General features: G+C 35.0%; 15 protein-coding genes and 1 long non-coding RNA gene across 18 annotated transcripts; 6 read left to right on the top strand and 10 right to left on the bottom strand.

The window, feature by feature from the left end:
- Window positions 1–2,271: 2,271 nt before the first annotated feature.
- Window positions 2,272–7,415, bottom strand: LOC113732213 (uncharacterized). Its single transcript, XM_027257870.2, has 7 exons — window positions 6,966–7,415; window positions 4,994–5,167; window positions 4,826–4,918; window positions 4,682–4,750; window positions 3,490–3,696; window positions 2,952–3,077; window positions 2,272–2,819 (listed from the first exon to the last, which is right to left on the bottom strand). Exons 1-7 carry the CDS (start codon window positions 7,230–7,232, stop codon window positions 2,664–2,666), a joined length of 1,092 nt encoding a protein of 363 aa, XP_027113671.1. The 5' UTR covers window positions 7,233–7,415; the 3' UTR covers window positions 2,272–2,663.
- Window positions 7,416–21,468: 14,053 nt separating this feature from the next.
- LOC113732212 (clustered mitochondria protein) lies at window positions 21,469–38,709 on the top strand. 2 transcript variants are annotated; one of them, XM_027257868.2, is made up of 29 exons: window positions 21,469–21,731; window positions 23,222–23,531; window positions 23,882–23,943; window positions 24,164–24,353; window positions 24,541–24,681; window positions 24,814–24,970; window positions 25,089–25,282; window positions 25,388–25,489; window positions 26,504–26,639; window positions 26,811–26,939; window positions 27,573–27,969; window positions 28,747–28,851; window positions 29,820–29,938; window positions 30,378–30,486; window positions 30,571–30,708; window positions 31,920–32,048; window positions 32,144–32,314; window positions 32,480–32,566; window positions 32,671–32,796; window positions 33,075–33,230; window positions 33,333–33,401; window positions 34,318–34,476; window positions 34,988–35,044; window positions 35,128–35,168; window positions 35,618–35,737; window positions 36,600–36,909; window positions 37,000–37,107; window positions 37,197–37,268; window positions 37,907–38,709. In XM_027257868.2, the coding sequence occupies exons 2-29, from the start codon at window positions 23,246–23,248 to the stop codon at window positions 38,351–38,353; spliced, it is 4,317 nt and encodes a 1,438-aa protein (XP_027113669.2). In that variant the 5' UTR covers window positions 21,469–21,731; window positions 23,222–23,245; the 3' UTR covers window positions 38,354–38,709. The 2 variants fall into 2 exon arrangements, with proteins under 2 accessions (XP_027113669.2, XP_027113670.2); XM_027257869.2 differs by having other exon boundaries at window positions 21,591–21,727.
- A 6,855-nt stretch (window positions 38,710–45,564) lies between these two features.
- On the bottom strand, window positions 45,565–46,213 carry LOC140036180 (formin-like protein 1). Its single transcript, XM_072077484.1, has 2 exons — window positions 46,200–46,213; window positions 45,565–46,096 (listed from the first exon to the last, which is right to left on the bottom strand). The coding sequence occupies exons 1-2, from the start codon at window positions 46,211–46,213 to the stop codon at window positions 45,565–45,567; spliced, it is 546 nt and encodes a 181-aa protein (XP_071933585.1).
- A 614-nt stretch (window positions 46,214–46,827) lies between these two features.
- On the top strand, window positions 46,828–57,891 carry LOC113732210 (chaperone protein dnaJ GFA2, mitochondrial). The gene is made up of 18 exons (XM_027257867.2): window positions 46,828–47,102; window positions 47,199–47,292; window positions 47,458–47,535; window positions 48,678–48,760; window positions 48,876–48,959; window positions 49,061–49,099; window positions 50,082–50,189; window positions 51,083–51,124; window positions 51,208–51,295; window positions 52,645–52,709; window positions 52,816–52,890; window positions 53,566–53,638; window positions 54,893–54,984; window positions 55,077–55,148; window positions 56,303–56,359; window positions 56,494–56,542; window positions 57,134–57,200; window positions 57,462–57,891. The coding sequence occupies exons 1-18, from the start codon at window positions 47,016–47,018 to the stop codon at window positions 57,556–57,558; spliced, it is 1,350 nt and encodes a 449-aa protein (XP_027113668.1). The 5' UTR covers window positions 46,828–47,015; the 3' UTR covers window positions 57,559–57,891.
- Window positions 57,892–61,589: 3,698 nt separating this feature from the next.
- Window positions 61,590–64,973, top strand: LOC113732206 (FT-interacting protein 1-like). The gene has a single exon (XM_027257864.2). The coding sequence runs from the start codon at window positions 61,614–61,616 to the stop codon at window positions 64,776–64,778; it is 3,165 nt and encodes a 1,054-aa protein (XP_027113665.1). The 5' UTR covers window positions 61,590–61,613; the 3' UTR covers window positions 64,779–64,973.
- An 855-nt stretch (window positions 64,974–65,828) lies between these two features.
- LOC140036948 (histone H3.2) lies at window positions 65,829–66,569 on the bottom strand. The gene has a single exon (XM_072080204.1). It carries the CDS (start codon window positions 66,433–66,435, stop codon window positions 66,025–66,027), a length of 411 nt encoding a protein of 136 aa, XP_071936305.1. The 5' UTR covers window positions 66,436–66,569; the 3' UTR covers window positions 65,829–66,024.
- Window positions 66,570–71,791: 5,222 nt separating this feature from the next.
- Window positions 71,792–76,582, top strand: LOC140036947 (histone H3.2). Its single transcript, XM_072080203.1, has one exon. It carries the CDS (start codon window positions 75,981–75,983, stop codon window positions 76,389–76,391), a length of 411 nt encoding a protein of 136 aa, XP_071936304.1. The 5' UTR covers window positions 71,792–75,980; the 3' UTR covers window positions 76,392–76,582.
- Window positions 76,583–76,896: 314 nt separating this feature from the next.
- LOC140036946 (FT-interacting protein 3-like) lies at window positions 76,897–81,306 on the bottom strand. The gene is made up of 2 exons (XM_072080202.1): window positions 80,989–81,306; window positions 76,897–79,488 (listed from the first exon to the last, which is right to left on the bottom strand). The coding sequence occupies exon 2, from the start codon at window positions 79,481–79,483 to the stop codon at window positions 77,099–77,101; it is 2,385 nt and encodes a 794-aa protein (XP_071936303.1). The 5' UTR covers window positions 79,484–79,488; window positions 80,989–81,306; the 3' UTR covers window positions 76,897–77,098.
- A 3,691-nt stretch (window positions 81,307–84,997) lies between these two features.
- On the top strand, window positions 84,998–88,159 carry LOC113732203 (small ribosomal subunit protein cS22). The gene is made up of 4 exons (XM_027257860.2): window positions 84,998–85,470; window positions 86,560–86,661; window positions 86,793–87,092; window positions 87,806–88,159. The coding sequence occupies exons 1-4, from the start codon at window positions 85,120–85,122 to the stop codon at window positions 87,842–87,844; spliced, it is 792 nt and encodes a 263-aa protein (XP_027113661.1). The 5' UTR covers window positions 84,998–85,119; the 3' UTR covers window positions 87,845–88,159.
- Window positions 88,160–89,999: 1,840 nt separating this feature from the next.
- LOC113732202 (sister chromatid cohesion 1 protein 3) lies at window positions 90,000–96,534 on the top strand. Of its 2 annotated transcripts, none has more exons than XM_027257859.2 (14): window positions 90,000–90,220; window positions 91,225–91,492; window positions 91,571–91,617; window positions 91,705–91,754; window positions 91,854–91,921; window positions 92,002–92,372; window positions 92,462–92,579; window positions 92,658–92,794; window positions 92,874–93,343; window positions 93,687–93,726; window positions 93,879–93,963; window positions 94,038–94,173; window positions 94,541–94,672; window positions 96,206–96,534. In XM_027257859.2, the coding sequence occupies exons 1-13, from the start codon at window positions 90,097–90,099 to the stop codon at window positions 94,643–94,645; spliced, it is 2,019 nt and encodes a 672-aa protein (XP_027113660.1). In that variant the 5' UTR covers window positions 90,000–90,096; the 3' UTR covers window positions 94,646–94,672; window positions 96,206–96,534. The 2 variants fall into 2 exon arrangements, with proteins under 2 accessions (XP_027113660.1, XP_071936301.1); XM_072080200.1 differs by having other exon boundaries at window positions 90,120–90,220; window positions 91,245–91,492.
- Window positions 96,535–96,982: 448 nt separating this feature from the next.
- LOC140036945 (thioredoxin-like protein Clot) lies at window positions 96,983–99,274 on the bottom strand. The gene is made up of 2 exons (XM_072080201.1): window positions 99,024–99,274; window positions 96,983–97,406 (listed from the first exon to the last, which is right to left on the bottom strand). The coding sequence occupies exons 1-2, from the start codon at window positions 99,160–99,162 to the stop codon at window positions 97,153–97,155; spliced, it is 393 nt and encodes a 130-aa protein (XP_071936302.1). The 5' UTR covers window positions 99,163–99,274; the 3' UTR covers window positions 96,983–97,152.
- A 2,237-nt stretch (window positions 99,275–101,511) lies between these two features.
- On the bottom strand, window positions 101,512–102,524 carry LOC140036179 (uncharacterized). The gene is made up of 2 exons (XM_072077483.1): window positions 102,344–102,524; window positions 101,512–102,224 (listed from the first exon to the last, which is right to left on the bottom strand). Exons 1-2 carry the CDS (start codon window positions 102,522–102,524, stop codon window positions 101,512–101,514), a joined length of 894 nt encoding a protein of 297 aa, XP_071933584.1.
- A 5,701-nt stretch (window positions 102,525–108,225) lies between these two features.
- Window positions 108,226–109,799, bottom strand: LOC140036944 (uncharacterized). Its single transcript, XM_072080199.1, has 3 exons — window positions 109,203–109,799; window positions 108,930–109,082; window positions 108,226–108,783 (listed from the first exon to the last, which is right to left on the bottom strand). Exons 1-3 carry the CDS (start codon window positions 109,497–109,499, stop codon window positions 108,586–108,588), a joined length of 648 nt encoding a protein of 215 aa, XP_071936300.1. The 5' UTR covers window positions 109,500–109,799; the 3' UTR covers window positions 108,226–108,585.
- Window positions 109,800–115,682: 5,883 nt separating this feature from the next.
- Window positions 115,683–117,256, bottom strand: LOC140036943 (uncharacterized). Its single transcript, XM_072080198.1, has 3 exons — window positions 116,660–117,256; window positions 116,387–116,539; window positions 115,683–116,240 (listed from the first exon to the last, which is right to left on the bottom strand). Exons 1-3 carry the CDS (start codon window positions 116,954–116,956, stop codon window positions 116,043–116,045), a joined length of 648 nt encoding a protein of 215 aa, XP_071936299.1. The 5' UTR covers window positions 116,957–117,256; the 3' UTR covers window positions 115,683–116,042.
- Window positions 117,257–123,139: 5,883 nt separating this feature from the next.
- Window positions 123,140–124,713, bottom strand: LOC113732200 (uncharacterized). Its single transcript, XM_027257857.2, has 3 exons — window positions 124,117–124,713; window positions 123,844–123,996; window positions 123,140–123,697 (listed from the first exon to the last, which is right to left on the bottom strand). Exons 1-3 carry the CDS (start codon window positions 124,411–124,413, stop codon window positions 123,500–123,502), a joined length of 648 nt encoding a protein of 215 aa, XP_027113658.1. The 5' UTR covers window positions 124,414–124,713; the 3' UTR covers window positions 123,140–123,499.
- A 2,444-nt stretch (window positions 124,714–127,157) lies between these two features.
- Window positions 127,158–130,731, bottom strand: LOC113732199 (uncharacterized). The gene is made up of 5 exons (XR_003458697.2): window positions 130,560–130,731; window positions 130,136–130,210; window positions 129,265–129,319; window positions 128,333–128,388; window positions 127,158–127,350 (listed from the first exon to the last, which is right to left on the bottom strand). It is a non-coding gene; the product is annotated as an uncharacterized lncRNA (long non-coding RNA).
- Window positions 130,732–141,682: the final 10,951 nt, after the last annotated feature.

The following is a 141,682-nucleotide window of genomic DNA, read 5'->3' as shown; positions in this document are numbered from 1 at the left end:
AATTTTCAATCACTAGCACAAAATTTTAAGCCACAGAAAGTGCAGATAATTGGTTTAGGTGCACCACAAGACTATCTAGAGAAAGAAAATACTAGTGCTTCTTATTCATTTCCCAGAAATTGTTTTTCAGATGAGGATGGAACACGTTAAATCTTGATTTCACGTGCTCATGTTTGGGTCGAATGGTACGGTTTCGAAGCAGGACAATAAGGGAAAGAAATATACCTCCAACGTTGAAATTAAATTCTGCCAACTCCAAATGCTCGGGATTTTTTTTCAGAAAATGGTGTCCTATTCATGAAATGGATTAAAGAAACTTATCCTCAATGATTCTTGAATGCACATGTACCATTGGAACTTCAGCAAATTGCCAAAATCAACAGGACAGTGTCTAAAAACGTAATGTGCCCAAAACATGGAGTCAAGTTCTAATCTGTCTCTTGTAATTGAATTGATTAATTAACTGGAAAAATATAATATCAAGCAATCATAGTCTACTGAATTTTCTTTATTAAAGTCCAAATTCTTGGATTCCAAATCCGACTCGGCAGCACGCCAGCAACCTAAATCCACAAACAAAGGAAAATAATTGTTGTAACTTGTAAACCTATCAGTTCCCAAAGTTTTGACACTTGTGTTTTATTATAGTCCCAAACTTATACCAGCACTTAATCTGCAATGTTGTAGGTACTTCTGCATCCGGGGTTTGTAATGTCAATCATTACTCTTATTTAGCCGCCAGTCATCCATATCTATCTACCTATTATATAAGAAAGAAGTGAACTTTAGTACTTTGTCTCATTACTTGTCACATGGCTTCCTAATAACTTGACAAGTGACTTGCTAATATTTCTTGTACATTGCTATTCTTGCCATTGCACTTTTTTTTTTTTTGGCCTTTTATTCATGCAAAGTCAAACAAGTCTGGCCTTATATTTATGGATGTTCATCGATCGATAGTCGGAAATTTGATAAAAAGTTTTGATAATTTGGGAATTGATTTTTTAAGTCCAATATCCGATTACCGTCCAAATTTTAGTTTGATAAATTGGATTGGAAAATCAGTAGTGAGTTAAAATATTTTAATTTGCTCTAAAAAAATTGTCATAACAAAATAATATCCCATATGTTTTTCAACAAAATTAATCGACTTACTCAAACAAATATGAAATGCAAAAAAGAGGGAACTCATAATCTCAATTCTTAAACAATATTGAAATAAATAAGAATTTCAAAGTTAATTGTTAAGCTAAACTCCAATGTATCAACTTCCATTAAAATTTTATCTCCAACTATAGTTATAGTTAGTTTAGCTAATTACTAATTAATATTTAGTGATAGGATTAAGATTTACTCTTGTATTTAGTAATATACGTAAGTGGGCTTGTATTCTACTTTTGTCTTCTATTGATTTTATGCGATTTCCACTTAATTGTTCTTGAAATTTTAAGTGGGCATGGGCTGTGCTAAGCACAGCCTGAAGTCTTCTAGTATTAATACAGAAAAACATCCACTCTCAGAAATCGACATAAAAGTTTAGCTAACTCTAAATCTTTTTTTTTTACAACTCATTGGACATAAAAATCGACAAACAACCACATGCAAGGAGGAGCTCTGGTCAGGACAAACTATTTTATCAGGCCATTTTCTTGGCCTCTAATTGGTATCGACTCTCCTCTTCAGCATCCACTATCAGAAACTAATTTTTAGCCATTTAGTTATGTCCATGGCCTTGTTCTAAGTACTTTGAGGTAGAAGGAAATGTCTAAGGTGATGAAAGTTTAGGGCCTTGTTCTTGGCTTTTTTCACTAAACTTAATGTTTATGCCACTAAACATAATATCTAGACTGAGCTTAAAGAGATCCTCGTACAAATCTTGATCATTAGAAATCAGATTCCAAAATCATTCCTTCCCAGTATTAAAATATAAATAAAGTACCCTTCAAGAAACTGAAAATAAAGGAGATTTCCACGATGTAGGCTGGGTGAGGGTGCATCTTCAGGTCTGAACTTTAGTTCAGGTGTGACACCTCCACCAGTTTAACTAATTCATGTTTTCTTCCCGACCACAAAATACTTATCAGATTACGTCTGAATCAAGTGCATTGCCTTACTTCAAAAGGAACGTATGCAATTATTGCTCCACATCAATGTAAAGGTGAAAAATATATGAAGTTTTAAGCAACTCAGTTGGCCAACAGTCAACTGTCAAGATAACAGTAGAAAAGGAAAAAAACACTAAATGACTAAAATTCATCAAAAGCCCGAAAGTTGTGTTCTAATAAGCAGTTGATATTGCACCGATTACATGAATTAGACATGCACGTGCAGCAGTAAATATACTGATTAGTAATACAAGGGGCAATGCTCAAAGCTTGCCTATTTGTCCTAGGAACAACCAGAGCAAGAGAGCAGCCATAGACCTGATCTCATGTCGACGGATTATTAAATAACACTGGAGAACTTTTGATTCTCTAACTCAAATGGACAAACATCAATAAACAATTGAATAGCAACAGTTATGACCATTCAAGTCTCAGAGTTCCTGATCCAAACCCTAATCAATTGAGGTATTCAGAGTTAATTCATCCATTATTACCTCAATCTCAGAAGGCTAATGGAACGCAGCAAGGAAAACCAACACAACAACCCCCAACCAGTTCTCAAGGCTCTCCTTTCCTTCCTTTAAGGTTGATTACCGCAAGTTCTTTTTCTACAAATTCCCCAGCGCATATGGGTGGATAAATGCCACCATGAGGAGAGTCAGCAAAGTGGCCTAGAGGTTTCAACACTGCATCTGACGCAATATGTGCAAATAGCTGACGAAAGGTAAAAAAAGATTCAGAGTTAGCTAAGCTTTATAATTTAAATCAAGCATTCAGCAATTTTTACTAAAATGAGATATTAGGAAGAAGGGAAAGAAAGAAGAAAAAAATAGCAACTAAGATTACCGTGGATGAAACTCTCCAGAGGCTACGATTTTGCTTTATAGCTACTTTTATTGCATCAGTTGTCCTACTATTTACAACAACTTCATGCATGCCAGCTATACAGTCTCCTGCAGTCAACCACTCTATCTGCATGTTCAGTAAATCAAAAGCACGTGTCACCAGCCATTAGCACAAACCTATATTTTCATGTAAAGAAAATGCAGATAAAGATTCTGAAACTAAAGATTCACACTTACCAGTAACCAAATACAAAACAGATAAATTCCATAGCAATGGAATGCATTCTTTGTCAATTGTTTATTCATGCAAGTGTCCATTTCTTTGATGTTATTTGTCATCAAATGTACTCTATCCACTATTTATTCTGAAATCCTTTTGAGGTCAATGGCTAGAATGGTTAATAGTTCTTGCTTAAGAAACCAAAACTGAGCAGCTGCTTGCTCTATTTGTGTCAAGCTAGTCATGTCTAACACCAGCAGGTTCAAACAAATTGATGAGCTGATCTTGCCAAGTGCACAGTGAAATAGCATACTCTTACCTGTTTTCCCGTCTGAATGAGAAGGCATCCTACAGGAACCTTCACTCCCATTTTTTGGCCATTTCTCAGCCAAATATTTAGACCAGGGAATCTGCTTCTGCCATGAATTGTAAGGAAGTTGAGGTCATAGTGGTATCCTGCAAAGACAGTGCCCTCTTGGCCATGACGCCGAAGATCACTTCCCGTTGGTGCAAGTAGATGGGGTCCCTGGAATTTGAAAACACAAATAACCCTGTTGGAAATCAACACCGAATTAATTCAAGAGAAAAAAGGAATTAAATTAAGGTGAAGAGAACAGAGATTGGCCCCTGTATTAAAATGGTCCCTAAAAGTACAACTTTGAAGGAAAACGAAAATGATTAGGGATGATAGGGTCAAAACCATCATGCAAAACGGGCTCCAAAATTGGGACAGACCAAATTGACAAATTTGAACACATTGGCATTATACTCATCCAATTTTTTTTTTTCTAGCAGGGGAGGGTGGGATTTAAGAAGCAGGGAGGCGGAAGGGGGAATAGAATGCAGGACTTCTAAGTCCTGAGGTCTCAACCTTAGCCACTAGACCAAGGCCTACTGGGCTAATCATCCAATTTAATAAAGTCAAGAACCCAAAAAAACACATCAATGGTTAGGGACCACAACTGCATTTCTCAAATAGTTGGTTTCTATTCTGTCAAATGAAGCAAAAAATACATTCCAATTTCAACTTCAGACAATTAAACACCTGGATGGAGACTCAGAACTAAGAAAATACTGAGGAACTCTTGGCAGGATGCAATGTCATTCTCTGCATCACAGTAATTCAAGCAAAGGTCAAAGAGAGATGGATATTAACATGCATTCCTTATTTTGCAAAAAGACATGCTACATCACCCTTATAGAACCACCTTTTATGACAGTGCAACCAAGGACTGAAACCCATAAACCATATAATTATAAACATAGTATTAGTCATGAAGCATCGATTCATGCCTTAAAGTCAAAGGCAATGTATATGAAAATCTAATTTCACATGGCATCCTCACACAATCGTAGAGGGCTAAGCAGTCCACATAGTCCGCAATATGTATCACATAAATTTTCTGTAGGAAAAGAATTTACTCATCACTTATCTTTGTCTTCATGCTATCCGATTTAGCATGTGCATAGCCATATGTTGGGGTAGCTGGAATGACAAGAATAACTATTACCTGCTTCATGAGAGAAGTAAAAGCATCTTTCTGCAAGCCAAATCCAATTGCTGCCATTTCAGCCACAGCCTGAAAGATAAATTGCATGCATTGTATTTCAGCATACATAAATTAGAGAGAAGAGCAGCAATCTTGATGACCTACCTCAATCGCGGATATCATTTTATACCCCCATGAATCCATAGTGGCTTTCCATTCAGGGAATCCTTCAGGTATGACAGGCTCCGAATTTAGCTCCTAGAAGAAGGGACTGCTAGTCATGCAAAGAAGACTAATCATGTTAAAATTATCAAAAAAAGGTACCACTAATACCTTAAAGCGTGTGTTTGGTGGCCGGGGACCAACCCTCCACATGTAACGCCACTTACGGTCTGGCCCAGTAGGAGTGGCTGGTTGAAACTCTTTAGGCATTGCCCTTAACTTCTCTTGCATCTCCTCATCAACTAGACTACGAGGTACTTCAACTCCTTCTGGAGTCACCCCAACCTGTGAATTCAGCATTTCAGAGACTGTTGTAATTAAAAAAAAAAAAGGTAAGCAAAACAGAATACACGAGTGATAAAAGCATAAATGATGGTCGTGCAGTTAATGTCTCATTATAATTCATCTTTTTTTTCTCAGTTTCTCTTATTAGGTAAGCACTTCCACATGGTAACCATCTGACAATGACAGAATCTGCACAGCAGCTAACTGGTTCAGCTTACTTTCCTGGTTTCTGTATTCAAGAGAACAAGAAGGTGAAATTCAGCCCCTTGGCATATATTTTATTCCAAACATGGTAACATTGCTCAGTTCTCAACAAGTTACAACTTGTAAGACCTACGTTGCCTGTATTCCCCTGAAAGCAACAGCTAACTTCAGTAGCATCCAAAAAGATATACAAACAGCTAATAATAAGAAGAATGACAAATGCCACCAGTGTCTGTCCTTCAACCTCCATGAAAATCTTAACTATTATGCTAGGTATTCTTAAATGTAAATAGATCGACTCAACTTTCTTCATGAGAAACATCACATGCCTTCACATCTTTAAGCACTTCGGTTTCAACAAATCAGTCTTAAATGATCAACATGTCCACCAATACTTCGCAAGACCAACGGATTTAAGATTGCAAAGATACTGGCATCATTGCACATACTCTCAGACAGAATGTCCAAACCGAACGACATTCATCTTAAACTAGCTTTCCTTACCCAGTAGTTGACTCTCTCAAGCACAACCGTTATTGGAGTGCTTAAACACAAAAAAAAAAACCAATTTGCTCCTTGCACCTTAAACTTTCAGATCAGATTCTAGTTCATAGTGACATCAAACCAAGCAAAGATTACACTTAACCCTCCCTCACCACTACTCTCAATGAACTTGCCCTACATAATTTGAAAATTGGACAGAATCCATCCCACAAATGTAAACTCTTCCCATTAAATTTTAATGCTTTTAGATAATATGATATTCGACAAGTACTCGGCACATTGGTCAATTTTCATCATCTTCCATTTCATCCCACAGAACCTATAAATGCAATTTACACATTACTAACACCTATTTACTCCCAAATATATATTGAAAAAAGAAAAGCAGCTGAAAAGCATAACTTATCAACTATTTCCATACAATGTTAATACTGCCATGATTTCACACTAATTCAGTATACCTGAAACGTAAAAAATTAAAGCACAGACTGTCACATTAAAACTTTTAACAACTCATTTCAACATCAAAAGCAATTTTTTGACACAATAAAGAAAATTTTCCCAAATATAATAGAAAAACGTCAAATCTTTTCAAGTTCTACACTTAAAGAAAACAACACTAACACTTCATCCTCTAATTCAATGCGCTACAACTAAAACAATTAACGATACGAACTAACTTACTCGGACGAAATGCCAATGCATTTTCAGCTCACAATTCAGCTAAAATAAAAACAATTTAGTCTTTTAAACATATTTACTCCTTCAGAAAACTAATTATAATCGTCCAAATTATACATTGTTTCTTTTTAGTAACTGAGGTTCCGCAGTTTATAACAAAAACAAAAAGAAAAAAAAGTTATACTACAAATCATTTTCCTGTTCATATTATGATTATCTTTCCTTTCCCGTAATAATTCCTAAAAATGGAATCGAGTGAAACAAAAAAAATAAAAAAACAAAAACACTACCACAACATCTACCAAATGAAGAATATTAAAATTATATCAAAGTAAAACTCAAACACGAAAAATGATTAAAATGATTGACAAATTTTGAAAAAAAAAACACTGGTAAATAAAAAGATTACTTGGTAATGGAGGTGAGGCCGTCCTTGGAGGCGCTTGAATTCTTCAGGCTTTTCGAAATACTTTTCCATCATATCGAGGAATTTATCGTTGTCTTCTGCAGAGCATCTCGGGTCTTTCACCAGCAAAGCTCCGGTTTCTCTTAGGGTCCGACTGACTTCTTCGCAGAGGCTTTTCATTTCCGGATCCAGATTCGTGCAGTCGGATTCGGACCTCAACTTCGTCGAGGTTTCCAAATATGGAGCCAAATCGATCACCGGCAGCTCCATTTCCCGAAATTACTGAAACTCTTTTCTTCTTTTCGTTTTCAGCAGATGAAGGAAAGAATCAAAGAAATTCTTTTGCCTGAAAGTGGTGGGGAGAAGGGCAGTTCTGGAATTCGAGATTTTTCGAGGCTGGGGGCCGATGGCGGGAGAATATTTTTGCTTTTCTAGGTTCTATTTATAGTACCTCATTCAATATCACGCCAAACAGGGCATAAACCAGGGACTATTATTGGGGAAATCTGTGGACTCTTGCAAGTTGGAACTTGGAACTATAATAAAATATTTTTTGAAAATTTTCTTGAGACCTAGCTCAAATCTAAAAGAGTCTACAAAATTTTGTGTTAATTCTCATGTTTTTGGGGTTCGAATTTTATTGTAATATAATTTTTTTTTCATTGTTCATATTTTCTGGACAGTAATTATAGTCGAGAAAGAAATCACACAATTGAGCAAGTAAAAAAGAAATACTATATATTTGTCGTTGATGTTTACATTTTTGGGTTCAAACGTTATCGCAACAAAATTAATATTGCTTTTGTTGTTCGTGTTTTTTGGACGGTTCCTATAGTCGAGAAAGAAGTCACGCAATTGAGTAGAGAAATACAATATTTGTTGAAATTATTATTCCTAATTTGGGAGATTAAGTCATAAATGTTGGATGAAGGTTGTCATTTCGATCCGTTGAAGCGTTGTAACTTGGTGATTAAATTATCCCAAAGGATTATGAAAAAAGTAGTGAGGTAATGAGAGTTAGGCTCTTCCTAATTAAGGGTGTGTTTGATAAAATTAAAATTTGAATCCATTAAATTATTGAATTGTTAAGTATTAAATATAGTATATTTAAGTGCATATCACATTCCGTGATAAGTGAATAGTTTATCACTTAATTTTGAAAGCAAATTTTACCTAAAAAATTCGGTACCACTTAATTAATCAGATGTTCAATTTTTTGTTATCAAAACGCGCTGAATATGTTAAAATCTAAATCCATTAAATTGAAATACTGAATTGAGTTATCAAACAGAGTCTAAGCCAGCTATTCTACATTAAACGAAACAAAATCATGTTGCAATTTAGTCACTCATTTTATCATGATGTATATACATGTGTATCGAGAGTGCGCATCTTTTCGAAATTGTAGGATCATGAGAGTAGGACCCTGAGTTTAACGACTATGATAATTACGCATTCATCTACGCGTGGACCATGATTAAGCTGGCAATCATGTAGCTAGTAGTAAACTTGCAAAACTATATATATTTTTTTTATGAGTTTTTTTTTAAAAATTTTTAACAGGTGGCTTTTGTCTCAAATAATTCTCCATTTGGTACTGTATTGGGAAAATAACTAATGATGTAATGTTGATTATTGTCTTAAATGAAAAGAAATAACAAATGTGGCTCGGGAATCCTAACTTGTACGTAAAAAGCAAAACACCAGTACAAGGAACCCATGGGATGATTTTGCGGTGGGGTTTAAGGAAGAGAACAACGTACGGTAGTATAAATTTAGCAAAGAAAGTGGAGTAGTATTATGTAAACAATCAATTTACCATGTTGATCAACTATGGCACAGCTAGTATTTTTTTATTTTTTATTTTTTTTATTTTTAGTCAGGGCATAAATTGATAATAACAAATATTAATTTTCCATTCTTTTAAAGGTCAGTCTTAATAGGTATTTGTGGGACAAGTAATAACAATACATGCACCTACAAATATAAATAACATCAAAATCAAGTTCATTCTCGGTAAAGCGATTGGTGGAGTAATTTTTGCTTTCTGTAATAGATTTGGTGAAGGCCTTGTGTTGTTTGCTGAAGCGAGTGCACTCTACCTCGGATTACAACTCATGCTATTTTTTATCCCTAAACTTTGAGTCATAAACACGCTTCGTCTTCAAACTTTTTGGCATAACATTAATAGTGTTTAAATTATTATTTTTTAACCAATTTCATCCTCAATTGAAAAATGAATTAATTTGAACTGAAATTGGAGTTGGGAAGAAAGGTATTGGAGTTGAGAGAGTGAAGATAACCATTTTCTTTTGTTAATTTTAAATCGTGCAAGACTTTTTACCTAACGAGTTCATACTCATTGGATGCTCGATTTTTGTTCAAATTGATTAATTTCTCATTTGATGATGAAATTGGTCAAAAATTGATAATTTAGACACTAAATGTATTACGCCAAAAAGTTTGAAGATGAAATGTGTTCATGATACAAAGTTTAGGAATCAAAATTAGCATTTTATCCAAATTTATTAGTAGAGATAGAGTAGCACGTATTTATTAAACCCGGCTCGACAAGGATAATTTCACAAACCGGCAGGAACCACAACAGTGAACCCGTTTTCTGCATTCAATAGTTCCAACTATGCTAGGGCTTGATCATAGAAAATAGGGATAATTTCACAAACCTCCCCTGAGGTTTCTGACACTTGCACTGAGATCCCTCCAAGTATTAAAAATTTCACCTAGCTCCCTTGCTTTACAAATTTGGTAACAATTCAGTCCAATTAGGATTAAAATATTACTATCATGATAGAGATGATATTTATATTTCATGAATACCCTCTTCCTCCCTATATTAGTACAAGATTGCTTGTTAATAAAAAGGTAGAGATGATTATGAATATTTTATTCTGAATCATTTAATTTATGTTAAATACATAAATATTTGCAAATAAAATTCAAAAGCCGTTACACAAATATTTTTACGAAAGGAAAACTAGCATGTTTTGTATTTAATATAAATGAAGTATTTGAAAGTAAAAAAAAAAAAAAATTATCCATAACATACCAGTTCTTTACGAGTTTCTTCCATTATATGAATAAAGTACTAGTTATTTATGAGTATTTTATTTTGAATCATTTAATTTATATTAATATACATAAATATTTATAAGTGAAATTCAAAAAGTGTTACGCTAATATTGTTACGAAAGGGAAACTAGTAGGTTTTGTATTTAACATAAATTAAATACGTGAAAGTAAAAAAAGAAATTACCCACTTTTTACCTGCTCTTTACGGGTTTCTTTTATTATATGAATAAAGTACTAACTATTTATAGGCATTTTACTCTGAATCATATAATTTGTGTTAAATACATAAATGTTTGTAAGTAAAATTTAAAAAGTGATATACTAATATTTTTACGAAAGGAAAACTAGTAGGTTTCGTATTTAACATAAATTAAATACGTAAAAGTAAAAAAAAAAAAAGAAACTACTCATAACATATTAATTCTTTATGGGTTTCTTCTATTACACGAACAAAGTAATAGCTATTTATGAGCAAACAGAAATATCCCATAAAGTACCAACTCTTTATGGCATTTGTCTATTATATGAACCAAGTACCAGATTTTTATGGGTATTTTATTCTGAATCATTTAATTTATGTTAAATACATAAATATTTGCAAATAAAATTCAAAAGCCGTTACACAAATATTTTTACGAAAGGAAAACTAGTATGTTTTGTATTTAATATAAATGAAGTATTTGAAAGTAGAAAAAAAAATTGTTCATAACATACCAATTCTTTACGAGTTTCATCCATTATATGAATAAAGTACTAGTAATTTATGAGCATTTTACTTTGAATCATTTAATTTATATTAAATACATAAATGTTTATAAGTGAAATTCAAAAAGTGTTACACTAATATTATTACGAAAGGAAAACTAGTAGGTTTTTATTAACAAGCAATCTTGTACTAATATAAGGAGGAAGAGGGTATTCATGGAATATAAATGTTATCTCTATCATGATAGTAATATTTTAATCCTAATTGGACTGAATTGTTACCAAATTTGAAAAGCAAGGGAGCTAGGTGAAATTTTTAAAACCTAGAGGGGTCTCAGTGCAAGTGTCAGAAACCTCAAGGGAGGTTTGTGAAATTATCCCTAGAAAATAATTGCTACCACGTCTCAAATCATTGCCTGATGTGTCCCAGTGACGCCTTTTTTTTTTTTTGTTTGTACGTGCACAGATTTCAAAAAACAACCTTTCTTGTCGGGTCCTAATCCGCTAAGCATAAACTCATTGTGGAAATCATGTGCTGATACAGTAGATTTTTTGAGATAACCTTTTAAAAAGAGATAATTAAAGAAACCTCACTTGAAGTTTCTAATAATAGTAGACAGCTCCCATAAGGTTTTAAAAATTACAGCCACCTCCCGTCTTTTGATGGTTTATGTAAAAAAGTAGGCCCAATAGGCCAATTTTTCATTTCAATATCCTATAATGCCCTCTTTCAAATTTTAAAAAGTTTTTTTCATCTCTTTCTTTAACTTGCCTGTGTGTGTAGGGATGGCAATTCGGCAGGCGGGGGGTTAATGGGGAGGGGGTTGGGGCGGGGGGGGGGGGAAATTTCCCCCCCACTTAGAAACGGGGCGGGGGGTGGGGGAGTGTACCCCCACCCCGCCACCCGCTTTAAAAAAATAAATATATAAAATTATATATAATATATAATTTAATTAGTTACAAACTTATGATAATGATATTATTAGTTATATGTATTATACAATGTCTATTAGTATATATAATATAATTGATATTATTAATTATACTAATAATTATATATGTGTACTAATACAAATTATTAATTGATTATACTATATTTACTAATACATTTATACTAAATCCCTAATTCCACTTAATACAATAATATTTTTTTCTTAAAAAAAACACAAGCAGAATTTCTTAGTACAGCGCCCTTCAGTGCTTCTGAAGTGTTCACTCAATCCTGAATTTTCCAACTTTAATGGTGCTGTTATCGAATTTGTAATGTTGGCAAGAAAGCTTGAGCTGGAGTTCTCTAACTTACTGCTTGCCAATCAAAGAATTGCCAAGTCTTCCAGTAATCTATGGGAAGTAATTGATATGGCAAAAGTCCAGGGCCTTATAATTCAAGATTCCAGTTGAAAATTTGCAGTTCTAAAGGAGGCAAAGGAGAGGATACATATTTATAGTCAGGTGAGATACATACCATACAGATATTTTGACCTTCATCCTCCACTACTCGGAAAGGATGCCATCTAGGATCTAAAAGACGAGACTCCCAGTATGAGAGCAATTTCTCAGCCTTCAGCTGTGCTACATAATCTGAATACATTTTTCTCATCGCAACATGGAAAGATGTATTGTGCAGCTCTCCCAATTTCCTGACACCAATTATAGACGTGCTAAACTCCAAGGCCTACAAGGCAAAAAAAGTACACTCTTATGCATCACTTATTTCTAACAACTTAGGAAAGTATGGAAATAGACTATCATAATAAAATCATTGAAATTATCATCTTCATCTATACAGTTAGGTCAGAATGAACAGAAGAGATGGACAGAACAAGTATGTGTTAATTTTAGCTATTCATCAAATGTAGCATGAGTGCAGAGTAATCCTTTTTTGTACATCTAAGCATAGGTTTCAAGACTGAACTAATGTAATATCGATGTGTCGGGCTAACTATATATTTTATTTGCACGACATAAGATGAAGATGAATCACAAATTTTGGGAAAGAAACGGTCTAGTTGCAAAGGAATCGACAAGCCAAATGCTTACTTCTATCAACTTCGCCCGAGCTTCTTGCAACTCATCATAGGCTCCTTGGTTGAGAGAACCTGCTTCAATCTTTCTTCACTATCCAATTGTTCTTCCTTCTCTTTCAGTTCTTTTTTAATGTAATCCAACATTTCCTCAGCTTTCTTATCATCATCTCTGGTTTTTGCACTCAATTGTTGAGTCCATCTTAGCTGTGCGATTTCCAGTTCAAGATCATGAATTATTTTTTGAAGGTCATCTTTTTCCTTCTGCCACTGCACCATTAAATATTAAACATACTTGAATTCTATTCCTGTTTGATGAGTGATCTAAAAAAATTTAAGGGAAAGAGAGTACCTTTCGCTGTTTAAACAACTCTGAAATGTTGCTAACCTCCCCTGTTTGCTTCAATGTAACTCTCTGGTTCTACAGAGACAAAAAGAAAGCAATTATCTTTTGACCAGCAATAGCAAAAATAAATGCAGATGGAAACAACTTCTTTCTTTGCTTGCATGACTCATCTCTACAGCACCATTCTTGATTTGCATGATCGTCAACCCTAATGGTTTCTTCATCTCAGGTTCCAATTCTTGTTCCCTTACTTGCTTAATAAGCTGTCTCTTTTTTCCCTAGTAGAGTAAAACATTCAACAACAATTCAGAGATTCAAATACAGTGAAATTTATCTTCCAATAAGCCAATCTGAATAACCCATAAAAGAGTTACCAGCTAATCTTCAGCTAGCTTCAACATGATAGCTGCAGTTTCATTCTGCAGGATTACAAGTTTTTTTATGCATCTTGCTCTAGTTTTTCAACTTGATATAACAAGTTAATGATAAACTTCGAGCAACAATTTGCATCCATGTCTGTTTGCAAGTTTTAGAGCTACACAGCTACGAGATTCTGCAAATCAATTGAAAGATCATCATAACTTTCCCAAGAACACAAGAATTAGAATCTTGATTTCTTCCTGATTCCAAAAGCCATAGAGTAACACAAAGGACAACTTATTTGTCAATGCGCATAATCAGACGTGTGATTAAATTTTTTTATTACTCTGATCACTTCCAAATTTTAAAAACTGGAACAACTTACAAACCCGAAAAAGCACTAACATGCACAATATTTCATACCATTTCCTCCTCATCATTAAGCTTTCTTTTCTTATTTCCACCAGGAGATTGTTGTTGCGTTCTTTCCTCCCACTGCAACATAAGCCTTTGGCTTTGGTATTTTAGTTGAGAAAAACTGTCACACTGATCAACTGCTTTCTGTAGCTCCTTCATGTCTATCTGTAGAAAATGCAGACGCTATGGTACTTATCCGTCAAACAATTAGATCTATTAACATATATCCTTGTCTTCCCCTCCAAATAATTCATAAAACAAATATACAAAAGTCATATAACAGAATTAGAAACTAGAGAAGCATGAAGTCTAGACTTCAGGTCTTAAAAAAATTCATAAAAGAAACCACGACAGCAAATTCAGTTCACCAATGCAAACTTGCTCTAGACAAAAGATTGTCAAGAATTTGTTCTTACTAGAGGCAAAATCTAGCCCATTTAGAAACATAAAAGAATACAATTGCAACCAAGAATTCAAGCATCCATAGATTGAGAAAAGCACAATATTCGTTTTCCAACAGGGGATGGTCAATAATGTACCCTCGACTTGGAAGTTAGAACTATTCAAATGTAGTATGGTCAATAAAATTAGATCCAATGAAAATGCTATTCTTGCCTTTAGTTTTTGAGGACAGCAACGAATAATTTCCCAAGACATGGTAATGATTAGGTAACACCGCTTCTTTATTCCATATTATTAGTACAAAAAGAAGTTGTTCTATAAAATATGTTCTTCCACCAAACAGGCTCTTTTTAGTTACCATTACACTATCTAAAAGAGTAATTAACATAGAAATTGTACTTTTATTCTCAAACTAAAATGAATATTAATACTAAACATAAATAAGTCGATTTCTCTTTTTGTCTTGTCAAAGTTCCCTGCTACTTCTGCAAATTAATCTGCACTTTCCTTACAAAAGTTTCTCCACTCTTTCCTTCCCCCATTCAGGCCAGGCTGCCAGCCCCTCTGTTCTCCCCAACCCATGCCCATGTTGGTATTGGAGTTGCAACAGGTGCCGTTAGAGATAGTTCCATTTCTTGATGTCCAAGCTCCAATTTTTATTCACATCACATACCAAAACGTTTTATCCCAGAAGACCAGTAAACCTTCTATACTGAGAAAATGACAAGTAAAACAGAAAAATCAAATCTTTGAGTGAAAAAGGTTAAAGAAGAGGTCAACAGCATCAACAAAAAAAGTAAAAAACATAGTAGCATAGAATTTTTGTTATCGTTTTCAACTTTTTCAATCATGTAGAACAAAACCCATTACCATTTGATCAACGGGAAATACGGGAATCAGTCACTTCATTTGATTCCCATTCCCTACCCAACAAAAACCTCCAACCCCTATATAACATGCATTAATCTTAGAGCTTCCAACTTTTAAGGACAAAATGAAAAAAAAAAATTAAGAACATAAAATACAATAATGGAGAAACATGAAATCTTACTGGGTTGTGCTTTTTTGAGAGGATTCTTCAGCTACCATGTACTTGGCAAAATCTTGCTTAGATGCTTTGAAGAAGCCTTACCAATTGTCACAACGGGCATGCGTAGTAAATGAGTTTCGGGGACAAAGTGAAAACGGACAAACTTTTGGGACCTTTATTGGATTTAATTCCAATAAACCCCCTCAAAAAATTGCTTCTCCCTCACTTGCCCGCCTCAATTCTCAATTGAATCAATCTACCCCTGGGCTTGGTGTGCCAGGTACAATTAGGTTGGGCGGTGCAATTTCGGGCTAGATTTTGAATATCCAATGCATGAGGTACCGTGAATTGAACAAGTTACTTCCAAGTTCTTGTTACCAAATTTTTTAATTACTCGCTCTCGATGAAAAATTTTCTAAAACAATCTAATTATTCTTCATTGTTAAAAATTCTAATTTTGTGTAACTTTGGGTTTTTATTTTTAAATTTTGGTAAAAAATTACATTTTTAACTACGTTGTACTTAATATTTTATACGTTGAAAAGTTTTTACAATAAGTGTAATATTTACAGTTCATGTTGGCTTGTTTTATTAATCCAAAAGTTTGTTCAAAATTTTTTTTTCGTAAAATTTTATATAACATGTAAAGAGCCTTTGGCTCTCCATAGGATTCAGAAAAAACAAATTTGTATGGCATAAAGAGGGTAATTCGGTTGGTTCATGAATCCATGCACATTGAACATGCCAAATTCAGTCCAAAATTGGATTTTCCCAATCCAGAAGGAGAAATTTGTAATAACACAGGAGGTGAATTAATTTAACGAGGGGCAAAAAATCTCAGCGGCCATTAAACTATTATTCGTATCAATTTTTGACTATCAAACAATTTTTCGTCATAAATTGGCCTTAAACTAACTAATTAGTATAACCGTGGCCATTTCGTGAATTTTGACTCTTAATCTACAAAATAATCAAAACACTTAGGGGTATTTTTATCCACCACTAAGTGTTAATTATATTGGATGAATTATAGAGTTGGTGAAAATACCACACGCACTGATTTTGAAGAACTGCAAGAAATAAAATCTGATACAATTAGTATTGGAGCCGTTTTGCTGGAGCTTAATAGAACAAGGGTATAGGGTCAATTAGTGGTGGACGATAATACCCTGGATGTTTTGATTATTTTGTAGATTAAGTGCCAAAATTCATGAAATTGTCACGGTTGTACTTATTAGCTAATTTTGTAGTCAGTTTATGACGAAAAATTATTTGATAGTCAGAAGTCGACGCGAGCAATAGTTTAATGGCCAGTGCAGTGTTTTGCCTTTCAATTAGACATTCAATAAAGCAATGTGAGAAACAAGCATTTCTTAAGGGGATTTATTGGAATTTACCCACCTTTTATATACTTTTATTCTACTGACAACGTAGAAAACTTTTTTTTTCTAACTAACAGACATAATAATATGAAACATGATTTTGTGTTGGAAATCTCGTGGCATACATCTACATAAGTGTTAAAAATAATATTTAGTTAAAATTAGATGCTATTTGTATGTTGTTACACTAGTTCAAGTTTTTAAGTGCAGCTATGGATTGCCCAGCTATTTTTGGCCAAAGGTGCAGGTAAAAATTAAAATGTTCCAAAAGCCGCTAATAAGCATATTAATTAGTTGACCTTTAATAATTAATATCTTTACAAAAAGATGCAAGGGACAATTCCTTATCTTATGAATCTCTCCTATATATGAAAGCCACTTTTCAAATATACTTTGTGTTATTGTATTTCTTATTTTATTTCTGAATCTATAATACGTGATTTAATTGACTAGATGTTAAGAGTTTTTTTAATCATGTTAACAAGCACTGAGACTAACAATTTTTTTTTCGAGATAGCATAATAACTTTGTCATAAGGTCTACTATTAAGGTGGTTACCGTAATTTTGCCAAATGTTATAAAAAATAAAAGGATTAATCTTCTATGCATTTTTATCATTAGATACATGATACGTAATCCAAATTTGAATTTTAACACATAATCTAAATTTGAATCATGTATTTAACTCCGATAATGTGTACACTATCAGTATCTATAATCTTAACTCAAAATAAAACTATGACCATCTTTTATTATATAATGCACGAACAATGGGTTTGGTGTTAAGAAAATCTGTCATTATTTGTTATCTCGATTTTACCCTTGCACAATGGAATAATATACAACCACCTCATGTTTCATACTCTCATGTTCACATAATTGCTCCGACTATGCTTATCTACCGCTCATGCTCCATACTTCCACATTTACGTAACTCTTGGTACTATACTTATCTACTATTATCACCTATGTTTATATAACTATTGCTGCAATACTTATTTACTATTATTATATTTATCCCAAGTCTTCCTATGAATTTCAATAATAAAAAAAAATCCCACCACTCTGTACTTAAGTCCTTTACCACAAACAATTTGTTGTTCTATATTTTTTATTTTTTATTTTTATTTTTGCTTTAAAATATGCACACGCATAGAGCGTGCCTTGCCCACTAGCAATAAATAAAAACTATGTATGCAACATGCAAACCATTCCAACATGTCAAAAAATTGATGTATGCCAACATCAAGAAATATTTTTCACTTAAATTGTTATAAGTATTTTTCTAGAAATTAGAGGTTTTGGGTTCAAATCCCTCATCCCCCTTCCCGCTTTTTAAATCTCATCCCTCCCTTTTTAACAAAAAAAAATGTATTTAGTCAGATAATAATTCACAATTATATGTTCTTCTACCTTCGGTGTCACGAAATTGTATAAATTTTCAACCAACCAACCAACCAAAGAGTATCCTATTGCCCTAAACTTAATACTTTTTTATATAGAGCCGATAAGAGACTGAATCAATTTATACAAATGATCCAAGTGATGTCAATTAATCCAAGCAATATTTACTGCAAATGTTGCTTGGAAGGCCAATTAAGTCCATCTTTGATCAACTTGACCAATTTGCGATACTTAGACTTGAGCTTGAATAACTTTTCAGGAAACCAAGTGAATCAATTTAACCTTAAGTGTGCAAGTGATCTTGCAATGTCAAATAGCAACAAGTCATCTTATAATGTCGAATATCATATACAGTGTAAGACATGCTAGCAACGTATCATTTAGCCCTCACAGGGGTGGTCCAGCGGTAAATGGGCTCTTAAGGACCCTTGAGGTCCTGGATTCGAATCTTACCCTGGACTTAAACCTCTGTGACTCGCCCCGGGTCGCTGCGTGGGGTCGTGGCACACTCTTCCGGTTTGATGTGCCGGTTCGGATTCTAAGGGTTCGAATCGGGGCATGTTCTGAGTTATAAAAAAAAAGGTATCATTTCACACATAGTTATTAAACCTGGCCCAACCCGGCGGTTCGACCGGTCAATCCGGTGAACCGACCATTGAATCGGGCTGGTTCGCTAATTAGATCGTTTCTACAAGTGAACCGTTGACTTTTCAACAGACCGGCGGTTCAACCGATCAACCGATTGACCATCCAGATTTGTAGGAAACCCGATTTGTATGTAAAAAATGTTTGAAGATGCTGGAGTGATGCTGCCCGGCCCGGCGGTTCGACCGGTCAACCCGGTGAACTGGCCATTGAACAGGGCCGATTCGCTAATTAGATTGTTTCTACAAGTGAATCGTTGACTTTTCAACAGACCGGCGGTTCAACCGATCAACCAGTGAACCGTTCGGTTTTCGAACCAGCGACCTCTTGTATTTAAGGAAAAGCAGCAACCACCACACCAACAGCTCACTTGTTGATTATTCAGTCTTTTTTTATATTATATATTAGACTTTTATTCTTATTTTAATTTTCAAAAACAAAATTTCTTTGGAATCTTTTAATAAATTTTATTACTCCCCAAACTTTATAAATTATGAAATGAATTTAAAAAATAACATATCACACAATTCATTCTAAAGGCAAATATCGTTCCTAATAATCTTTTACATTTAAAATTCATAAATAAACTAGATAACTATACTTAGATAAAATTTTATACTTGAAATTTGATGGATTACTAATTGAATTTAGGTTTTGTTAATTCTTATAAGAATTAATGATTTTATAATAAATTAGATTAATTGAGCATTTACTATAACATAATTTATTATAGTTTTAACCATATCAAAAATTATGAAACATAATATTTAAATATATTTCGTGACCCACCGGTTGAACCATTCACCCACTGGTTGAACTAGTAATCCGTTCACCCATCTCTTTTGCCGAGTCCCCCTCCGGGTCAGGTTTAATAACTATGATTTCACAATTCTAATAAATAAATAATAAGTAATCACAAGATATGCAAGAGGAGGGACACGAATAACACGATTGCATTAATAGTTATATGATTTTATAATGGTTACGTAAGTATATACAGGAAAAGGTTACACTGAAGTAATAGTTATGTTTTGATGTAGTTGTGTCTAACTAAATGTTCTACTCTTTGGCAACATTTTGCTTACATTTATATGATTTGTTGTACAATATTTAGCGTACACAACAAAATTCACACTTTTGACGAGTAGATAAATAAATAAAAATCAAAATTCACTCCTACAATAATATAATGTACTGTGTAAGTACAGATCAAAGCTTGTAATTAATACAATAATCGTACCTAATTACACCAAACACATAATTTTTATTTATTGATTTCTTATGCGAATCCGTTGTAAAATCTCTTTTTTATGTCTATTTCTTTTGGTCTATGAAGGCACAATCCTATTACGTTCATCCTTCAAATTTCATCTCTTATATATACATTTTGAAGTTGACAAAGAAAAAACCCTAGTTTTTATGTCTCAAACTTGAATCCCTATGAATCTCAAAAGCCAATACCCTTCTCCAGCACACGCTGTTACGAAGAAAGCGATTGAGAGCTAAAAAACCTTTTATTATAGTTTCCTTTTTTCTTAGGAAAATAGTACTTTCTTAAATTGTTTACTAATTTGGTCCATACTGATTTTTAGAATCACATGGTAAACACGATCAACCATAAACTTCACAACAAATAATTGCCTTTGTGTTCATTATTGAACTTTGCCTTGTACATGTACCCAAGTTCCTTTGCAATTTAAATATAGTATTTTGCTTTGATCCATCAAAATGGCACTTCAACCAAAAGTGAAATACCACAATGACGGTACATCCACTACAAATGAAACATTAAAAATCTAAACACCATGTAACTTTACATCGCCGCAAAAATAATCATCTAAATCCAAGGAAAATCTCAGCAAATTTACCCTCTTAGCTTCAAAGAAAAGTTCAAAACTACATTTCCCTCACTAAAACTTTTAGTACCACATATCGATTCGTTTTACTTCTTCCTTTTTTCTCAATTCTGTTTGTGTAGAACTTAAATTCTCTTATTTGAATTTCTTATGCGTGGCCTATTTTATACATGGGTTCTTTTATTCTATACCTTAGGGCACATGATAAGAAGTGGTCCGGGTATTAGTTGTTGGAAAAAATTTAAAATTTCTTTGATAAAGTTTTCCAAATTTAGGAGAAGGAGATGGTAATGTTTAAAATTTAAAGTGGGTCTATCCCATATAATTTATATGCTTATCCTGTGCCCTAAGGATACAGAATAATAAAAAAAAAACCTTTATGATATTGAAACTACCTAAAACTTTTCTTATCAACAATTTCATCTTTGTCACGCTAATAACAAACCAAAGCATGCGCCAATAGTCTCATAAACAATGAGGCTCTTTAATTCTCTAGTAACTGCTAGTCGGATGAAATCGGACTGAGCCCATAATTGCATATTCATCAAATCAAAATTGCATATTCATCAAATCGAAAGACAGCTATCCTTCAATGTATGCTCATACTAGTCATTTTTTTTGCACTAGTATATTAATGTCACAGCTTTACAGAAAATAATTTCTTTGACTTAACAAAAGAGTTTATTAAAAAAACCAATGCAATAATTATTCTTTCTTTTTCAATCAGTCATTGAAACTGATAGAAATAGAAAGGGCCAATTTGCATTTTGCAAACAAATTGTCCCAAAAAAAAAATTGGCCTAATAGGTCATTTACATAATAGTCATTATAATACCGAAACACAGACACAGGGACGAGTCTATTATAGTCATTATAAAACATTTTCCCTCTGTATATAAAGTGCCAAAAGTCCGCCGTCTCTCAGCCACTTCTCTATGCCCCCTTCTTCCCTTCCCTTCCCTTCTCCCCTTCGTAAACCTCAGCCTCCTCCCCCCATTTAACTGCCCGCCATCAGTTGTCTTGCTATATATCAAAGTTTCTTGATAAAGCAAACTTAGTCAGTCTACTTATACTGTTTTGCCACTTGAGATTTCTAAGCACTTTGTAGGTACTGATCCTCTATAATTTGTTGTTCACTTCAATAATTCTGTCATATGCTCATCTGGGCTTTTCTTCTTTTCCGTTTTGGGTATTTCATTTGCTTCTTTATTCGTTTATTGACTGGTTGTGGTCATAGCCTTGCATTTGCCTTGAAAGTGATTGAAAGTTGGTTTGTTAATAGTGCTTTTTTTTTCTGTTTTCTTGACTTTTGTATTGAATTTTTTTTTTTCCAAATTTGAATCTTGATTAAGATTTTATTGGTTTTAGTTTTGTTTCTGCATTATATGTAAAGGGTCCGTCTTGTTTAGTACCACAACAGTGTAGAACATATGTTGCTTGAATAAAGTGGCATGAATGAAGTGGATTTGCAAAATGTTTCTCCATTGATGTTTTATTCTTGGTCAGTGCTTGGTTACCCTCTTATAAAAAATTGAAAGTTGATAGATTTTTTTTTGGTTCCAAAATAGAGTCTTGATTAATATCTTATTGGTGTTAGTTTTGTTTCTGCATTATATTTAAAGGGTCTGTCTCGTTTAGTACTACAATGATGTAGAACATATGTTACTTGAATAAAGTGGCATGAATGAAGTGGATTTGCACAGTGTTGTTTCATTTGTGTGCTTGGTTGCTCTTATAAAAATTTGAAAGTTGAATCGGGTTTCAGGAAAAAAGGGGAGGAATATAAATTTTTCTTCTAATTTTATTGTCTCGTGTAAAAGGTGGAGTTACTGTCTTTCTGTTGTCTGTTGTTTTGAAGAATGAGTACTTATTAAGATATCTGCACTGTTTGCCGAATTTGGTACCATTTGTCTAAAATGTCTGTGGCTCTTTCTATATGCCATATACATTTCTTGAATACAGGGGCATGAATGAACTGCAAATGCGTAGACTATCCTGCTTGTTGTCTTGTTGGGTATGTTTTAGTTGTCCTTTAGTGTGGTAGTGGTAAAGGTGACAAATTGTTTTTAGGGACTTTACATATCTTTCAGGGTTAGCGGTTGTATTTGGTTTTACAAAGAAGGGGGTTTATATGTTTTACTCTGATTCTTTTTTCCCGCAATAAGGTCAAGTTGGAGAAAAATAGTTCCGTGTGATTTATGTAAATGTTCCTTTTGCTTTTGTGATTGATTTTCTTTCTGTAAGTCTGTTGTTCTCTGTGCAAGATGAGGACTGATAAAGATTTTGGAAGTCGGTTTCTCAATTATGGGTCAGAGGATCTGTTGCATATACTATTACATGTTTCTTTGAATTGAATATAGTGGCATGAATGAGGTAGAAATGAATAGAGGGTCCTGCCTTTGTCTTTTTGGATGCTGTTTAGTTGCCCTTTGTCTTAAAGGCATTAAGGTGGCAAGTTTGTTGCTTTGAATGTGCTCTATATGCTTTTGCATGTTTTGCTGGTGCTTTGGGCAAGAAAGAGGAAATATATAATCTGTTGGTTTTGAATTTGATGTTTTTGTTGAACTTGACTATAACATTCTCTGTAATGTCCTATAGGTATTTGTAGATTAGGGGTTGTTAATGGCGGGGAAGTCAAACAGAGGGAAGAATCGGAAAGGGTCTCAAAATGCTGCCAACCAGTCAGAGCAGACAGCCTCGTCCAATCCTTCATTAAGCAATCATTCTGGCTCATCTGATGCTAATGGAAACCCAGCTGCAAGTGAACCCACGAGCAGCAACTATGAGAATAAGGATTTGGAAAACATTTCCACGGAGAACAAAGGACAAGGTGAAATGAGCATGACTGTGGACAACCAGACAAAGCAAGATGAAGTTAATGCAACAGCAGAGCACAAGGCTAAGCAAGGTGACTTGTTGTTTTAGCTTCTTATTATCTGTTTATACCCATGACTGATACGTTCTGCTGGATGTAGGTTAGAATCTCTTTATTTTGATTTTAATCCCAGAATTGGCTTTTCAATGTTTTAGTGGGACTTGAGTTAAACCAACAGCTTGGTGTATACATAGTGTGCTACTGAGCAAATCTATGTAGAATATAAACCAAGTGACTTGTGCTCCAATTTTTCTAATATGTTTTACTACTATATTGATGTTTTTACATTGTTTTATTTCTTTTTTACAATTTCTTATAAAGTTGCTATTTTTCTTTATTATTCCTGTCATGGCTGCATTCTAATGCTTCATCTTGTGCTGCAGGTGACATTCATCTCTATCCTGTTACTGTCAAATCACAAGGTGGTGAGAAGCTAGAGTTACAAGTAAGAACAGCATCCTGGTTTATCAACTTTTTCCCCCTCTCAGTTGATTTCATAATTTGTCTTTCCTTGCATAGCTCTAGAATTCTGTTTTCTTTTAGCTACTGGTACCATATATTGTTTAATAGTTTTTGGCTGCAATTCCTTTGTCATATGATATTTGCTCATGTCAGTACGTGGAGGGGCCATTTGTGGATTGTAAATTATTTGGTTTTCGTTACAGTTGAGCCCTGGAGATTCTGTCATGGATGTGAGGCAGTTTCTTCTTGATGCACCAGAGACATGCTTCTTTACTTGCTATGATTTGTTACTGCACGCTAAGGATGCTTCTGTTCATCACCTAGAAGATTATAATGAAATTTCTGAAGTTGCTGATATAACTGCGGGTGACTGCTATTTGGAGATGGTAGCAGGTAGCAAAATTCTCTTTATTTGGCTGATTTTGCATGCTTCTCATAAACATTGAAAGAATCACGTCATAGTTTACTTTGTGGATGCATAAATTCTCTATTTCCTAAAATAGTACCATCAATTTTTTTTTTTGCCAACTGGAAATGATTCTTTTGTTTATGGGCCCTGATTTAAGACTATATGTTGCAGCATTGTATGATGACCGATCTATCAGGGCTCAGGTTCACCGCACTCGAGAGTTGCTGTCACTTTCCACGTTGCATTCCTCTTTATCGACATCGCTTGCCTTACAGCACGAGATGGGCCAGAGTCCATCTGGAACTTCAGGAGGTTGGTCTTTCATAATGTAGTGTTTACATATTTCTAGCCTTTTATGCTTTTCTTTATTTTTCCTGTTATCTTTCTTGATCTTATGTTTGGCTCGGACTTATTGTATACTTCTTGAATGTTTAATGGGTTTAGATCCTGTGAAATCTGAAGTTGCAGACCTTGATAGTTTGGGCTTTATGGAGAATGTATCAGCATCACTGTCTAATTTGTTTTCACCTCCTTCCAAGGAGATCCAATGCGTGGAGAGTATTGTGTTTTCGTCCTTCAATCCTCCTCCTAGCTACAGAAGGTTGTCTTTTCTATTGCATAATCATTTTTTATATGCCTTGTCTTTTCTCCATGAACCCATGATGTCTGCTTCTTTTTTAGATGTTGTACTGTCTCAGTCTTCGACGTATTTTGTTCAGGCTTTCAGGAGACCTGATTTATTTGGACGTGGTCACTATGGAAGGAAATAAATTTTGTATAACAGGAACAACGAAAATCTTTTATGTCAATTCTAGTACGGGCAACATTCTTGATCCAAGGCCGACGAAATCAGCTTTTGAAGCCACAACCCTTGTTGGACTTCTGCAGAAGATTAGCTCCAAGTTCAAGAAAGGTAATTAACAAGACATTTGACCACTCAGCTTGAGTTCTTTTTTCTTCATTAAGATTCCAAAGCATTGTTTTCTAGGATACTGAATGTTATATCTTTTGCATGAAGCTTTTCGAGAAATACTGGAGCGGAAGGCCTCTGCACATCCTTTTGAAAATGTTCAATCTCTTTTGCCACCAAATTCGTGGCTTGGATTGTATCCTATTCCCGGTAAGGATGATACTATTGAAATTAGTATAGTCGAGACTCAAAAAGGTTAACTACTACATATTTTTTTTTGTCTGAATATGGATGCCAGTAGACCACATAAGCAGTAACAACCATTATGTGTAAGAAAGAATTAAGGATGGAGGTCTATTGTTTATACATCCTTTTTTTGCTTATTCTTGCTAGTTCATTTTCAGCTGGCAACTAGGCATCTCATTTCTGTAAGGCAGTCTGCTGTATGGCATCTCATATGATAATATGGATAATGCTAATAGATTCTGTGGTTTCTCCCTTTCTGGTGCTGCAAAGATGATAAACAATAGCAGAAAAAGCCTACCTTCAAATAAAACCTGTCAAGGAATAGCACAGACATTGTTTCCTATTTTGGATAGCTTCATATTGATCAATAGAAAATTTAATTATTCATTAAATGTTATTTGAATTTGTTGAACCAAAAACGTTGACAACATCTTCATAGTCAAGACTGTAAGCTAGCAAAAGTTGTTTTTGTTTTATTTTATGGTAATTTGTGCAAAATCATCTGGGGCAAAAGCTGATGTTCTTGAGTTTGTTGTTTTGAACTTTTGCGTATGAGAGGTTTTATTCTATCTTATCACAATCTAGGCTATAGGCCATGGGAACCTTTATTGCAGTTAATATGAGCATAGCTTTTTGATTTTACTTAATACTTATTGTTTGCTCATATAGATGATAAGTGTTTGTTGATTGAACTCTTTGGTTCTTTTAGCATTTAAAATACTCTTCTTTTCATTTTAATCACGCAGAGTTCCAAATATTATATGAGTACCATATATGCTTATCAGGACAAATGTAACTGAGATTGGGTAAAATCGATTTAACCTCAGTAATGTTACAGAGTTTCTTTTTATTGAACCTTGCAATAAGGAGTTTAAAGTAACCCTTTCGTTTTCAAGCTTTTTAACAATTTGCAGGTCTTTAATTTCTCAAGTTTTTGTACGATCTGATCTAATCTTGTCATGAACTTTTCTGTTTTAGATCACAAACGTGATGCAGCCAGAGCTGAGAATGCACTGACCCTTTCCTTCGGAAGCGAGCTGATAGGGATGCAGAGAGATTGGAATGAAGAACTGCAGTCTTGTCGAGAATTTCCCCACTCGACACCTCAGGAAAGGTGTATATTCGTTTCATTTATTCAGGATTCAATGTTTATCAATGCATTAAAAGAATTTCAAGTTGGTGGATTGATAAACTTTCAATCTAATAATTTTAAGCTTAAGAGTCCCCCTTAATTTCATTTGCTTTTGATGTTGCTATACTTCTTAACTGGAGTATCTTTTTGCAGGATATTGCGAGATAGGGCTCTTTATAAAGTTACATCTGATTTTGTTGATGCAGCAATCAATGGGGCCATTGGTGTTATCAGCAGATGTATCCCACCCATTAATCCAACTGACCCAGAATGCTTCCATATGTTAGTACTGACTTTTATGCCTAATGTTTTGTGATGATTCAGAAATGTTATAAATGGTTCTTATCTTTGCTTTTCAGAATGTACTGTGTTATTGTTTTGTGAGTTGTATTTGGCAGTAATTCCTTCCTTGGGCAATTTGACATTTCATGAAAATTGTTGTACATCTATCTGTACTATCAGTTGTTACTGCATAGTGTGATTTGTGGTCTGGAATTTATCCTGCTAATACTAAGGCCATAGAATTATTTATACTAGTTAGATACTCCCTTTTGCCTTCTTCGGAGCCATCTGACTATATAAAAATAGAAGTGATGAAATGTAAAAGTTGCAGGTATGAACTTTTTAGCAAGTGTTTTCCTTCTATTCCCAATATTACCCTCCTAATTTCTGGCTACCTTAAGCCACCAGAAAAGGGGAAAATGTGACTGCTTTCTAATTCTAAGGAATGTAATATTTTGTCTCTAGTGTCCATGGTATCATAATCCTGTTAAACCAGCAACAAAGGGTAGCTTCCTCTTGTATTTATGTTTTCCTGTCTTATGTTTGTATCTTGAATTGTTTCAGTGTCCACTGCCTTATTGTAAATATTCTGTTTCTTATTTCTTTTGACATCTACTCTGTTTTCTATTTCAGGTATGTTCACAATAACATATTTTTTAGTTTTGCTGTTGATGCGGATCTTGAACAACTCTCCAGGAAGCAGGCATCAGATGCTTATGCTTCAAATAGAATTGAGAGCTCAGGCATGCTGCAGAGTTCTTCTGAGAAGACAGCTAACCATTTGCCACATGGAGCCCAGAGGGTTCCTGACCAGTCTGACAGCTTGAATACAGAAATTCTTAATGGTGTCACTGATTTAACCTCTGATGTTCCTTCTGAGACTCAGTTGTCTGAAAGTGAACAAGCCACATATGCTAGTGCGAATAATGATTTGAAAGGCACAAAGGCATACCAGGAAGCTGATGTTCCTGGTTTATACAATCTTGCAATGGCCATTATTGATTACAGAGGTCATAGAGTAGTTGCACAGGTGGCATATCAGTCCCTTGTGAACCTAGTGCTAGAAAGCTTGATACTGCAATAATAATTTTGAGTCGCGCGTTTCAGCAAATGATGCCTTTTCTTCTTCTTTGTTAATGTCATCTGTATTAGTTTTCCTGCAAACTTTGTATGTACAGTGTATGCACGTACCTTTTTGATGCATGCCTGTGTGTGGTTTATTTTCTAATTGTCTTAAAGAAAAAAGTGGAACTGAACCATGTAACTTCAGCTTCATTCTGGTCCATGCCTACTATAGAATCACTAAATTGAGTCAATTTATCATGTAATGCTTATTATTTTTTGATTAACGCCCCCGGTTTCCCCCTATAAAGTGCTCTTCGTGCTGTTTTGTCTTAGTCGATTCCCTGAAGTTGACAAATTTGGTTAATTTAAGAACCAGCATATATGCACTAGTTTCTCATGTTAAGTTAGGTAAGAATAGACAATTCATCAAAATTGGCAGAATGTTGTTTCAACAGTATAGATACTATCATGTGCGAGGATGCTTCTCAGCTAGAGTTGCAGTCTTACCATGTTAAATATGCATGCCTTTGTGTATGTAGTGTATTTGCACTCTGTCTGATGTTTGTGTGGGTTAGAATGTGTAGAATGACACTTCTCTTCTATCATTTGCTGATCATTATATTTTATATGCATGTCTGTATCTGCGTTAATTTATTTGTATATTTTTTACGAGCTGAGCTAAGGAGAGTTTTTTTTGACTAATTTCCTCTAGTGTGATAATGATTTCACTTCTTACTGGCAGAGTGTTTTACCTGGCATCCTTCAAGGTGATAAATCAGACTCCCTTTTGTATGGTTCTGTTGACAATGGCAAGAAAATTTGCTGGAGTGAAGATTTTCATTCTAAGGTTCCAGTAATTTTAGTTTACGTGAATTATTCAGCTGTCAACTTATTCTTATTGCACTTTTACCTCCAGTAATTGCATTGAAAATCTCTTTTGTCACCTTTTGCCCTTGTGTCCCTGGCTCCTCTCTCAAGGTCATTTCAGGAATTATTACAATTTTATGTTTAAGTTGTCAAGGAATTTATATCTTAGAAGTGTGCCACAAATGTTTGTCTAGAAATGTGGGAAAAGTCTGAGAATAGAAAATTGAGGAAGGAAAAAAAATGAGTTTTGTCTGAAGCTCATAGGTATCTTCCAGTCTATATGGCTAGTCAAACTCGGATGTAACCTCGAATATGGTGCATTTTCAACATCTGATGTTTTCCAGTTGTGTATAAGTTTACTTGTGCAGGACGCCTACAGTTCACTCTTTTCGTTTTCTCTTTTACTGTTTGGGGTTTATTGATGTCTGGGAAACATTGTTGGAGCTGCAACAGAGGCTGCTCTTTTCATATTCCCTTTGGTGAAGAAGTTGGAATTAAATACGATAAGCTGGATTAATGGACAACTTATTTTTTGGTCCTCCCCATTAGTCTAATGGAGTTATTAGGGAGAATGAATTGGAAGTTTGGTTCTGTCAACTTACCTCTAATTGGCTTCTTCTTTGTTGTTCCTGCTGCCACATGGCATTGGAACTCTTAACACATAGTCTGAGACTCCCCCCCCCCCCCTTTTCTTCTTGTGTGGATAACTTATAGTTTTGTCTAATCTATATCATTTTTAACTTCCATTTTTTTTAAAATTGGTTTTCCCTATCTGCAATGCTAAATTCTTGTGAAGATTACTGCATATAATCCACAGTCAAGTGGATATCTAGAATTCTTTTCACAATACTTCTTTTTTTTTTTTGGGTGAAATGTTCTTCTCAGTGTTTAATGTTTTGCTTATCCTTATGGATATGATGTTTAATTGCATGCTGCATGCATCGATAGGTATCAGAAGCTGCCAATCGTCTCCGTTTGAAGGAACACCATGTCTTTGATAAATCTGGGAATGTTTTCAAATTGGCTGCACCAGTTGAATGCAAAGGCATTGTTGGTAGTGATGACAGGTACTGTTCAATGTTGTGTGGTGTTTGTTATGGTATTGTATAACAAGTTCTGATGCAAAAGCGTCTGAGTTGAATGTTTTGACTCTTTTTAATATCCCAGAATCATTCATCTTCTTACCTGTCTTGGTTCCTTATTAGCATAATAGTCAAAATTAAAACAAGTCAATGTCATTTTAATCATTTCCTTTGCAGAAAAGAGATTCCATCTCGCTAATGTCATTTTAATCATTTCCTTTGCAGAAAAGAGATCCCATCTCGCTAATGTCATTTTAATCATTTCAGTAATTTGTAATCATTTTTATCACTACAGATGTGCTCAATAGATACTATTTTCTTGTAATTTATAGTCATTAGTTGCAAAAACGCGGATGTAATCCATAGTTTTATCATCTTTCAATGCTTGTCTGTTTTATTTTTCACCTATTCTTTATTTATTCAGGCATTATCTCTTGGATCTGATGAGAGTGACTCCTCGTGATGCTAATTATACCGGACCTGGTTCCAGATTTTGTATACTTAGATCTGAACTGATTACTTCCTTTTGCCATGTAAGTTCTGCCTCAAGAATGTTTTGTTTTGCTTATAAATTTTCTTCACTGTATTCTGATATTGGAGATATATCATTTTGTAAGGCGGAAGCAGCAGAGAGGTCTAAATCTCAGGTTACATCTGAGATGGATGTTTCTGGAGGTACTGATTCTTTAGATGCCAATGCAGAACCAGTGCCGAGCATCCAGGAAAATCCTGTTTCTGCAGGATCAGAGATGCAGGTGAAAGTGGCATTAATGGAATGATTTTGTGATGTCTATTGCAGGAGTTTTCTTTTTGCACAAGTTATTGACATTACTGCAATAATGCTTTTTAAGTGCATATTGCATTTCTAATGTGCATAAGCATCTTATCTATCCTTGCATGCCTGACATTAATATCTAATCACTATTTGCGGCCAGTATTATGAAGTTGATAGTATTTTATACATTATGACTTTCCATTTTGTATGTGCAGTTGAGAGAAAGTAAAGAAGTGCTATAAAGTGTTTTCACAAAATCAAAGAGGTTATATGTTCTTGTCCAATTTGGAGTTTATAAGAAGGAAGAAAGTTGTTTCTTAGTTTTTCTTGTTTGCAGAAATGGTTGATGAAACCTCAAATAATCAGAAGTGTCTTGACGTTCTTTCATGTGTTCATGTAACAGTAAAGATTAACCTTTTGATGTTTCCATGTGGGCGCTTTTTGTTATAGAAAAATGGGAAACTATACCTCATCTTTTTCCTTCCCTGAATTTCTTTTTATTTTTAAATAAATGCGAAAGATATCCATTAAATTGTTTCCAACTTATCAGTCGGGGACTATTTTTGATTGCCAATTTTTCGTTATTCTATTCAAGATTTTCAATTATGCTTACAAGATTTCATTGCAATAATGTTATTCAAATTATTTGAGTCCTTCCCATTTTCTGGAATACTCAAAAAGAAAAAAAATAAGTATTTTACGGAGATTTAAATGGATAAATAGTAGGATTTAGTTTTTACATTCTACGGCTTGAAAATAAATGACTATCATTGTGAAGCATTCTTTCAAAAGACAAGCTTGATTACTTATTATCCGCAGAATACTTAAAACTTAGGGTTGTTCATATGCTACCCTCCCTCCTCCTCTGACACAGACACCTTTTATTTCATTCTCTTCATCACCTTTGCAATTCTGAGTATTTTATAGCATTCTGTGAATCTGTTTGATATTTGACCAATTTTGTCAAAGCATAGCTCTTTTTCTGTTTTTCTTTTGTTTTTTTTTGGGTTGTGGGATGCAGGCAGAGACAGTATGTCCTTTCATTTTCCCAGTTCATGTATGTTTTTGTTTTTTTTCTTGCTCATACTTCACGTGTTTGCTAGTTGGTTTGACATGTACATATGTGTCCGTATTAGAATGAAAGCCTAACCTGCTGTAAGTTACGTGTGACCTAGCTACTCTATTTTGCAGAGTAAAGAGAAGGTAGAAAAGGAAGTGGCTGAAGAATATGGTTGTCAGTCTGAAAGCAGACATATAAGCGAGGAAATACTTTTTAATCCTAATGTCTTCACTGAATTTAATTTAGCTGGGAGTCCTGAGGTGCTTTAAGTTACCTGTTCATATTGTTTCTTCCCACAATCTCATACTGGCCAACCATTTTTTTGTTAACCATCTGCTTTCCATTATATTCACAGGAGATTGCTGCTGATGAGGAAAATGTGAGGAAAGCAAGTCTCTATCTCAAAGATGTATTACTTCCGAAATTTATACAAGATCTCTGCACACTTGAAGTTTCACCCATGGATGGACACACATTAACTGAGGCACTTCATGCTAATGGAATCAATGTCCGCTACCTTGGCAAAGTAAGAATGTTTCCTGCTCTACCCTTTCCTAACTTTAATGTTGTTTAGAGACATCAATACTTTTTCAGGAGGAACTTGAGGCCTGAATTTTTGTTGGTTCAGCTAGCCTGCTTTTGTGGTATCTCTTTCTTGATTTACTTGTAAGTTGGACTGAATTGAATGCAGGTTGCTGAGGGTACCAGGCACATGCCTCATTTATGGGATCTTTGCTTGAATGAGATAGTTGTCAGATCTGCAAAGCACATCCTCAAGGTATTAGCTGCTACTTGCTCTTTTGGCATCTGTTAATATGGTATTTACCTTGTTATAATTTGGTAAGATGGTCATGTATTTACAAATAAGTTTTTTCCATGCAGGATGCCTTGAGAGACACGGAGGACCATGATCTTGGTGGTGCAATTGCTCATTTCTTCAATTGTTTGTTTGGAAATATTGCTAATAAAGGTGTCGTAAATAGTACAAACTTGAGAAGCCAAAAGAAGGTAATTAAATGTGTACCCTTTTGTTGGTTTATTGAACTTTCTGTAAGATATCATCTAGCTGGTCAACATCTTTTTCTACATGGATTATATTATTTTGTGCATCTCTGACTCAAAACTCAAGTACCTTGTCTAGTCAAAATTTCATGATGATAACATTGAAGATAAAAGTTGTTTGAACATATTTTTAGCTGAAGAGGATGTTTGCAGTTTTTCATATGTACACTTGCTTTGATATTGTAGTTTAGAAATTTCCTGAGTTGAGAATGTAAATATTACAGGACCATGTGGGCCATCAAGCTTCATCAAAATCCTTCAAGAGTCAGGCTAAGTCAAAAAATAGAGGATCAGCTAGGAAGAAGCAGTCCTCATTTTTGAATTTTAATTCTGATAGTCTCTGGTTTGACATTCAAGAATTTGCTAAACTAAAATACCAGGTAACATGAGCTTGAGAAAATTTTGTCCTGGTAGCTTGCCCAAGATTTTCTCATTCTATTAGTTTCCTAGTAGCTTTACCTGTCTCTTTTTCTATGGTGCAGTTTGAATTGCCAGAGGATGCAAGATTGCGTGCAAGGAAAATTCCAGTAATCCGCAACCTTTGCCATAAGGTAGCTTTGGTTTTAGACCATCAAAATGAATGTTTTACAAATATTATTGAAACTTTGTGTTGCGTCTTCTTATCATGAATATTAGAAATCTTGGGTATTAAGTTACTGTACCTTTTGTGTAAGAAAGAACCAAAAGAAAAAAAATAAAAATTATTGTTCTAAAAACCTTTGCTGCTATCCAGTATTTTAAGGAATTGTTTTACAATCCTGAGTACTTCTGGTGGAAAATTGCATTCACATGATTGTTTGAGATTGACATGTTCTTGGTTATTGCTTTGATGTGAGATTTCTTCCTGTTGCCAATTTTGAATGGCGTCAATATTTTACTTTTCCGATGCGCACTTTCTCTTATGAATCCTGGATGTAATCACTCCTAGACAACTTTTTCTCTGGAAATTTCCATAATTTTGGTTATCGATTTTTTTGGACTCGTCTTTTAACTTTGTAAAGGGGAAACTAATATTTTGCTCGACAACCACCACATCGTGGACATAATAGACTTGTTGAAAGTGTAGGAAAGAGAATTATAGAATAGACATAAGTAGGAGAGGAGCAAAAATTACATACAAATGATGCAAACGTGCCATGAGGTACTCAGACTATATGTTTCATAGTTAATCATGGTATGTTGAGATAGCTCACAGTGTGGAATTCATGAAAAATGAGGTTTTGGCACAGGAATGCCATGTGCGATTCTTTTTGTGGTTTTACGTATATGTAACTATCTTGTTTTAAAGTAGGAGATATCTTATTATAATCTAATTGGTCTTATTTATTTGCTTTCTGTTGAATCTGGTATTACGTGGTAATCTTTCACTTTGTGCATTCTTTCCTTCTGGAAAATAGCTGTTGGTGTCCTGGTTATTGTTACTATTTGGTGGTTACACTTAACACATAGAGCTGGTGGTCTTAATAGGTGGGTGTAACAGTTGCAACTCGGAGATATGATCTTGATGCAGTTGCACCTTTTCAAGCATCAGATATTTTGAATCTCCAACCTGTAGTAAAGCATGCTATTCCTGTTAGTTCGGAAGCCAAGGATCTTGTGGAAACAGGGAAGGTTCAATTAGCTGAGGTACGGATGATTTTTGCTTTCTATTTATCATGAAAATCCAAGGTCTTGCCATTCTGTTTCACTGTCTGCACATGATAAGAGTTGATGTTGGGAGTTGAACATGCCAAGATTGCAGAAAACAAGATTAAAATCATTCTTGTTCTAGCATTTTTTATGCTGGGAGTTTAATTTTATAATGTCGCAGAAAGAGAGAAGAAAGATTGGAATCATTGTCATCCTCCTATGGTGATTGACAAACTTTGGCCATGTGTTAAGTGTTGGAAATCAGGTCCCATCATGACCTGGAGGTCTGTAGAGTTAATTTCTCAATTAATCTTGAGTTGTGCAAAGAAAGTATGTTGATATATAATCTAAGCAATGACCAAACATGCTTGAGCAGTTCCCCTGCGGCCTTAAAGTATGAACATTGATCTACATATTCTTCAGATAGCTCTATTATTTTGAAATTTGAGTGGCTGTTTCATACTTTTACTAGCTTCAAAATTGGTTTGACCATTCTACCTGATTGCAGGGGATGCTCAGCGAGGCATATACATTATTTTCGGAGGCCTTCACTATACTTCAACAGGTATTATATTGAATTCTGGTGTTCCATTTGTTTTTATGACTTAATGAGCAAGCATCTCATAGCCATGTTCTGACAAAATGTAGGTCACTGGTCCAATGCACAGGGAGGTCGCTAATTGCTGTCGGTAAGGACTACTTATTTGATCAACTCTTTTATTGTTTTGGAAATATATTCTTCTATGGAACTGGTGGTGGTTCAGTTTGTTATCTCCCTCAGTGATTATGAGATTATTTGGGATAATTTTTTGAAAAATACTGTAGCACTTTTTGATGTGATATATGTGAGATAAAAAGGTGGTTGAAAAATGTGTTGATGATGCAAGCAAGTCAGTGTGTGCAAATAAGGTGTAAATAATGTGCAATCCAAACACACACTGTATTTCTCCACTTTAGCTTGTGTAAACATCTATTTTCTTGTTTCGTATAGCTTTCCTAGCACTTTAATAGGTGTTTTGACTGTTAACATTGTTCAGAAGTAATTTTCTCCTTGTTTCAAATTGTTTTAATGGTGATCCTTATTATTCTACAATGTTCTGATAATTAATTTATGCTGTTTTTCTCTTGTAACTTATAGCTACCTTGCCATGGTTTTGTACCATGCTGGCGACATGGCTGGAGCAATAATGCAACAACACAAGGAACTTATAATAAATGAACGCTGCCTTGGACTGGACCACCCTGACACTGCACACAGGTTCTAATCTGTCTTCTGAGCTTTACTATGTTGCCTTGCTCATTAAACGGTAATGCCAAGTGAAGCAAGCACAAATATCTTCTGGCCTGTAGCCTGATTTCGACGACTAAGTTAAAGTAGATTTTTGCATGCCAGACAACATATAGTAATCGAATATTATGGGATTTAGTTGTGCAAAGTGCTTGGTCTTGCTATTGGGTCAAACAACTATGTGAAGTAGGTAAGCCTCAGGAAATAGATAGAGCCGAGTAGATCTGTTGGCCAAGCTAGCTCAAGTAGCTCACTAGTAGTCCAATTGGTTTTACCTTCATGTTGCCCTGCTTAGACAATCCAATTTATCTGGTTACTGCATTTTTCCCTTTTGCTTTGAGATATATTAAGAAGTTTGTGGAACAAGTGCCCATCCATGATTAGTTCCTTGGACAAGTGCAGGAATACAACATTGTTAGAAGATACATCTTCTAGCTAAGAGTGAATAAGTTAACAAAAAAAAAAAAAAAAGAAACTTAGACACAGCTTATTTTATGATCTAATTATTAGATGACAGAATTACTTTTTTCTTGAAGAGTAACAGTTAACATGCCAAAAAATCTTACCCATGTTTCTTGGGAAATGTTATTTGCATTCCCATGTTTGTTAATCACACTTCTACTGTCATTTTAATCATATAGTTTTCATTTATTAGACCATATAATAAAACAAATGGTGGGTGTGCAAATAACAAAAAATGAAGTGCGAATAACATTTCCAGGACTTCTCTATCATCTTCTGTTTATATGATACATAGTCCACACATTCTGCTCTTTTGCATTTGAATTAAGATCTTTTTTAATCATCTTGTTCTCATGTTAACTTTCTGCAGTTATGGAAATATGGCCCTTTTCTACCATGGTCTTAACCAAACTGAACTTGCACTGCGACACATGTCTCGGGCTCTACTGCTGCTAAGTTTGTCTTCTGGCCCAGATCACCCTGATGTTGCTGCAACTTTTATAAATGTTGCAATGATGTATCAAGACATTGGAAAGATGAACACAGCTCTTCGTTATTTGCAAGAAGCCTTGAAGAAGAATGAAAGACTTTTAGGAGAAGAACACATTCAAACTGCTGTGTGCTACCATGCTTTGGCAATTGCATTCAACTGTATGGGTGCTTTCAAGCTCTCTCACCAGGCATGTGCTTAGCATTGTTAACTATGCTTCACTACTGATTGTGCAGTTTGTATTTATGAATTGATCAAATATTGCTTCCTGGTATGGCAGCATGAAAAGAAGACATACGATATACTTGTCAAGCAACTTGGAGAAGAAGATTCCAGGACTAGGGATTCTCAAAACTGGATGAAAACATTTAAAATGCGCGAGTTGCAGGTACTTTCACGTAAATTGTAAGTTTTCAATGTGGTCATCCTTTGTTCTTCTACATTGTGGCCAATTAATTTTAATCCTATTCTTATCAGATGAATGCTCAAAAGCAGAAAGGTCAAGCTTTGAATTCAGCTTCTGCCCAGAAAGCTATAGATATTTTGAAGGTACCCTTTTAATTAAAAACATTCCCCTCATTCAGCCGTTCTCCTCTTCTGAATTTTTTGGTTTGAGAAGTTTTAAGGAACAAGAAGGATAGAGTACATGAAGCTCTCGGGAGTAAGAATTCGGAACTTGTCATGGAACTTGTCGTACTCTAGGTTATCTAAATCATGGAAAGAATTCGGAAATGTAGAATGCTAGGTGTCTTGGGGTAGACATATTTCTGGTAGACTGGTACAAAAAGCGAAAATTGAGTTTTCATCACCTGGAATTCTTTGAGATCTTGTCAAAGAAGTAGGAGTCCTTTTATTTGTTAATTTGGAGAAACTCCTTAAATAAGAAAAAGTAGATAAATAAAGTGGCATCATGTTGTGTTTGTAAGCATTTTTCTGAAACAATAGTGATACATAACATCTGTATTTATTAGCCAATTTTGACCATGGAATCATGAGTAATAAGTTATCTCCGGGGATGGAAAAACTGCCAAGCCCTGGGCATCCCAATGGGACACAGGCATATTTCTCGGGGTATTGTTGACAGTTTCAGTTTCAGGCTTTAAAGTGTATAATTGGATGGACTTGTATGGGTTATTCCTTTCCTGGTTTGATGGTTTCATCCTGAAGCTGAAGATGACTCATTGCAGGCCCATCCTGATCTAATACATGCATTCCAAGCTGCTGCTGTTGGGGGAGGATCTGGGAGTTCTAGTGCTGCTACAAGTAAATCGCTGAATGCAGCCATAATGGGCGAGGCCCTTCCTCGAGCGAGGGGAGTTGATGAAAGGGCTGCCCGAGCTGCTGCAGAAGTTAGAAAGAAGGCTGCAGCAAGGGGCCTTTTAATACGGCCACATGGTGTTCCCGTCCAGGCTTTACCCCCGCTTACGCAGCTTCTTAATATTATCAATTCTGGGGTGACCCCTGAAGCAGAAATCAATGAGGAAAACGGGGTGAAGAAAGAAGTTAATGGTCATCCTCCAAGTGAAGCTGGGGGTGGCTCTATTGATGAATCCAAACCAGGTCCACAGGATCAGACCCCTGTTGGATTAGGCACAGGTTTGAAGCAGAAGGCCAAGGCAAAGGTTCCATCATGATTTTAAATGCAAAATCTGCAGTCAAGGACAATGCCCAGCGCCTTTTTTAGTTGCTGTCAAACCGCATTCTGTTTGGATTTGAAGGAGGTGATACTCGACCACTTTTGGAGTTAACACGAGCCATATGCATACTCTGTTCTCTCCGAAGCTCATGAGCTATAAGGCCTCTGGAAAATAACCCCATTTTTTGAATAATCAAGCTCAGGAAAGATACTAATTTCTGAAGAGATCTGAGTCAAAGCGTTCTTGATCTAGTGAGGTTCAAATTGTTTTAGGCAAAATTACAAGAGAAGGTGTTTATGAGCAAATGTAGAAGTAGAGACTATCTAATTCATCTTTAGAAGTTTCAAGAGCAATTATCTTGCTGTCTGTTTACATTTTTTTTTCTTATTTCTTTTCATTTCTTGGTTTTTGCCTTTTGTGGTTGTGCTTCAACTTTCAAGAGGGCAAAAAGGAAGAAATTAAAATATTAAAAAAACGAGTTGATGATAACTTTTGTCTTGGTCATATCATCTAAACGTACATTCCTACCATCTATTGTAGACCTGTGATAAATAAATGGCATAGGGTTTGGATCACAACTTTACTACAAAGAGGAGAAATTCCAAAGGAAAAGCACTATAAAGCCCTTTGCCACTCTTACAAACTTTCCCGGTTTACTATGGGAAAAAGGCCAATTCAGTGTGAAGTTCGTATATCTGTTTATCTAATAAGGCAAAACTGAAGCTCTGGCATGTCTCTATGCATTAAGGTCTGGGAACTATCGAATTCCTCCAAATTCTCAATGCTCTCTGCTTTTTTGTCAAAAAGCTTCTATGGTTAAAGAAAGTAGATAGCAACCAAATAGTTTTTTTTTTTTTTCCAAAAGTATAAGTGGGACGCCTCAAATACCCTTTTTCTTTTTCTTTTTTTTTTTGGTATGAAAGTGATCTTGGTTGGCTTAAAAAAGCAAAAAAAAAAAGAAAGAAGGAAGCTGTGGGACTAGTATATATGAGCAAAACTCGTTTAGTTGTCAGAATGGTATTCTATACACTATTACATTACTAACTGCACCTTTTCTATGTTGTCAGAATTATATTTGAATCCGCTTTAGAACTGCACCTTTTCAATAATAGTCTGATTCTCCTTTTCTATGTTATGTATTTTTCCCCCTGTTTAGCCTAAATCTACGAATTGAGAGGTTCATCTATGGAGGACAAGTATTGAATTGGTATAATTAAAGAAGTAATGCTATATATTACCGGTTTTTTCATCACCGGTGCATCACTTCCCACCTGAATGCTCACGTAAGAGAAATCATTTTCTATTGTTTGTTTGAAAGATGGACGAGAAATCTGAAGTTTGAATCTATTAAGTTATTAAATTGTTAAATATTAAATCAAATATATTTGAGCGTATATCACGTTTAGTAATAAGTGAATAACTTATCGTTTAATTTCGGAAGCAAGTTTTGCAGTGCCACTTAATTAATTCAGATGTTCAATCTTTTATTATCAAACGTTTCTGAACATATTAAGATCTAAATCTATTAAGTTTAAGTGATGAATTGGATTATCAAACAGGATCTAACTTAATTATGATTTGTAAGGATTGAGCAAGGACACGGGTAACAATCTAGGAAATAACTAATGTAGAGAGGTTTGTGGTCGTCCTCCATTTCCACTTATGATGTTGAGGATATATGTTTTTCAATCACCTTTTTACCTCAAATACATCAAATTATTATAATATATTGTTTTACAAAAACTTCAAAAAATAAGGGAAAATGACCTGTTTCATTCCTCACATTTCACAAAAATATTCTTTTCGTCCCTCACTTTTAAAATGAAGCAAATTCGTCCCTGACATTTAAAAATTAAAACTATTACATCCCTAAACCTAATTTTCAATCTGAATCAAACCATCCAATAACCCAGTAATAAATTTCGAAAATAGAATTGATAGATCATTAAGTCAATTTCATCATATTCACATGACATTTATTAAACCAAAAAAATAAAAATTATAACATAAAAAGGCCATTCTTTGTTTCGGAATAGTAGAGTTTTTTTTTTGGTAAATTTTTTCATGCACCGTTAGTATATCGGCTTGCGAATCTAGATGTGTATCATAAATATAAAATTTGGTGTTTAAATTAAAATTAAAATTATATGACGGTACATAAAACCGTCAGTGTATACAATGATAATGTAGAAAAGATTAATCTTTCTTTTTTATGTTATAATTTTTTATTTTTTTCTTTTAAGGTTCATTAAATTTCACATGAATATCAAGTTGAGTTAACCAAGTGATCTACCAATTACACACCCAAAATTTGTAATTAGGTTGATTGGTGGTTTGATTCAGATTGAAATTTGGATTCAGGGATGTAATGATTTCAGTTTTTAAATGTCAAGGACGAAATTGTTTCATTTTAAAAGTGAGGGACGAAAAGAATATTTTTGTGAAATGTGAAGGATGAAATCGATCATTTTCCCAAAAAATAACAATCGAAACTGGCACTGAGGTTTCGAAAATTGGTGGAGGTGTGTCTGTTGGAGGAGATGGTTTGGAGGGTTCTAAATTCTTCTAAAAGTTGAGATGTCAACATGTGAGTACCGCTGATAGAAGATTGATTGGGAAAATTCTTTAGATGAATTGTATTGACATTTTTTATTATTTAATGTATATGAGATAATAAAAAAAAGTAACTGTACAGATGAATAAATTTAGGGTGAATAAATTTAGGGTTAATTTCAGAAACCTCCCCTGTGGTTTCCCCTAATCACACCTAGCACCCCCCCCAATTTTCAGAAATCACCCTTACCACCCTTAGAATGACAACTTTCATCACATTGTCAGCCCTTTTGTGTAAGAATTGTATTTAAAAATTGTTTATAGGAGAGAGACTATTTTCTATTCCACTTTTGCCCTATTGGAGGATGAGTTTTGAAATTACAAGATGAAAATAAAAACAAAACTATGTTGTGATATTATTTTAGAAGCTAAAGGGGTGTAAGTGTAATAAGCACAAGAAGCTTCTTAACATTGATACTATAGAGGACCGTTGGGCAAAACCATTCCAACCTGGTGCTTAAGCTGAATTAAGCAGATTGGAAACAAGATAACAATATCATTCATCATTGATTTTCTTTGGGCAAACTGCAGCAACTGGTGCATCAATCTAACACTGATTGCTATCTACATTTTTATTCAGATTAGAAAATCAATTTGATGAAGTCCAAGTACAACATGCAATGCTGTAATTGATTACCAACTGTTTTAGCCTTCATAGTCACAGGCAATTCAAAGTAGAAAGCTTTTGTATGGTACTTGTGACAATCCAATTAGATGTGTACTTCCCACGGTCACATGTTTAGCTAAGTCTAAGCCAAACTAAGATTCCAAAAAATGTGCTACTATTCATATCTGTTCGTACAACTAATGCATCAACGTGTCTTTCCAAGCAACTAGTGCATCAATGCGTTGCTATATATTATAAGATTAGTATATGGCAATGCATATTCCACCAGATGAAATACAACAAAAGTACATAAGTCTTCTATCATACATTTTGATAATAAAGAGTACTTGTACCACTTCAAAAACCAAGAGTAAGGATTGCAGGGAGCCTTTAGCATCGTTAAAACTACTTGGAAATGCCCTGATACAGTGTGAAACAGCCACTGGCTTGAAACAATTAGTTTACACGGGGTGATATATGAGGTACAATCAGTTTACAAAAATGTACATTATGTTAGATGTTCGTTGCTTGATTGTGTATATCTATTAAAGGTAGTATAATGGTACGCATAAATTTGAAATGGTTATTTAGCCCTTTGATCAATTTGTGCATCTCCCTATAGTAGATGTGTAATTTTACTTGTATGAGTAGTCCTTGCTTGTCTGTGAGTACTTTACACAGTGTGATCTATGAGTACTTTACATAGGGTGATCTATGAGGTACAATCAGTTTATAAAAATGTATATCATGTTAGGTGTTAGTTACTTGACTATGTATGCATATAAAATGGACCAAATTTGTCCTGATAATCACGAAATATTAGCTAACTTGTGGGAGCTAGATAATTACATGCTCAATTTTGAAGTTGTTACATTGCAGGGTGCTCTAAGGAGAGGAAAGCCTGGTAGAGGCATAGCTAACACGGGATTGGCAGGAGCTGTGCTTTGGGCAACTAAGTTAAATCTCATCATCTGATCATGTACCAAAGTATATATGTTGCACGCATTATTAACTTGTTTATCATGTCTTCTGTGATCTAGGATCATGTACAAGGAAATGTGCTAGTGGTTGTTTCAAGTCAGGGAAGTATCCTGGAATTAATGATAGTGCGAAGTAGTTACTGTACACCTATTACTCCATTATATTGACTTTACAAGATAACAAAAATGGCGCTCAAATTTTGCGCAAAAAATGAGAGCAATGTTGTTCTTTCAATTTTCAATTAATATAGCCTCAATTTTTTAAATTTTTGTAGCATTTTCCTGCACAAGAATTACTTAATAATAAGGGGTAGCATCGTAATTTCTCCTCTACTGATTGGTATAGCATGTCACTTCATTCTGCCAAGGGTGGTAAGTGTGATTTCTGAAAGTTGGGGGGTGCTAGGTGTGATTAGGGGAAACCTCAGGGGAGGTTTCTGAAATTAACCCATAAATTTATATATATATATATATTTTGCAATTTCTCATTTCATGTCCCAAATGTTCAAAGGACAAATTGCCCCAAATGAATTATCCTACCAAAACAATCCTGTATTCTGTCGTATCAAACAAAGTCTTGTTTTGTTAGACATTTTAATTTGGATGAATGCACCCAGATGAATTAAACAAGATATGTATATAGATGATCAAGAAGCCTAATTCACATATAATGCCACAATTATGAATGTAGAGGTTTTGGGTTGTGATATAACAGTAGTGTATATTTTTCATTCTATTCGCCCAATTCCCCCCACAAAAAAATAGCCAAAAAAACCCCTCAAAATTCATAATTCGTAACTCAGATTACAATAGATGCAAGAAAAGATCCACCGACTATAAGTGCAGCAAAAACTACTAGCAAAATATTAGATGTCAACTTGTTTTTGTATGAATTGGATTTTCCTTGGCAATATTATGCTATTAAAGGATTTTTTTTTTCTTTAGTATAAGTGGAAGGTTTCGAACGCAGGACTAGGACTGCATACGAGTCGAGTTGCTTATGAGCCGATTGTGAGTAGTTCAAGTCAAAGTTGACCAAGCTCGAATTGGAACTCAAAAATACTTAACTTGTTAGCTCCCGATCCGACTTGATTGTATATATATATATATATATTAATAATGAAATTCTATATATATGTTCTTAATGTTTTATTATTTATTAAGAAAAAGTACTATTTTATTCATTTTTTAAAAAATAAAATAATTATTATTTTTTTTAAGTTCGAGCTCGAATTCGACTCTATTCGAATTTGAAGTCGAGTTCCAACTTGAGTTTTACATTAAACTTGATTCAGCTCATTTGCAGCCTTACCCAGGACCTGTCATTTACATTCTCTCCCCCCCATACCACCCAACTCATCACTCCCTCCTAGCTAAAAGATCATTAATCATGTTAGTTACAATAAAAAAAATAACCTTAAACATTTTATTTGATTTTTTTAAAATCTAGTAAAGCATACACTTTAAAGCTTACAAAAATTTACACTCCTAATCATTGTGCACATGCCCTAATTTCACTCATTGTCCAACGGTAGACAAAATTTGATCCTCAACAATATCCATAATATCCGATGATTATGACCAACCCTCCTCAAGGTCGTACGTTTAGATTTTATTACCTTACCATCCTCAATCCTATTATCGTCCACACTTGAGTTACCCTATTAGGTTTTGGGAAAAAACAAAGAGTCAATCTTGTATATATATATATTGATAGTATATGTATTAACATCCCTAGATGCATGTCACCTAATTTCAATTTAAATTTAAATTTAATTTTTTTTACATATGACATATATCCAAAAATGCTAGAATATGTGCTATCAATAATGTTTCTATCAAATAATGCACTACTCAAGCTCGACTTGAGTTAAACAAACTTGGACTCGATATCGAACTCGTCGAGCTCTTGAAAGTCAAGTTCGAACTTGAGCTCGATTTTATTTTGCATTACTCGAGTTCGAACTCGAACTCGTGCTTATCAAGCCCAAATTGAGCTTATTTCGAATTCAATCGATCTTAATCGAGCCTAATTGAACTTTAGAAATATAAGTTTATATTTTATATAATTTTAAACAAGGGATAAAATAGACATTTCATACTAATAAATAAAAATTTTAAAATATATATGTATATGTGTGTGTGTGCGCGCGCGCGCGTATTTGTGAAGGTCGATTGAGCTCGACGAACTTTAGACTTTCACATATTAAACTCAAGTTTGACTCGTCAAATAGTTCGATCTACTTGAACTCAGTCAATATGAATTCAAAGCCGAATTTGACTGAGTAAACCTGCGAGTTACTCAATTAAGCTTGTTGCACCTCTACTCCACTGTACTCAAAAAAGAAAACTGCATTTAATATTAATCCAAAAGAAAAAAGTTAAAATATTTGTATGCCTTGAGCTACCCATTGCATTGCCCTTAAAAGGGCAAAAAAAAAAAGTTTCAGCAGAAACTACCAGAAGGTCCAGAACATGACGATCACAAATGGCTTAGAGGCCCAAAGCAAACCAAGCCATGACTCCCTTTTTTTTAAAAAAAAAAAAACTTCAATAAAAAAAAAAGGGGCACTAACTTTACTTCAAGACCATTAATTTTTAGGGTAAAATACAAGGAACCCCCTTGTGATTTCGCGAAAAGACACCTTACCCCCTATCATTTAGAAACCTCCACATAAACACCCTAAACTTCATAACTAAAGTGGAAATTAACCTGTAACCGGGCGTGCGACCTAGTGACGATGGATATGCGAGATTTCTTTGAAAAGACATTGAGTTTTATTCCCAAGCTACCCTTCAATTGCTATATTTCATTCCCAAGCTACCCTTCACGAAGGCTTTGCGGGCTACAGCTGGAGCTATTGTGTTTGCTGCTGTCTTATGGTTCTTGTTAATTAGCATAGTAGCCAACAATGCCTCTGATAAGGCAGCAACAAGAATTTCATCGACCAGAAACCTTAGCATTTTGACGCTGATAGCAAGTAGAAGCCGTCATCTTCCTCGAAGAACTAAGGTGAAGAGCACTCATCATCTGAAGAACTATACCGCTGCCTTCCGGGAAAAGCACTAGAAATTGGCTGCAGATTAGGATTCACATTCACTGGAATTGGAAATTTGTGAGTGGAACTAACTATTGTTCGCTCATTTATCATTCCGACTTCCTTGCATACCCGATCAAGAATTGATAGAAAGTCTCTCACAACCATGAATATTCTGAAAGGATAAGCCTCTTCCTTCGCTGAGTTTCCGTGAAAGTATTCTGTGATATCCTTCACCAGCATCAGTGCAACACTTTCTTGAGCTTGAATTCTTATAAGCTCCTCCTCAACCATCTTCATGAAACCACTCATTGATTCAGAAAATTTCTGGCTGCTGCCCCCCGCTGACCCTGCTGCTTCAATTGATCGTACAACCTCAGCAATATTTCCAATTCCTTTCGACAGCTTCAAGACATCACTATTAAGCACTTCAGAATCCATAGCAGCAGCTTTCTTGACATTTACGAGTTCTGAACTAAGGCCCGAAACAACCTGAAGCCACCTTAACCAAGAAAAAATTGTCAGATGCTATTGATCAATGTTTCTCTAGTCGCAATCTTCAAGTCTTGGAGGTACACGGTCCACAGGCCAATTTCCCCAAGTACGAAGCCCAATACATGTATGCAAGCCTTCTTAAATTGAAACTAACCACAATGGGGATAGAGGAATATTCCATGGAAACTCCGGAAAGGCTTCCTAATCTCCGGTCACTTCACTTGCGAAATCTAAATATTCTCGGAAAAGAGATGAGGTACAAGGCAACAAGTTTTGGCCAACTTAGATTTCTTCGTTTTGAATGTCTACACAACTTAGAGAAGTGGAATATTGATGAAGGAGCCATGCCCAACCTTTCGGTATTGACAATTGTATATTGCCCAAAGCTGGAGATGGTTCCGAATGGATTGAGATTCGTTAAAACGCTGAGAGAGTTGAACATTGCATCGATGCCAAAGGAGTTCACAGATAAAAGAGATAGGATTTTGACAAAGTCAGCCGGTAACTCAGCCGGTTCAGAAGGTAATTTCCACTTTAGTTATGAAATTTAGAGTGTTTATGTGGAGGTTTTTAAACAATAAGGGGGTAAGGTGTCTTTTCGCGAAACCATAAGGGAGTTCCTTGTATTTTACCCTAATTTTTAAGACACAAAAAAATTTTATAAAAAAAAAAACCCTAGTGAACAAGTCGGAGAAGTACCACCTCTGCTTCATTACTTTTTTTTAAGACTCGGCTAGAAGCTTCGATTAATTACGACGCAAGCAACTCTTTTTTTTTCAGTGGATTTGCATTTCTTCTTCTTCCAGTTTTATTGGGTTGCCCACTGTCTCTCTCTTCTAGGGTTTAAGCGACTGGCTGGCTGGCGGGGCTGCCCTCTCAGCTAGGGTTTTTCTCTCCTTCCCCAATTCTCCAACCGGCCCCCACAAATGGTCCGCTCAAACGGCCTCAGACTCGTCCACCGCCTCGCTCTCCGCTCTCTCGCTTCTCATCTCCTCCACGGTTCTTCTTCTTCGGTATGCCCCACCACCCATTCCCCCCTCTCTTGCTCATTTGATGAGTAGTTACATATTTATCAATGTATTTTTTTTATTTCGTGGAATTTATGACAGCTAAATGAAGCGTTGCTGAGAGGCGGGTATAGGAGTTTCAGCACTGCATTTTGCAATCAAAATAGGGTCTTTAGATTTTCCAACTCGAGAAATGGTATGTTTTAAATTAGAGATATGTCTATTTTGCTAAAATTTGAATTTTTAGAGGTTTTTTTTAATTTGGAGAAAGGCAAAAATGCTTCCTGCAATTTGGGAGATCGGATTGAATTAACCTTTTTTGTTTTAAATCTTCTTCTTATTATTTTGTTAAAAATTGCAGTAAATGATGGAAGAGAACGGCTGAGACTAGGATCATTAGTAGCTAATTTGGGTGCGGCGCGATCAATTCATGCCACAGGTTACTTCTCTTTCTGTCTGTGTTCTTTTATATATAAAAATTGTACAAGTGTTTTACTCTGTGTTTTTTATGGGGAGTATGTATTATTATTGTGCTGCAGAATATGCTTGTAGTAATGCAATATGTTTAATGTGTTTTCAGTTGAATAATTAGTTGGTTACCAGGTTGATGCCTGCTGTTTTTCTTTAATTTCTTGTTGATTCTTGGGACTTCACTAGTTGTGAGTATTGCGTGCTAAAGTATATTCAGCATAAAATGGATTATCTTTCGTGTAATGCACAAATTTAGATTGTGCCTGTAGCAGGGACTTAGTTATGTAGGACTACAGAAGTTTTGTGTCCTTGGGTATTTGACTGAGAGGTTTACTGTTTTGCTTTTTCAAAATCAGAAAAGGAAAAGTTTATCTGACATTGTGGCGTTGAGTTGGATATACGATCATCATTTTTCTATCCTAATTCTTCTTCTTCTTCTTTTTTAAATAGATTGACATTTGAAGCATGATATTTGGATTCAATATACTATTTTGGTCTCAAAACTGACAAATTGCCTAAAACTTTTGACTTATAACTGATAGCAGATTACTTGCAGGACTAAATAATGCTCACAGAATTAAATTTTGTACAGAAATTGCAGTAATTTGGGATAAATATACCTAACTAATAGTGATGCTCCTTGTTGAATTGCATAATTAGAATAAAATGTAAAGAGTATGGTAATCATTCAGTTTGATAAGTTATTTACTTTATGAAAATCCTTCAACTAATTCTGTCACATATAAACATAACTGGATGCTGCTTTCATCTACCAATTTCAAAACATTGAGTTCATGATTAATATTGAGAAATAGTATTAAGTCTAGATGACTAGGTTACTTCAGCCTTATATTATTTTCTTGGTTAAAATTTATCTGTTGGCATAGAGCAAGAAGGGGTAAGTGGGAAATTCTACACTTGTTGGATGCGATTAAGTCTTGAAGAAGCTCATTGAGTGAAAGAGGAAATGTGAGGAATTGAAAGTGTTATGACTTCTTTTCCTGTCTTTGATTTCCGGTCTCTTAGAATTTATCGTTTGCGCCTTATAGAAGACTATACTGGGGTCTGTTTTCTTGGATAGGTCCACTGACTTGCCTTTTCCTTGATTAGCTACTACATCAGGGGATTACTATGATGTCCTTGGAGTAAGTAGGAATGCCACCCCATCAGAGATCAAGAAAGCTTATTATGGGGTAGGTCCCTTTCTTATGTACATCGTGAAGACTTGTATTTTTCCCTGTGTTAAGTTTCCTTTCTTCCGACACGGTCCCCTGTTTCATGATATGTAGTCATTTTGACTATCTGCAGCTTGCAAAAAACTTGCACCCTGATACCAATAAAAATGATCCTGGAGCCGCGGCAAAATTCCAAGAAGTTCAGGAGGCATATGAGGTATTTGGCAGTTAGGAACTAGATTTCTGCACCCTGAGTTGAAACTTCTTGTTGCTTTCCTATACTTTCTAATTGATTAACTTTCTGATATTTTTCTGTAGGTTCTGAAAGATGAGAAGAAACGCGCGGAGTATGATGAGGTTTCTAGTTTAAATTTTGTTTTCTTTTTATGGGAATTGCCACCTTGAGATGGCGGGGTTTGGCATCGACCCCTATATGTTAATTAATTGAAGAAGGGAAAGGAGAAGATAGGAGGGTTAGGGGAAAGCAAATAAAAAAAGAAATAGAGAGGAGGATATCTATGCCTTACCTCTTTACTACAGGAATGCAATTACAGATAGTGCATCCCTTCCACTTCAAATGCAAGGGTTAAAATGGGAAGTAAAAACAAAATAATTTCGGTATTTACGTTGAAGTTGTTACATGCATTATTTTGAATCGTTGAATTCAGAATTTTAGACTTAAAAGTACAATGATGTGGTTGTTTTTACTCCTTTGTTTTTTCATTGAAAGAGCTACTTGAACTGTTCCTGAAACCAAAATGGATGAGTTTTCTGTATAAGTATTGACCTATTTATCTATAAATTGCCTGTATATGTGTAGACCTACTTATCTATAAGTTGTCTGTACTAGTGTAGATCTATTTATCTGTGTATATATGTGTACTGGCTTAAGAAGGGGCACGCTACACCATTCCCATGCAAAAAAAAAAAGGTTACTGCATTTCTTTTTATCTTGATCAGCTTATTTTTTATATTTTACTTAGTAAATTTAAAGTATTTTTAAGAGCAGTATATTGTTTCTCTGCTTGCTTCTTACTTGATGGGCTATTTATCTTGATTTTTAGCTTTTTGGGTACTAATTAATTTTTGAGTCTTTCCACATATTTTTGTGGGAATAAGAAGTATTTCTATTAATGATTGTATCGCCTAATAATTACTTGATCCTGGGTCTTGCACCTCGTTCCATTTTGTTCAATACTTATGCAAAGATTTAGTGTTTTAGGTACACAGTTGGCATGTTTTTCATTTTTGCTGGTTCGTATTTGTTTATGATTGTTTGCTCATCTCTTTGTCTCCACCTGGATAATAATGCTTATTTGTGTCGTGACAATTGTTCTAGGTTGGCCATGATGCTTTTAAAATTAATAGACAGAATGGTGGTGCTGGGTACGACCCATTTCAAGAAGGCGGCTTTAACCCTTTTCAGGAATTCTTTCATGGTTTTGATGTATGTATTTCATAATAAGTTTACTTAGTTCAATTTTTTTCCATTTAATTTGCTTTGGTATGACTTATCACTTTTTGGCCTTTCCTTCTCTGCTAGCAAGATAGAATACTTATATTGGATACATTTTAGGGAATTGATGAGATTAATGTCCTGTCAGATAGAATACTTATATTGGATATATGTTAGGTAATTGATGAGATTAATGTCCTGTCGGATGTATCCTACCTCATGCCCCATAGAATCATAGACTACTAGGACATATTACAGCCAGTCTGTCTGAGCAAATCCATGGTAAAGAACCCACTTTGAGTAAATAGGTTTCCAGATCACTGATTTCGAATGCTTAATTTTTTGCCATATGAATTCTGAAGTGAGGAAAAACCTGTTGAGTTATTTGAAAGCAGTAAACTCATCATGAATCTGGGAGTAAAGAGATATAGTGGCAGGAGTTGCTTTTTGAATTGTATGGAGTAGTTTCAGTTATTGAACTTTTTCTCGCATTATATTCTTTGTTATGTTTGGTTTTTCTGGGAGTTCGCTTTTTAATTTCTTTTCTTATAACAGAGATAAATATAAATGGAAAGGGCAATGTTTTGATGAAAAGTACCACATCCTGCTGTCCTCATCTATATGTAGCAAGTGTAGGTGTTGCTGTCCGCACCTCTAATCAAATAAATAGATGAACTACAGAAAGTAGGAAGAGAGGGAAATGCTCTAGAACCTAATTTGTGATGGGCATGTTTAACTAATTTATCATTTTTCTTGTAATTTTTTTAGTCATGTTTAACCAATCTCTCATTTTTCTTTACAACTCCAAGGCAATGTCTGAGATCTAAATTTTATTCCTTTTTTGCATGGTCTGCTGGTGTGGCTGCACTGAAATTGGAGACCAGTTTATGAGAAATGTGAAAAATATGGGCGGCGAAGATGTCAAGGTTTGATATGTAAATCTGTAATAGTAATTTTTCAGGGATAATAGTTAATTTATTATGTCTCACTGCTTTGTTGACTATTGTAGGTCTCTATTGAACTGTCCTTCATGGAAGCAGTTCAAGGATGCTCCAAAACTATAAGTTTCCAGACTGAAATACCTTGCAATACTTGTGGTAAAAACAATTTTCTTTCTGTAACACAGTAGTTAAAGGGCAAACCACATTAGGTTGCTAGGGCATTAGCACGAACTGCAGAATCTTAAGTATGCTTTCATGCACTTTTTGTATATATTTGATGGCTAACAATAACATGACCAAAAATCTAAAACATCACTGAATGCATAGTGATTTTAGAATTCTAGCATAAGATGTTGCAAATAAATGCACGAAAGATTAGTATGCCACGACAAATTAAATAAGCATAGTTAATATAAAAGTAAAACAAGTGTAGCAAACATGGGGTCAATTTTAAGCTTCAAGCTTTCAAGGCATTTGAAAGTCACGTTAAGCGTGAAATCATCATCATCAGCGACTGAATCTTTTCATCTCTGTATTTGTTATCTGTATATGCAAGCATGTTACCCTTTTTGTGTCATCCAAATATACGTCAGCGTAGTTTGTAAGTGGAAGACATTTGGGAGGAGGGAGACGAAGGAGTTGGTAGAAGAGGAAGGGATGAGAAAAAATAGAGGGGTGGGTGTAGGAGAAAAGGGTGAAAGATAAATAGAAGGGGAAGGTTTGGTGAGAGAAAATAGGAGGGCACTCTGAAACATACACCAGGAAGTGGAGGTTGCAGAAGAAAATTAGGGGATAAGGACATACAGTAGATATATTTTTTTTTTGGGTTAGGGGGAGAGGAAGATTTCTTATACACATACACACGAACACTTGGTGATCTTAAACAGAAATTGAATGCTGAAAGAAATTATTGACAGCAAAAGGATAATGCGGCCTTTGCTTCCCCTGGATATAAACAGTTATCTGGGTATTGTGCAGTCCCCAGTGCTAGGCCATTGGTTTTTCAAAAATATAGGTCCTCACCCATTTTATGGATGAGCTCACAGCCCTGCTAAGGGACTTTGTCATGTAGGCAATGCTGTTATCCTGTGTTTCTCAGCCCCAAATGCTCTTCATGCAACCTGTTAATGAACTGTTGAAGTAGATTAACCACAAAGAAAATTTGCAATGGTGAATAGGAATTGGAAATTTGAGAGAAAAAATTCAATAAAACAGGCTTGTTTTGTGCTTCTGCAGTTTTAGTGTGGTTTTGGAGAATGAAAAGGATTAGACTTGCACTTTGCTTCTCTTTTGCTTAACCTCTCTGAAGGCACTTCACCTGTCGTTGCTATTGTTCTTAGTAGATGGGGTTGTATTGAACTTTTTAAGTTTGTGTTCCTTATTTGTAGTAATTTACCTCTGGAGACTATGCTATATGAGGTAGTAGTTCAAGTCATGTGAACGGTTTAACTTATTTTGCATTAGGTTTTTTCTGGCCTGATTGAATTGCTTCTTGATTTTGTCAGGTGGAGCAGGTGTTCCTCCAGGCACGCGCCCTGAAACTTGTCCAGTTTGTAGAGGCTCTGGAACGGTATGTTCCTCGGACTTGTTGCTCATTGGCGCCTTATTGAATCTGATAGTCTAACCTAAAGTAATTGGTCTATGTTTCTCTTACTCATCTTACTCATCATGCGCAGGCAAAATTTCATGGAGGAAATGTATTTTTTCAGATGAATTGTCGGAAATGTGGTGGGTCTGGAAAGATTGTATCGGTATGCCAATTCCACTACTTGGGTCAAACGATGCTTTTCTTTTAATGGAAATGTTTTTATCTTCTTGTAGTTGGCTTGCTGCAGATTATCCATCTATAACAAAGTTTGATGCAATTAATTTGATGCTTAATTAAAGAACAATCTTGTTAGATGGTTGATCTTTGTTTCTGGTTCTTTCCTGACTCTGTGGAAATTCTCCTGGTACATAATGCGGCTGGAAAGGTCTTAAAAAGTTGTTGGTGCTTTTGTTCTCCTTTCTCTTGACTACTTGATTTTTATTTGGTTGGGTGGTTGACCAGGCATGCTAACCTTCCGTCTGGTATTAGTAATTAAGAATGATAATTAAGAATGAAAATTGAATGGATTTTATGCATGTCATTAGATAATCTTCTTTCGTGTATGCTGCTTACTTTGATATCTATTTACTGCAGTTACTGACATATCGTGTGAAATGTTATAAATTATGGAATTTAAAATTGATACTGAATTTCTTGTGGGAGTTAACTAATTCAATTGAATAAAACTTCTCTGACTGTGGAACTGGGAAGTTTCTTGGCTTAGTTTCATGAGTGTGTGATACCTTCTATGCAATTTTGTGTTTTTAAGTTCCATCATCTATGGACTGTCCATTCTTATCTTCAGATTCTGAACCTCTGTTCTTATTGATTGGTGTAGGATGTCTGTAAGTCTTGCAAGGGGGAACGTGTTGTGAAAGGAACAAAAACTGTTAAACTAGATATCAAGCCAGGTACTTGAAATTATCTATCACATTGCTTTGTTTCCTTAAAATAAATTGTAAATCTCCCCCCAGAGTTGAGATGATTGCTTACTTTATACTGCCTTAACCAAGTTTGTGGAAGTCAGCATTAACTACTGTGCAAGGTTGACCGTGACAGGAAGGTGTTGATTATTTATTTACTCAGTTTGGTTGACTAGTGTTTTTATATCCACTTGCCTAGAAAACTGAATCCTGATACAAAGTGAGGAAATGTTGTTATCAACAGAATGGTAGATATTATGTACTTGTAACTTTTACATTATTGGGGTAAAATGAAAAGAACAGGAAAGAACTTAAGTTTATATTAACAATGATGAGTTATGTCTTGAACAGATAGTCATATATCCAGCATATCACAAGTCCCTGTAATCAGAGGGTAAATATGCAGCCAACAAAGAACTATAGTTCATATTAACGAGGATGAGTTATCTTTGGAATAGATGGTTACATATCCAGTATGCGATGAGATAAGTTACCTGCTCCACTTTGATTGTACAAAATTGACAGAATACTTTTCTAAACAAGAAGCACAGATAGTATAAAAGTAAAGCAAATTACTTGGTCTGCCTTGAGTACATGTGATAGTGGAAAGTGCTGTGTTCTTATTTGAACAACTTCTAGTATTATGAAAGAGAATACGAAAAAATTTCCTGATGTTCTGTTACCAATTGCTGTTTTGTAACAGAACCTAGAAGGAATTGGAATATGTAACTTTATCATATTTTGAGCATATGTCGTGTGTGTGTGTGCATGTTTTTCACTTTAACTTCCCACACGTTTCCTTGTGGGTAAGTCATTTGATTGTCAAACAAAATTATATATGCGAAACATAATTCCTTTTGCCTTCATCTCAGTTAAAGTTTCCTGCGATGCAGTTTCTCCTAGAAATTTCCCCTCTTTTAAAAGCAGCCTGAATTACCCTTGTTGGGATATGTTTGCTGCTGCTTAATGACATTTCAGTTGGGCATACGTATTTTGCTATGAAGATGCTGATGTTTACTATTGTGCTTCTGGTTTCATGATTAAAGTGGAACACATCCACTCCGCGCACACACATGATGTGGACTATAAATACTCACATATTTGGGTGGGTGGGCATGGAGCAGCTTCTTAAAGTAGAAGATATTGATGTGGCCATGTTGAGCGTTTTCTTTAACTTTGTTGTGAAATTATCTGATAACATCTCTGTGGTCTCTGGTTCAATTGGTTCACTTTTGGCTACAGGAGTAGACAATGACCAAACTATGAAGGTCTATGGAAGTGGTGGAGCAGATCCAGAAGGCAATCAATCAGGAGATCTTTATGTTACTATCAAGGTTTAACAAATAGCTTCTGTTAGCCTGGTCAGTTTTATTTTGTTTTGTTTCAAGGTTGAGTTGCTCCCCGATTTTGTGTTTGTACTTTCCAGGTGAGAGAGGACCCTGTTTTCCGGAGAGAAGGGGCTGATATTCACGTTGATGCTGTTCTCAGTATCACTCAGGTATTTCGTCACTTTTGCAATTCCTTTGCCACGGGGCAAATACTATTTGGTAAATGACACAAATGCAACATTGTAATACGTGTTACATGTGAAATTTTTACTTTACCACTGGAGCCCAACAGTCTGCCCAAGCTGGCTCTTACATCTCAGATACATAGCTAGTTTCCAAGCTACAAAAGTTAGTGTGAATTTTCTTAGTGAAGGGCATTGCTCTCCCAGGCTTCAATAACATCAGCCCTATCACAAATGAACTCAATTTCCTTTATTGACCTGCTTATTGGGAAAACTGAAATGCCCTTACTTCTTGGATGAACTCCACTGTTCTTCCCACTTCCATATTTGGCAACATAAGACATCAGCTTCATGCTGCTCTGTAGAGCTCCTTTATGTGGTTTCTCTGACTTTGTTCATTTCCAATCCTTGTACCATTTCAATCTGCCTGTTGAATGGTTTAATTCTTCCAGCTGGTAGCATAGCTCTACTTTAGAAAATCTTACCTACTTGGTGCTCTTATAAACAGCATTATTTTTTTCTCAGAAGCAATTGCTTTCAGCTGTCTTTTTGGAACTTGTACTCCTTCACACATGTTTTGGTACACTTAACTACTTTCAAGGAATCCACATGGAAGACTGTGTCTCCTGAAGATCAATTGCCATCTTTTGCATCCTGCTTACAACTCTAGACGTGATCGACCTTGCCCAGGGTTGCTTATGACTTTTTCTGAACCACTCATATTACTATTTTCAAAACTTTGGAATGCATCTTTCCCTATTAAATATGTATTTTCTCAAGTGACTACTAGTGCTCTTATTTATGGCAGTCAACTAATTGCTGTTTGCCTAATGATAAAGGACCTCTAATCCTTTATCATCTATAGAAGTTGATACCATGAGCTCATTTTCTTTGATTCTTTTGCTTTTCTACGAGGCAAAACTGCATATTTATTGTTTACTTCAGATTTTCAGAATCAAAGAAAGCACCAGCTTTAGTAGCTTGCTCGTTTAACGGCATAATAGCTTGTTTGTTGTTAGTTCAAACTTTCCTAAAGCAAAGAAGAAAGAAAACAGCTTTACTGGCTTGTTCATTTCATGCCAGAGGACTTGGATTACCTTCTTTATCATGTTTGACATATTAATTTGAATATTCTCTTGCAGGCTATCTTGGGAGGGACAATCCAAGTTCCGACTTTGACTGGAGATGTTGTTCTCAAGGTAGGTTTGAAACATTTCATTGTTGAGGGCCCTTTTCTTCTTTCTTCTTTGCTCCTTTCGTATTTTTTTCTCGCACTTTTGCGGGTAGCAGACTTTTTTTTCCAACTTGTCTTTGCTTTCCTTTCCATCTTCAGGTTCGTCCTGGTACCCAACCCGGCCAAAAGGTTGTCCTGAAAAGGAAAGGTAGAGAGATATGTTCAGGATGCTTCTGTTTCTGTTTGTGATCTTCTTCTGATTAGATGCTTGATATTCAAGTTTTCTCCATTTATGACCATCGATTTCTGCCTTTGACATGCATTTTCACATAACAGTTGCACTGTTGCAAATCACTCCATATTGTACAGCCTTTGGACTGGGCTGTTGAAAACTTCTAGCTGCAAGGAGAGCTGAAGTTTCCTCGGAAAAATTTTACTGCAATTTACTATTGAACTTGTGATACATTAAAGGCCCAAATTCTTAACAATATCTCTCCAGTATTTTGGTGATAGAATTGGTTGCGAAATTGTGGATTTATACTGTGTGTCATTTTTTCAAAGTATTTCTTGTAGTAAACCCAACAAACATTAATGTGATTTCGGGTGGTTCAACTCCCAATTTTAGGGTTCTAAGTTGAGAAAAGCATTTAAGAAGAACTATAGATACCCTTCAAGTCGGAAAGTGTGAATCATGATATCATGCAATCCCCAAGAGAAGAAGAAGACAAAGTTGAATTGGGTACAAATATGTTATTTTCCTTTTGGAGTCATGATTGTGCTTGAGTGTTTGCTTATGCAGGGATTAAGACAAGCAACTCCTTCTCATTTGGAGATCAATTTGTGCACTTCAACGTCAGCATCCCAGCGTATGTCTAATTTGCTTAAAGTTTATTTAAACCCTAAAACATTTTCATGCCCCATTCAACTCTCGCTCCCCTTCCCTCAGCCCTTGCTGGTAGGCCATAAATTTAGTAGATTATATTTCACTTAAGAATGCAGTTGCATTGTTGACAAGCACTGAAGATATCCAAGAACTACATTGTCCATTATGGAATATCATGGTCAATATATTTCTGAACACATATTGAAATATCTTCACACTGTCCATTTTTTCCATGTCAAAACAGGAATTTGACGCAAAGGCAGCGTCGTCTAATTGAGGAATTTGCCAAAGAAGAACAAGGCGAATATGACAAGGGTGCTGCAGCAGGTGCTTCTGGCTGAGCGAAGTTGTAGCCGGGTTGCTGTGTTAACGGCCCATATGTCGTAGATGGAGGAGGGATTAAGCACACTGATACACCATTAGAGAGCTGGATGTTGTTAATGCAAATATAGTCCATCATTGGCCCCCTCTTCCTTTTTGGTTTCTTGGTAGGCAAGAAATGTGCTGTTTTACTTGGTCTAAACTGAACAGGGTTCACCATTTTGTTTGAGGTGAAGTCATCTGGCATTACGCCTCTTGGCTATTTGTATATAAGAGGCATTATTTTTTCAGATAAAAGAAAAGGTTAAACACGCATATGGCAGCTGCCAATGATATAAAGTAGGGTTTATCTCTCTCTCTCTCTCTCTCTCTCCCTGGAATGCAATGTAGGATTATCACTACTCGGGCCTTCTTTTTGCTAGAGGACTTGTATTCTTTTGGAGACTGCTAGGTCCGTGTGGATTTAAAGGAAGGCTGTCTTCTGCTCAAGTGGCTGTGTACTGAGTTTGCAGAAATGTGCTACTACCCTCATTTTCTGGGTTAATCCCCAAATGCCCCCTACAGCTTAGTCCAATCACAGGTTGCCTTTGGTCTTTTCAGCTTTCCTAATCTAATGGTCGGATAGTTTTCATTGAAAGGACTTGGCTACCCTGCCAAAAAAATTTTTTTTTTCTCATTCCTGACTTGTTCTTACCTGTACAATAAAATCCCATTTAACCCGCTGACCTTTGGAATCACAAACTTCACCAATTACTTTGTGCTTTTACCAGGTTTATAACCCTTGAACTACTCCAGAAGCGCGCCAATTGACTTTTCCTGCGTTGCCTTTTTCAATCCCCTGAGCAACTTCTTCTCTCTCATTATTGTGTGATTATAGATTTAAGGTGTGGTTCTTTCTTAGTGTGCTTAGTGTGTTAATGTTTCCACTACCCTAGATTAATGTGTGATGTTTCCAGTGCTTCTTGCATTTGGACGACAACTATTGATTTTTCGCCTATGAAAATGTACATGTATGTGATCAACCCATTATTGGCATCTTAGGCACGTTGGCAATCAAACAGTTCTTTCTATTTTGAAATTTGAGGATTGGTTGTAAGCCTATATTTGATTAATAGAATTGAAACCCTCGGGGTGGATGCATTGTTTTAACTGAAACTAGGCAATCTGTGATAGGTTGATGGAGGACATTGGAATTAACCCTTATATTCAAAACTATTTTCAGCTTGGGTCTAGCCTAGGAAAGAATAGTTATTGTGCAACTATTCTGTGTTCTATTACTGCAAACTGAATCACCTAAGAAAGTTAAAAATTTTGACTGCATAAATAACTACTCTAATTTTCAGAATTTTTCTAGCTAATTTATAAACTATTTATGTATATCAGTCTTCTTGTGTAATTGACAGCTTGGTGCATCTCTTGATTTGACATTTTGTTTTCCCAGAAAAATGCAAAACCAAAATTTAGCAGAATTTTGATTGTTTGAGAAGTGTTTAATTCAAGGTACTCATGCCATGATTCTTTAGGTAACTACCTGTTAGGGGTGCAGACGAATCTAATTAAGTCAAACATCCGAATGTTTAAACTTGTTTGATTATTTTAACGAGTTTGAAATTTTGTTGAAATTTGACTTGTTTATTTGGTGAATTGAGGTTGAACAAGCTTTTTATTAAGTTCTAATATTATCAAACATAAAACGTCGTTCAATCTTAACTTGACTAATTGATGAACAAAATTCGAACGAACTCTTATCAAATTAAACTCAATTTGAGTATCAAATAGTTTGATTCATCTTTCAGCCTTACTAGCTATTCTTGCTGCTCCATATAATACAGTCAGAAAAGGTCCTCAAAGAACAACGGAACCAAATTTTCCACCACGCTAAGTACTGTTAGTGTGGCTAGATGAAATGAGCTGGCACACAAGCTTTCGATTGCTAAGAGGCTCATAAACTTTGAGCTAAACATGCATCACACTGATCTCGTTATGAAGATTGGGTGACTTTTAACTCCTTAAAATGGTTCCAACATTGATGTAATGCTTTCAGCTACTATTAGCTTTGGTGAGGCTGAATGATCGATGACAAGCATCCTGATCTTTTTAGATGATCTCGCATGGCAAAGCAAGGGCTTCTGTTAAAATATGCATTTGGATGCACCAGCTGCCTTAATTTGGCATCTAGCATACCAAAGAAATTCTATGGTAAGAAACATTTTTCGGCTTAAACTTGCCATCAAATTGAATGAAATTCCAACGAAATTAAAAAGTAATGATTCTTGAATTATGTATCATATAGTATGCTGCATGCAGTCCTATAATGTCTTTAGTTTTGACACTAAATCTTCTTCATAGATCAAAGGGTACAACGAATTTTAGTATCCTTGGATGCAGAGCAAACTGAGTTGCAATGTCTACCTTTTTCATGCTTTATGCTGCTTTTGGAATCAGCTGAGATTCAATTATGGATCGACCAAGCAACCTCTAGAAAGCAGCTATGTACACCCCCCCCCCCGGGGGCCTCTTTTTTCTAAGCAAGCCAGCATTATCAGAATAGCTCTTGAAAGAAACTCAGCTTGCTAACAACGAACAGAAAAGGGGTGGCTGGTGAATGAAGGCATCTTTTTTTATGCTGGCAAACAAAATTCTTAACAAAAAAAAAAATCTGGGTTCTAGTTTTGCTGCCCAGTTGACATTCCATGGGCAAAATGGCTCCTGAGAAACCCAATTTGGCAATTCCCACCAATGTTCTGAAACCATCCCTGTTAGCTAACCAGGAAGCTCATGGATTTTCTGTTTGCCGGTTTGATCGACCTGATGAACTGATTTTTTGTATAAACTGTGCGCGATTAGAAAGAACAAAGAAACAGTGAACGTTGCATTACTCCAGACAAAGGTTGTAGAAAATTGTTTTTTGAGTGTATACTGTCCAAATTAAGAGTGAATGATCCCAAAATGAGATTAGAAATATAAACAGGCCCATATATATAAAAGAAGAAAGAAAAAGGAAATAGGAAAAGCTAAAGATCAGCCCAACCTGCCTGGTTCGAGCAGTTCTGAATTTAGTCAGACTAATTTTGAAATGAACTTAACAGGTATGCAGTGACCACCCTCCAATAATAATTGGATCCAGTTGTTTTTTGCTTGCTTGTGGAATTGTTAGAGGATGATTTCCACACCACACCAAATATTTGTGCCATCTTTGTAACTATCTACACTTTTATTATCTATCACATATCACTTTTATTAACTATCTACACTTTTATTTGGCTCAGTTAAATTTTCATTTTTTCTTCCCCTTATTTGAAAATGAATTGTTGCTTTGTAATACATGAAAACAGATACTAACAAGCGCCATAATTTATGAGCATTCTAGTGTCTAAATTAAAACTCTATATTATACCTAATTTAAGAAAATAAATATACATCCGGGTTCATTAGCTTGTGCATTCAAAATTTTAATTAACAATGTAGGTTGTATGTAACATGATTAGGCCTCAAGGACAAGTTTATGGGTGAAGTTGATGCTTCTGGGGTTGTGGCACATCTTGCAAAATTTTCTCTACTTGTTTTGCTAGCTTTTGTTGCATAAGATAAAAAGGACAAGACAGAAATGTGCAAAAAGAACTAGAAGCTGAAACTTTTGCTTAAACAAGCTTTTGTAATCAGTGTCTCCAGCACTAAGCAAAGCATAAAGGCTATATTTGTTTCAACCCTTTTTTGATATCCCACATGAACTCATCATTCACTTTATCACTTTTTGCACAATGTTTATACCTTGCCTCCATCTCTTTGTCTCAAAATTGAAATCCACAGAGCTCAAACACAGCTTCTTCATCAAATTATTCTTTTCTTTCAGCATATCACCATCTAGATGATATGATTCCCTTCTGTTGTGTGTTTGACTACACGTGTGTGCATGGAGAGAGACAGAGAGAGATACGAGTCAAAACAGTTTCTTTCTTCTGCTTAGTGCCTTTTCTAGGGAGAACTTCTTTGCTTCTAAATAGAGTTTGAGATATCTTGCGAGGAGCTAATTCCTGGTAGCTTCATTCAGAATCAAAGCAAGCAGAAAAGGAGTATGAAACTAGTAGTTGAAGTTGTGGATGCTTGTGATCTTATGCCAAAAGACGGCGAAGGATCAGCTAGTCCATATGTAGAAGTTGATTTTGGCAATCAGCTTAGTCGAACCACAACGGTACCAAAAAATCTCAACCCCATTTGGAATCAAAAACTTCTTTTCAATCTTGAAGAAGCTAGAAACTATCTTCATCAGACTATTGAAGTCTCTGTTCACCATCAAAGAAAACCAAACCCTGGAAGAAACTTTCTTGGAAGAGTGAGAATCCCTTGCTCTTATATTGTCAAGAAAGGGGACGAAGTTTATCAGAGATTCCAATTGGACAGCAAGTGGTTGTTCTCATTTGTCAAAGGTGAGATAGGCCTGAAAATTTATATCTCATCAGAATCTGAGCCAAAGTCCTATTTTCCAATATCTCCTCCACAAACTCCACCAGCACCTTCTAGTCCTCCTGACGTTCCTGTTTCAGAGACCCCCAGCCTAATAAGTGATAAACCAGATTCTATTTCCAATCCTCAAATTCCTAGTCTCAGGACTCCTGTAGCAGAAACAGAATCATCTGGAACTGAGAACACTGCTGTCATTTCAACTGAAGCTACCAGTAACACAGAAGGTACAGAATCTTACCACACTGATCGCACCAAAGAACTTGAGGAAGTCATCCAAGAGCCTGTTGAAGTCATAAAGACAATCAAAGAAATACACAGGCACCAAGTGTTCTCTACACCAGGCTTAGTGGTGGGAAGCAAACCAGGACGCATCCAGCTAACAATGCATCATCAAGCTAATCCACAAGCACATCCCAGCCCAGATGACGACTACGAAGTGAAGGACACCAGCCCCCAGCTTGGTGATCAATGGCCAAGTGGGGGTGCATATGGTGGAAGAGGGTGGATCAGCAGTGAGAGATACACCAGCACGTATGATCTGGTTGAGCAGATGTTTTATCTGTATGTTCGAGTTGTCAAGGCCAAAGATCTTCCACCAAACTCGATTACAGCCACCTGTGATCCTTACGTAGAAGTAAAGCTCGGCAACTACAAAGGAAGAACAAAACATTTTGAAAAGAAACTGAACCCTGAATGGAACCAGGTATTTGCTTTCTCTAAAGACAGAATTCAGTCATCAGTGCTGGAAGTCTTTGTGAAGGATAAAGAAATGGTGGGCCGAGATGAATACCTTGGAAAGGTAATTCTTGACCTGAATGAAGTTCCAACCAGGGTTCCACCTGATAGTCCCTTGGCTCCTCAGTGGTACAGATTGGAGGATCGACATCGGGAAGGAAAGGTAAGGGGTGATATCATGCTTGCAGTTTGGTTGGGCACTCAGGCTGATGAAGCATTTCCAGAGGCGTGGCATTCGGATGCTGCTTTTGTACATGGAGAGGGAGTTTTCAATATCAGGTCCAAGGTTTATGTCTCACCAAAACTTTGGTATCTAAGAGTAAATGTCATTGAAGCTCAAGACATCCTTCCAAATGACAGAAGCCGTCTCCCGGATGTTTCTGTTAAAGTCCAGGTGGGAAGTCAAATACTCAGAACTGGGATATGCCCAACTCCTACAGCAAATCCAATGTGGAATGAAGACTTGGTCTTTGTAGTTGCTGAACCTTTTGAGGAGCAGTTAGTCCTTACTGTAGAGGACCAAGTGCACCCCTCAAAAGATGACGTGCTGGGAAGATTGAGCCTTCCACTTTCAACTTTTGACAAAAGGCTAGACCACCGGCCTGTTCATTCTCGATGGTTCAATCTTGAGAAGTTTGGGTTTGGGGCTCTAGAAGCTGACAGAAGGAAAGAGCTCAAATTTTCGAGCAGAGTACACCTCAGGGTGTGTCTTGAAGGAGGATATCACGTATTAGATGAATCAACCATGTATATAAGTGATCAACAGCCTACAGCAAAACAGCTCTGGAAGCCACCAGTTGGCATACTGGAAGTGGGCATATTAGGAGCACAAGGACTTCTGCCAATGAAGATGAAAGATGGTCGAGGGTGTACAGATGCTTATACTGTGGCTAAATATGGGCAGAAATGGATCCGTACCAGAACGATTCTTGACACCTTTAGTCCCAAGTGGAATGAACAATACACTTGGGAAGTTTATGATCCCTGCACAGTGATAACAATGGGAGTTTTTGACAACTGCCACTTGGGAAGCCAGAGACCTGGGGCTAGTGCAACACGAGACTCCCGGATTGGAAAGGTACGCATAAGATTGTCAACCCTGGAATCTCACCGTGTTTATACACATTCATACCCCCTTCTTGTTCTGCATCCATCAGGGGTAAAGAAAATGGGGGAACTCCAACTGGCAGTTCGGTTTACAAGCCTCTCACTGGCTAACATGATATACATTTACCAACATCCCCTGTTGCCCAAAATGCATTATTTGCACCCTTTTACAGTAAACCAAGTAGAAAATCTAAGATACCAAGCCATGAGTATTGTTGCTGTCAGGCTTGGCCGAGCTGAGCCACCGCTCAGAAAAGAGGTGGTGGAGTACATGTTAGATGTGGATTCCCACATGTGGAGTATGCGAAGAAGTAAAGCTAACTTCTTCAGAGTAATGTCATTGCTCTCTGGTATCATATCCATTAATGGATGGTTTAGAGGTGTTTGCCACTGGAGGAACCCCATCACCTCAGTTCTAGTCCATATTCTGTTCCTCATATTAATCTGGTACCCCGAGTTGATACTTCCCACTGTCTTTCTTTATTTGTTCCTTATTGGCCTGTGGAACTATAGGTTCCGACCAAGGCATCCACCTCACATGGATACTAAGCTTTCATGGGCAGAAGCAGTCCATCCTGATGAGCTTGATGAAGAGTTTGACACATTTCCTACCTCAAGACCACATGATGCTATTAGAATGAGGTATGATAGGCTAAGAAGTGTTGCTGGGAGAATTCAGACAGTAGTAGGAGACATAGCAACACAAGGGGAGAGATTTCAGTCACTGCTTGTCTGGAGAGACCCAAGAGCAACCAGCCTGTTTATAGTCTTCTGTCTGTGCGCGGCAGTGGTGCTCTATGGAACTCCATTCAGAGTGGTGACTTTAGTTGCAGGGCTCTATATGCTGCGACATCCTAGGTTTCGTAGCAAATTGCCTTCTGTTCCGAGCAATTTCTTCAAGAGATTGCCTGCCAGGACAGATAGCCTTCTGTAGTGCCTCTAAGTCTTCAAATTTCTCCTCTCTATTTTCAACCTTTTACCAGATTTCAAATAAAAGTTCTTGTCAAAGGTTTCTCCCTGTATCTCTCTCAGAACTCAGCTCAGGAAATGTATCTTTTCTTACTACTAAGAAGATTGTGTAATAATGCTTAATTCAAATGCATTGATAATACATTTGAATTAATTTGGATTGGAGATTAATTAAAATATTAATTAAAAAAATTACTGTCGCACTTTTTACAAATATGATGTACCTGAAATGAAAATATGATTGAGAAAATAAAAAGATTTACATCAGTGAGCCAATGAGCCTATCAGACCTACCCCTACACAACACCGGTCGACCATCATGAAAACCCAAGGCATCCTAGAAACATGAATCTATGGATTTACAAGTAAAAAGCTAGTAAGAAAAAATACCCAAGTCTCATTTCACCAAAGCTTTCCAACACTCAGGCAGTGTACATAACCAACATTTAGCAGCAGATATGACACGAATCATGAATGTACAGCTACAACTCAGTAAATTCTACAATCCATTGAGGAAAAACACAATAAACATTAGAAGACAAGCATAGTAAAGATCAAACTAAAAGATTTGGATGACAGCAGTGATATTTCAGAAGCTTCCACTTTTTGTATTCATACATTACCAAAATTGGCAAAACTATTTGAGAACAATGTGCAATCACACAGTACCTTTATTTTCCCCTTGATAAACACCCTTTACTTGATGTAATACCAAAAACTGAACCAACTTGGCATTATGCCCACTACACATACAGTCCACTGCCTACTAGTAGTGTACTAGAATACATAATTCCACAACAATCATTCAATCCAATCAAACAGTCATGAAAACTAAAATAAGATTCATAATTGAAGTCCATTTCTACAGATTTTATACCAAACACATTTAGAGAATTTGTTCTATACACTGAAACAGATCATGAACAAAAAAGGTACATCATTAAAGCAATCTATGCAATATTTATGGAGTGATGCACGAAACGAGCTGAAAATTGATTTTAAAAAAATCCATCAATAAGGACAGAATACTGAACTTTCATTGATTTAAACTGATAAAACTAAATACACCACCATTACGCATAATTGTAAAAAAAAACCCCACCAGATTTACATCAGTACCCTCAGAAAACGCCGAACCCCAACCTTTTCCAAACTAATAATAAACCCTAAAAAATACAAAAACATCAGGAATCTTAAAAATTCTTAAAACCCTAAGCCCTCTCACCCCTAATCCTCCTAGCAAGCTGGATATCCTTAGGCATGATAGTAACCCTCTTGGCATGAATGGCGCACAGATTTGTATCCTCAAACAGTCCAACAAGGTAAGCCTCCGCAGCCTCCTGCAAAGCCGCCACAGCACTGCTCTGGAACCGCAGATCAGTCTTGAAATCCTGAGCAATTTCCCTCACCAGCCTCTGAAATGGGAGCTTCCGGATCAACAGCTCGGTACTCTTCTGGTACTTCCTGATTTCCCTCAGCGCCACCGTTCCTGGACGGAAACGATGGGGCTTCTTCACTCCTCCAGTTGCCGGAGCTGATTTCCTTGCCGCCTTGGTGGCCAGTTGCTTCCTTGGGGCCTTTCCTCCGGTGGACTTCCTAGCAGTCTGCTTGGTGCGCGCCATTGATGCGAGTGGAAAACTGAAAGAGATTAATTAGTGTGTGTGTGTGTGTGTAGATTTGGGAGGAAGATCAGACTAATGCGAGCGATTAGGGTTGGAGCTGAGGGAGTTTATGTAGACTGGAGAGGGGAGATTTGGGAATTTTTGGCGGTGAGATTTGAAATTTTGGGAAAAGGAATGTTGAAATACGGACCGTTAGATTGGATTTGGAATGAACGGTGAGATTTTAGGAGAAAGCAATGGAGCGGATAGCGATCCTTGTGAAGTGTTAAGTTACGAATAAAGAGCCGACACGTCATCCTTTGGTGCTTTCGTTTTTGGTCTCTGTCTCCGGTTCTCAAGGTGGCGGGTTAAGAAGTCATGTGTATTGTCTTTTTTTTTGTCTTTTTTTTTAAAAAAAAAAAATCTACATCTATTGTAAACATATTTATTAATTATCTTTTTATCGCATATACAGTTTATTTCTTTATAAAAAAATCTCAAAAAAAAAAACTAATCTAAACAGGTTCAATTTTCCATTTTTATACAAAATTGAATCAAATGGTTCTCAGGAAATTCCAAGTGATCTTTGTTTTGATTCTTATGTACTATAGCATCGACTAAATGCAATCTTGATTGTGAAAAATTCCCTATTAAACAACTCCGTCACTCATCCTAATTTTTGTATTTCATTATTGATTCCAAATAACACTAGTATCATTTAGAACATTATTTGATGCATTCTTACCCTTCTTTTCCTAAGATTGTGGCTTTTATGTGACTAAAATCTTTGTGAAGTTTGTGAATATGTTCCTTGGTCAAATAAATATTACTTAAATAAATATGTACATCCCTTTAATGCAATGATTTATCACAAATATTTCAAGGCAAAAATTCCTTGAGGACATCTTTTTTTATTCTATTTGATATCTTACTGCATAGGATAAGCACATAAGAAAGAGGAGTGAGTTAGCAATAAAATTCTCGTCTTATCATGCAACCCTAGTTTGCCTAGATTGCATCCAATATTAGGTCGGTGTCATTTAAACTTTTGCAGGCAAAATAACATCAAACCCCCCTAGCATCCAATGATTTAAAAATACATTTGGTAATTAAGTGTGTGTATGTGTATATATACACTTCATTGAACACTTGAATATACCTTATTGTGCATAATTCCATGGATCTTAAATAGCATAAAAATCTAGTTCAATATCAAAAACCGTGAAAACAATTTGGATAGCACAAATATGTCAAATAATATTTCGTTTGCATCATAAACACATTTCTGAACTCACCTTTTTATATTTCCAATTACCTTTTTATCTCACATACATCACATCACAAAAAGTGCTACGGTAATTATTCCAAGTAGTAATACTCTATCCAAATAATATTTCAAATATGTCAAATAATTATTTCAAGGTTTTGTTTCTTTCGATGCCCCAAAGTCGCAGAATAAGTACCCAATCAGAAGAAGTAAAATCAAGTAGTATTGCTTTCTTTCTTACTTGCAAAAGTATGTTGTAGTTGTCATGTAAAATAAAACATATTATAGAGCAACACTACTGTTTTAAAGGCCAAGATTTATAATGGCAAACAAACAGGTAAGGGGTAAAAAGGGTACAAACAAGACTTTAGCAGAATCTCAAATAATGACATAGTATGTTGTACATTTTGTTTGCAAGGAAAAGCATGGGAAAATGATTGTTTGGATGGAGAATTATTATAAATAATTATTTGGAATAATTATTGTATCACTTTTTGTGATGTGATGTACGTGAGATAAAAAGATGGTTAGAAATATAAAATGGTGAATTGGAAATTGTGTTTATGATGCAAGCGAAAAATTTTTTTGGAAAAATTTGCTATCCAAACATATAATTTGTTATGTTTTTCCTTCGTGCATGTTTGTTTTGTAGGAAAGTCAAACAATTTTCTTGCACTTTTCCTCACTTTTCTGTGTTTCGTATCCTGTAAAATAAATTTGCAGGATTTTGAGGGAAAACATTTGTTAGATACAAATATTTCAATAACTATCAGTATGATTTCCATCTTCTCTCAATTTTTCTTGGTAATCAAACATGTTAGGGAAAAAGATTTTTCATTTCCTTTATCTCATTTTCTCGCACTTCACCTTCTCATATGACTTTTCCACTATTCAAACAGAGCTTAAGAGATTAAGGAAAGGAGAAAGGAGAGTAAAAAAGACATCAAAAAATAGAATAACACGTGTCATGGATGATTACAAAGCCACAGCCACTTCATTAAGTGGATTTAAAGGGTTTGAGAACGGAGTGAAAGTAGTGAAAGTGTGAATATTCGTGTAATTTCAATGGTGTGTAGTTGAAAGGGTATTTTTTCAATTTTCCAATAAGTTAGAAATACTTTACCCTTACAATTAGGGGTATCAAAGGAAGTTTACAAAATGACCACACGCTAATTCTCTAGCTTTATATGTTGGAAAGAGGGGAGAGCAAGGTAGATGATAATAGTTAATCTCCCAAAAAATATACCTCCTCCAGGTAATAGTTAGATCATAGCAACTTCTTGTCTTCTATTACTTCTAACATAACCAACCAATTATTCGGAATATATTAACCATCTTTGGGCTTCGAACAATAGTACTAGCCAATTAGGTTGATCAATTACTAAACACAAACTAAGGGCTTGTTTAATAACTCCATTTAATGCTGAAAATTTAATTTATTTAGAACCTTTTGAATTCAACTTGTTCAATAACAAAATGCCTTCTCTCTTAATACATTAAACATTGCTTAATTTGTGTGCAAAATTTCAAGTGAAATTTTTTTATTGAATTTTCTAAATTGATAACACGTGATACGTATTATCCCTCTCATACATACAAAACACTCTCACACATGCTCTTAGACAAAGTATACATCTCCTCTCTTTTTCTTTAAAGCATTCACACAATCATAAATACTCATGCTTAAATACCACCTCTTGATGGTTTCATTATTTTCTCTCACACACATTTTTCTTTCTCTCTAATATATAAATGAAGGCAATCTTTAAAAAAAAAAGACAAAATTATCATACTTGTGCTATATTTCCATTAGTTGCTAGACAAATATAACTTTATAAATTCAATAACTTAATACTTTTAGTACCTAATTTTCAAATATAAGAATTCAGATTTTAAACTTTAGTTTTATCAAACTAGGCTAAAACCCCATTTGACAAAACTAAAGTTTGAATTTTAAATTTTAAATTTTAAAATTTAAATGATAAAAGTATTAATTGTTGAATTGATAAAGTTGTATATGTTTGATAAATAATTAAATTGAATCGTAAATTGAATATCTAACAATATGATAATATTACTTTCAAAGGCGTTGTGTATTTTTATATGAAAGCAAGAAAAGTGTGTATATGAGCCTGTTTTGGGGAAAATAATGTAACAATTGAAAGGTGGTTATTAAGTTTGTCCATTAGATAAGAAAGTGAGTGTTTGTAGATTTTAAAAAGAGAGAACTTGTTTATTTATACTTGAAAATATGTATGATAGATAAATTGTATGAAGGAGAGCGAGAGTTGCCTATGAGAGAGAAGCGTATATATCTATGAGAATGTGTGTGAGACTAAAAAAATGAGAGAACATGTGTATTATGTGTGATTATAGGTGACATACAGCATAGATGTGCATGTTTATGTGTGTAAGAGTATAAATGGTAAGTGAGTCTATATATGTTCTTGTGTATGTTTGTGTGTGTAAGAGTATAAATGATAAGTGAGTCTATATATGTTCTTGTGTACATGACAATATATGTGCATGCATGTATACAAGTGTAAAGTGTCTTTGTGCGTATATGAGAGAGAGAACTATCAAGTGTGTGTGAATATATGATAGAAGAAAAAATCTAACTACATGTTTTAAGCATATGAGAAAAAATGTGCATGTGTTGGTATGTGAGCAAAAACTATTATGTGAGTAAGAAAAAAAGAGCAATAAAGCAAAGGGATAATTTTAGAAATCTCTCTTGAAGTTTTTGACAATTTTACTGAGCTTCTACGGGGTTTTAAAAGTTACAATTATTTCTCTTGCTTTTAATTTGACAATACTACCCTTAAACATTTTAATGAAATTCCCCTATTTGGCATGTTTATAGTAGGAATGAGTTCTAAAATTAATTTTTTTATTGTTTTTCCTTCTTATTGCTCTTTTATTTTTCGGTAACAAAACTATATAACTACCACTTTTGCCTTTTGTTTCTATTGTATCCAAATATAGATCTAGTGATATTTTTTGACAAGTTAACTTTAAATGTGATCCAGCGTTTTGCATATATTTAGTTCACTCTCTCTTTGTGGATATCAAAATCAACAATAAATGTAAAAGAAATGGTTCAAAACCACTACCAAATTATGGTAATCCCACTATTGGAAAATTTCACAAACTTAAAAAAAATATTTCAACACTTTTTTTCTCTAACTTGTAAATATAAATCCCTTGTAAAATATCATCAGAAGTATCTTCTCATAGTGATAAAATTATTATTATAGTTATTTATCAAACAAGATAGATACACATGAAAAGTTTAGCACCAGTACCTTAATTATAATTGTGCTAGATAATCTTACAATTGTATAGATAAGTAAATTAAAATTTATTAAATAAGGGCATTTTAGGGAATTTATTTAAAAATTTGGCCAAGTTAATGCTATTTTAAGGTTTGTTTACTAAAAATATCAAATCAAGGAAGATATGTGTAATTTTATAAATCTCAGAGGAGTTCAATGAAATTGTTAAAAACCTTAAGAGAGGTTCTAAAACTATCCCTAAAACAAATTTGAGCCTTCGCAAGTGTGGTTATTTTAGCAACTTAAGTGAAAAATTTTCACTTAAAATTTTGAATACATATTGATAATGTGTAATCTAGTTGACGATAAGGCATTTCTTTTATCAATCAAACAGACCCTAAGACAATAAATATTTCTCAAGTTTTTGTTATGTTCATTCAAAAATTACTCATGAAGCAACCCATTTAAGAACACTGTCAATTTAAACACAATGTCCCCATGGAAAGCTTATACTAAATGTGTCATATGTAGGGTGCAAGTGATCCAAATAGCTCGCGAGCTACAAGCTATTGGGTTAGAAACTCGACCTAGGCTTGGTTTTGATCGATTTCGAGTCAAGTTCAAGCTACTCGAACAACCAGTCAAGTCAAGTTCAAGATTAGTTTTCTGGAGCTCGAAAGGTCAACGAGTTTGTTCAAGTAATTAGATATATATTTATTTTATATATTATATATTAATGAATTTACTATTTTAGGTATTCAAGTTAGATAATTTATGACATTTTATCCATTCCGGGTAACTTGGACATTTCATAAATGAAAATTTGTAACTCTAAAAAATCCTAAAGGGGAAAATCGTGCTTCATTCTCATTCAAATTTCTTCATTTCACTCAGAGTTTCAAACCCTTCTCTTCAACAATCGCTTCTCCATCTTCTTCTCTTCATTTCGCGAATTGTAGCTCCATCTTCTTCTCTTCAATACTTAACTCGCAAAGCGTAACTCATCTTCTTTTTTAGCAACTCGAATTTGCAGTGTACACTTGGTAGCTGGTGGCAAGTGACTTCAACTTTAGTCGAAGAGAGAGCGATAGAATCTTCCATCCTAAATGAGACTGAGCCATTGAGACACTTTCACCACTTGAGTTCATACATACTAAGGTAAGTTCTTATTTATTAAATTTGCAAACCATAAACTAAAATGGATGAAATTGGAGAAATTTTTGGCAATGAAAACCCTAAATGCAAATTAGGGGTTTCTAATGTAGAGAGTATTACATTGTTGGGAATTGAGGAGGAGTGAGAAGTGCTAAGACAATTGAGATAGGAGCTAAAAATTGGTTGTGAAAGATGCAAACTAGTGTCTCAACAAGCTGTTCAAGTTTTAGGCCCAATGGCACCAAATGGCACCAAATATGTTTGTTAATTTCTTCACATTTATTTCACTATATCTCATAGATATTGGATTGTATTTGCTATCATGTTTATTGGCATGTCTTTGTTGCTCTTGTTAGTTGGAATTTGCTGTTTTTCACATTTAACATAGCTATTGTTTCTACTTGGAATCTGGAGTAGTGTAGACAATAGAGTAGACTGATCTTTACATGGCCATGGATTGGAACTTCCAATTTGGAGTGTTGGTGTGAAACTGTGAATTTTCTGTTATTTTTGCTATTTCCCTTGAACCTAAAATTTTTGGTACATTTATGGATTATTTGAAGTTTGTTTCCTTTGTTGATGGGAATGAACCTTCTACTGTTTCTATTGTTTACTATTTTGGTGTGAATTTTTTGGTACTACATTGGATTGGAAGTTTTGTTTATGAATGGATGAAAGGCCTGAAACAAATTGATTCTAGAGCTTATGAAGTTGTATAGTAGCAATTGTAGAATGCAAATTGCTTCTGGAAAAATTTTATTGACCTTGAGTACCTTCGAGCCCTCGAGCTCGATTGGGCTCAATCTGAAACTCAAGCACAATCGAGTTAAGTCTCGAGCTCCGCAAATATGTTGTTGAGTCAAATTCAAGCTTGCGAATTATGACTCGTTCGAACTTAAGTTTGAGCTCGAATAAGGTACCCATACTTTGAGTTCGAGTATAGCACTACTCGAACTCGATTTGGCCCAGATTCACCTCTAGTCATATGTGGTTCAATTAAATTGGAAACATCGTTAGAAATCTCTTGGTTAACTTTTTTGACCTGATGCTATCTATTTGCTCATTATTCACCCAAGCAACTGTGGAAGAGAAATTTGAAATATTATTTGGAATAATTACTGTAATACTTTTTGAGTTGTGATATATGTGAGATAAAAAGGTGATTCAGAATAAAAGAAAGTGGATTGGAAAATGTGTTTATAATGCAAGCGAAATATTATTTGAGATAATATGTTATCCAAACACTCTTATCATTTCTCCAAACAAAAGCAAAAGCAGTAGCTACAAAACTTAGTTTAATGATCTTGACCAATTAGAAGTTAATCCAAATTTTTTAGATTTTCTATCCACAATTTAAATTTCATAATCATCTTTTCTAATGAATATAATTCATCATAATAAATTTAGGGTATGTTTGGTTCCCCATGGAATTAGGGTTTAGAATTGGAATTGGGTCCCAAAATCCAAATCTGTTGTTTGGATACTGCTTCACTCAGAGAATTAGAATTGAATCTGAATTCTATAGAAGTCTAATTCCATGAATTGAATTCTTTACCAGACCAAAAGAATTCTAATTCCAATTCCACAACTAAACGGGTCCATACGCGGATCTAGTATGGATCAAAAATTAAAATCGGGTCAAGGATATTGGCACCCCTCTCTTCCTATCTAACTCACCGTTTTTCCTCAGCCGCTAGTGCTCTGCTCTCCACCATCACTTCCACCTGCAACCCTAATATTTTCGTATTAGAGAAGTGGACGGTAGAGAAAGGAGCCATTATGGCTAAATCTTTCTAGTCTTGAGATTCACTACTGTCAAAGATTAACCATGATTCCGACCCGAGGGATTGAGGTTCATTGGTTCACTCAAAAAGTGTTGGCAATCCATGAAGAATTTCAGAACAGGGTTCGAGGAGAGGATTTCGACAAAATCTGCCACAATATTCCTTCAGTAAGGATCCTTCCACCTCTAAATCGTATTTTGATACAGATACGTCTTGAACAAAAGCTTTAATTCTGGAAGCCTTTAATTCAGTGATGTAATTTTCTCCGCCTTCTTCTATTTCCCATTGTTTTTGTTTAACTCCATTTTATAGCTTCATATATCAGAATATATAGTGAGTACTACACTTTTTATCATTTACCTGCTCCTTCCTTCCTACTCGAATCCATGTTCTGAATACTGTGAGATCTAAGCTGCTTTTCGTATTTACTACTGCAGATGATGCCAAAGAATCTGTAAAGAAGGGAATTCGCTTGAGGTGAAAACCTTCTGAAGTTTTTTGACCATGGGCTTATTTTTTGCTTATCTCTGTTGCAGATTGCTGTTAGTTATCTTGATAATTGATATTTTAACCTTTCTGGTCAAGTTGTGCATTTCTTAATGATTGAAGGCCTGCTTTTGTTTCTGTTTCCTCTCACTAATTTGTTCTATTGTGACTGGAGTGGGTTTGAATTCAGTTAGTTAAATCGAGTCCAAGTTGCTTCCTCTCACTAATTGAATTGAGGGTTGATATCAAAGTGGGTGGCATATGATTCTAGGTAGTCAATGAATTGTTTCTTGGTGGCGTAATCAGGGTAATAATCAGGGAAGGGGAACTTATTAGCTATCCCGAATAACAAGACAGAAATGAAACCATATCCATTTTATCTTTCATATCCATTTCTGTTCAGGTGGACTTGTTCTAGTTTTGTTTGGCTCATTTCTTGTCTTGTTCATCAGATGTCTAATGACAAAAGAAGTTCCTTTGCACCTGTTTCAATTCTAATTCTATAAAACCAAACGCACCCTAAGGGTGCAAAGGAACTTCAGTAATTATTTCTAAAACATAATGTCCGACTCATCTTTTTATATTTCTAATCATTTTTTTATCTCACATACATCACATCACAAAAAAATGCTACAGTAATTATTCTAAATAATGTTTCAAATAACACTCTATCCAAACAAATGAGTATTTAATAATTATCATATTTGAAGAAAATATTTAACCGAACAAAAAAATATAATAAAAACAAATATAGTCCTTGGAAAAAAATTTCAAGGAAAACAATTTGACTAAGAAAAGATAGTATTGTGTCAAAGGGACTCTAATTGGCCAAAATTTTATGTTGACAAAAGTTTGTTGTCCTTCTAAGCAATTTTGTCCAAGTATAAGAAAACAAAATAAGTGTATAGGCCATAAAAGGTCAATTCACAAAAAGTTTCAGAGGTTCTGTTCTAATTATCATAACTTGTGTTAAAGGTACACTCATGTGTGTGAAATTTAAGAATAAATTAATTTTTATGAAATTTTGTTTAATGAATTGATAGTTATTTTGATAGTTATCTCAATTAGTAGTTATCTTGATAATTAAAGATTAATAGATAAAGTTAACACCAAATTAACTATATAGATAACATGACGTGGAGTAATTTCCAGAAAAATATCCCGCTCCAATTTCACAAACTGAAAATTCAAAATTTCGCAAATCCCACGTCACCCACTAAACTTCAAAATCGAAAATCGAAAATCGAAAATCGAAAATCCACCCGGGTAGTGAGCTCAAAAGCCTCAACACGTGGTGGATAATCATTGGATGATTAGCACCTCACGCAGATCTCTATCTGCTCTATGCGTAAAAGCTCTAATATTCACCGTTCATTTTGCTTTCGAATCCAACGGTCCATGTATCCCCCTCCTTACGCAAAAAATTTCAAAACCCACCGCCAAAAAGTTCCAGGCTCCAGTCCCCACTACTATATAAATTCCCCAACTCCCAGCTTCATTTTCGCACCCTCTAATTCGCAGACTAATTTCTCACAAATCTTCACATACTGACGCACTATCTCTCTTAAATCGTTTTCATTGTATTTTTCACTCGTATCAATGGCGCGTACGAAGCAGACTGCAAGGAAGTCCACCGGAGGAAAGGCCCCAAGGAAGCAGCTGGCCACCAAGGCGGCGAGGAAATCAGCTCCGGCAACCGGAGGAGTGAAGAAGCCCCATCGCTTCCGTCCAGGAACGGTGGCTTTGAGAGAGATCAGGAAGTACCAGAAGAGTACCGAGCTGTTGATCCGGAAGCTTCCATTTCAGAGGCTTGTGAGGGAAATCGCTCAGGATTTCAAGACTGATTTGAGGTTCCAGAGCAGTGCTGTGGCGGCGTTGCAGGAGGCTGCCGAGGCTTACCTTGTTGGACTGTTCGAGGATACAAATCTGTGCGCCATTCATGCCAAGAGAGTCACTATTATGCCCAAGGATATCCAGCTTGCTAGGAGAATTAGGGGTGAGAGGGCTTAAAATTATACTAGATAATTTAGAAATTCTGATGTTTTCATCAGGACTTCTTGTTAGTGTGTGTCTGGGAGTGTAGGGTTAGGGTTTTTGGGGGGCGATTATGTAAATCGATAGGGTATCGTTGGAGGATTGTGTAATGGTGGTGTGTTAGTTTTACGAATTTCAATCAAATGGAAGTTTAATTTTCCTCTCTATTTCTTCTGTTTATGAATTATTAATTATTGCCATTAACTTTAATTTGTTCAGTCGGTTGCTCTTTCTGGAATAATTTTGTTGCATTGAAATTCACGTCCAAGGACTATTGCTGTGAACGCTGATGTCCATGGCTTGTAATCAGTCTGGCATATATGGAAGAACTTTTATGGCAAAGCAAATTCACTCGTGCTTATAGAACCAATGCAGGGTTGTTTGCTCAAATCCAACACCAGAAAGGCCACGTTAAATTGGATCGCTACTGCACTTCATAACTCAGAACGTCGATGCAGGGATGAATGCAGTAAGAAACACAACCAACAGAGCCAGAAAATTTTCCTCAAACAGAAAGAAATGCATTACCAAAATCTTACCAAAAGCTCAGACGTGTATGAATGAAACATAACACGGTAAGGGGGAGGCTTACTGCTAATCAGTACATACCAAAATCTTGAGTTTCTTGAGTAAATTATCAAGATAAAAATTGTAAAAACTGACTCTGGGAACAAGGTGGATCATCAAAGCAAGCTGTCTGTTCGTGTGGGCAACCTCCTGAAGAAATTTAGGGGCAATGCAGGAAGCTCTTCACGGAATGCTGGATGCCTCATCAAATAAAATCCCACAGCAACAACCAGAGCTTTAGATGGAATGATGTAAACTACAAGAGAAGCAACCAAACAGAAGATAAGAAACAGGCCAGTAGCTCTTGGGTCTCGCCAACTAAGCAGACTATAAAACCTTTCCCCTTGAGTTGCCAAGTCACCAACAACAGTCTGCACCCTCGAACCAATGCTTCTTATGCGATCATATCTCATTCTGAGGACATCTGAATGCCGGGATGTTGGAAAAGTATCAAACTCTTCATCAAGTTCATCAGGATGAGCTCTATCAGCTTGAGACAATTTGATATCCATATGAGGAGGATACCTTGGCCTCCCTCGGTAATTGCAAATCCCAACCAGAAAAAGGAAGAGAAAACTACAGCTCAGAATAATCTGGGGAAAAGCTACAAAGATTAACAGCAGGATGTGAACCAGAATTGTGGCAAAAGGATTCTTCCAAGTGCATATCCCATTGAACCATTGCAGAAATGCTACAATTCCAGACATAGCAGATGCAATCCTGTAGTGATTCGCTTTACATCTTCTCACACTCCACATATTTGAACCCACATCAAGCATGTATTCCACCACCTCCCTTCTTAATGGTGGCTCTGCACGGCTCATCCTCAATGAGACAATTTGAGTAGCTTGATGCCTTAAATTATCAGTCTGATAACGAGTAAGTGGATGAAGGTAATGCAAAATTGGCAACAGAGGCTGGCTGTACATTTGGAGCGTGTTCAATAAAGATGAACAAGAGAACCTCACTGCTAATTGAATTTCGCCCATCTTTTTCACCCCAGAAGGTAACAACACTATAAGGGGGTATGAATGTGTGTACACACGATTAGTTTCAAGTGTTGACAAACGAATTCTTACCTTCCCAATTCTTGAATCCTTTACTCCACCTCCCCTATCTGCTCCTTGCAAATGACAATTATCAAATACACCAATAGTGATAACTGTGCAAGGATCAAAAACCTCCCATGTATATTGCTCATTCCACTTGGGATTCAAACTGTTCAAAATGGTCCTGGTCCTGATCCATTTCTGCCCATATTTAGCTACACAGTAAGCATCAGTGGTTCCATGGCCATCCTTAGTCTTTGTTGATGACAATCCTTGGGCACTCAAGATCCCCAATTCAAGTAATCCAATTGCAGGCTTCCAAAGCTGCTTAGCTGATGCCCTTAGATCGCTACTGTAATTAGTTAGTTCATCAAGAACATGGTATCCACCATCCAAAGAAATCCTCAGATGAACCTTGCTATTTAGTTTTACCAAATTCCTGTGTCCATTTTCAGAAACAACATGCTTCTCAAGGCCATACCACCTATTAATTGGTGTTCTCAAATCAATCCTTCTCTCCACCCCACGTAAAGGAATCAAACAGTTCCCGAGAACAACATCCTTGTTTGGTGCTACTTTCTCCTCCACGCTCAAAGCCAACTGCTCCTCGAAAGGCTCTGCTGCAACAAACATCAAGTCCTCATTCCATAATGGACATGTACTTTTGCTTTGTGAAATCTTAGTTCTCAGAAACATATTTCCAAGTGCAACCTTCACAAAGATATCTGGTTGCTGCCTATTCTTATCAGAAAGCTGCAACTCTTGAGCCTCAATAACATTAACTCTAAGATACCAAAGCCTGGGAGATAAATAAACTTTGGATCTAATATTTGCTATTCCGTCGCCACTAACTGCAGTTGTAGCATCCAAATGCCAAGCTTCTGGGAATGCCTCATCAGCTTGTGTCCCGATCCAAACAGCTAGCATCATCTCTCCTCTCACCTTATCCCCCCTCCTATTCTCTAATGTGTACCATTGTGGTGCCAAAGGACTATCAGGTGGAACTCTTTTTGGAACGTCCATCACATCTAAAACAACCATTCCAATTAAATCATCTCCATTCCTGTTTTTGTCCCTCACTAAAACCTCCACTACTGGGGCTTGAATCCTATCACTCAGGAATGCAAAAACTTGGTTCCATTCAGGATTAGACACATTTTTCAAATGCTTAGTCTCACTTCTAAGATTTCCAAGTTTTACTTCAACAAAGGAATCAGGAGTACCATTACCATCTTTCGTAGGCAATTCTTTGGCCTTAACCACCCTCACGAAAAGGTAATGCATTTGCTCCACAAGATCAAAAGCAGTTCCCACCTTGTCATTTCCAGATCCTCTTCCTCCGCCAAGAGCTGGTGAGGTCTCTCTGATATCAAAATCCTCGCTCGGGATTGAATTTTGATTGGCATTGCGTGTCTGGTTTTGGCTCCCTTTCTGATTGTTTTTGGGTGGCATTGTCACTGCAAAGACAGAAAATGAGGAGTTCTTAGAAAGAATCAGCAGCAGCTACTGCTGTTATGTATAAGCTATATCATATTGTACCACGTGCTACATTGATGCGATGAGGTATTTAGTAACATTCCTCTTTTTCTGGAAAAAGTTTTCTAGAACCTAACATCTTATATGTGCATATGTACCAGGCAAGGATTAACATCGTTTGTAAGGTGTGATATATGAAGTACACGGACTTGATACTCACCTGCATCCATAGGCCAGTTGCCAATCCTCCACCAATAAAAGAATTAAAAAGGAAAAGATGAGCATGGAAACCAAAAAACATAAAGTTGGATTTTCCAATTTGTTGAACTTTTTTATATGCTTTTTTTAAAAATATGAATCCCTTTTTTCCACATTAATTGTTTTTTCAAGAAAAATTTCTCTGAACTTAAACATTTATGAGGCATACACGATTTTGTATTAGAATGCATGGCTTCTTATTTAACCTTTGTCTGAGCAATTAACCCCTGAATCTCTCCCCAACTTGATGAGAGACTAATGTCTCCCACTCATGTTTCAGTTACTTGCCAGTTGCCAGACAAAATCACAGTACAGAGATCTCTCTTTCTCTGTCCATGTACACAAATTCTCGAAAATTTAAGATGACCCCTTAATTAGCAGTAGTAAACATCCTCATAATCTCTGCCAGATCTTACCAGTACAAAACTTCCTTGATTAGCTTCGTTTCTGTTTATTATGTCATTCATTTTGAATTTGAACTCTATTAGCCTTCTTAAAACAAATCTGTTCACAAATCCTGGAATTTCTCCCCTTATCACGGTCTCTCTATCTCAAATCTTTTTAACGTTAACTTATTCAAAATCATAAACTTCTCCTACATCGGTTAGACCCTTGAAATATATCTATTTCCACGATCTAATTTTTCATTTTTTTTTTTATAGTTTCTCCACCATTGATTCTGATAACTCTTTCTTGCCTTCTTCGTATCTGCTTCACTCTTTTGTGTCTCATGGTAAAGCCTAATTCTTTGTCATGCTATTTTTAGCTTTATACTACCATTTTCCTAAACAATTTTCTGTATCTATCCTGAGTTCCACGTTCATTTGTATCCTAAATATACAGGCAAGCAAAGCAAGTTATGAACATCAGAACATGGTATCTAGAATAGAAGCCATAAATGCAGTAGAAAAAACCATGTCCGCCTATAAAATTCCTGGGCTCTGACTATTTTAGGAAGTTTTTGACAGTTTTCTGGCAGAATCCAGAAAATCCATGATGTAAACATCTTAAAAAGCGCAAAAATCTTCAACATGCAGAGGACTTTAGATGGGACGAACAAGAGAAATCTTATACAAGAATCAGATTTTTCTTCTAAAAATGCAAGCCTAGGTCTTAAGAATGAACAACAAAGAAACATAAATAGAAAATCATACAGTACGTGGCGCTGCACTACTATCACATTGTGGCTCTGTGCTAATGCATACGCAGAGAAAAGAATTTACCGTCAAGGAAAGAGTACGAAGATGAACCATCAAAAATGGCAACGCTTCCTCTGTTCTGCGCTAGAAGGACAGATATTTATGAAAGGGGGAGTGAGCAAAACTGCGGTTTTTGTCTGATCATTTCAGCATTTTTTCTGTAACCAAAGCATGCTATAAGACTTGGTGTCTCTATTGAGAACAGAGAGTAAGAAATATGAAAACAGAGAGTAAGAAAAGGTGAGGCTTTTTTATCTGGGATTATATAAAGATTTCTCCTGATTTCTTGCAAACATTTTGGTGACTTTATTTACAAGAAAGGCGAAAAGGGTAGGAAGGAAAGGACGTTAGAGTCACTACCCAGTGAGAGTGTGCTCTGGCGTGGTTTGCTGTTTGTTTGTTAGCAGCGGCCTGCCCCTTACCCCCGACTGTCATGCTATGGTATAAATTTTTTTTTTTGTCTTTTCCTTCGGTGTTGTTTCTGGATAGGATCTTTTACTGCAGGTTAAAGGGAATGCTTGGCAGTTGGTACAACTTACCTGCAGACGAGAGAGTGGAGTGGCGAAAACTGAAAAAGCTGAGCCAAGTTCCAGCTTTGCAGATTTGTTGTTGGAGTGGTGAATACTGAAGAGAAGAAAGTGGAATGGTGAATGGTTCTGAAGCAGTGGAACGGTGAATACTGATGGATATGGTATGATGTTTGTTTAATGTTGCGAAGAAGTGGAGTTGCTATAGCAAGTTGGGCAATTTCGCTGCTAGTTTTCCAGTATCAGTTTGTGATATCCTACCACATTTATATTTGTTTTTGAATAACATTTTTATATACTATAGTGTATAAATTTTTTTACGCTAATAAATTTAGGTCATATAACGTATATGAATTCAAATTTAAATTTCAAATTATACACATATACGATGTATTCAAAGTTACTAATATTAAAAAAATCACAACAATGTCAATGCAAATTGGGCTGTTTGGTAACGTTCTCAATTCCACTGTTTTGCTATAAACGAAAAATTTTGGTAGAGATTGGGGAATTAAAGATTTAGAGGTTGAGTTATTAAAGATTTTCAGTTCAAGTGTCACTAATTTACGAGATTAAGTGTAAATGTTTGTTGGTTTTCATTTCACTATTTGTGAATTAACATTTTCTATAGTAATCTTATAAATTAATTATGTAAAAGAATGGGGATGTAATATTGCTTCTTTCCACTCATATATATATATATATAGCAACCTCTTTTTTTGCCAAGTGTATAGTCTTTTACTTTGACAAGTGTCAGTTTCTATTTGTGGTTGAATTTTTGCTTCACTATTTTTTTTGGTTAATCAAAAGTTATATATATCTCTCCTCTAAGTTCTTCTTTTCTTTCTCTTTCTACTTAATTACTAATATTATTTTCTTACTATTTTTTTAGATTATTATTGTTGACCATTGAGAGGTATCGCAACAATCAACTGATTTATACTGTTACTTCCTATTCCATCAATTTTAACTCTTTCATCCAGTATTTTGCTTTTTTTTTTTTCTTTTTTTCCTTCATCCTAATTTTTCTCTGCCTTTCCTCGTTCCGCTCAATCAATGAATTTTTTCTTTTTTCCTCTATAATTAATTGAATGTATGTTTTTCTTGCATGGGAATGGATATTTCTTTTATTCCATTGTTCAAAAATCATGTTTCATAGGAGAAACATAGACAATAGACCTTTTACCTCCGCTACTCCTACTGTTTGGTATATTCCATTTTCTTTTTATTCCTATTCTTCCTTCGTTTCATGCTGCCAAATATGGACTTAAAATTTTTTTATTAACTGTATTTTATTTAGCCTTTATTATTTTTCTTTTTTTGCCTCTTTATTCTATTACCTTGGTTTATTTATTTATTTTGGCTCGATCTCCTTGATAGTAATTAAGCCTTCCATTATTTTGGTTCTGCAAATTGATTTTCCTCTTGTGCGGTTTGTCTTAAATCTAAATGCAAAATTTATTTTTTGCAATTCTAATGTTTTAGTTCCTTTTTAATGCATAATTGATCTTGCACTTCTTTTACTTATTCTTTGGTACTGAATTTTTGTACCCTTTTTATGCATTGAAAAGCCTTCCATTCAACTTTCTCGCAAGTTTTATTGTGAATTTGTCAGATAGAAGGTTTTACATGACAGCGTCTTGTTTGAAAAAGAAATAGTGGTGAAATTTTATGCATTTGTAATTATAATAGCATTATACTTGAGTTTTATGAAGCATGTATCATTTATGTTAATATTGAACCGGTTTTGCATTTCTCAGGCATGTGCTTGGTTTTTGAATTCTTTGCTATTATTTGTCCATACAATACAGTATATATCTCTATTGTATCACAATAAGCAAGTTGGAGCAAACTGTTGGAACATTCCACTAAAGATAAAACTTTTTTAGGCTCATTTTTTGAAAATTATAATTTATTTTTATTTGAAAGCAAATTATAGTGTAATGAATTTTAGCCATAATTTTATAGTCGGGCTTAGATTGTGCTTGCACAGCCTGGTTCCTTCTAGTATATATACATATATGAAATTAACTATTTTAATCACAATGTTTTTCACTCCTATGTAGCATGCTTAATTGAAGAGAATTAACAAGTTATGAGTCACTTGGATTTTACCTATACTGAATCCTTTTTGGATTATATTATGTATTTAAAAATTATCTCTAATTTTAAAGTAGGAGTAACTTTAAAAAGAACTAATCTTATCTTAATGATATATCTGTTTTCTATCAAATTATTACAATGATTATATTATATGTTTAAAATTATCTTTAATTTTAAAATATCTTTAAAAAATAACCAATCTTATTTTAATGATATCTGAATTCTATCAAATTATTACATAGAAGTATAGTAAAACCTTTTTAAATCACAATTATTGAAATTTTATATATTCTATAAATTACTTCCTTTCACTACTATATCATTGATTAGTATTCAAATTATTCGTCATCTCTTTTTAATTTTGAATTAATTTAGTGTAAAAAAGAAAATTAACTATTATACCGATAGATTTACCAATACTATTGAAAATTGAATATTTATTGATGAAAAAAATGGATTAATGGATATTTTTCTACTTAATTAACTATGAATATATAATTCTAGATTTATGGTCATTATAAAAATTTAAATTATCTAAAAGAATATTTATAAAAAAGAATATCTACCAAAATTTGGATATGGGGTACATTATTTGATGTATACTATCATATTATAGTGAAAGTATGTAAACAAATTTTTAAAATTAGTAAATAATTGAACATTTAAAATACATTAATTTTTTAAAATTAATATGAATGAACACGTAGAACTGTTGTTAATTTTTATATTAAAATTATTCATATTTGTATAAATTAACAATAAATAAAAAAAAACCATTCTAAGGTACAGGTAAAATTCTAGTAGAACTTGAAAGGAATTAAGTTTCGAAGCTTGAATTGGTGTTTAGCTCGATTGAGTCTGTCACTTTGAAAATTTAACTTGATTAATCATTGGTTAAATATATTGTGCTAAAAGTTCACTCCATTATTTATCGTATAATTCCTTACATTTTTTTGGTTTTCTGTTATCTGCTATATAGGCAAATGCTTGCTTAATTAGTACTAATGTGACATAAAACAAATGAATATTTTGCACCATGCATCTTCTTAAAACAATTGAATATTTTGTAATAAAAGCAAATATTTCCTTAATACAATAAACTAATAATTGCAATTTTCGTCTCTCTTCTTTAACATGTGCGATGAGCTTTTATAAAAATCTTTTGGTAAATTTTATCTTTTTATAGAAAAAAACTGCACCCCAACCAAAGAAAAAAAATCTCAAATAGAATACTTATCGACTTGTAGTAATTTTTATTCTTAAATTAGACATGTATCAGTATGACAAATGGGGAAAAAAACACCAAAAAAATTAACTTTTTTAATATGTAAATCAGCAAATTCTTAAGAAAAAAAATCAGCAAATTCTTTATACTAGTCAAATAAAATGGCCAAAAAAAAAAAAGAAGAAAAACTTTCTTCATCTGGATAAAGCGATAAACCCTTGTCCTCTGTTCAATCTTTTAGCACTCCCCATTTTTCCAAGCTTCATTTCTTCAGAATTGAACCCTGCCCAGAAGAGAATAATGAACACTATGTCATCCGCTTGTGTATTTTCCCCAGCTCCAAATCTCCTCCAAATCCCCTCTTCAAAACTCATCAAAACCCATTTCTCAAGACTCAATTTTAACGGCCTTAAACCCCTTAAAACCACTCTCAAATTCACTTTCCATTCACCCCAAACAACCAGAGAGCAGCAGCCCACAAGACTAAATGCTGTTGCTGAAGAAGAAAGTGAAACAGCCTCAGTTGCCACAGCTGCAGACCCTTCTTCTGAGGCTGCAAGAAGGCTTTATGTTGGGAATATTCCTCGGACTGTCACCAACGACGAGCTTAAAAGGATTGTTGAAGAACATGGTGCTGTTGAGAAGGCCGAGGTACTTCAGTGATTCAAGAATTTAAAGATCAATTTTCATCGTGGTTGAATTATGTTTTGTCGGGATTTAAGGTGTTTATTTGTAGTTGGTTGTGTTGGAAAATTTAGCTTTAATTCCGGGATGATGGAAGAAATGGGTCTTATATGAACTAAGATAGCAAATTATGGGTTTTTTGCTGGTTCAATAACGGTGAAATTTGAGGTGTTCGTGGTTTACTTTTGTTGTATTGTAGGTTTAGTTCTGGGCTGAAAGAGAGAAATTTGTTGTAGCCAAGGAAGTTGTTATACTACTACTTGGTTAGTTGATTGGTTTTATTTCCTCCATTATTGTTAATTTTATTCATAATTAGATAAATATATTGTCTTGTGGAAATTGATATTTCTGTTTGCTTCAAGCATGGCACTGAACTGCATTAAATTGGCTTTTGCTTAGTGAATCAATACCGAAACTTAGTTGTGCCTTTTCTTCTCCTTCAAATCAATCCTTTCACAGGATTTTGAACTATAAAACCTGCCCTAACTTACTGCTCCATGATAGCTAGTTGAAATGTCCTATATTTCCTCAACCCTTATACTGTGCGCATGGTTCCCGAACTATACAGAATCTTTTCGATTCTGATCATATACATTATCTGATGATCTAGATATTCTTGGCACTTTATTAATTTCAAGGCCAAGAAGAACGAGGAATTTAGGACCCAGACTATCCCACAAGATTTCAGGACTAAAACAAAATTGACATTGAATTAGTGCTATTCTATATCTATGGCAAATTGTCCAAGATCGTTGATCGCAGCAAGAGATTTTACACGTTTAAAAGCATCCTGCAATAATAATATGTTGTAGTAGTGCTACTTTCCCATATGTCTTGTTTGAGTTTTTGGTTTCTCTCCTTAAAACTCTTCAGAATGTATTGAGATCTATATTAGCCTAAGATGCCCACCAGGAAGCCTACACATCAAGACTTGTGAGATTGATTATCCGTAAGGTCAACAAGAAAGTTGGAGAATTTGCAGTCACATGTTTTTAGGGGCAATAGAGTTTGATAAGAAGCTACCGAATTAATTCCATACTTTCCCCGTATTGACAGGTGATGTATGACAAGTGGTCTGGAAGGAGCCGGCGATTTGCATTTGTGACAATGAAGACTGTTGAGGATGCAAATGCAGCTATTGTAAAGCTCAATGAAACAGTAAGATTTGCTTTTAGATGTTATTTATGCAAGTACAATAAGTTTTTGGAGTTCCAAAATTCCAAGCGTGTTAATTCCTATGAACGTTCTATTGATTAGATTTTACTTATTTGATCTTCTTTACTCTGCAGGAAATTGGTGGGCGTAAAATCAAAGTAAATATTACTGAAAAGCCATTGCAAACTTTGGATTCGTCACTTCTTAAAGCCGAAGAATCCCAGTTCATTGACAGTCCACACAAAGTTTATGTGGGTAATCTTGCAAAGGATGTAACCACAGATAAATTAAAAAACTTATTTGCTGAGAAGGGTAAGGTACTTAGTGCTAAAGTATCACGGGTTCCTGGGACTTCTAAGTCCAGTGGTTATGGATTTGTTACATTCTCTTCAGAAGAGGAAGTAGAAGCTGCCATTTCATCTCTGAATAATGAGGTAAACTATTTGCCTTAGTCAAGAGTATATGGATCTTTATATATGGGCAGAATTCCACCTTTTCACCCTAATAAGTAGAACTATTCCTTGATGTAATGTACTAATCTGAAATGATATTGCACTTTCATCCGGTTCAATCATTAGATTTTTGTTAATGTCCTCCGTAAAGTATCAATTACATTATTATTTCACCTGTGGTGTCGTTGGTACAGTGCTATTGAACTGAACTAGCCCACTCCCTTGTCTTTCCGTTAGTGAATCAGAAATGTTTTGATAGCACTGGAATTTTGTGTTACAGCCATGCCATACCTCTTATGTTCTTATAAAAAGTATGGATATCCCATTTTACTAACTAATTAAGGTGATTCTTTAAGCAACACTGCAGCACATAAGCAATTTCCAGAAACGTCATGTTTATCTTCATGCATATTCCTTCTCTTTGCATCATTTGGCTCGCCTTTTATTTAACACAGACATGATCTAGTATAACAGATTTCATGTTTATAAGACCACGTGAAGCTTTTGACTTAATTCGTGGATGACTTGATGCCTAGAAGTAGAAGACAGTAAGAAAATAAAACTAGCCATCAGTCCAAATGCACTGACTTCTTAAATTTCTTCAGCCTTTTCAGACAGAAGTTTGTCTCTTTGTTCTGTTGAACTCTCATCCATGGTTGTGTGAAAGTCTCACTTCCCTCACTTATTTGTTGCAGATTCTCGAGGGACAGAGGATTCGTGTAAATAAAGCTTAGATAGGGTGCGGAAACCTGTGCAGTGCATTTTTGTTCTCTAACTAAAGCAATGGAGAACCAGAACGTTCTTTGTGGAACAAAACCAAGGCTGGAGTTAACTGTGTAAAAACAGTGCTATATATATTTGAGACCTTATAGATTTATTTTACATGCCCCATTGGCTTTAGATGTAGGTTTAGCTACTGGGTTTTCCACCATATTTTGTTGTGGTGGTAATTCATAACGTTTTATTCTGTCACATGTTGATGTGTATGTGAAATTTAAAATCCTCATTGAGTGGGGTCTGAGGTAAAGAGAAACAGAAAATTTCTCGAAGGCTTCTGTGCTGTGGCTAGTGCCTGAATATTTCCTGGCTTGGACGACTTGGTGAAGAGAAAACCAAGGCCTGAGTTAAATAGTATCACCTGCTGTGTTGGCACTCAGGAGACTACTTTTGCAAAATGGACTGGTGACAAAATCGTTTACAGGAACTTGTGAATGGCCCTTAATTCAGAAAGGAAACATGTCTCATTGGCACAAATATTCTTCATGCAGTTGTATTGCCAATTCGGTGCACTAAATCATCTCTCTTACCAGGTTGCTTGTGACTTATGTGGCATGATATACTTCTCTCGTATCCCCCAGTCCTCAGTAGACTGCAAAGCACTGGTGTTGCTAAACTCAAAATAAGCTGCTTTTACTATAACCTAAACGAGAATGAGTCATTCATTGAGCATGGCCTTTTTTGTAGATTGAAGTCAGACTAAATATAAATTAGACTACTGTCATCCTCAATAGGAAGAGTTGAGTTCAGAATCTCACTCTTAAGGGCCTCAACCTTAGCTGTTTCCTAATACTGTATGGGTCTCATCAGCAAGGCGCAAAGGAAAATTATATATATATATATGTATGTATGTATGTATATATGGGCTTGTGTGTATTTTTACTTAGAGGCTATTTGAAATTGATAATCCAACCATTCCAATATCATTGAAAATACATTTGACGAAAAAGAAAAAGGAAAATACCAAAAAACTTCTTGTGATTTGCTAAATGTTCAATTTAACTCCATCTGATTTGAAATCTACAGTATAGCTCCCTGTGATTTTAACTAAATTAAAAATCGGACGGAAATCATCCGACCTAAAGGTTATATGTGAAATGTCAATATTGCCCCTATATAAATGAACTCCTTATGGTTTGTTAAAAGTTTAATTTAACTCGATCTAATTTGAAAAGTTACACTATAACTCTATGCAGTTTCGACTAAATTGAAATTGAATTGAAAGCATCTCACATATAGTAGGGGCAATATTTGACATTTCATATACAATCGTTAGATTGGATGCTTTCTATCCAATTTTTAATTTGATCGAAATTATGGGAAATTATAGTGTAGATTTCTAAATCAGAGAGAGTTAAATTAAACATTTGTCAAACAACAGGAAGTTTTGTGGTATTTTATCCAAAAAAATCACTAAAAATATCATAAACAAATTAAGCACCCTTCAACAAAAGAATAAAATTGAACTGCCGAACTATTATGTATCTTTTATTATTATTATTATTATTTACCTAAAAGCGATTTACAATCAATAATCAAATCAATCTAGTATCTCACCGGAGTTTTAAGTAAATTATTTAGGACATTAAATATCTATCTCAAATCAAAGGTTAAAAAATTTTCTACAAGTTTACAACTAATATATAATGGTTACATATCCTTCTTTCTTATTCCACCACCTAATCAAATCACAATTGTTTTTTTCATTTAAAAATAGGAAAGCAAGAGAGGTTTCCCACTTTCTAATTTTTTCTATAGTAATCTGGGCACATTCGCCGGATTTCCAACTCGCCTCTGCGGCGTCGTTTCTCAGACCTGTCCTTTGGACGTCGTGCTAAACAAGCTTCGAGTAAAATGGAGATTTAATAAGTGGCAGATACGTAATTATATGTAAACTCTGCGTCTCATTATCATGCCCACACCTCGAAAAAGTCAAATAGTTGTGAAGCACTTCGCGCCATTTCCTCCTTCCCGCCCCTTCCAACGTTAAAACCCTAATCAAAATTCCCAAACTGTCTCCTCAATTTTTCCGAAGCAAAAAAAAAAAAAAACAATGAGAAAAAAAGTTTAACTTCCGCCAAATCACTTGTACTTACCATAATTCCTAAGTATTCTACAACTTTTTTTTAAATCTATTTATTAAGTAAAAAGCAGCAATTTTTTGCAGCAGAAGAGGAAGGAATAAGGAAGAAGAAGAAGACGGAGAAAGATGTTTTATTCACAATCATTTCTGGCAAGAAAAGGGCCCTTAGGGACTGTTTGGTGCGCAGCACATTTACAGCACAAGCTCAAGAAATCTCACTACACCTCCACTAGCATCAAAGATACAGTTGGTCGGTTTTTTTCCTTCCCTGATTTCTTTTTTAATCTTTCTCATTGATGCAAAGATCCATCTCTTTTTCTTTGATTGGGTTTCCTTTGTTTGAATATTGAGAAAAGACTAGATTTTTGTTTTTTCAGATTAGGAACTTTTTTACTTTGCTAATATTGGTAATGCATGATTAACTGATTATCAACTGAAAGATTACTCTTTTTTGATGTTTTTGATTGGGTTTATTATTTTTTTTGGCTTTTAGAAATCTAAATTACAAAGCTTGTGGGTATGGGGGGTAATTGGTATATTGATAGATTGCAGTTGGTTTGTTTATTCTTGGTTTAAAAGTACCTTTCTTTTTCCTGGCCTACTTGTATTTTGTAGTTTTTTTTGGTAGTACTGGTTGACACTTGTGGGATTATCTAGTTTGTACAAGAGAGATTGCACTACAGCTTGTCGCTAGTTTGCCTACTGCTAATTGCTACTGGTGATTGGCTATTGAAATTCAGTTCAAGCTTCTTAGTGTGTGGCGCTACTTAATTAATGCATAGGAGAATCTCATTCAAATACCAACTGCTTGATGGAAGAATACTTCATTTTTAACTATTTTTTGTAGTTGTCAGTCACTTTTGTTGTGCTTGTGCATTCCTCATTTGTAAATGTGAGGGCATGTCATTATATCGTTTGCCTGAGTCGTGCCCAAGCTTTCACAGAGCAAAATAGTGTCGGTTTCTTTTCCACAATGATTAGGGAATATTGTCCAAATTGGTCACAGATGATACTCTATGCATGTGGTTCTATCAATTGGTTGCATGAAGTATGGTATGCTAATCTGATCTTCAACACATTTTACTGCATGCAGATTTTTCAATTATCAATAAGATTGGATTTTCTTTCTGAAATTCTTTATTGATAAAGCGTATTGCTTGTGCGTTGATAGAAAAAAGATTGTAACAGCATGTGATGCTTTACAGTGTGTTCGTCTAGAGGAGTGATGCTATTTTCTTTGACTTCATTTTCCAGACCTGATTCTGGTTCCTCAGGTTCCTATTGCTCTAAGGATGTCAGGCCATCTTCTACTAGGTGTTGTCCGTATTTATTCCAAGCAAGTTGACTATTTTTATCAAGATTGCAATGTCGCATTGGTGGAAATACTCAAGGCATTTTCTTCTGTAAATACAAATATCAATCTGCCAGAGGGTGCAACTCAAGCACCATATCACTCTATCACTCTGCCTGAAACACTTGCACTTGATAAAATTGACCTGGAAGATTATTCTGATCTGGAGAGGTAAATCTCTTGTGGAAGTCTATTAGTTGTGTCCTTTTTTATCCTGTATCTATTGATTACTCACGATTTTCACATCAGGTCTGAGGATGATCATCGTGGAAGACGAGAGGAAATCACACTTGAAGGTGTTTGCTCATACATCTATATCAAGTTACAATTTTTATTCCTTTTTTAATGTGGACATGTAGCTTTATAATTTGTTTCATTTGCAGACCAAGAGCCAACAGGAAGAGATCCACATGAACCCACTAGATTCACTGAGGTTCACATTATTACTATCTTTTTTATGGTTTGATAATAAATTTTTTCTGTGTAGTTATGCATCATGTTATCACTAAGCAGAGTAACTGTCTTTCTGTAGGATGTGGGGAGGGGTTCTCCAGATTTGGAAGAGACTACAGTGTCTGGGCTCAAGCCCGTGGAGGAAGAGTAGGGACTTAATAGCTCATTGATGTGGATGATGGTAATTTTTGTTGGTAAGTTGATATCAATTTCTTTTGTTGTTGCAGTTCTCGTCCTTCGGTTCCAGAGGACATTACAGTAGTGATTGGAGATCCTTCTCCCAGCAATCAGGGAGGATTGAATGAAAAACCTGGAAGAGATAGTACCACTCAGGAGCTCCCAGATATTGAAGTCATGCGTGATGCTGTACATGACTTTCGAATGGAAGATGCTCCTGTATGGCCAGATCAAGGCTATGATGTGGAACTTGACAGAGTGCTGGAGGAGCAGATCATGAAACTTACTGAAGCCAGCAGTCCAGTGGTGGAGGAAATATTGGTTTCTGGAGGTCCTACTATGCCATTACCTCAAGCTGAAGAACCTCAATGTGTTGCTTCAGAGCAGGCCCATGAAAATTTTAATCTAGACATTCCCTTCGGTGAGTGCAGTCTTTGGATAACATATTTTATTTACGGAATAGGACCTAATGTTCAATTCAGTCAATTTATGCACTTTCTTGTTTTACAGGGCATGCATCACCTGGACTAGCAATTCGATCAACACCTCCAGTTGAGCAGCCAAGAGCAAAGCAGAGAAAAAAAAGGAGCAGGGATTTTTATGATGAACAAACTGTACTGACTAACAAGTATGGTTGATCCTTTTCATCACAGGGTGCCTCTGTAGTCTGCTACTGTTTTTCACATAAAGCATGGTGACATTTCAGGTCTATGAAGAAGGCGCTAGAAGATTCCAGTGATTTGCTAAGAAAAAAAAGGGATTGTCCTTCTTCTAATTTGGACATGTGGAAGTCACAGAAGAGATTGAAAAAGGACAGAGTCTTTCTTGAGCCTTTAATAACTGGTAATCCATTTGACTGTGTTTTTCCTTGAACCATTAATTCCTGTGTGGGAGTAAATTAATTGAAATTTGAAATTTGTAGGATTATCGGCCGACCTGGTTAGCATTTACAAGAAAGAAGTTATTTCTTCGAAACCTCACTTAGTTGGCTCAGAGGAACCTCATCTCCAGCCTAGAGATGCACAAATACCGACACCTGGGGGTGACAAAGAAATGGAAATTGAAAATCTACGCAACTATGTAGGTCCTTCTGGTGGCAATGAGATGTTTAATATCTTGCCTTCCCCTAATAGATTTATTTCATCTCCTACGATGTCCATGGCTTCTCCGATCAGAAGAGGCGAATCCACACCGGCCACTACAAATTTTGGTTCAGAGCCGGATCGGTTAGAAACAACTATTGGCACTGATGTACAGACTACCCCAGATTTAGCAGCATCTAGTGGACCTTTTGGTTCGGACATGGAAACTCCAGCAACTCTTTTAGGCGGGGCACTAGGAGTGGAGAACACTGTTCTTTCTGATATCCCCGAGATGCTAAATTCTGCTGGGGTATGCTATCTAGTCATTCATCTTTGTGATTGTAAATTTTTATTGTAACATTCCTCCCATCTTTTTGATTGAGTGGAAGTGTAAGTATTTTTATATTCCGTACCTTGTGTTCTCCAGTTTATTCTCAAACGTGGTTGTATCTTTCCCTTTTCTCATATTGTTTAGCTTGCATTTTGATTATTCCATGCCAATGAAACATGATGGTATCATGTTCAAAGTTTGGAACTGATACTACTACTTGAGAAAATGGTTTTCTGTGTGATAGTGTAGCTTTGATCATTTGCAAAATCAGCTATATTTATTGCTGAGATTTCATCCAACTTGTCCTGTACTCTCAATGCAGGACTTGAGCTTCCTAGAACAAGATGAAAAAACTCCTGGTGGTAAGCTGAAAACTTTCCCTCTTGTGATGCTAGTATCTAGTTGTTGTAGGAATCTTGTTTTTTGCACTGCTATTCCTTCTAGAAACCTTTTTTTCATTGATTGTTTCCTTGTGGTCATTTGTACATTGGATGACATATCCATCTGTGAGCAGGGACTCCAAGAACTCCAGAATCAGATCACTTGACAAGAAAACAAATGGGAACCCCGGAGTTTGACATATTGTCAGCAAGGACAAGGTACCTATTAACAGGGGATTCTATGCTTGTTTTTGATCGAGCTTTTGTATCTTAAATGTCTGTGATTTATGCAGAGCTGTGGCCCAATATTTGAGAAGGCAGTCATCAGTAGCCACCAACTCTGAAGAATTGTCTGGAATTCTGAGCTTGAACTCAATATTGGAAGGCAAGACCAGAAAAATAAGTGCTCGGATGTTTTTTGAAACACTAGTAAGTCATGAAAGTTTCTATTTCTTGTAGATTATAGTGTTTTTCCTATGGTTTTAAGAACATGGAATCATGTCAACTTCACAAATTTGGTCAGGCTTAGACCTGGAACAGAATACCTTATTGGTTGCTTGTTTTTGCATTTTCAGTCATCCATGAAGCTAAAACTCATGGGATTGTTAATTTCTGCGGTATTTGTGCTATGAATTCAATATCCATGCTTTTACTGTTAATTATTTTCGTAAAAACCTATACATTTGATAATTTATGAGGTAGTAAAGTTACCTACAAGTTATTTCGATTTGAACTGTCAAAGTCTCTTTGGAGCATATCCCCTGGATTTATGCTTATGACATGAATTCTGTTACAGGTTTTAAAAAATTATGCACTTGTAGACGTTAACCAAGAAGAACCTTATAGTGATATTGCTTTGAAGGTGACTTCAAAACTCATAAAGGAAAAATTTCCGAGCTAATTGTGCCAGGCAGATGTTCATCCACAGGTAACAAATTAAGCAATCCTTCTGACTATAGGGTTAATGTAGAATTATTCAGACACATACTTGTAAGCTCAATTTTTTCCTCATCATTGTTTTTTTTTTCTTTTTTTCCCTTTTAATTATGAATTGTGGGTCTTCAGAGCCAGTTGATTACATTCACTATGGTTCAAGTTCTTTTACTAAAGTTCATTTTTATGAGTTTGAATACTTAAAATTGTGATTCAAGGTTTCAAGCTGTATGAGGTGAACAAGTGAATGAATTTTATATACAACAAAATCGGCTTTTTTATTGCAATATTCAAGTAAAATCATTTGACTCTTCTCTTTTAGAATTCAAATGATGGTTAAAGATGATCGGAGTCCCTTTTTATGATGTGTTGATTTTGGTGCATTAGTCTGCAGTTGTGTTTCATGAAGGCCTATAGTGGGCCTTAGATGACTATTAGTGGGTTCACATTTAGGTCAAAGGCACACAGGAAGAACCATTTTCTTTTCTACTATCCACCCTTTTTTGTCTGCTGTTGCTGATATTGCATATTTGACAGTTTCTTTGAGCTGTACCAAATTTTGAAAACTTAAATTACTGGGTAGGATTTAACCATGCAACTAATGTTCCTTAATTTGCAGTAAATAATTGGACTCCACTGCTGTATAACACTTCAGTCCAGATCATTAATTTTGCTCCCACCCATCCTCCCTCCCAGCAAAAGAAGATATGAAAAAGAGAAGCAATGAGTACACTGTTTCCTGCCAACATCCATTTAGACTTCAACTAGGTAGACATCTGTCAAATTGACCTGTAAATAATTGTAATCAATCACCACCTTGTTTCTCCAGTTTGTTTTCAATGTCATTCCGTCCATGAATTGAATAAAATCGATGTAGATTTGTCCTGAAATTTTTGTGGTCATCTAAGTGTATACATGCGCCTGTCTGTGAATCTAGAGATTCTACCAAGTTTCAATGCTATATAGAATATAAGAAGCAAATCCAGCGTTATTAGGATTATTGATTTTCATCAGAATTTGTCATAATTTTGAAACTCATCCAGTAAGTAAAGTCCTTATCCTTTTGTAAAGTCGTTGCCTTCTAGAAACTACGATAGGGAAGTTCAGATGGCTTTCTCAATCAAGATTGCTGAACAGTCTTGAACTGACAGTACAACTTCTCCCAATTTTGCATTCTCTCCTTCCACCATCTTGTAATTAGTTGATAGTTAAAGGCATAAAGCTACTTGGAATCTTGGATTTGTCTTCATGAGGCTGAGCCAATTGGAACTAGCACTCAGAAAGTAGTGATGGTGATATATACTTGATATTGTGTTCAAATATGTGGAGTTTGGAAAGAAGTCTTTTTTTTAGTGGGATTGCCTCCATATATCTGGCATGCCATTTTGGTGGTCGAACTCTTGTATCAAATTCTTGCTGTCATTGTCTTCCTGTCCATTGCACCTTTGCCTGAATTGATTTTCAGCACCACCTTTTTGTTGATTGTGATAGAGAACTACTAACAAAGCTGAGCTTCTTTGTACGACAGATATTGGATTGTCTCAAGCTGATGAAGCACATTCCTGTGAACTTAATGAAGAGTTTGATACTTGCCCAAAATCTTGGCATGCAGCAGATGTGCAGAGGAAATGAGATGTAATCGGTTGAGTACTGCTAGTCCGAGGGTGAGGATGGTTGCTGCAACTTGGCATCTGAAGGAGAGCTTGTATGGGCTGCTTGGCTTGCAACATTTTATGGCTCTGCTATTCTAAGATATTAGCTTCTTGCCTTTTCTGTGTATATTATCAATAAGTTTTGTCCGAGGGATGACTGCTGGTTATTAGGACAAATTTTTGTATATAGAGGTAATTATGAGAATTGTGTCTGGTATGGGAAATCCTGTGACGGCTTCCAAAATTTCAGAAATTCAGATTCTGGCAGTTACGCAGCCAATCTCCTTTGATTACCTCATATTATTCCCTTTGAAGTTGTAGGATTCCAAATCTTTATTGCTTTGAGTACGTAGATTAATAACGTAAAATTGGATGCAGCCGGACGGAGTATCTGGCACTGCCTCAATATTAAGAAAGACCCTACTGCAATAGATTTGCTACTTGGCCTCTTCAGTTGAAACAAATTCCTTGCTGGTGGCATTGGACCTGCGTAAATTGAGTACAGGTCCTCTGCATATCTGCAGTATATTACATAGACAACCTGCAATTGCACTTGAGCTCTGAATCAAACAATTCCACTGAATTTCACTTCCATCGTTCCTATTTAGATATTATGGTATGCATAGCCCAATTGAATTAATCTTCCACAAAGATTGATAAAAACCTTATTTTATCAGTATTAATCTTGCTGAAGCTAAAGATTAAATGTTGATCCCAGGCTGTCACTTTAGAGTACAGTAGATTATTGATTTTGGAACATCTGCAAGAGATTGCATAAAGCCTATCTCCCATCAAACTATCATACTTCAGAAAACTATAAGATTTAAGTTGCAGCAACTAAGGCATCAATTTTTTGTTCAATATGAGCCTCGTGATCTTCAAGACGACCTTTGATTGCATCATTTTCCCAACGGACTAGCGTAGGAACTCCTCTAAGCTTGAATGTTGAGTCCACCCTCCAGGGATGCTGAGGATTTCTCCAAGTTGGTCTATCTCCAACGTAAGCTCTCAAAAGGGCTGTGTCATCTGATGACACTTCCAGCTTCTTGTATATCACGGGCTCAGCTCTCACACAATCTGCGAAAAGAAGAAAAGAATTAGTATGTACTAATGAAATACAGAAGACTGCAAGATGGATTAAAGCGTAAAGGTAACTGATAAATAGGTGGTTTATTTTTCTTTATCCCTGGCACTCAAAAGTATTCCAAAAAAGAACGGAAATAGGCAAAACTAAAGCTTCTAGAAATAAGCTTTCCATACATAAATTCAAGAGAAGGCACATATGCCAACTAACAAGAGAATTGTTAGAATACTTCAGGAGTGCAGAAAATGATTGAGACCCCCAACCCCTAACCTACTTGTGCGCAGAAAATACCAATTGAATTCAAGGAGGAAATGAGAAGAGGCGAAAAGGCAGTTGCAAGGGAGCAAGACCAATACGGCAATAGGCTTTAGTGATTTTGTTAAGAACAAATCAGCTTACTGATTTCTGAAATTCAAAAGGAACGTGTAAACATCAATACTGTACATTAGTGAATACACCCATAGATTATATTGTATGCATTTCTGGCAAATAGATTACTTGGACAAACATGATAGCGTATAACACCCAAGGAATCTGCTAACAACCTAAACGGATGGAACATGTTACATAAAAGGTATCCAAACAAATGTGGGAAGGTTTTAGTATGCCAACAAATGTGGAACAAAACTGTTGGTAAGTGAATGAAGCCAGAAACTTCAATGAGACAGTAATATAATGGATGAAATCTTAAAGGCTAATCTTGGAGTTTGATCTTAGTCAATGTCCCCCCATTCATAGATTCCTATTCAGGCTGAATCTACTCCATGAAGTATGGATATATACCTTCAAAAAATTATAACCAAGAAGGCAGTGATGAAACTCATTAATTTTCCTAGGCTGGGCTTAGACTCATCAATAGACTGATGAAGATTTTTTCTAGCAGCATTTCATTGTCTTACCAATCCTTAAGTGGAAAAGTTGAGTTAAATCAACATAGCTGCTAGACAGCCCTCCAACTAAAACGGCACTAAGCCAAGCAGTTCAGAAAAAGGAGCAAGCATCCATGCAGTATTAACAGACAGCAACAGATTTTGATATTTCAGTTGCTAAATCATCAGGAACCAACTTAAGATTACTACATAAGAGATAAATAACTAGGCATTTTGATAGTGAAGAAACCATGTTGAATCAAGTTAGATGCTGCTTTCAAAGCAATGCACTTCAGGTCTATACAGTTTCAAATCCACAATTAGTTTCTAAAACTCCAAAAGCTACCTCATTTTGGGATTTTAGTTTCCATTTAGCAATTTGCTAGAATTGGACTATAGAGCAAGGTCATATCACAAGTCACAACGGCACTATATTTATCCCTAAAGAAAATCAAATCAATTCCAAAGCACCAAAACTAGATCATCCCTTTCCCTCACTTGCAACAATTGACTGATTTTTTACAAATTGCACCACTACATAAAACTACCCTCCGAAATACTTCTCAAACTTAAAAAGAATTGGAAACGAAGAAAAGAATAGAAAAAGGAATACATGCAAACAAAAAAAAAGCCAAAACTGCAAAATTAGACAACGTAATAAACCATAAGCAGGAAAGACCAAATAATTTTGACATGTGAAGAAAAGAAGAGATTTTCTTGGGGTTTGTGTTTCAATTTTACCACGGCACCAGGAAAGAGAGGTGGCAGGGTCTTTATCAGCCAAGAAAAGGATGAGATTGGCTTTGTAATTTGGGGCTTCTGCTTTGAACTTGTCAAACACCACATCAAAATTTGATAAGGTGGCATCCAACACCTTCATTGGAATTTTTTTACGGTCAATTGCTTTCCCCAAAAGCTTTCACTGTGTGTTGTGTGTTGTGTGTGTGCGTGTGTTCTTTTTTTTTTTTTTTTTTTTTTTTTTTTTTGAGCGTGTGTTCTATGCGGGTTTTTAAGGATTTTTTAGGAGTTTTTTTTTTTCTAAAATAACACTCTTTATAAAAAAAATATTCCCAATATCATTCATTCTCAAACTTTATTCCCATAATGATGTTATTATTGCCACCTAATTATCCTGATTGCCACGCAAAATAACAAGAAAGGAAAGTTTGATCTAGTTTATAGTTTCCAACATGAACTAAAATTTTAATATTTTTTAATCATAGAGGCACAATAAGATTGCATAACTTTGATAATTTTCTTATAATTATTTAAAATAAATTCTACCATTATTGACCTTACTATGATTGGTCTCTACATTTTTCTTGAAATGTATCAAACCTATTGCATATATTTTTCAAAAAAAATTGAAAAATTAAAAAATTGCAACAAAAATTGTAAGCAATAACAAGAAAAAGTTACAAAAACTTCAAGATTATCATATTTGTTTATATGATCCTTCTTATTCCTTGAAAGAAACTTTTACAAGATGTAATAAAACTGAAATTTTCAAATTTTCAATTGCAAACTAAAAACTGCTAGATTAGTATATAAGTAATCAACTAGCATAAAAGACAATGACATCCTACTACTTGAAAAAAAGTCATGTTGTAAAGGGAAAACTGACAAAAATGAACTTTTTATTAAACTTAAAAAATACAGTAAAATTCTCAACATCCATATCTTATGCAAAGAACTAAAAAACAAGGTATTATGAACTAAAAAACAAGGTATTATGAACTAAAAAAAAACTTAGTCACAGTATAATTACAATAAATTTGCAATTGAAAAATGTGTCTTATTATCATTGCTAATTGCAAGCAAATTTGAAATATTTAAGCCAGCACTCTTGAAGCTTCCTTAAGTGCTCGCAAAGATGGAATGAATATAAGAATGTCATTAGACAATCAACTGATCATATGTTAAGGCACTTTAATAATGCTAAGTTCAGGCATATCATTGATCCTATTTCCAGAATGGTAAGCTCTATTTGATCACTGCAAGTCACATATGGAGAATGAGAAAAACAAAAAGATATCACAAGTTAGAAGTAAAATAATAGAAAACTGAAAGCCAAAAAACGTGTTTGGATGTATTATGCTTAAATTGCAAGCTCAGAGTCTAGAGATATGATAACTTCAAGCTTCAGCAATCAAAAGTAATCACTTCTCACCACTTTTCTTGAATAAGAAAATCCAAGAAAAAAAATTGATTGTTTGCCTAACTTGCAAGGCTGTCATAGACACATTTAAAAAAATTCAGGGTCTAATTTACGTGAAAATTAAGCAGAAGGCAGCCACTTGTATATAACTATATATTCTAGGATTAGCAAACTCAAATTTCAAAATCAAAACTTGTTTGGACAATCCTGAAAAATTATGAGGTATCAAATAGCACAGGTTTTGGATTTTAGTAATCAATATTCTCTTAGACAATGTGCATCAACCATTACCAACATGATTGTTTTCTTCCAAAATCAGTTCATGTGAGATTAAACACATGAAAAAAACACTTCAAGCATAGCATAAAAACTATTGGTTTCCTGGAAAAAGTCAACAAGAAGCTTAAATAATGCATTTAAAATATAGAATTTGTTGCCAATTACTCCCAATAAGTGCAACACAGGAATTTGACTGTGATAGAACATCATGGATGCAAGTTCCTACAAAAACAAAATTCTTATCACTTAGCCAATACTACCTCAATAATATCAGCTTATGACTCTTGAAAAAAAAGAGAAACTACTAAGAATTTAGGTTGCATACGTTGCTTTATTTATAGAGCATCTGCGTTTATTGTGTCCCTTTTGTTCGCACAATCTACATGTTCCTTTGGTTTGACCTTCTCTAGCATCCATTTCATTGTGCAACCGTGTTGATTTTGGGCGACCCTTGGTATTTCTTTTCATCGCATCACGAGGAATAAGCACCACGTCCTCTTCAGGAGGCCAATAAGATTTGTCAAGTATTGGATTAAAAAGTGGAGCCCAAGTTCTCCCAGAGGTAGATAGTGAGTATCAATTCTGAATCAAGGTTTTGTAATCCAGGGTACAATATTGGCATGCAGCAATTACATGGGAACAGGGGAATGCAAATATTTGCCACTTTTGACAGGAACAATATGTTTTTCATTTAACTTGATAACTTGGACACGACCACCTTTTCTTTTATTTATAGGTGATCGACCAGTTTTAATGCTGAATGAACCAGTGGGTCGGTTAAATAGGACTACTTCATGACCTCCTGCCTTGATCCCATAAGAACAAGCTTTTTCCATCTACAAAAGGAGTGAAAGATTGGCCGCAAACACTTCTTTGAACTGCTAATTGCCTTCTAATGGCAAAATAGCTGTTGACACAATAGAAGTAAGTTGCACCAAAACTGTTATCCTTCAACACACTGGTAAATACCTCTGATAAATTTGTTGTCATTATACCATATCTTTTGCCACCATCATGTGCTAAAGCCCACTTCTCAACTGGCAAATCATCTAGCCATTTTCGAGCTTTCGGATTTATCTTGCCAATTGTTTCCATCTTTCTCTGAAATTTGAAAACCTGATTTTCATTTGCAGCTGCAACTAGAAGGTGTTTCAATATTTTGTCATGAAATTTAGTATTAAAATTACTTGCTAGATGGCGGATGCAAAAACAATGGTAGGCAAATGGTTCAATCCACTTTGATCCTATCTGACTCATTGTGGTAATAATACCTGGATGATGGTCAGATATCACACAGAGGCCTCTTCGTTGAGTGACAAATTCTCTTATGCATGCCATAAACCAACCCCAACTATCATTGTTCTCACTGTCCATAATTGAAAAGGCAAGTGGAAATAGTTGATTGTTTGCATCTACAGAAACTGCAATAAGTATGGCTCCTTTATATTTCCCATACAAGAATGTACCATCTATACTTATCACAGGATGGCAATGCTTAAAGCCTTCTATTGAAGCACCAAAGGCCCAAAAAAAGAAGCACCTTTGAGTTCTTTGATGTTCTCCGAGTGTTTAATCTAACTGTGTGCGTGTGTTCTCGATCCTTTGAGTGAAAAAAAAAAAGCACCAAAGGCCCAAAATACACCATTAAATATTTCTCGTGATGGGCTAGTATATGTAGTGTCCTTATCCCAATGTACAACTATTCCAGGATTTTTCATCTTGAGAATTTCCATGTACCTTGGAAGTAACTTGTAAGATTCTACCCAATCACCCAAAAGCTCAACAATAGCCTTTTGCTTTGCCATCCGTGCTTTCTTCTTAGAAATGTTATAGCTGAATTTATCTGAAATTTCGACTTCAATTGCTAACAGTGTAATTGACATCTGAGCCTTCACTAGTGCTTTGATTTGATGGGCAATGAAGCTGGAATCTAATTGAAGATGATCTCGGTTTAGGATAGGATTCACACAAGTATGAGGGCCTTCATATTTTCGTATTTCAAAGAACCAAGTTCCTTTGGGAATTGAAACACGTAACTTCCATAGACATTGTGGTGCTTCTTTACATTTAAGCACCCATAGAGTAGGTGTAGAATTTGTTGATGCACCCTAATAGAATATGATTTCACTGCATTTTGTAAGGCTTCTTTGGTTGTACACCTTTGGCCAACATACAACTCCCCATTATCAGAGAGGTTTGTAGATTGTCGATAAGAAGTTAATTCATCAACTGTTGCGCTTTTACCTGTTCCACATTTAGGAGCGTGCAAAATCGAAAAATTCCGATTTACCGACTGAATTCGAATTCAATTCAGAATTTTGAATTCTGTAATTCAGAATGGAAATTGAAATATCCGATTTCGTCGATATTTTTCAAATCGAAAATTTCGATTTCGAATTCATAATTCAAAATTGAAATCTAAATCGGAATTCGGAATTCCTATTTCGATTTCAAATCCGTTTTTCACATATATAATATGTATATATTATAACATTTATATTATAATAATAATTTTTATATTCTTGAATTGGTGATTCGGAATTCCTATTTCGATTTCAATTTCATTTTCACATATATATATAATATTTTTTTATACATTTGTAATATAACATTTATATAATAATAATAATAATAATTTTTATATTCATTAATTCGGTGAAATAGGAATTTATCAAATTCCGAATTGAATTCGAAAGGAATTCGAATTCGGAGTTGATAAATTCGAAATCAAAATTGGTCGAAAATTCTGATACCAAAATTTCGAAAAATTCCGATTTCAAAGTTTCGAATTACCGATTTTGATTCTGATTCACACCCCTATCCACATTGTTGAACTCTAGAGCTGGTGCCTCTTCATATGATATGAACTCTTCAGCAATTTCTTCTTGTTCTGCCTCATCTTCATAGTTTGACCCATCATCATTAATATTAGTGCCATCCAAAAGAAAATTATGTGGTTCAGCTAAGACAATTTCTTCAACAGTACATGTATAATTAACTTCGGATAAAATATTACCCGTCACATGTACTTGTTCTATTCTTGCCTCAGTGGACTGTTGCTGCTCCAAAGTACTTCTACTAATTTGATTATGTGATGAAAACATCTCCCCAGCTGGCTGCTGATCTTTAGGTCTCAACAATATGTCACAATTTGTTTGAATGTCCTCTTTTGATAAATTTTCTTGGGTGAGTAATTATGTGAAAGAGCCACTGCAAAAACCTTGCTGATCACTAGCGATAGAAGTTATTTCCCAATAAAATTTCAAACAATGAATCCTAGGTTGTTTTGCAACATCGAGAACTATACTCAAAGTATCATGATCTTCAACAAGTAATGGTATATAATCCTTGTAGGTACTTGGATATCTACAAATAATTTTGATCTTAACTTGATGTTTTTCATAACCAGTGATAACATATATCTTGTCCATGAGTTCATGGTATTTTATTTGATAACTTACTCGAATGGTTTTTGGAGCAGCACCCTCGTAACTAAGACCATGTGTGCCTGTTGTCATCCTACCATTCTAATAAAAAAATATAGTAACATTTCCTCCAACCATTGCTACAAAATTTAGTAACACTGCCTACACAAAATTAAAAAAATCATTAATTAAGCAAATATTGTCATGCTATCTATAACACAAGCCACCGATTGACGTTGAATAAATGTGCCAAAATATTTTAAGTATACGAGATTATTTGATCATGTGATAGAGAGGCACTATAACTGAACATGCTCATATATGTGGTGGAAATCAAACATATTGAGCACGAATCTATGTTGTTGTGTAGTTTTTCTTCTAAACATTTTATCAAACACATGGTGTGGGAAATCATTTGTTATACCATTAATATTCAAAATTTTTTTGAGCGCTATAGCAATGTTCCAAAAACTGCAAAATAGAAAAGATGAGAGAATAATCTTTGTTTACCTTGATATTATCAAGGATGATAATGAAGTTTTACATACTGTTAATATAAATACTGACATCTCAAAATGACGTTTGACAAGGAAAAGACAACGAAAGGAAAAAAAAATACTTGAGGAAGATATTAGATGGAAAAAAGAAATAGAGTGTGCCTCTATTTCCACATGTGCAACCTATGTGGCAAAAAAAAGATCATAAATTTTAAAATTAGGTTACTTTGGGTATATGTTTTAAAAGGAGAGTTATTTTGACAATAAACTCGATTTTTGAGAATCCTAAGGATGATTGTTATTTATGAGGCCATATTTCCACATTTATGCAACTTTATTTGTTTCCCTTGCCAGCAAAGTTTCGTGCCAACCCTCAATTTAGTCTGTTGTGTTTCACTCTTTTTTTTTTTCTCCCCTTTTTCCTAGGAAATTACTTCTTAGTTCTTGTATAAGTTTCATTTTAATTTTAGACAATTTAGTTAAACCACTTCCTGGAAAATTTCTGGTTTCAATTGTTATTTTTAGGAGTTTTTTGCAGAAAAGTGTACATGCATGTGAGCTAAAAAGATGATTGGAAAATCAATTCACACAAAACATAAAAATTTTCTGCAAAAAACACAATCTAGAATGTTGCATGGCATAAAATTATGTTGGAGTAAAAGAATCTAATCCTACCTAGAAGAACGAATCTAATACAAACGGTACAGTGTTATGGAATATGGATTGCTCAAGAGCAAACACGTAATCAATGACTAGATCAACTAAGAAAGTTAATCAGTCTCTTTTTCTGTGCTGGGGCACAAATAGATTTATGAAATTAATAAACGTGCAAGTTTATCTTGATGGGCAGTTTAGTGGTGATGAGCCTGTAAAATAGATTTATGAAAAGGATTTTTTGTGTGTTTGGATAGTGAATTATTTACACAAATTTATCTATTTGCGTTATAAATTCAAATTTTGTATAGTTGTCATTCATAAAAAATTTACAGTGTATACACTATCAGTGTAGAAAAGATTAATATTTTTTGTATTACATATATTATATCCAAAAAGTGTTATAGTATTTTTTTAAAAAAAATTATTCTAAATAATCACATATTTAGAGTTATAAATAGGGGTGCAAATGAATCGAGCCGTTCACGACTCGAGCCGGCTTGCGAGCAGCTCGAGCTGGTCGAGTCAAAGTTGAGCTCGAGTTCAAAATATTAAGCTCATTAAACTCTCGAGCTCGAGTAAATATATATATATATTTATTTTTTTTTATTTTAATAGTAAAATTACATAAATATCCTTAATATTTTATTATTTATTAAGAAAAAAATAAAATAATTATTTTTATTTTTTTCGAGCTCGAGCTCGGATCGAATCGAGTCGAGCTCGCTTCAAAATTGCCAGCTCGTCGAGCTCGAGTTCGATGAAAGTAAATCAAGGCTCAACTCGATAAGGCCAAAATTCGACTCGGTTCGACTCGTTTGCAACCTTAGTTATAAACAAGTCGAGTCGACTAGACTTTGCCTTTTGAGCTTGACTCGATTACCTTATGAGCCTAAAATAGTACTCCATTCGAACTTGAATCGCTAAGAAAATATCGAGTTCAAATGAACTCAAAAAATGAGTCAAACTCGACCTCATACGAGCCAAGTCGAGTTGAGCTAACGAATAGTTCGATTGATTTAACCGCTCAACTCCTACGAGCTAAGTCGAGTTGAGCTAATGAATAATTTGATTGGTTTAACCGCTCTACTCCCATCCCAAATAATCTCCTCCAGTGTTTGTTCATTTCCAAGTGTTCAACCATTATTTTCAACCCAACATACAAGAGGTTAGGACGGAGAATCTAGCCATTCTTTTGACTGTACTTTCTGTCGCTGCTGCCCAGACTTCCCGCTTGTTAACCATTATTTGTTAATTCCCACTCGTTTTTGGGCTGTGCCAATATAAAACTAGTGGTTGGTTACAATCCAAAAAATGAGTCGATGGCTATTTATGCCTATTAGAACAATCGCCACCAATTAGAAACACTGAGCAATGTTCTATGGCCGGTAATGGACAGTTAGCAATTGTCAATGGGGTTGACGGGGAAATTGTTGGCAGTGAGCTCCAAAACGTGCCCCTTGTGAAGAACACCTTGCTTTGGTCAACACTTGAATCCATGAGAGTTTTCTAGAAATTGCCACAGAAGCCACATTTTTCGCCTGTTGGAACAGCGTAAAGAAGTTCGCGAGAAGTATTAGACATAGGTTATATGGTTATCTTTTCTAGTGTGGTAGAGAGAACCTCGAGGCTGCAATTTGATGATCCCAAAAGCACATCTTGGAAACGCGTTGTGGAATTAGAAAGCCATGGGTTTGATGTTCGGGAAGCAGGAAAGGCTTCAAGACCAGATTGAGCAACTTCATGGTGAAATCTAAAAGCAACAAACCTTATGTAGTAGTCTAGATTTGACGAAGGGGAAGAGATTAACAAGCAACAATTTACTTGCAGTCAATTTCAGAGGACTACAAAGGAAAGATCTATGCGAAAAATAACGCATTCAGTTCTCAATCATATCTCACAAGCAACAATTTTGCTCTGTTAAATCACCAATGCTAACAAAACAAAGACGAGATGCGCACATGAAAAGCCACACACAAGGGACGTCCAAAGAGATGGCAAGGGCCAAAAAAAAAAAAATGGAGGAACCAAAAAAATTCTGAAAATTTCTATGGCATGAATTTACAACATAACTACCCTGAGGTTTATCACTATTGTAAGCATCACCCCTCGAGTTTAGAGATCAAATTCCTCTTGCCAATACAAGGGGATACAGGAAATTACTGCAGGGAGCATGTCAAACTAAAAGAGTAACAGAAATAGTTCCCTAGCATATTTCAATATTATATCTTGAATATGAAATTTATCATTAAGTGACACAAATAAACATTAACAAAGTTCTACCATCCATCCGAACACCTGACAAGTCTCACAATTTCAAACTCCAATAGCCTCTTCATTCATGAAGCAGCACTAGTAATATAACGCCTGAAGGTTGTAACCAGACAGAAATGCCAAAACCAGCTAACAACAAAAGTAACAGTCATCGATTGGGAAGTACTTCACTCTTTTTGCATTAGAAAGTGAAATCAAGCTAATGTTTGCTTATGTTAACATAAAGCTCTCAAACAAACGCAGCCAAGCAAATTTAGCATACATCCCAAGTCCAAACTAACATAATATTCTAGCTAATGAGACTCACTTATCCCACTTAAGGCATATACTACATGATAAAAGGGCAAAATAGAGGGTAACACAAGTTAAACCTCAGTAACCATAAAAAATACATATCCAAAAACCAAAAGATACACCCACGCCATACTAGTGCTATCGGAATGTATGCTCTAGTGAAGGGTGTAATACATATATTTGAACCCAAGAATCTATCAGTAAAAGTTAGAAAAGCATTTTCGCTGAATGTGCTACAATTTCTCGAGAACTTTCTTGCAATTGCTCTGTTGATATTTTAGCAAACACAGAGGTACTAAGATTGTTTTCTGTGCAATCTTTCATTGGCTCTGCCAAAATAGAACCTACTGCAAATTGGAAAGTAACAAATTTCAAGATCCAGACCTTTACTCACGTAAATACCACCATAGTAACACCATTTGCATACAACTCCATAGTTGGGTAATTGGAGACTTTCATTGAACTCTAAAATTAGACAGAAGACATGGCTTAAGAGAGCACCCAAAGGGGAACAGTTAGCTGCTATCTGATGACTTAAAGTACTTCCCCGACTGAGCAAGACAATGACATGAGAGATACTGTACTCATATTAAAGATAAAACACAAACATGCATACAAAGACAACCACTACACGAACACTCGATGTGTACACTTGAAAATGTAGAGAAACACATAGACAAAGGAGCTGAGGTCGCACATTCCAATTCCCCATTATCATTAATCTAGAGTTCTTTAAGTCTGACGAGCATGACCTCTCTCTCCTCCTCCTCGTCCAAACCGGGAGGATCAAACACCTTAGCTTGAAAAGTCTTGATATCATCAGTTTCAGCCTCTCGAGCTTGGAAGGTAATGAGAAAGATTTCCCCATTACAAGAGTATGAAACTACCCTCTCAATACCTTGGAACTCGTATGGTACCCCCTGCAGCAATGCAACAACTCTTGTAAACTAGACTCTAAGATGCCCCACAAAATTCAGCAAGTAGACGGAACAAATTTAGAAGCAATTGGATAATTAACAAAAGAATTGGGAACAGCGAGAGGATGCCAGCAGCAAATAGATCAAACCTTGCTATCTCTGTTGTCACTGTTGAATTGGGCAACTGCCAACTGAGACATTTCAATAGCATCTGTTCGAAGTTGGCAAGGTTCCTTAAACTCGGGTCGAGGGACGTACACAGCTGCGAAACAAAGACCCGGATAAACATCCACGTCAAAACCCTGCCAGAAAACAAAAAAAAAAGAAAAAAGAGAAGAATATAAACCAATACAATCCATGACTATGGGATTCCAGGAAAAGAGAATATGACAGGAGAAACCACTAATAATTTAAACACTAACATCGCTCTCTTTTAGCTGCCTGATGTACTTGTGGATTAGGTCCAGATCCGCCAGCTTGTTAGTGGGATATTGGCGGAAACCAGCGTAAGGATCCTTGCGCCGAGCGCGTTGCATTTTTCTGTAATTCCTCATAATTTTCTTATGCCTGTTATCCTTCTTGAGACCCAGCACCTTTCGGCTGCTGCCACTCTCACCAACTGCTTTGGGTGGCGCTTCCGCCCCTGATTTCTCAGGTTTCCTGCGGTCGTCGCTCGTAGAAGAGATCGCCTTCTCACGTTTCCCACTGCGCCTGGTCATCTTGTTCCAGAAGCCACAAACCCTAATTTCTTGTACCCAGAACTACAAGGTGGATTTTGATCGACTTTGATGTCAAAACAAGCGTTCCTAAATCCTACGGAGCGATTAGACCTATCGACTCGGACTCTATCCTCTTGGTTTTTATACACACTAAAATCGAGAGATACGGGTCTAAAATGTATTGGGTCAGCTATTACCGGTTCAACCCATTTACACCGCCAACCTGATCGCTAGAAAATTCTCACCAGCAAATCGCTCGATTTGTCCCTTACTTTTAAATTAAACTAGCAGAAGAACTATACTCATGTAATTTATGGATTTTTTGTTTTGTATAATGAATGCAACGAAGGTGGTATAATTATTAAATATATAAAATAAATAGGGTATTAAATCTTTAGGGCTAATAAATGGAACTGCGGTATAATGTCATAATAAAAAAGAATGAAGGCATAATAATGGATAAGGAGTTTCATTAAAAAGGATGCAAATTTCATGTGTGTGGAGATTATTTTTTGGATAGAGATACTTATTAAATCATTTGTTGGAATGGGGTATAAAAATTGGATTAGTTATTTTGTAATATATATTTGGATTTATTAATGTGCGTCTTTGGTTATGCACATATGTATATTGTGTGGGTCAGAATAATTGGATATTTGATTTTTATTTAATTTCTAAATTTTGTTTGAAAAAATTATAGGGAAGGACTAAATTTGCACCCTTATATACTAAATCCACATTCTATCGACTTATTAGACGTTCATGTCTTTAGTTTTTACACATTATATAAAGACTTTTTTTATAGTATTTAATTAGTTGTTTACATAACAGAAAGAAGAATAGTATTATGTTTTCTTGCGTCGGGATACTCAGTTCGTGCTGCTGCATCAATAACTATTAATTAGTAACTACTTAAAAAAAACTTTGGGTAAAAAAAGAGAATAAAAGAAGGGGAAAAAGGGAAAAGGATACTGTATTATAACAATAACATTATTATAAAAAAGCAACAACCTTGTAAAAAAGAAAATACTGCAGTTTAAAACTAAAAAAGAAATCGGCATGTGTTTTTGTTTCCCTAGAAATACTTAATTTCTACAGCATTATTTTTCATTAATTAGCTACTAATAAAGAAAAAGGAAAGAAACAACGTAACAACACAATTTTATATTCTACTATAACAATAGTATTATTATTGTAAAAAAATAGCAACTTTGGGAAAAAACATTGTAAGTGAAGAAAAGGGAAAAATTTGCCATTGGATTCAAATTCAAGTTACCTAATTTATGTGACTTTACCAGTAAGTACTAAATAAAATAATATTCACCTTAAAAAAAGAAGAAAGAAACATCCGGATGGAAAAAAAAAAACAACTATCGTTAGTACAAAAAAAATGTAAGCATGGGATTTGAATTTAGGAAACTTAATTCCTGTAGCCTTATCAATAACTACTAATTAATAACAAATTTTAAAAAAAAATTGTTAGTTTTAAAAAAATCTTGGATAAAAAAGGGGAAAACAAAAAGAAGAAAGAAAGGGAAATGAAATTCTATTATAATAATAAAATTATTATAAAAAAAACAACAACCTTGGAAAAAAGAAAAGGCTGTCATTAAAAAAATCAGCATGCGTTGTTGTTTCCTTGAGAATACTTAATTTTTGCAGCGTTATTTATCATTAATTAACTACTAATAAAGAAAATATGAGGAAACAACATATCAGCACTATTCCATTATCTACTATAGTAATATTATTATTAGTATAAAGAAACAGAAACCCGAGGAAAATAACAAATTTTGTAAGTAAAAAAAGAAAGAAAAAAATTGGCATTGGATTCGAATTCAAGTTAGCTAATTTATGTGATATTACCAGTAAGTACTAAAAAAATAATAACCACTTAAAAAAAAGAAGAAAGAAACAATGTGATGGAAAGAAAACACCAAATATTGTTAGTACAAAAACAAAAACAAAAAAAAAAAGTAAGCATGGCATTTGAATTCTAGAGAGTTAATTCCAGCAGCCTTATCAATAACTACTAATTAATAACTATTTTTAAAAAATTGTTAGCTAAAAAAAAAAAAGTAGACATGGGATTTGAATTCAGAATGTTAATTCCTACGGTTGGCTAAAAGAAAGGGAAAAAAGAATGAAAAAAGGAAAAGGAAATACAAAATTAGCAATCTTGGGGTAAAAATTAAGGATGATGTTAGAACCAAACCTTATATTATACTATTATAAAAATTATGGATGATGTTATCTAATAGTGTGATATATTGTTGAAACCAAAAACTTGATAATCCGAGAATCACACAATTCAGATGAAAATGATAGAACTCTCGTAGAAAACAAATACAACAAAGGAATAATCAAATAAGTAAAGAGACCAATCAATCTTTAAGCAATTATTGCTGCTCTCTATATATTCGTGTGAGCATGGTTCGACCCCACGACCTGCGAGTGTCGGAAGCAGCCACAAACCGCGTGATCTAGCCCCGGGGGCTATGTAATCAATGACTAAATCAACTAAGAACGTTAATCAGTCTCTTTTTCTGTGTTGGGGCACAAATAGATTTATGAAATTAATAAACGTGCAAGTTTATCTTGATGGGCAGTTTAGTGGTGATGAGCCTGTAAAATAGATTTATGAAAAGGATTTTTTGTGTGTTTGGATAGTGAATTATTTATACAAATTTATCTATTTGCGTTATAAATTCAAATTTTGTATCGTTGTCATTCATCCAAAATTTACAGTGTATACACTATCAGTGTAGAAAAGATTAATAGTTTTTGTATTACATATATTACATCCAAAAAGTGTTATAGTATTTTTTTTAAAAAAATTATTCTAAATAATCATATATTTAGAGTTATAAATAGGGGTGCAAATGAATCGAGCCGTTCACGACTCGAGCCGGCTTGCGAGCAGCTCGATTCAAACTCGACTCGAGCTCGAGCTGGTCGAGTCAAAGTTGAACTCGAGTTCAAAATATTAAGCTCGTTAAACTCGCGAGTTTGAGTAAATATATCTATATATATTTATTTATTTTTATTTTAATAGTAAAATTACATGAATATCTTTAATATTTTATTATTTATTAAGAAAAAATAAAATAATTATTTTTATTTTTTTCGAGCTCGAGCTCGTTTCAAAATTGCCAACTCGTCGAGCTCGAGTTCGATGAAAGTAAGTCAATGCTCAACTCGATAAGGCCAAAATTCGACTCGATTCGACTCGTTTGCAACCCTAGTTATAAACAAGTCTAGTCGACTAGACTTTGCCTTTTGAGCTTGACTCGATTACTTTATGAGCCTAAAATAGTACTCCATTCGAACTTGAATCGCTAAGAAAATATCGAGTTCAAATGAACTCAAAAAATGAGTCAAACTCGACCTCAAACGAGCCAAGTCGAGTTGAGCTAACGAATAGTTCGATTGATTTAACCGCTCTACTCCTACGAGCCAAGTCGAGTTGAGCTAATGAATAATTCGATTGGTTTAACCGCTCTACTCCCATCCCAAATAATCTCCTCCAGTGTTTGTTCATTTCCAACTGTTCAACCATTATTTTCAACCCAACATACAAGAGGTTAGGGCGGAGAATCTAGCCATTCTTTTGACTGTACTTTCTGTCGCTGCTGCCCAGACTTCCCGCTTGTTAACCATTATTTGTTAATTCCCACTCGTTTTTGGGCTGTGCCAATATAAAACTAGTGGTTACAATCCAAAAAATGAGTCTAGGGATGGCAACGGGGCGGGGTTGGGGCGGGGGACCCCTCCCCCGTCCCCCGCCCCGTTGCCTATTAGTTCCCCCCGTCCCCCGCCTCCAGCTCCCCCCGCCCCGCCCCGCCTTGCCCCGCTTCCCCCGCGGGGGCACCCGCGGGGTTAATAAAATTTTATTATATAATTTTATTATAATTAAATTTTAATAAATAATCAAGTACTAAAATATCAACACATCACCAAATTATTATTCATTGTAATTTTACAATTGAAACTCATAAAAACAATCAAACAGAAGTTATTTGAATACAATCCAATATGATGAAATAAATATAACTAAAATAGTCAAATTTTCACTTTTAGTACAAATGCAATCACTAATTCATCATTGTGTTTGTGCTTTTTTTTGAGAAAAAAGTGTTATTCTATTAAGTGTAATTAGAAATTTAGTATAAATGTATTAGTAAATTTAGTATAACTAATTAATAAATTCTATTAGTAGACATGTATAATTATTCATATAATTGATAATATCAATTATATTACATAAACTAATATACATTATATAATACATCTAACTAATAATATCATTATCATAAGTTTATAACTAATTAACTTACATATAATATATAGTCATTTATATATATATATATATATATATATTTTTTTTTTTTTTTTTTTTGCGGGTGGCGGGGCGGGGGATGGGGCGGGGGAGTATACCCCCGTCCCCCGCCCCGTTTCTAAGCGGGGGGAAAAAATTCCCCCCCACCCCCGCCCCAACCCCCGCCCCGTGAGCCCCCCGCGGGGCGGGCACCCGCGGGCACCCGCCCCCATTGCCATCCCTAAATGAGTCGATGGCTATTTATGCCTATTAGAACAATCGCCACCAATTAGAAACACTGAGCAATGTTCTATGGCCGGTAATGGACAGTTAGCAATTGTCAATGGGGTTGACAAACGGGGAAATTGTTGGCAGTGAGCTCCAAAACTTGCCCCTTGTGAAGAACACCTTGCTTTGGTCAACACTTGAATCCATGAGAGTTTTCTAGAAATTGCCACAGAAGCCACATTTTTCGCCTGTTGGAACAGCGTAAAGAAGTTCGCGAGAAGTATTAGACATAGGTTGTATGGTTATCTTTTCTAGTGTGGTAGAGAGAACCTCGAGGCTGCAATTTGATGATCCCAAAAGCACATCTTGGAAACGCGTTGTGGAATTAGAGAGCCATGGGTTTGATGTTCGGGAAGCAGGAAAGGCTTCAAGACCAGATTGAGCAACTTCATGGTGAAATCTAAAAGCAACAAACCTTAAGTAGTAGTCTAGATTTGACGAAGAGGAAGAGATTAACAAGCGACAATTTACTTGCAGTCAATTTCAGAGGACTACAAAGGAAAGATCTATGCGAAAAATAACGCATTCAGTTCTCAATCATATCTCACAAGCAACAATTTTGCTCTGTTAAATCACCAATGCTAACAAAACAAAGACGAGATGCGCACATGAAAAGCCACACACAAGGGACGTCCAAAGAGATGGCAAGGGCCAAAAAAAAAAAAATGGAGGAACCAAAAAAATTCTGAAAATTTCTATGGCATGAATTTACAACATAACTACCCTGAGGTTTATCACTATTGTAAGCATCACCCCTCGAGTTTAGAGATCAAATTCCTCTTGCCAATACAAGGGGATACAGGAAATTACTGCAGGGAGCATGTCAAACTAAAAGAGTAACAGAAATAGTTCCCTAGCATATTTCAATATTATATCTTGAATATGAAATTTATCATTAAGTGACACAAATAAACATTAACAAAGTTCTACCATCCATCCGAACACCTGACAAGTCTCACAATTTCAAACTCCAATAGCCTCTTCATTCATGAAGCAGCACTAGTAATATAACGCCTGAAGGTTGTAACCAGACAGAAATGCCAAAACCAGCTAACAACAAAAGTAACAGTCATCGATTGGGAAGTACTTCACTCTTTTTGCATTAGAAAGTGAAATCAAGCTAATGTTTGCTTATGTTAACATAAAGCTCTCAAACAAACGCAGCCAAGCAAATTTAGCATACATCCCAAGTCCAAACTAACATAATATTCTAGCTAATGAGACTCACTTATCCCACTTAAGGCATATACTACATGATAAAAGGGCAAAATAGAGGGTAACACAAGTTAAACCTCAGTAACCATAAAAAATACATATCCAAAAACCAAAAGATACACCCACGCCATACTAGTGCTATCGGAATGTATGCTCTAGTGAAGGGTGTAATACATATATTTGAACCCAAGAATCTATCAGTAAAAGTTAGAAAAGCATTTTCGCTGAATGTGCTACAATTTCTCGAGAACTTTCTTGCAATTGCTCTGTTGATATTTTAGCAAACACAGAGGTACTAAGATTGTTTTCTGTGCAATCTTTCATTGGCTCTGCCAAAATAGAACCTACTGCAAATTGGAAAGTAACAAATTTCAAGATCCAGACCTTTACTCACGTAAATACCACCATAGTAACACCATTTGCATACAACTCCATAGTTGGGTAATTGGAGACTTTCATTGAACTCTAAAATTAGACAGAAGACATGGCTTAAGAGAGCACCCAAAGGGGAACAGTTAGCTGCTATCTGATGACTTAAAGTACTTCCCCGACTGAGCAAGACAATGACATGAGAGATACTGTACTCATATTAAAGATAAAACACAAACATGCATACAAAGACAACCACTACACGAACACTCGATGTGTACACTTGAAAATGTAGAGAAACACATAGACAAAGGAGCTGAGGTCGCACATTCCAATTCCCCATTATCATTAATCTAGAGTTCTTTAAGTCTGACGAGCATGACCTCTCTCTCCTCCTCCTCGTCCAAACCGGGAGGATCAAACACCTTAGCTTGAAAAGTCTTGATATCATCAGTTTCAGCCTCTCGAGCTTGGAAGGTAATGAGAAAGATTTCCCCATTACAAGAGTATGAAACTACCCTCTCAATACCTTGGAACTCGTATGGTACCCCCTGCAGCAATGCAACAACTCTTGTAAACTAGACTCTAAGATGCCCCACAAAATTCAGCAAGTAGACGGAACAAATTTAGAAGCAATTGGATAATTAACAAAAGAATTGGGAACAGCGAGAGGATGCCAGCAGCAAATAGATCAAACCTTGCTATCTCTGTTGTCACTGTTGAATTGGGCAACTGCCAACTGAGACATTTCAATAGCATCTGTTCGAAGTTGGCAAGGTTCCTTAAACTCGGGTCGAGGGACGTACACAGCTGCGAAACAAAGACCCGGATAAACATCCACGTCAAAACCCTGCCAGAAAACAAAAAAAAAAGAAAAAAGAGAAGAATATAAACCAATACAATCCATGACTATGGGATTCCAGGAAAAGAGAATATGACAGGAGAAACCACTAATAATTTAAACACTAACATCGCTCTCTTTTAGCTGCCTGATGTACTTGTGGATTAGGTCCAGATCCGCCAGCTTGTTAGTGGGATATTGGCGGAAACCAGCGTAAGGATCCTTGCGCCGAGCGCGTTGCATTTTTCTGTAATTCCTCATAATTTTCTTATGCCTGTTATCCTTCTTGAGACCCAGCACCTTTCGGCTGCTGCCACTCTCACCAACTGCTTTGGGTGGCGCTTCCGCCCCTGATTTCTCAGGTTTCCTGCGGTCGTCGCTCGTAGAAGAGATCGCCTTCTCACGTTTCCCACTGCGCCTGGTCATCTTGTTCCAGAAGCCACAAACCCTAATTTCTTGTACCCAGAACTACAAGGTGGATTTTGATCGACTTTGATGTCAAAACAAGCGTTCCTAAATCCTACGGAGCGATTAGACCTATCGACTCGGACTCTATCCTCTTGGTTTTTATACACACTAAAATCGAGAGATACGGGTCTAAAATGTATTGGGTCAGCTATTACCGGTTCAACCCATTTACACCGCCAACCTGATCGCTAGAAAATTCTCACCAGCAAATCGCTCGATTTGTCCCTTACTTTTAAATTAAACTAGCAGAAGAACTATACTCATGTAATTTATGGATTTTTTGTTTTGTATAATGAATGCAACGAAGGTGGTATAATTATTAAATATATAAAATAAATAGGGTATTAAATCTTTAGGGCTAATAAATGGAACTGCGGTATAATGTCATAATAAAAAAGAATGAAGGCATAATAATGGATAAGGAGTTTCATTAAAAAGGATGCAAATTTCATGTGTGTGGAGATTATTTTTTGGATAGAGATACTTATTAAATCATTTGTTGGAATGGGGTATAAAAATTGGATTAGTTATTTTGTAATATATATTTGGATTTATTAATGTGCGTCTTTGGTTATGCACATATGTATATTGTGTGGGTCAGAATAATTGGATATTTGATTTTTATTTAATTTCTAAATTTTGTTTGAAAAAATTATAGGGAAGGACTAAATTTGCACCCTTATATACTAAATCCACATTCTATCGACTTATTAGACGTTCATGTCTTTAGTTTTTACACATTATATAAAGACTTTTTTTATAGTATTTAATTAGTTGTTTACATAACAGAAAGAAGAATAGTATTATGTTTTCTTGCGTCGGGATACTCAGTTCGTGCTGCCGCATCAATAACTATTAATTAGTAACTACTTAAAAAAAACTTTGGGTAAAAAAAGAGAATAAAAGAAGGGGAAAAAGGGAAAAGGATACTGTATTATAACAATAACATTATTATAAAAAAGCAACAACCTTGTAAAAAAGAAAATACTGCAGTTTAAAACTAAAAAAGAAATCGGCATGTGTTTTTGTTTCCCTAGAAATACTTAATTTCTACAGCATTATTTTTCATTAATTAGCTACTAATAAAGAAAAAGGAAAGAAACAACGTAACAACACAATTTTATATTCTACTATAACAATAGTATTATTATTGTAAAAAAATAGCAACTTTGGGAAAAAACATTGTAAGTGAAGAAAAGGGAAAAATTTGCCATTGGATTCAAATTCAAGTTACCTAATTTATGTGACTTTACCAGTAAGTACTAAATAAAATAATATTCACCTTAAAAAAAGAAGAAAGAAACATCCGGATGGAAAAAAAAAAACAACTATCGTTAGTACAAAAAAAATGTAAGCATGGGATTTGAATTTAGGAAACTTAATTCCTGTAGCCTTATCAATAACTACTAATTAATAACAAATTTTAAAAAAAAATTGTTAGTTTTAAAAAAATCTTGGATAAAAAAGGGGAAAACAAAAAGAAGAAAGAAAGGGAAATGAAATTCTATTATAATAATAAAATTATTATAAAAAAAACAACAACCTTGGAAAAAAGAAAAGGCTGTCATTAAAAAAATCAGCATGCGTTGTTGTTTCCTTGAGAATACTTAATTTTTGCAGCGTTATTTATCATTAATTAACTACTAATAAAGAAAATATGAGGAAACAACATATCAGCACTATTCCATTATCTACTATAGTAATATTATTATTAGTATAAAGAAACAGAAACCCGAGGAAAATAACAAATTTTGTAAGTAAAAAAAGAAAGAAAAAAATTGGCATTGGATTCGAATTCAAGTTAGCTAATTTATGTGATATTACCAGTAAGTACTAAAAAAATAATAACCACTTAAAAAAAAGAAGAAAGAAACAATGTGATGGAAAGAAAACACCAAATATTGTTAGTACAAAAACAAAAACAAAAAAAAAAAGTAAGCATGGCATTTGAATTCTAGAGAGTTAATTCCAGCAGCCTTATCAATAACTACTAATTAATAACTATTTTTAAAAAATTGTTAGCTAAAAAAAAAAAAGTAGACATGGGATTTGAATTCAGAATGTTAATTCCTACGGTTGGCTAAAAGAAAGGGAAAAAAGAATGAAAAAAGGAAAAGGAAATACAAAATTAGCAATCTTGGGGTAAAAATTAAGGATGATGTTAGAACCAAACCTTATATTATACTATTATAAAAATTATGGATGATGTTATCTAATAGTGTGATATATTGTTGAAACCAAAAACTTGATAATCCGAGAATCACACAATTCAGATGAAAATGATAGAACTCTCGTAGAAAACAAATACAACAAAGGAATAATCAAATAAGTAAAGAGACCAATCAATCTTTAAGCAATTATTGCTGCTCTCTATATATTCGTGTGAGCATGGTTCGACCCCACGACCTGCGAGTGTCGGAAGCAGCCACAAACCGCGTGATCTAGCCCCGGGGGCTATGTAATCAATGACTAAATCAACTAAGAACGTTAATCAGTCTCTTTTTCTGTGTTGGGGCACAAATAGATTTATGAAATTAATAAACGTGCAAGTTTATCTTGATGGGCAGTTTAGTGGTGATGAGCCTGTAAAATAGATTTATGAAAAGGATTTTTTGTGTGTTTGGATAGTGAATTATTTATACAAATTTATCTATTTGCGTTATAAATTCAAATTTTGTATCGTTGTCATTCATCCAAAATTTACAGTGTATACACTATCAGTGTAGAAAAGATTAATAGTTTTTGTATTACATATATTACATCCAAAAAGTGTTATAGTATTTTTTTTAAAAAAATTATTCTAAATAATCATATATTTAGAGTTATAAATAGGGGTGCAAATGAATCGAGCCGTTCACGACTCGAGCCGGCTTGCGAGCAGCTCGATTCAAACTCGACTCGAGCTCGAGCTGGTCGAGTCAAAGTTGAACTCGAGTTCAAAATATTAAGCTCGTTAAACTCGCGAGTTTGAGTAAATATATCTATATATATTTATTTATTTTTATTTTAATAGTAAAATTACATGAATATCTTTAATATTTTATTATTTATTAAGAAAAAATAAAATAATTATTTTTATTTTTTTCGAGCTCGAGCTCGTTTCAAAATTGCCAACTCGTCGAGCTCGAGTTCGATGAAAGTAAGTCAATGCTCAACTCGATAAGGCCAAAATTCGACTCGATTCGACTCGTTTGCAACCCTAGTTATAAACAAGTCTAGTCGACTAGACTTTGCCTTTTGAGCTTGACTCGATTACTTTATGAGCCTAAAATAGTACTCCATTCGAACTTGAATCGCTAAGAAAATATCGAGTTCAAATGAACTCAAAAAATGAGTCAAACTCGACCTCAAACGAGCCAAGTCGAGTTGAGCTAACGAATAGTTCGATTGATTTAACCGCTCTACTCCTACGAGCCAAGTCGAGTTGAGCTAATGAATAATTCGATTGGTTTAACCGCTCTACTCCCATCCCAAATAATCTCCTCCAGTGTTTGTTCATTTCCAACTGTTCAACCATTATTTTCAACCCAACATACAAGAGGTTAGGGCGGAGAATCTAGCCATTCTTTTGACTGTACTTTCTGTCGCTGCTGCCCAGACTTCCCGCTTGTTAACCATTATTTGTTAATTCCCACTCGTTTTTGGGCTGTGCCAATATAAAACTAGTGGTTACAATCCAAAAAATGAGTCTAGGGATGGCAACGGGGCGGGGTTGGGGCGGGGGACCCCTCCCCCGTCCCCCGCCCCGTTGCCTATTAGTTCCCCCCGTCCCCCGCCTCCAGCTCCCCCCGCCCCGCCCCGCCTTGCCCCGCTTCCCCCGCGGGGGCACCCGCGGGGTTAATAAAATTTTATTATATAATTTTATTATAATTAAATTTTAATAAATAATCAAGTACTAAAATATCAACACATCACCAAATTATTATTCATTGTAATTTTACAATTGAAACTCATAAAAACAATCAAACAGAAGTTATTTGAATACAATCCAATATGATGAAATAAATATAACTAAAATAGTCAAATTTTCACTTTTAGTACAAATGCAATCACTAATTCATCATTGTGTTTGTGCTTTTTTTTGAGAAAAAAGTGTTATTCTATTAAGTGTAATTAGAAATTTAGTATAAATGTATTAGTAAATTTAGTATAACTAATTAATAAATTCTATTAGTAGACATGTATAATTATTCATATAATTGATAATATCAATTATATTACATAAACTAATATACATTATATAATACATCTAACTAATAATATCATTATCATAAGTTTATAACTAATTAACTTACATATAATATATAGTCATTTATATATATATATATATATATATATTTTTTTTTTTTTTTTTTTTGCGGGTGGCGGGGCGGGGGATGGGGCGGGGGAGTATACCCCCGTCCCCCGCCCCGTTTCTAAGCGGGGGGAAAAAATTCCCCCCCACCCCCGCCCCAACCCCCGCCCCGTGAGCCCCCCGCGGGGCGGGCACCCGCGGGCACCCGCCCCCATTGCCATCCCTAAATGAGTCGATGGCTATTTATGCCTATTAGAACAATCGCCACCAATTAGAAACACTGAGCAATGTTCTATGGCCGGTAATGGACAGTTAGCAATTGTCAATGGGGTTGACAAACGGGGAAATTGTTGGCAGTGAGCTCCAAAACTTGCCCCTTGTGAAGAACACCTTGCTTTGGTCAACACTTGAATCCATGAGAGTTTTCTAGAAATTGCCACAGAAGCCACATTTTTCGCCTGTTGGAACAGCGTAAAGAAGTTCGCGAGAAGTATTAGACATAGGTTGTATGGTTATCTTTTCTAGTGTGGTAGAGAGAACCTCGAGGCTGCAATTTGATGATCCCAAAAGCACATCTTGGAAACGCGTTGTGGAATTAGAGAGCCATGGGTTTGATGTTCGGGAAGCAGGAAAGGCTTCAAGACCAGATTGAGCAACTTCATGGTGAAATCTAAAAGCAACAAACCTTAAGTAGTAGTCTAGATTTGACGAAGAGGAAGAGATTAACAAGCGACAATTTACTTGCAGTCAATTTCAGAGGACTACAAAGGAAAGATCTATGCGAAAAATAACGCATTCAGTTCTCAATCATATCTCACAAGCAACAATTTTGCTCTGTTAAATCACCAATGCTAACAAAACAAAGACGAGATGCGCACATGAAAAGCCACACACAAGGGACGTCCAAAGAGATGGCAAGGGCCAAAAAAAAAAAAATGGAGGAACCAAAAAAATTCTGAAAATTTCTATGGCATGAATTTACAACATAACTACCCTGAGGTTTATCACTATTGTAAGCATCACCCCTCGAGTTTAGAGATCAAATTCCTCTTGCCAATACAAGGGGATACAGGAAATTACTGCAGGGAGCATGTCAAACTAAAAGAGTAACAGAAATAGTTCCCTAGCATATTTCAATATTATATCTTGAATATGAAATTTATCATTAAGTGACACAAATAAACATTAACAAAGTTCTACCATCCATCCGAACACCTGACAAGTCTCACAATTTCAAACTCCAATAGCCTCTTCATTCATGAAGCAGCACTAGTAATATAACGCCTGAAGGTTGTAACCAGACAGAAATGCCAAAACCAGCTAACAACAAAAGTAACAGTCATCGATTGGGAAGTACTTCACTCTTTTTGCATTAGAAAGTGAAATCAAGCTAATGTTTGCTTATGTTAACATAAAGCTCTCAAACAAACGCAGCCAAGCAAATTTAGCATACATCCCAAGTCCAAACTAACATAATATTCTAGCTAATGAGACTCACTTATCCCACTTAAGGCATATACTACATGATAAAAGGGCAAAATAGAGGGTAACACAAGTTAAACCTCAGTAACCATAAAAAATACATATCCAAAAACCAAAAGATACACCCACGCCATACTAGTGCTATCGGAATGTATGCTCTAGTGAAGGGTGTAATACATATATTTGAACCCAAGAATCTATCAGTAAAAGTTAGAAAAGCATTTTCGCTGAATGTGCTACAATTTCTCGAGAACTTTCTTGCAATTGCTCTGTTGATATTTTAGCAAACACAGAGGTACTAAGATTGTTTTCTGTGCAATCTTTCATTGGCTCTGCCAAAATAGAACCTACTGCAAATTGGAAAGTAACAAATTTCAAGATCCAGACCTTTACTCACGTAAATACCACCATAGTAACACCATTTGCATACAACTCCATAGTTGGGTAATTGGAGACTTTCATTGAACTCTAAAATTAGACAGAAGACATGGCTTAAGAGAGCACCCAAAGGGGAACAGTTAGCTGCTATCTGATGACTTAAAGTACTTCCCCGACTGAGCAAGACAATGACATGAGAGATACTGTACTCATATTAAAGATAAAACACAAACATGCATACAAAGACAACCACTACACGAACACTCGATGTGTACACTTGAAAATGTAGAGAAACACATAGACAAAGGAGCTGAGGTCGCACATTCCAATTCCCCATTATCATTAATCTAGAGTTCTTTAAGTCTGACGAGCATGACCTCTCTCTCCTCCTCCTCGTCCAAACCGGGAGGATCAAACACCTTAGCTTGAAAAGTCTTGATATCATCAGTTTCAGCCTCTCGAGCTTGGAAGGTAATGAGAAAGATTTCCCCATTACAAGAGTATGAAACTACCCTCTCAATACCTTGGAACTCGTATGGTACCCCCTGCAGCAATGCAACAACTCTTGTAAACTAGACTCTAAGATGCCCCACAAAATTCAGCAAGTAGACGGAACAAATTTAGAAGCAATTGGATAATTAACAAAAGAATTGGGAACAGCGAGAGGATGCCAGCAGCAAATAGATCAAACCTTGCTATCTCTGTTGTCACTGTTGAATTGGGCAACTGCCAACTGAGACATTTCAATAGCATCTGTTCGAAGTTGGCAAGGTTCCTTAAACTCGGGTCGAGGGACGTACACAGCTGCGAAACAAAGACCCGGATAAACATCCACGTCAAAACCCTGCCAGAAAACAAAAAAAAAAGAAAAAAGAGAAGAATATAAACCAATACAATCCATGACTATGGGATTCCAGGAAAAGAGAATATGACAGGAGAAACCACTAATAATTTAAACACTAACATCGCTCTCTTTTAGCTGCCTGATGTACTTGTGGATTAGGTCCAGATCCGCCAGCTTGTTAGTGGGATATTGGCGGAAACCAGCGTAAGGATCCTTGCGCCGAGCGCGTTGCATTTTTCTGTAATTCCTCATAATTTTCTTATGCCTGTTATCCTTCTTGAGACCCAGCACCTTTCGGCTGCTGCCACTCTCACCAACTGCTTTGGGTGGCGCTTCCGCCCCTGATTTCTCAGGTTTCCTGCGGTCGTCGCTCGTAGAAGAGATCGCCTTCTCACGTTTCCCACTGCGCCTGGTCATCTTGTTCCAGAAGCCACAAACCCTAATTTCTTGTACCCAGAACTACAAGGTGGATTTTGATCGACTTTGATGTCAAAACAAGCGTTCCTAAATCCTACGGAGCGATTAGACCTATCGACTCGGACTCTATCCTCTTGGTTTTTATACACACTAAAATCGAGAGATACGGGTCTAAAATGTATTGGGTCAGCTATTACCGGTTCAACCCATTTACACCGCCAACCTGATCGCTAGAAAATTCTCACCAGCAAATCGCTCGATTTGTCCCTTACTTTTAAATTAAACTAGCAGAAGAACTATACTCATGTAATTTATGGATTTTTTGTTTTGTATAATGAATGCAACGAAGGTGGTATAATTATTAAATATATAAAATAAATAGGGTATTAAATCTTTAGGGCTAATAAATGGAACTGCGGTATAATGTCATAATAAAAAAGAATGAAGGCATAATAATGGATAAGGAGTTTCATTAAAAAGGATGCAAATTTCATGTGTGTGGAGATTATTTTTTGGATAGAGATACTTATTAAATCATTTGTTGGAATGGGGTATAAAAATTGGATTAGTTATTTTGTAATATATATTTGGATTTATTAATGTGCGTCTTTGGTTATGCACATATGTATATTGTGTGGGTCAGAATAATTGGATATTTGATTTTTATTTAATTTCTAAATTTTGTTTGAAAAAATTATAGGGAAGGACTAAATTTGCACCCTTATATACTAAATCCACATTCTATCGACTTATTAGACGTTCATGTCTTTAGTTTTTACACATTATATAAAGACTTTTTTTATAGTATTTAATTAGTTGTTTACATAACAGAAAGAAGAATAGTATTATGTTTTCTTGCGTCGGGATACTCAGTTCGTGCTGCCGCATCAATAACTATTAATTAGTAACTACTTAAAAAAAACTTTGGGTAAAAAAAGAGAATAAAAGAAGGGGAAAAAGGGAAAAGGATACTGTATTATAACAATAACATTATTATAAAAAAGCAACAACCTTGTAAAAAAGAAAATACTGCAGTTTAAAACTAAAAAAGAAATCGGCATGTGTTTTTGTTTCCCTAGAAATACTTAATTTCTACAGCATTATTTTTCATTAATTAGCTACTAATAAAGAAAAAGGAAAGAAACAACGTAACAACACAATTTTATATTCTACTATAACAATAGTATTATTATTGTAAAAAAATAGCAACTTTGGGAAAAAACATTGTAAGTGAAGAAAAGGGAAAAATTTGCCATTGGATTCAAATTCAAGTTACCTAATTTATGTGACTTTACCAGTAAGTACTAAATAAAATAATATTCACCTTAAAAAAAGAAGAAAGAAACAACCGGATGGAAAAAAAAAAACAACTATCGTTAGTACAAAAAAAATGTAAGCATGGGATTTGAATTTAGGAAACTTAATTCCTGTAGCCTTATCAATAACTACTAATTAATAACAAATTTTAAAAAAAAATTGTTAGTTTTAAAAAAATCTTGGATAAAAAAGGGGAAAACAAAAAGAAGAAAGAAAGGGAAATGAAATTCTATTATAATAATAAAATTATTATAAAAAAAACAACAACCTTGGAAAAAAGAAAAGGCTGTCATTAAAAAAATCAGCATGCGTTGTTGTTTCCTTGAGAATACTTAATTTTTGCAGCGTTATTTATCATTAATTAACTACTAATAAAGAAAATATGAGGAAACAACATATCAGCACTATTCCATTATCTACTATAGTAATATTATTATTAGTATAAAGAAACAGAAACCCGAGGAAAATAACAAATTTTGTAAGTAAAAAAAGAAAGAAAAAAATTGGCATTGGATTCGAATTCAAGTTAGCTAATTTATGTGATATTACCAGTAAGTACTAAAAAAATAATAACCACTTAAAAAAAAGAAGAAAGAAACAATGTGATGGAAAGAAAACACCAAATATTGTTAGTACAAAAACAAAAACAAAAAAAAAAAGTAAGCATGGCATTTGAATTCTAGAGAGTTAATTCCAGCAGCCTTATCAATAACTACTAATTAATAACTATTTTTAAAAAATTGTTAGCTAAAAAAAAAAAAGTAGACATGGGATTTGAATTCAGAATGTTAATTCCTACGGTTGGCTAAAAGAAAGGGAAAAAAGAATGAAAAAGGAAAAGGAAATACAAAATTAGCAATCTTGGGGTAAAAATTAAGGATGATGTTAGAACCAAACCTTATATTATACTATTATAAAAATTATGGATGATGTTATCTAATAGTGTGATATATTGTTGAAACCAAAAACTTGATAATCCGAGAATCACACAATTCAGATGAAAATGATAGAACTCTCGTAGAAAACAAATACAACAAAGGAATAATCAAATAAGTAAAGAGACCAATCAATCTTTAAGCCATTATTGCTGCTCTCTATATATTCGTGTGAGCATGGTTTGTTTTACTTCTACTGTGAATGAGGAAGCCTTGGCCGCGGATGTGCAGGTGCTCGGAGCCTATTTCAAAAGATATATTTTGGATTTGTTGCCAGGCAGATTGTTTACCATTAAGATTCTAGCTCTTTTTCCTTTTGGTTTTACAATATTTTTTTTACCATTATTAAGTTCAAAAGGATTATATTTCTTTTTTCATTAGATTTTTTGGCAATTTTTTTAAATCTTTTTTGGATTGTTATTGGATCACATGTTTCTCGTGTATTCGTACATACACATAGTATGCATCAAGAGATAAGTGTTGGTAGCGGTATATCATAATACTTGCTTTCATATCATAGTTACTATTTCTGAATTAACATCAATTTGAATAACAAGTGTTCTTTAACCGAGCGAATTTAAAAAATTGAAGCAACTCAGGTTTTGTTAACCGCCTGTACCAGTGTGGATTTATCACCATCTTTGGTGCTTCTCTTTGTGCATCCTTCCATTGTCATGCTTGAAGGCTGGAAACAAAGGAAAAATGGAGGCTTTAGGCAGGGATCCTTTTTAAGAATTGAGAAAATAAAAGACCCACAAACGAAAGACAACTATAAATCACACTTAGCAACTATAATCTTCTCTATGTCACAATACAAGAGATTGAAAATTCCTGGTAAAAACTGATATCTTGCCAACTTCATAAAAATCATAAAGGCTTGCTGCCTAAAGAAAGGTCCTGTTTATCAAGTGATGCTAAAGCTAGCCAAAATCCTTTCAATTCAAAGAAATATGAAACAACATTAAAAAAATAAAATTAAAAAAAATCCAAGTTTAGAAACATTATCAGCTGACCAGCTCAGTTAGATTATAACAAAAGGTTTGATTAGATTCATGTCTAGGCATCTCAAAAAACTGATGGAATTTCAGAAAAAGGTTTAACAGTTAAAAGATTAAGAAGCATCCATTAATCAACCTAAAAGGTACATTAATACAATCCCATAATTTACTGCAAAAATAAATGTTAGAGCTCTCTTGGAGCACCTGAGAGTGACAAATATCAGCAAAAATCACTATTATGTTATCTTCAGAAAATGACATCAAAAATAGTCTCCAAATATCATAAATGTTCACCAGCATAGAAGTAGACTATTCTTGGATGAGTTATACTATAATATACATGTAAGACATAAGATGCAAGTATCTTAGGGAAGGAATTCCATTGACTTCTCAAGCATGCTACTCTTACTTATAGCAATCTGCTAATGCAAATATAGCTATTTTATTAGTTCCTTTTTTCTATACAGTTAGATAGAATCAATAATCAGAGACTCATGGCACTTAAAAACAGGAGTTGAAAACATATTTTTTAAGCTTGCACAGATTTTGCTTAATCAATTGCAAATTGCCAATGGCTTAAATGGATGTTCAAACATATAGGCATTAATGCAAGGCAAAAATTAAAACACTAAATAAATAGATCATTTACCATGGATTAATTCCCTTTACCTGCCTAAAACATCTCTTACAATTTTAGTCCATTCATTGCCAAATATCTTCCACGCCTGCATACGATTTCTAAATTTCAGATTATCACATCCAATAAGAAAAAGTTTGACCATCCGAACTAAAACAATCAGGTTGGTAAAATATGCTAGTCCTTGTAATTTAGCGAAAATTGACATAGGGTGAAAGCTATTGGTTAGCTTGTACATTTCAAATTCATGGAATATATAACTAAGTTTTACCAAGAGATTTACTGCATTTTGTACTACTAAACTGTACCACGAAAGCTAGCCAAAAGGTATGAAGAAGGGAAGGAAAAAGCTCCATTGACAATAAAAAACCTCTTGCATGGCAAGAAAGAAGAGAAGAAAAGCCATTTTGGTGAAAGGTGAGGTCTAAATAGCAAGATTTTCCTGCAATAACAAGTTGATTTTCAACTAAATTAATAACAAATATAGGGAGCACTAATTCTACTATAATTTATATTATATCCTCAAAATGTCATCCTATTAGATACACAAGCCAATCCCCTCAGAACAAAATTAGCAAAATTTTAATGAAGAACTCGTACTCTAGCAAAAGAAAAATGAAAGGCAAGATTTATGCAAAGACACGAGAAAAAGGCACTTAAAAACAATAATATAAAATAATGGAAATCCTTGATGACTTACAATGCTTTTGGTCATTTGTGGCTGAAAACCCAGCAACTAAGTACACACAGAACTATCAAAAACAGATCCAACATTTAATGGCATAGAGATGCAAAGCAAATAAAGAAAACAGGCATTCTCCTTAATGAATGTAAAAGGAAGCTCGTGAAAGAGCATCCAAGTAATGAATAACCAAGAAAATCACAATCAAAACTTGATTAAAGAATATAAAAAATCACAGTGCATCAAAGTAAACTTTTTATTAGTGAATGAAATAAAATATACCCTATCTTAGATTATTGCAGCAATGTTGAAGAGGAAAAAGCCCAACTATCTCCACCTGCAATCACAAAAAAAAAAAAAGGAAATTTTAGATGAGTAAAAGAGGAAGAAAACAATGAAGAGAAATTCAAATGTACAAAAAAAAGTTCACAATGCAAAAGCAGCAACTTTTGAACTATCGATTGAAGATAACGATCATGATGTTTGCAAAACATGACATAGAAACTATTAACCACCCAATTTCCAAATTGCAAGTATCTAGGTTCTTAACCTTCTCCATTGGAGAAATTTATCAAATAACACAGAATCATCCACAATATTAAAACAGTTCGGCAGATAAAACATTGAGAAATTTATTTGAATAATAAAAAATAATTGCACAGCATACAAATAGTTAGGTAAAAAATAGATTAAACAGATTGCACCAAATGCTCCAACATTGTAACTCATTAGATTCAGTTCCACCGCCCAGCTTAACATAAACTTTCACATTATCAACTAAATTTCAGAAACATCTAATTGAACTTGCTCCAATTAATAAAGTGAAAAATTCATGCTTTTAAAATTTCAATTGTCCTATTTCTTGTAACTACTACATCCAACCATCCAACCTAAGCAAAAATTTTCAGCTTTCAACGCCCAATTTGATGACATCAACAATTTGTAATAAAGGAGACGTCTCTTTATAATTATTGTAGAAACAGCTATGGAAATTTGATTAAAACTTAAATCATAAAGAGGGGGAATGGAATAAGTAGGAGGTGTAGTAGTAAAAGTAAAGATTAAAAAAATCCCAAGTTTTGGAGTTTCGAAAAAAAAATAAGGGGACAACTCAAGGGCCAAAAACAGCACTGATATAAAGACAAAGTATTACCTCTTCATGTGCTAATTCCACTGTCAAAGTTTATGAGCAGGAGGGCAGAAACACCGAAATAGATTATGTGGATCACTGGCATGTCATTAATATAACACATCATAAAAAATGAAAGATAAAGTAATAACAAGGATTTCTTTTTACTTCTAGCCAAAACAAATGGAAAACATTAGATGCAAAAATAAAAGAAACAAAATAAGGGTTTTCTAACCAAAAAAAATAAAAGAGAAATGTTCAATAACAATAAAATGGAACAACATAAGAAAATTTGAACAAAAACAACCGTATAACAGTCAGAAACTTGTGAATGGGAAACAGGAGATGAATCTGAGGAAGAAGATTACAATGGGGAATAGAGGTCTTCTAGAAGTGCAAAAAAATAAAAAAAAATTTAACACAAATCTGAGAGAAAAAAAAAGATTACCTTATGAGTCTTGCTGCCTGAGGAAGAGGAAGATGGCAAAGGAAAAGAGAAGGAGAGAGAATGACAAAAAAAGAGGAAGAAATAAAAAGAGAACCAGAAGAGACGGAGAGGGAAGTGAGAGATAAAAGCATATGGTTTCTGGCACACGGTTTCAGGTGGTTTGGAAACTAGAAGAGAACAAAACCGGCACAAGGAATCCAGGACCAACAAATCAACAATCACGGTGCATGTGATTTCCACACGAAGAAGGACGAAAGGCCAACAACAAATTTCACCACCCATTCCCATTTTATATATAAGTTCTTTATAGTACAACTAGGCTCGGTGCCCCGCGGGGTGCCCATTATTAACTGTCTTATACTAATGTAAGATTTATTTAATAATATAAATTTAGAGTATTTTATATGATAATGGAGTTGGAATAATAGATAGAAAAGTGATATATTGGATTGATTTATTTATAAATAGATATAGTAAAATTGATATGATTTGTATTGTGTTTTTTAAAATTAATATGATCTAAAGATTTGATGGATAATATTGGTTTCAAAATTTTTTTTTTAATTTTAATTTAGTGATAAGTAAATATTATTTAAATTAATGGAACATATATATTAATTTTTTAAAGTTCATAGGATGGAAAATTAGGTGGAGAATTACATTGAGAGTGTTATAATTTATTGTACTTTGGGCATAGGTAGTTTATGTATTTTAGGATGATGATATTTTCATAATTTGGATAGCTAGGATAAGAAAGTGTGCATTGTTGCAGTGGAAAAGTCTATGGAAATGATATAAAAGAATAGAAAGTTTGTTAAAAAATAAATGGATAAGAGATATTTTTTTTGCCAAATTTGATATAGTTTGGGTGTTGTGTGATGAGATAAATTAATAATTTGGAATAATTTGATACTATATCTTGGTAAATTATGTGTTTATTCATTAAGTAGGTTTTTTCGATAAGTAAAGATGATATTGATTTAGTTATGAACGAATGTGATTGAAATATATGGAAGCTGTATTTTTTTAATTAATAGAATCTGAATAGGTAAAGGATAATATTAATTTTGAGAGCTGAGAGATTTTATATTAATAGTTTAGTAATAAATAGATATTATTGAAAGTAAGGTGATGTGTATAATTTTTTTTATAAGAATAGAAATGATTGCACATGAAACTTATAGAGTCTAATCATTGTAATTTATAGTAGAATTTTTAAATATTTATTGTTTGATGTTTATTTTCTTTTGTAGAAAATTGTTTGATGTTTATGCGATTTATTATATGGTACTCAAAGTTGTAGTGAATTTTGTATTAATATATATATATATGTATACGATATATTTTGTAATATGTGTGCATATATATATGTGCGCGTATGTGTTTAGTATTTTATTTAGGAGATATGATGGTTTAATTTTTTATCGTTTATATTTTTTTGGTTTTGTTTGTTTGTTATATTTTTATTATTTATTTATTTATTTATATATGTGTATATATGTGTGTGTGTGTGTATGTATATTTAATATTTTATTTGAGTTTGTATGATTGTTTAATATTGTTTTAGCGTGTCTATCTTTTCTAGTTTTGTTTGTTTGTTATATTTGTGGTGCTCCTATTTGTCTTGTGATTCATGTGTCAATACGATAATTTTTTTTTTTAGTTGCATCGTGTATATTTTTGCTATATATATAGGGGTGCGATTTTAAGTATTTGTGTATAAATTTCTGGCAGTTTGGTTATCTTTGTTATAGTTTTAGAGAAAAGTTTGTCTTTTTTATTTTGGTTTTCAGTGGTATATTTTTGAATTTTGAAAATTTTGAAATATTATCGAAGTAACATTTTTGAAATAGAGGGAAATTATCCTGTATTTTTTAAAACAATTAGTCGTATTAATGCAAGCAAATACAAAGCGGCACAATTGATTTATATTTATTAGATGCACACAAAATTTAATATTTGCATTACTTTTTTTGAAAATTAATAAGATTCCAAATTCTAAAGATAACACAATTTCGAAGAGTCCGTTATTTCATTGATATCGAAAATTAATAATGCTTGGTTGAATAGCATACATTAATAAATATCTATTTAATGATGAAGTAATTTATTTATTGATTAATCAATATCTTACTTTAAATCAATGAATAGCACATGGACTTATGTGCAAGGGAAATTTAAATTACAATTAGCTGACTCGAACAACACTCATTATCTGTTAATATGAAGTAGCATAGCGTAACACATAGAATTTGTATTGTTCTATATATATTAGATGCACACAGAATTTTTATCGATTCGCATATTTTTTTAGAAAATCAATATCTTTGTTAATATATATATTTTGGGGAAAGTTAATAAATATAAAAGAGCAGAGGGAATTATATTTTGAAGAAAGACACGTTAATACAAAGTTAGGAAATTGAGATTTTTGTGAGAATTATATTTTGAAAGGAAGTTATATGTTGAAGGAAGTTAATAAATGAAATCGATAAATTAATATTTTTGTTAATAAAGTCAGATAACAATTGCAGCAGTGGAAGATGCGCAAGAAAAAAAGGACAAAATCAATTGCAAAATAAGTTAGATAACAATTGCAGCAGTGGAAGATGCAAAAGAAACAAAAGGACAAAATTGGCCACAAAATTACAAAGAAACCAGGACAAGGGCACAATCGGAAGAAGGGAACAAAAGCAGAAATGAGGAAAAGCGCACTGGGAACCAAAGCCGTTGCATGGAGCCTGCCAAAGGACCAAAAAGGACGAAATGAGCCGCAAAATCACAGCGAAACCGGCACAATCAACTGTAGATGAAGCTTCCGCGCTTTATGTAGTTTAGCATACTGCAAAGTTAATTAACTTCACGTCTCTTAATTTAGATTTTCAATCACTTTTTTTTAGCCAAAATCAACTACCTAACTCACATGCGGTGATTTTTTTTTTCCACTAGAGGCAAAATGGTCACATTTTTTTGTAGTTAAACAAATTATCAAACCATATTTATTTTTATCACCAAACAAAATAAGATCTGACCTTTTTTAGACTAAAAAAAATAACCATATGCGGATTGCATGGTGAGTTCAAGTTAAAATAAAAAAGTAATCAAAAACTTATGTTGGAACTAAGTTTGGCTAACTTAAATTTTGTAAGAAACATAGAGTTAATGTTTTAAAAATAAAGGATCAAAAAATTCATTTCAAAGGTTTGAAACGATTTTTCCCGTTTTTTGTAAAGCAAATTGTGAATCTAAAGCATATGGATTTAATATTTTAAAAAAAAACTCCCAGAGTAGCGTATAGAAAAACATGTAAATAGGTGCTACTCGTGCAAAAATAGGTCATAGACTTGAAATTTGATACTGTCCGCCAATGCATGGAAGATATAGCAAATGACGGTTGAAATCCCAAATCATAATTCAACTGAAAATCTCAGCAATACCTTCCCCTTGTTTACGTTTTTAAATAGAATTAGCATACCAAAATTAATTTTTTTTCTCATACCGTTTCCTATTTAGTACCCTTTTTTCTTTCTTTTTTACTCGAATGCTATATTACATATATACCAAAATACGATATATATATATTTTTTTGAAAATTCCAGACATAAGGTTTCTTGTAGTTTGTTTATTTGTTAATTTTCACTATTAAAAACTTATAAGAAAATTTCTCTATCTTGACAAAATCTCATACAGTTGGGATGTTATTATCCATATAAGGATTAGTTTGGAAGTTTAGGGTAGAAGAGAAAAGAGAAAAAAAAATTTATTTCATAAAGAAAAGAAAGGATGAGAGTCTAATGTTACTTTGGGAGTTTTGTGAAAGAAAGGATCTAAATCCAGACCCGTCCATGTAAATCCACACCCTATACATTTGTTAGATATTGATGCCCTTAACTTTTAAAATTTAAATAAATACTTTTTATAATAATATCTTTTCTAAAGAAAAAAATTCACACCCAGATCTTCATGTAAGTTTTATGTACAAATCCCTTTTTCTTGTTGATTTCATTTCAAAATTGATCTTTATCTGAAGTTGCTTTAACGTTGTTCCTCTTTATTTTGTTAAACCTCTTTCTTTAAACACTAACACATAATCAAATGGTAAACATCAGTATGAAGTCAATATGAATGCATATTCCACCTTGACAATTGGTTAGATTTTGATATGTGGAATTGAAATATGTAAACATTGCTATTGACATCATTATTAGTAATTGAAAAATTTTTGAAAGCTAGATTAAATTTTAAATTTTATATTAATGTTCTCACACACTTGTAAAATATTTGAAAATATTCCCTATTACAATGCAAACATTTGTTTTCATCTTTTTTCTATGTAAATGTATGTTTCTTAAAACTATAAAAAAAATATCAAATATATCTACAACTTAAAAGCTAAGGCCATTTTGGTCCAATAGATACATAGGGAGTGGATTTAGGATGAAGGGTTGTGGATTTAGCACCAACGTTGATATGATTTTGGACAAAAAAATCAACAAAATTTTGTTGAATAGCTTTGGAATGACAAACTGGTTACTGTAAGAAAGATTGATAAGTTTTCCAGCAAGTTTCCTTCGTTTTCAGCCCGAATTTGGATGGAACTTTATTTTTTTTTTTTCCCAAAACTATAGCACAAGTTTCATCTTTTCCAAATTTATTACTAGTATCCTCTATTTTCTGCCTTACTTAAAACTCACAGACAAGAAAAATGTTAGCTTTGCGTTCCATGTGCTTCTCTCTCTACCCCCCAAAATCTGAACTCCTAAACCAAGCCTAGGCTTCGATCCAAAGTTGAAAATCTCAAAAATGATAGGAAATTAGTAAGATAGGTATATTGATAATCAAAAAGAAAAACTACAAAGATTTTTTAATGTATTTTTTATTTTCTTTTCTAGTAGTAGGAGAATAACAAGACTTAAGAAGTTGATGGTTACGGAAATTTGAACCTAAAACTTTCGAAACTTGAGATCTCAAGACTCCAAAATAAATTGGATGATTTCTTCATCTTTGGCAACTTTTTTGATTTTAGTGATGATAACAATAACCTTACAAGTAGTAGTAGTGTTTTCAAATACTCAAATACAGACTGAATTGACCCGATTCGGGCACTGGTCCAATTATTATATATTAAAACCCAAAAATGGTAAAAAGTTGGTCAAAGCCGGTCAAGACCGCTGAACCGGACAAAAAAAAACCACTTGAATCGGTTCAGTCAGACTTTTTAGTTTTAAGTGGGGCCCATTGGATTTTTTTTTTTTTTTTTAAAAAAAAAATTTTATTTGGAATTCTGATTTTTGCTGTCTGTTGGGCTGTGAAAGCCCCAAAAGTATCAGGAAGCAACCCACTTTACGACTGATATACTTGCACAACCATGGCATCAAATATGGGGCTAAATAAATAAAAGAATATATAAAGTCCACGTTAACGAAGTATGGCTTCCATCCTTCAGTCCATTGCTGCAAATTGCTCAAGGGGGGGTGAAGCTCTCTCTGCCCGTAAGTTGGAGAACAAAATGCTATTTTTTAATCAGATAAAAAGCACAAAATTTGGCTCACAGAATCTACATACATGGGGCCTTTTGCCTCAGCTCTAAAATAGCTTCTGAGTTTCAGATACCTCCTTCTAAAATCCCCTAAGCCTCCTGCTAAACCTGACCCTCCGGAATTCAGGGTCTACAGGATATGCGAATCCAACCATAACACTCTTGGCTACTTTGGCGAAACCTCTGAAGCCAAAACGTGGGCCATGAGAGTTTTTAATCAGAAAGCAATCACGTCCCTTGCTGTCTATCCCGTGACCGACTATCAACACACAGTGGTATGACTATGGAGCTCGCTCAAATTTAAGCCTCAGCCCCCTGTAGGCTGTAGGTGCCCTTCAAAAAACAAAAAGAAAAGAAAAGTGAGTTACACGACGTCGTACATGTTAAAGATTTACAACATTTTTGAGCACATTTAACTTACAGGACCCCTGAACTTTTTGAAGTATTTTGGTGCCCTCATAATCCCCACAATGGGTTGACGTCGGAGAGCTCTGATGGCCTTTAATGGCTTCCTCCTAGAAATTGGAACATAGGATTTGATAAACATCTTCCGGCCCTGTTTCAAGAATAATTCTCAAGCTAAATAAATAAATGAATGTCAAAAGTCAAGACAAATCAGTCCATCTTCATAATTTTGCAGCTCATACTTGCCTACAAAGAGTGGATTACCCAGAAAAAAAGCATGACTACCCGATTATAAGGTGCTGAATGAAACTTCTATTCACACATGTGAGGGGGAAGAAAGAACACAATTAACTCTCAAAATCATCCAGCTAAGAGATGACACCGTACATGTAGACTGAATAGACACTTTCTTCGATTAAGGAGGACTTACACCAATTAACTAAGGAGGACTACAAATGACAAGTAAAATACCTGCATGTCCATATAGGAAGATATGCAGTCAATTGTTTCACTCTATAATTAGTTATTCACAATGGAAAACAGCACATATGGCCATTCGAAATATATTAACAAAAAAAAAAAAAAAAGAAGCCCAAACAAGTTGCAATTTGCAATAGGCAACGAACAAATTTAAATTAGCAGATCTAACCCGGTTCATGGCTTCCGGCGGAATGGTACGAACTTGTGCCTTCACTCCGGTGTAGGGATACACATTTTCTTCGAACACCCCGAACACTTCCATCATCGTAAAAGCGTCATCAATAGTTGTTGGTGGAAGCACTGCTCCCTCGTTGACGGGAATATCAGCCCTGTCACCAATTCTATCGTGTAGGTGATCGACAAATTCTTGCGCGGATAAAGTAACCGACTCTCCACCGTTGATGACATGGAGAGCGGAAGTGGCATCAGTAGTCCCAAAGGCAGCGCAAGCTCCTGAAAAACCCCAAAGAAAAAAAAAACACATTAAAAGACTCGTAACATTTTTAGGATACTTTAATTTTAGTATAATTAGTATTGTAATAAAAATATACCAATGTTTCCTTGATTCCTAACTGGGCGGATCGCGTTTGGTAGAATGGTCAACCAGTTCTCTTCAAAGCCTTGAAGATAATTCAAGAACTCTTCGTCGAGTAGATTCTCCATATAACTGCAATCCTCAATCGAAGCCTGTACATCAGAAGTTACAGATTTGGACTCTTAACTCTGAGAAGGATATTTGACAATTAGACACGTCAACCATTTCATTTGGTCTCAAAGATTGCACAGGCTTACTTTTTGCATTATCTAAGTGTAAAGGCAGACCTTTGATTTTGTTAAACAGAAAACTTTAGGTAGGCTGGAAGGGTGGAAAGAGAAGCTTTTGAGCCAGGCTGGGAAGGAGGTGCTGCTCAAGTCAGTTATTATGGCATTACCTATCTATGTAATGTCATGTTGTATACTTCCAAAGGACTTGTGTAGGCAAATTAGCTCTGGGATGGCAAGGTTTTGGTGGGGTGAAAAGGAAAAGAAGCACAGAATCCACTGGTTGAGCTGGGGAAGGTTGGCTGATGGGAAGGAAGAAGGAGGTCTAGGACTTAGGGAGTTGCATGAGTTTAATTTGGCTTTGCTGGCAAAACAACTCTGGAGGATTTTAACTAGGCCCAACTTGCTGATGAGTAAGGTTATGAGAGCAAGATACTTTAAGGGAATTTCAATATGGGAAATGAAGAGTCAGAGTACGGATTCTTGGTATTGGAGGAGTTTACTGAAAGCAAGGGAGTTACTGGAGGAGGGAATAAAGAAAAGGGTTGGGGATGGAAAATCAATTGATATTTGGAAAGATAGGTGGTTGCCAAATTCTGGGAATGGGAAAGTAAAAACTCAAAGGGCTGAAGGGGTGGCTGTCCAGTGGGTGAGTGAGCTCATTAAAGATGGGAAGTGGGACAGGGAGCTAATTGCAGAAGTTTTTGAAGAAAATGAAGGGAAGGATATAGTGAGGATACCTCTGAGTGTATGTAGTATGAAAGATAGGATATATTGGAGTAAGTCTAGTACGGGTGAATATACAGTAAAGTCAGGTTATAGGTTGGCAAAATGCATGTGGAAGGAAGTGGCTGGTGACAGGAGCATTGCTGAGTCAAGCAGCAGTAGGAAGTGTTCAGCTCAGAGCTGGAGTTTTTCTGTTGAAGCATTTCATCTGGAAATGTTTACAAAATATCCTGCCAGTGAATGCAAGTATAAGGGCAAGGTGTGCTAAGGGGGATCATATGTGCAGCTGTTGTGGGGAGCATCCAGAGACTGTTGAACATCTGCTGTTTTTCTGTGATCATGCGAAGGCGATTTGGGAGATGGCACCAGTAAGCTGGGAGGGGTTGGTAATTCACAGAAATAAGTTCTGGCACTGGTGGGAGGAATTGAAAGATGCAGTGTATAAGGAGCAGGGACAGGAGCGGATTGCAGTGACAATAAATCTGTTATGGCAGATATGGAAGTCTAGGAATGCAAGGCAGTTTGAAGCTAAGGCTAGGGACCCTATGACAGTTGTCCAAAAAGCTGTTGGGGAATGGAGGGAGTATCAGGATGCTCAGGTGAAGAAGGGGGAACCAGTTAGTGGTAATAGGGTGGGGAAGGAGGAGTTGAGTGAATGGAAAGAACCTAGGGAGGCTTGGGTCAAGATAAATTCAGATGCTGCTGTCCATCAGAATAAGGATAAAGCAGGTTGGGGATTGGTTGCGAGGTATTGGCAGAAGGAGCTGGTGGGAGTTTGGGCAGTGCCAGGCGTAAGTTGTTCGAATCCAAAAGTGGAGGAGGCTTTGGCTCTAAGAGCAGCCATGCTAGTGGCCAAATGTCAAGGGTGGAGAAGGGTAGAGTTTGAGACAGACTGTAAGCAAGTTATTGACAGGATAAATAGTGGTGAAAATGATGTAGAAATTGCAACTGTGCTCTCAGACATAGAAAAGCTGAAGCTCAGTTTTTATGAATGTTGTTTTTCCTTCACTAGAAGGAGAAGCAACTCTGTTAGTCATCAAGTAGCTAAATTTGCTACAGAAACTGCTGAATGGAAGTCTGACTTCCCAGTTTGGTTGCTTGAGTTGGTGCAAGCAGATTGTAGGGGCAGTTGCCCCAAAAATTGTAAGTTGAGATAGTCTATAAATGAAATGTTGCCGTTTTGATAAAAAAAAAAAAAAAAGTGTTCGTGAACCTTGTCTAGTTTTGCTCTAAGGTCCAGTATCAGCCCTTCCGTTTCATCAAGCTGTAACTCAAGCTCCAGAATCCTCCTTTGCTGATTCGACTAGACCCTTATACAAATCTTTTTAACGTTAAACTTATTCAAAATCATAAACTTCTCCTACATCGATTAGACCCTTGAAATATATCTATTTCCATGATTTAATTTTTCATTTTTTTTTATAGTTTCTCTGCCATTGATTCTGATGACTCTTTCTTGCCTTCTTCGTATCTGCTTCACTCTTTTGTGTCTCATGGTAAAGCCTAATTCTTTGTCATGCTATTTTTAGTTTTTTTCTACCATTTTCCTAAAATAATTTTCTGTATCTATCCTGAGTTCCACGTTCATTTGTATCCTAAATATACAGGCAAGCAAAGCAAGTTATGAACACCAGAACATGGTATCTAGAATTGAAGCCATAAATGCAGCCAAAAAAAAAAATGTCCGCCTATAAAATTCCTGGGCTCTGACTATTTTAGGAAGTTTTGACGGTTTTCTGGCAGAATCCCTAAAATCCATGATGTAAACATCTTAAAAAGGGCAAAAATCTTCAACAAGCAGAGGACTTTAGATGGGACGAACAAGAGAAATACAAGATTAAGAATCAGATTTTTCTTCTAAAAATGCAAGCCCAGGTCTTAAGAATGAACAACAAAGAAACATTAATACAGTATTATACAGTACGTGGCGCTACACTAGTATCACATTGTGGCTCTGTGCTAATGCATACGCAGAGAAAAGAATTTACCGTCAAGCAAGCGAACGAAGATGAACTATCAAAAATGGCAACGCTTCCTCTATTCTGCGATAAAAGGAAAGAAATTTATGAAAGGGGGAGTAAGCAAAGCTGCGGTTTTTGTCGAATCATTTCAGCATTGTTTCCGCAACTAAAGCATGCTAGTAGACTTGGTGTCTCTATTGAGAACAGAGAGTAAGAAATTTGAAAACAGAGAGGCTTTTTTTATCTGGGATTATATAAAGATTTTTTCCTGTTTTCTTGCAAAAATTTTGATGACTTTATTTACAAGAAAGGCGAAAAGGGAAGGAAGGAAGGGACGTTAGAGTTACTACCTGGTGAGAGTGTGCTCTGGCGTGGTTTGCTGTTAGTCTGTTAGCAGCACCTCTGCCCCTTACCCCCGACTGTCATGCTATGGAATACATTTTTGTTTTTTGGTCATTTCCTTGGGTGTTGTTTCTGGATAGGATTTTTTACAGCAGGTTAAAGGGAATGCTTGGCTGTTGGTACAACTTACCTGCAGACGAGAGAGTGGAGTGGCGAAAAGTCGAAAACTGAAAAAGCTGAGCCAAGGTTCCAGCTGTGCAGGTTTGTTGTTGGAGCGGTGAATTGTGAATACTGATCAGAAGAAAGTGGAGTGGAGAGCACTGATGGATATGATATGATGTGTGTTTAATGTTGTGAAGAAGATTTTGAGTTTGTTAATGCAAACTGGGTAGTGTTATTGCAAAGGACCTGAGGTAGTTATATTAATTCAAGGGGCGGTTTGGTGACATTTCCAGTTACATATATATATGCTATGGAAGAAAATTTCTGGTAAAGATTGGGGAATTAAATTGAGGATTTACAGGTTGAGGTATTAAAGAATTTGAGTTCAAATTTCACCTGTTGGTTTTTATCTCTCACTATTTGTGAATTAGCACTTTCTTCCGTAGTGATCTTTGCTTTCCACTGATAGAATTTAAAATTTCCGCAGCTTGGATTGGGGGTCTTCTTCTTCTTTTTTTTTTTTCCCACTTCAATCCATGGTTTCTTTTCTTGACCCTACGGTGCTCCATGATTCTACTTGAGGCACTTCTCTTTGCTTTATTTTTCCTTTGTTTCTTTTCTCTTTTTTATTTTTAAATAATGCTACAAAAATTTGCAATCAATTACTTTTTTTGCATGGAATCACAGTGACCCTAATGTTAAAAAGATGCTGCTTAGTATTTTGTGCAAGTTACATAATTTGGTTG

The sequence above is a fragment of the Coffea arabica genome, chromosome 2e (assembly GCF_036785885.1).
Source record: "Coffea arabica cultivar ET-39 chromosome 2e, Coffea Arabica ET-39 HiFi, whole genome shotgun sequence".
Taxonomy (NCBI): Eukaryota; Viridiplantae; Streptophyta; class Magnoliopsida; order Gentianales; family Rubiaceae; genus Coffea; species Coffea arabica.
The sequence above is the reverse complement of the archived record's forward strand: the minus strand, read 5'-3'. Positions and strand labels throughout refer to the sequence as shown.

Coding starts and splice junctions, on each gene's coding strand:
- LOC113732213 (XM_027257870.2), bottom strand. CDS start 7,232: ATGGAGCTGCCGGTGATCGATTTGGCTCCATATTTGGAAACCTCGACG. Junction 3,078..3,489: donor TCATTCAGACGGGAAAACAG/GTAAGAGTATGC, acceptor CTGAACATGCAG/ATAGAGTGGTTGACTGCAGG. Junction 2,820..2,951: donor TCTGGAGAGTTTCATCCACG/GTAATCTTAGTT, acceptor ACCTTTCGTCAG/CTATTTGCACATATTGCGTC.
- LOC113732212 (XM_027257868.2), top strand. CDS start 23,246: ATGGCGGGGAAGTCAAACAGAGGGAAGAATCGGAAAGGGTCTCAAAAT. Junction 24,971..25,088: donor CCTCCTCCTAGCTACAGAAG/GTTGTCTTTTCT, acceptor TATTTTGTTCAG/GCTTTCAGGAGACCTGATTT. Junction 32,049..32,143: donor ATTTAGCTGGGAGTCCTGAG/GTGCTTTAAGTT, acceptor TTATATTCACAG/GAGATTGCTGCTGATGAGGA.
- LOC113732210 (XM_027257867.2), top strand. CDS start 47,016: ATGGTCCGCTCAAACGGCCTCAGACTCGTCCACCGCCTCGCTCTCCGC. Junction 51,296..52,644: donor AATACCTTGCAATACTTGTG/GTAAAAACAATT, acceptor TGATTTTGTCAG/GTGGAGCAGGTGTTCCTCCA. Junction 53,639..54,892: donor TAAACTAGATATCAAGCCAG/GTACTTGAAATT, acceptor TTTTGGCTACAG/GAGTAGACAATGACCAAACT.
- LOC113732206 (XM_027257864.2), top strand. CDS start 61,614: ATGAAACTAGTAGTTGAAGTTGTGGATGCTTGTGATCTTATGCCAAAA.
- LOC140036948 (XM_072080204.1), bottom strand. CDS start 66,435: ATGGCGCGCACCAAGCAGACTGCTAGGAAGTCCACCGGAGGAAAGGCC.
- LOC140036947 (XM_072080203.1), top strand. CDS start 75,981: ATGGCGCGTACGAAGCAGACTGCAAGGAAGTCCACCGGAGGAAAGGCC.
- LOC140036946 (XM_072080202.1), bottom strand. CDS start 79,483: ATGCCACCCAAAAACAATCAGAAAGGGAGCCAAAACCAGACACGCAAT.
- LOC113732203 (XM_027257860.2), top strand. CDS start 85,120: ATGAACACTATGTCATCCGCTTGTGTATTTTCCCCAGCTCCAAATCTC. Junction 85,471..86,559: donor GTGCTGTTGAGAAGGCCGAG/GTACTTCAGTGA, acceptor CCGTATTGACAG/GTGATGTATGACAAGTGGTC. Junction 87,093..87,805: donor TTTCATCTCTGAATAATGAG/GTAAACTATTTG, acceptor TATTTGTTGCAG/ATTCTCGAGGGACAGAGGAT.
- LOC113732202 (XM_027257859.2), top strand. CDS start 90,097: ATGTTTTATTCACAATCATTTCTGGCAAGAAAAGGGCCCTTAGGGACT. Junction 90,221..91,224: donor TAGCATCAAAGATACAGTTG/GTCGGTTTTTTT, acceptor TTCATTTTCCAG/ACCTGATTCTGGTTCCTCAG. Junction 93,344..93,686: donor AGATGCTAAATTCTGCTGGG/GTATGCTATCTA, acceptor CTCTCAATGCAG/GACTTGAGCTTCCTAGAACA.
- LOC140036945 (XM_072080201.1), bottom strand. CDS start 99,162: ATGAAGGTGTTGGATGCCACCTTATCAAATTTTGATGTGGTGTTTGAC. Junction 97,407..99,023: donor CTCTCTTTCCTGGTGCCGTG/GTAAAATTGAAA, acceptor TTCTTTTCGCAG/ATTGTGTGAGAGCTGAGCCC.
- LOC140036179 (XM_072077483.1), bottom strand. CDS start 102,524: ATGGCAAAGCAAAAGGCTATTGTTGAGCTTTTGGGTGATTGGGTAGAA. Junction 102,225..102,343: donor TGGTGTATTTTGGGCCTTTG/GTGCTTTTTTTT, acceptor GTGCTTCAATAG/AAGGCTTTAAGCATTGCCAT.
- LOC140036944 (XM_072080199.1), bottom strand. CDS start 109,499: ATGACCAGGCGCAGTGGGAAACGTGAGAAGGCGATCTCTTCTACGAGC. Junction 109,083..109,202: donor GGCAGCTAAAAGAGAGCGAT/GTTAGTGTTTAA, acceptor GTTTTCTGGCAG/GGTTTTGACGTGGATGTTTA. Junction 108,784..108,929: donor GTGACAACAGAGATAGCAAG/GTTTGATCTATT, acceptor GCATTGCTGCAG/GGGGTACCATACGAGTTCCA.
- LOC140036943 (XM_072080198.1), bottom strand. CDS start 116,956: ATGACCAGGCGCAGTGGGAAACGTGAGAAGGCGATCTCTTCTACGAGC. Junction 116,540..116,659: donor GGCAGCTAAAAGAGAGCGAT/GTTAGTGTTTAA, acceptor GTTTTCTGGCAG/GGTTTTGACGTGGATGTTTA. Junction 116,241..116,386: donor GTGACAACAGAGATAGCAAG/GTTTGATCTATT, acceptor GCATTGCTGCAG/GGGGTACCATACGAGTTCCA.
- LOC113732200 (XM_027257857.2), bottom strand. CDS start 124,413: ATGACCAGGCGCAGTGGGAAACGTGAGAAGGCGATCTCTTCTACGAGC. Junction 123,997..124,116: donor GGCAGCTAAAAGAGAGCGAT/GTTAGTGTTTAA, acceptor GTTTTCTGGCAG/GGTTTTGACGTGGATGTTTA. Junction 123,698..123,843: donor GTGACAACAGAGATAGCAAG/GTTTGATCTATT, acceptor GCATTGCTGCAG/GGGGTACCATACGAGTTCCA.